Below are 143,450 nucleotides of genomic sequence, written 5' to 3' on the forward strand. Positions count from 1 at the left end.
ATCCCCCAGTGCTGGGTCCCTCACCCAATGGTATATGCCCTCTAACCCTATCTCTGGGAAGGGCATCGAATGACTTGACTGCTACCTTCACTACCTTCCTCTTCCACATGAACTAATTCTCTTTAGCATACTTTAAGGGTCACAAAGAACTGGAATGACATGAGTGTGCTCCCAACTTTTTCCCAGGTGATACTGAGCAGAATCCTGTGAGGCTGCGGGCACAAAGTTTTCTGTGTCCCCCATTTCTTTGATTACAGGGAACAGCCTTCATTTAGCCTCCATGACCTTCCCTGACTTTCAATTCAAGCAGTTGGTAATTTGAAAAGGGAGGGGATTCCCAGGTGGTGTTAGTGGTAAAGAACCTGCTTGCCAATGCAGGAGATGTAAGAAAGAGGTGTGGATTTGATCACTGGGTGGGGGAGATCCCCTGGAGGAGGAAATGGCAACCTACTCCAGTATTCTTGCCTAGAGAATCCCATGGACAGGGGAGCCTGGCGGGCTATAGTCCATGGGATCACATAGAGTCAGACATGACTGAAGTGACTTAGCACGGACAGGGGTTCAAGACCAGGGAGAAATAGTCAAGAGTAGCCTGGGCCTAGGTCCTGTTTCCTCTTCAACAATTACATACAACAGTATCTTTAAGCTGTTTTGCAGATACTGAAACCCACTCCAGGTGGGAGAAGTTAACAATTAATGATGGTATGCTGCCTCCAAATACACAGACCCCAGACCTGTCAGGCCTGAAGGCTGATGATGCTGACTCCTACTTACCTTACCTTGAACCCATTAGAAGAATTACCATAAGCTGATCACAGCCTCTCTGAACAATTACTATAAAACATCTCACTGTCTTCCCCACTTTGGGACACATGGTTTTGAGGGTATTAGCCTCAAAACGAGGCATGTTTTAAACATGGCATGTTTCAACTTTCTGTCCCCAGGGCCCGCTAATCATTTACAGAGTGTTGACAGATATCTGAACCAGGGGTCAAGGTGAACATCCCCAGTTACATAACAAAAATGTATAAAATCTTGCATAATCAGTTGTGTGTGCATTTTAGAAAATTTGTGTAAACTTCTCTGCCGTGGTAACCCAGAGCAAGGGATGCTTTCCACATTTTAACAAGATGAAGGTACTCACTGCAGCACTGTCGTCCATCCTTCTGATCACACAGCAGTGTTCTTGTGCTGTGAATCCCACAGGCTGCGATGCCGTTGAGCCTGTGGCTGCAAAAGCTCTGGACCTGATCAATAAAGGACGGTGGGATGGCTACCTTTTCCAGTTGCTGCGGGTCGCTGATGCCCACTTGGACAAAGTGGTGAGGAGCCTCCCATGGCAGAGCTGAATGGGGCGGTGATGGACCAGGGCCAAAGGAGACGCTAGCTCCTAAGCCTGCCACTTTGCACAGTGGATTGGCTTTGTTCAGGGTTGTTGGTTTCGTTTCTGGGCTGCTCTGTGCTGTACTGTGTTCAGTCATGTCTGACTCTTTTCGACCCCGTGGACTGTAGCTCGCCAGGCGCCTCTGTCCATGGGACTTCCCAAGCAAGAATACTGGAGTGGGTTGCCATTTCCTCCTCCAGGGGATCTTCACCACCCAGGGATAGAACCCGTGTCTCTTGTGTCTCCTGTATTGGCAGGCAGATTCTTTACCACTGTGCTACCTGGGAAGCCCTCAGGGCTGCCTTAACTGTTCTTTTATCCTTTGAATTAATATTTGTTACTAGTATGTCCTGGACTTCCCAGGTGGCACTGATGGTAAAGAACCCTCATGCCAATGCAGGAGACATAGGGCACGTGGGTTTGATCTCTGGGTCGGGAAGATCCCCTGGAGGAGGGCATGTCAACCCACTCCAGTATTCTTGCCTGGAAAATCCCATGATAGAGGAACCTGTTGGGCTATAGTCCATGCGGTCACAAAGAGTTGGACATGACTGAAGCTACTAAGCACAGTCATTATGTCCTTGATCAGCCTCTAAATACTTATAAGCACTTATGCAGAGCCCAATCAATGGCTAAGTGCTATAAGAGAAAAATTATAATAAACTATGGGCCTTGCTCTCAAGGAAATAATCATCAGCTCTCATACACACGTAGATGAACTGGGTAAGATGGGATACACTCAGGTAACTAAGTGAGTGGAATAAATGCTGGAGGGATAAAATAGAAGATCAATTATCATGGATGGGAGAAGGCTTCATTTGAATCCTGAAGAATGAGCAGTATTTGAATAACATAATGGCTTGGATAATAGCCTTCTAGGAGAATTCCTGGTATACCACCTCTATGTGTGCAGGGAATCTGGAAAGAAGGTATGGAGAAACAGACAAAGGCAGAGGGGTTCCAGAGGTTCTCTGTGGGTTTTGGAACAGCCATCATCTTGGAAGAGAGACATTCCTTAAGCCAAAGACTAAGGCAATAAATAATGGCATCTCTGATTAGACAAAGGAGGTAGAGGGACGGAGCTAGTTTGTAAGAGAAGAGAGTGAATTCAGCTTAGGGCAAGTTGAAATGAAGACAAGAAATCTGGGATTCCCCTGATGGTCCAGTGGTTAGGACTCTGAGTTTCCACTGTAAGGGGAATAGGTTTGATCCCTGGTCAGGGAACTAGCATTCCACATGCTGCCAAAGGAAAAATAAAAGAGTTAATCTATTTAAAAAAAAAAAAAGAAGAAGAAGAAGCCCAAGTTCAGGAACAGAACAGGATGAGAGGACACAACTGCACATATAGAATATATGACTGTCATCGCTTATATTCTAGTCTTGTACCTTCAATACTTCCACCCAAACCAACACTGCCTTTTTGTGACTGCTCTTTAAAATTCATGGGCAGAAGCAACATTATGACCAGTTAAAAACTCTCTGATGCTTTTTATTAAATAAACAGATCAAATGATATAAAGGTAGGGCACCTGCAATGACTTGTAGAATGACTTGTAGAGAGGAGTAGAATGACAGGAATTCTATTTAAGAAATAAAGAGCTTATTTTTATTGGAAATCTCTGGGTTTCCACATACCACCCAGCCATTGCTTTCTTGGCATTCCCCAGGAATCCACAACTGTCTACTATTTAGTCTTGGATGTGAAAGAATCTGACTGTCCAGTCCTATCCAGGAAGCACTGGGATGACTGTGAGCCAGATGTTTCTCGTCGTCCATCTGAAATAGTAAGTAAACCAGGTACCATTCCTCTCCTCTTAGCATTCCTGACTTCTATCAATAGATAGAAGCAGAAATATCTTCTTGCCCAGGGTGGTTGCACACCTGGGCTTACACAGTAAAACAATAAGAACAAAACTTCTGCCTCATGGTTTATAAGGACTATGTTGACTTCGAGTAATATTTTCTTGAGAGCCATACCGGGAAATCAGTTCAAGAAAAGTCAATGGGGCTTATGGTCCCATGTCATAGCATGACCAGCTATGAGACCTTGGGCAAATCACCTAATGTCTAAGATCCTCTGAACCTGTAACGGTGAATACTGGTCTCCCTAACAGAAATGGCCAAAGGGATTAGTTGCAGTCACCATGAGGAATAGAGCCTTGTTCTGCACATTGCCCATGGGTTCTCAGAGCCCAGCACAGAGGAAGATGCAAAGATAAATCAGCAAAGATATAAGATTTCAGTTCCAGAAAATAAGATGACTACATATCCAGCAGTTTTAGCTTTTTTTTCCTTGAAAATGTTTGGGATATGGCCATGATCTCTTTCAACACTTTCTCTGCGCTTTTCATGAGGGTTTTGGATGCTTGTAGCATATCCAGCTCACAGAACTATGCTGAGAAAATATAGGTTTTTGAGAGAGGGTATGGTGAGAGGAAGCACAATAATTTCAAATGGATAGTAGGAGCATGCTGCCGCATGTTTTGTTCCCTCGGGTCAACCTAAGGAAAGAAGTAGGTGATAAAATAAACCTCTCTTTCTTACAGGTGATTGGACAATGTAAGGTAATTGCTATAACACATCTGGCTGGATCTGAAGATCTTAGAGTGAATGACTTTAACTGCACCACAAGTTCTGGTATGATTGTTAAAATGCTAATTAATTCTAGGTTCATACAAAATTCAATCAAACAGTGGTATTCATCATCGAAGTCTATGAAGTATGTATCAGAAATGGTTCCTACCCTTGTGGATGCAATTATTACTTGCTCTCTTGAGAAGAGAAGAGAGATTTTTCCCTATTACTGGCACATCTTCTTTTATAGAAATTCAACATCTAAAAACAGACATTTACAAGGGGCTGTATGACATCATTGTAGAGAACATAGGCTCTGGGGTCCAATTTGAGTTTGAACCCCAACCTCAACACTTACTAGTTGTATGGTCTTAAGGGCAAGTTACTTCTTCAAGCTTTCCTCCTTTGTAAAATAAAGATAACAATAATATTATCCCTTCAGGTTCTTCCCAGAATTAACTAGATAGCCTGTGTAGTACACTTTGCTATGTACTTAGCGTTCAAGTATTGACTTCGACAATTGAAAGTTACGTATGTTCACAAAGCATTTATTCATATATTAACTTGTTTAATCTTACAAGACTATGAAGTAAAGATTACAATACTTTCTATTTTAGATACAAAATAAGCCTCAAGGAGATTCAATGACCCAGCCTGGGGAACAGAGCCAAAGTGTGGCAAAGACATGACCCTATTCCACTGGTGCTGACTCTAAATTACACACATTTTAAATTCACCTTTTCAAAAGGATGATCACAGAATGTCTTTTAAAATAATTAATCTTAACATGGTTCAATATATAAAAATTCGACAGTCAAGCAACTCCCTCACAAGGTTGCCATAAAGAAAGATTGAGCTGCGTCTTCTCTCTTTGGGCAAAATTTTGTGTTAACGATGCCTCTCTCCTTGGCAGAGACAGGGAAAAGTTCATTAAAATATTAGCACTTTATGAGTGATGGGTTGTCATGAATAGGGGTCACAACAGAGACTTGAGCATTAGAAGGATCTGGGTTTAAGTTTAGCTCTGCCACTGATTGACTGACTTGATCTTGGACAAGTTACCTCTCCAACCCTAATTTCCATCTGTAAAATGGAAGCTCTTGTTATTCTTGCCATCATGATTACATGTATCAAGTCCCAACATTGACATTACTGCTTCCAACTCAGTAACTGCAAAACTGCCAATTTCTTTCTCCAGTCTCTTCGGCACTGACCAATACAATAGACAGCCCAGTGCTCTTCGATTTCTTTGAGGATACTGAGCTCTACAGAAAACAAGCTGACAAAGCCCTGGAGAAGTACAAAAGGGAGAACAGTGACTTTGCTCCTTTCAGAGTGGACAAAGTGAAGAGGGCTATAAGAGCGGTGAGACTCCTCTAATGTTTAGCTAGCATCGAGGGCCCAGGGTCCAACGCAGCAGGTGTGAGCTTGGCAGCCCTGAGCCTCTGTGCTGCCCTCAGTCGACCTTTTAATTTGGGGCCTTTTAAATTGAGGCTCCCTCCTTCAGTTCTTTGGCTTTTGGGGTTGTGGGTATATGTGTGTGAATACTGAGCAGAGAAAAGGAAAAACTCAAACAAGGAAGAGGGAAAGACAGAAGAGAATAATAAAACTTATGTGAGTCATTAAAATCATCTGATCCTAATCTCCTGTATTATGATGGAAACCAGAGACTCAGCACCCACCTTACCACTCCTAGTGGTGTGGCTGGAGTGAGACAGTTCTGCCTCCCAGTCCAAGGACCTCGGTGCTTCCCGTCCAAGCTAGCCTTGCATAGCAGCTAGTTGATGTCAGTCATGCATTCTGTAAATGCAGTTAAATAGATTATGGTGCAGGCAAACAATGGAATGAATACACTGCGATTAATGAAAACAACATTTTGAATGTTTATGCACTGGAAAAAGTTTTAAGATATGTTGCTAATGGAAAAAGTAGGTTACAGAACAATACTTAAGACTATGATCCCATTTATGTTAAATAATTAGATATATGTGTATATGGGCAACATATTTAGGAAAAGGCTTGAAGGAAACCTCCATCAAGTGGGTGATAGTGGTACCTCTGAGAATGAGAGGCACAAATGTTGATTTTTCACACTACCCTTAATTATAGGTGTTAATTGAAACTTTCAATGAAATAGAAACCTTATCATGATAAATTTTTTAAAGGCAGAGACCATCAGAAAAATGGTGCATATTGGAGATTTCGAATCCTCATAGTACTTTATAGTATGTTGGAAAGTAAGCATCTACCGCTTTTTTTTTAACTTTTTATGTTCTTGAAACTGCTTGGATCCAATTTGTTCTAGAGAGGAGGGGAAGGTACCGGTTACTTCCTGGACTTCTCTGTGAGGAACTGTTCCAGTCACCACTTTCCCAGACACTCTCATGTGAGTATAATTGAAGAGTCTGTGAAATGCTAGGTAACATTCAGAAACCACTTACTATGTGCCAGGCATCCTTCTAAGTGCTTTACATATGTTGCCTTATTAACTCACTGCTGCCCTACGAAGTAGATACTATTTTTATTCCTGATTTACAGATGGGGAAACTGAGGCACAGAGCAGTTAAGTGAATCATGAGAGTATCACATATATTATAAAATTTTACATGTTCTTTACCTACACTTAGCACTGGAATTTTTTTACCCACTAGGATTAAACACTTAACTAAAACAAGTAACTAGCTTGTATTCAGAACTGACACCCAACAGTGCTGTCACTCACGTCACCCCATTCCCACCTCACAGTGACTCCCTCTGACAAAGAGGTAACTGAGGCTCAGCAAAGGGTCCTGCCTGATGTTCACAACCAAGCTGAGCTTAGAATCCAGTCTTCCTGATGCTCAATCAAAGGGATTGTTCCCCTGGTCACTTATCCTTTGATACTCAGGTATCTGCATGAAGATCTCCTTATTTTCTGGCACATCTTACCCTCCTCAGGACACAACTTAATGACTAAACAACAACAACCCTGATTTTTCTGAAGCCTCTTTTCCTTTCCCAAATGTCTGGGAGTTCACAACAAAGCTGGATACCTTCCTACCACCTGCGCATATACACTCAAACACACACACCCTAACAGGTTTATCTCTTCTTTACAGATCTTTGGATTCTGCAGAGCAGATTTGTTCTATGATGTGGAAGCCTCTGACTTGGAAACCCCAAAAAACATGGTCACAAACTGTGAAGTCTTCAACCTTAAGGTGGGTTGCTTCAGTAGTCTTTGTCATGATCAGTGCCAAACTAGGTGATATTTTCACACACACAGCATATATTGTTCCTATGGTTGTTGATGTGTATTGTGTGTGTGTGTGAGAGAGAGAGACAGACAGAGACAGAAGAGGGAGAAAGAGATGGTGGATGAGGGAGTAGGGATGACAAGGAGGAGAAACACAGAGAGAACAGGGAAAGTACAATTGGGACAGTACAAATTGCTGATATGACACAAAAAATATGGAGTTTTTTCCCCCAAGAATTGAGAAGGGTAAGATTTGCCAGAAAAGTAAAATCATGATTAATTCAACCAACCTCTAATGAATTGAAAGTGGCTCTTGTAGTCAGGACTCCAGTGCTGACACTTAATTTCTAGCTTTCAATATTAGGCATAGAACCTAAAAAATGAATGAGGCTAAAATCTACTATATAAAGGTATATGGACTAAGACTCAAAACAGTATTTTACATATGTCCCAGAAAGTTTTTATTTGATAGCAAGATATTCTTCACAGTGTTTTTTATATCAAAAAACAAACAAACAAACAAACCTGAGCATAATCCAAGTGCCCATGTACCAGCACCACCCCAATGGAGGGGGCAGGCTTGTCACCATGAACATGGCTCCACAGATTTCTTAAAAATTAATATCTAAACAAGGAAAATTACACAGAGGTAGGTGATCATTCGTTAGGAGTAGGAGATGTTTGTACCATAAAACCTGACTCTCGTTGAGAATGTAAATTATAAGGCATTAATTTTCCAAAGGTTGATCTGTAGATAAGGATCATTTTATAGTATAATTTCATCAGTTTATATTGAGATGGGAAGAATAATAATAAGGAGTGTTTTCACAATATAACATTTATTTCATCTAAAGTACTACCCTTTACCCTGAGATTAAGTTTCTGACTCTGACAAGAGTCAGAAAATAACAAAAATGTTAAAATAATCAAATGTTATTTGATTATTAAAATATTTCTATTGTGAAATAATGATGGTAGTAAATGACAGTTTTGTTTGTAATTTGATTTTGTTTGTTTGTATTTTGAATGTGAGTTGGCTAGAGAAGAATTTGAGAAATCCTTTTTTGATACCCTAATTTTAAAAATAGTTGTGGAATCTGAAAATCTAGATGCCATTGACATAAATTAAATTAAACATCTAGCTTCTTTTTGTGTTACATGATGATATCCACTCTTCTGTTTCCATCATCAGGAACATAGAAACTTCAGTGGTGTGCAACATCATTTGGGCCGTCCCTTCCACCCTGGTGAGCATGAGCATTCTCCTGCTGGAAGGCCTCCATTTAAGCCCAGGGGATCTAAAGATCATGGTCATCCCCATGAGTCACATAACTTTAGATGTCCGCCTCCTCCAGAACACAAAAATCACTCAGACAGTCCACCATTTCAAGCAAGGGTTCCTCTACCATTTCCCCCTCCAGGGTTAAGATGTCCTCACCCTCCCTTTGGCCCCAAGTGGAACCACAGGCCCCCTCATAACTCTAGTTCTGATGAGCACCACCCCCATGGACATCGTCCTCATGGACATCATCCCCATGGACACCACCCCCATGGACATCATCCCCATGGACACCACCCCCATGGACATCATCCTCATGGACACCACCCCCATGGACATCATCCTCATGGACACCACCCCCATGGACATCATCCTCATGGACACCACCCCCATGGACATCATCCCCATGATTTCTATGACCATGGACCCTGTGACCCACCACCACATAGCCAAGGTCCCCAAGACCACCATCGCCGAGGACGTGGCCCACCACCTAGGCACTCCAAAGAAAGAGGTCCAGGTGACGGACACTTTCATTTCCACTGGAGACCAATTAGATATATTCACAGACTTCCTTCACTAAAGAAAGGTGAAGTTCTCCCTCTTCCAGAAGCCAATTTTCCCAGCTTCTCATTGCCAAACCACAATAACCCCCTACAACCAGAGATTCAGGCCTTCCCCGAGTCAGCCTCTGAATCATGTCCTGGGACATTCAACACTGAATTTCTACATATCTCAAAGTTTTTTGCATATACATTGCCAAAATAAAATCTGATTTCCTTGATGGGGAAAAATGAATCATGTCCTGAATGAGAACCAGAAATAAAAATGTGACCAGTAATGCAAAATTGCAAGTTATTATAACCTTATTTTCATACTCAAGATAGGGCAAAATGTGGGTAGGGGAGGAAATGGCATAAGAATAGACAGACAAAAGGAAAGGAGAGGAAAGACATCAGTGCTACAGATTGGAAGTTAAGTCTGTCACTGGCTACTATATCACTTGAGGCAAATCTCTGATCCTCAAAAATTTCTTTCTTTCTTGGATTAAACTCCTTTAATTCTGGCATCTTTCCTCTGCTGGTACTTATGCTGAGGCTGGACCTACCAAGAAGGAATTTACTAATCACTAAATCACTAATCACTAAAAGGATTACTCTTATAAAAGTGACCCAAATTCTCTTCCACTTGTTATCCAGTCCCCTAAATTTCCTTTTGGGAAAACAAATTCTCAATTCAATTATTAAGGAAACAAAGCTCATGCTATAAATTGTTTTTTTTTTTTTTTTAAAAAAAGGCTGCAAGCATGAATCATGACCATAAATTCAGGTGCATAAAAAATACAACTTTATTTTTGGAATAGATTAATTTCTATTTTAAGTTGCCATCCTAACTGAGCTAATGGGAAATTTAACCTCAGGCCTTCTTGGACTTTCTGTTACTCCCTACACAAAGCAGTCTAGGGTTTTACTCTCATAGTGTCAAGGTGTTTGTGTGGTAGGCATGAGAAGGAGGTCTGATTCTTCACCACTGGTCCACCAGGTCCCCCTGCTGAGGAAGGCTTACTACTCTGTTCACATGATTTTTAGGTCTAGTTTACCTGCTTTTTTCTGTATCAAACTGGCAATACAGGAGTCTCTGTAAGACAGTTAATGGAATGACTGCCAAGAGGTCATTCCATATGGTCACATGGCTCTCTCCCTGAGATCCTGCAGCCTCCAGGCTACGTTTCTAGAAAGCAGGACCGAGATACCCTCTGCTGTCCTTTTCCTATCTTCTCCCCAGAGTAGTCTCAGATAGGAGCCTCTTTTCACTTTATTTATTTTCGCTGCCAAAAGATTCCTTTTTCACACTCAAATCCTCTTTCTTTTTCCTTCTTCCCACATCAAGTCTCAAGTATTTTGTTGTTTAGCCGCTAAGTCATGCCTGACTCTTTGCGACCCCATGGACTGTAACCCTCCAGGTTCCTCCGTTCATGGAATTCTCTAGGTGAGAATACTGGAGTGGGTTGCCATTTCCTTTTCCAGGGTATCTTCCCAACCCAGGGATTGAACCCACCTCTCCAACACTGAAGGTCGATTCTTTACTGCTGAACCACCAGGGAAAATATCAAGTATTCAGACACAGGCTAAGATCAGAAGGAGATAGTGAAGGTCAGGGAAGCCTGACATGCTGCAGTCCATGGGGTTGCAAAGAGTGGGACATAAAGACTGAACGACAACAACAAGATTTCAGATTCTCTCCACCTGACTTAATGAACAGTTTCAGGTGTGTGGGTTTGGCAGAAGGAGGTAGATTCTAATGGTGAGGCTGAGGGGGCGGGGGGGGGGGGGGTGGTCAGGGGTAGGGAAAAAAGCTAAGGGTGAAAGAGTCTAAGTTCTTAGGCTGGGAAGAAAGAGAAATTCACTCTTTCGCAGTGTTGTCGAGTGACTTCACTGGTGGTCCAGTGGCTGAGACTCCACGTTCCCAATGCAAGTGATCCGTGTTCGATCCCTGGTCAGGGAACTAAAGATCACATGCTGCAACTAAGAGTTTGCATGCTGTAGCTACAGATCCTACATACCGCAAAGAAGACAGAAGGTCCTGCATGCCACGATTAAGACTCGATGAGTCAAACAAATAAATAAAAGTAAATATTAAAGAGCAAAAGCAACCCTCCTCCTGCCCCCCCACCCCCCCGCCCAGAGTGTTATTGAACCTAACTTTGTGTGCCTGAAATACTGTAAGGCCAAAAAAAAAAAAAAAAAGAGTTTGGATCAAAGAAAGGTTTATTGGTTGAAGAGGCACCAACATGGATGATGGGAGAGCTAGACTTGTGTCAAATTTGATTTATCTTGCTGACTGACCAGGGCACAAGGTTCTGAAAGGGACAAAAGGTAAAGGAAAAGGGATCTTTGTGATTTCAGGATGTCTCAGTTGCAGATCGGAGAAGGCAATGGCATCCCACTCCAGTACTCTTGCCTGGAAAATCCCATGGACGGAGGAGCCTGTTACGTTGTAGTTCATGGGGTCGGACACGACTGAGCGACTTCACTTTCACTTTTCACTTTCATGCATTGGAGAAGGCAATGGCAACCCACTCCAGCGTTCTTGCCTGGAGAATCCCAGGGACGGGGAAGCCTGGTGGGCTGCCGTCTCTGGGGTCGCACAGAGTCGGACATGACTGAAGCAACTTAGCAGCAGCAGCAGTTGCAGATACCCTGGCCCTGTCTTGTGACAGGATGTGTTCTCGGTGATTGTGATTAATATGGGTTTCTGCAAAGCAAATCAGTCAATCAATGTCTTGGGATCCCTCAACCTCTCTTTAGGAGAGAGTAATAGCAATGGTTGAGGCATTTTATTTCTCAGGGCCTCTGTGATGGATCAGGAGTTTCAGCTCTTAACTGACTCCCCGCACCACCTTGCTCCACCTCCCCAGTGTCATATATTTTAAGCCCTCTTGAAGCCAGTTGGTTAAAGCCACAGGACAATTTGGGGTCATAAATCAAGGTATCAGTTTAAAATAAAAGTCATCGTTTAAGATTATATTGGGCTTGCTTTTCCTTTGTTTCTGTACTACCTCACTTCCCTAGTTAGTAATTGTGTGAATCTGCTCTTTGGAACTCAGGGAAGGTTTAGAAGACTGAAACTTTTTATAAACAAGAGGCAGGCAGAGGGCACGGGGTGGGGTTCTGTCCCAGGAAGGCCCCGAAGGGTCCGGTTACAACAGGACTTGCCTGTATATACAGGTGCATGCGTGGACACACGCTCGGTCGCTTCAGTCGTGTCCGACTCTTTGTAACTCCATGGACTGTAGCCTGCCAGGCTCCTCTGTCCATGGGCTTCTCCAGGTAAGAATACTGGAGTGGGTTGCCATGCCCTCCTCCACAGAAATCTTCCCAACCCAGGGGTCAAACTTATGTCTCCTGTATCTCCTGTATTGCAGGAGATACCCACTTTACCCACTGAGCCACCTGGGAAGCCCATATATTTACATAACCAATAAGAAAGAGTGTGACTTTGAAGGTTGTTGATCTGGTTCCAATCCCAGCCCCACAATTTACTAATTATAGCATAAGTTAAACATTCACATACTTTTTAGCTAACATGTAACAAAAAACATCTAGAAAAGAAGCAATCAATGGTATATTGTCCAAACCTCTAGCACAATGTAAAATCCCTAAAGTAGGAATCCTTTCTTACTCCTTTATTTACCTGTATCAACTGGTTGCATATTATGAATACATTTAATTGAAATGAATTGAGAGGATTCAATACTGTGTTTTCCAGGAAACTGTTTTAATAATTCAAGCAATGTTTGTGAAAGAACTTAATAAATTATAAAATACTGCTCAAATGCTTCTGAGAGTTATTAAGCTATGTATTTTTTATTTATTTATTTATTTATTTGGGTCTTCCTGGATTTCACCTTTCTCCACTCTCTAATCAAGCTGCCAGCACTGTGTCTGTGCCTTCATGGAGAAATGTGATTCTGCAGGGCTGGCGTTCAGTGGGGTGTCCCAGTAATTGTCTTTGGCTGGTGAGTCTTCTGATGAGTTGTATCTGGTCTGCTTGGTCAGTGTTTGCATGATACTAGTTATTAAACACTAGTACTGAATACCAGTATCATCACTGTGGCTTCAGGAAATGAAACCTAGCTGTATCTCAAGGAGGAAAGGAAAATGGGCTTCCGTGATTACTATTTTTTAAGGAAGAAAGATGAGGCCCAAAGAAGTTTAATTACTTTTTTAGGATCTTACAGTAAGTAAATTGTGGGGCTGGGATTACAAACCAGATCAACCTCCTCCAAAGTCACATCCTTTGCTGTTTATTTCCTGTAGGTGGCACTGTGGTAAAGAATCTGCCTGTAATGCAGGAGACGAGATACAGGAGACATGGGTTCAGTCTGTGGGTTGGGAAAATCACCTGAGGAGGAAATGGTAACCCACTCCAGTATTCTTGCCTGGAAAATCTCATGGACAAAGGTGCCTGTCAGGTTATAGTCCATGGTGTTGCAAGAGTGGACACAACTGTGTGGCTGAACACACACATATGCCCATACACTGCCAAGTCCTGTGTTTTTAATTCTTTTGTCAGTTTTATTAAGAAATAACTGACACACATCCGTCATCTCACGTGTTTTTGTTCTTAGTTGTTGAGTCATATCTGACCATTTGCAACCCCATGGATTGTAGCCCACCAGGTTCCTCTGTTCACAAGATTTCCAAAGTGGGAATACTAGAATGAGTTGCCATTTTCTTCTCCAGGGGATCTCCCCAACCCAGGGATCAAACCCACGTCTCCTTCTTTACCACTCCTTCTCAGCCTAGGAATTTACCCAAGTCTCTTTCACCCTTAGCTTTTTTTCCTGAACACCACACCACACACATACGATCACCATGCACCTGAAACCACTTCCATAAGTCATGGATTTTTAACCATCCTACTCTAAATGTATTTATAATTTGTAAGAACTAATTAGCAGGTGCTGTGCATGTATTAACATTCACTTCTTTAAAAAAACAAGTGAAGATAGTATTCTATATTTTACAGAGGAGGAAACTGAAGCTCAGAAAGATTATATGACCCTGACTTGCTCAGGATCACAGAGCAATGAAGGAGCAGGGCTAGACTGGACTCAAGTTCGGGATCAAGTGTCATGTTCTTGCCACTCTGCCACCAATCAATCCACACTGACTCCTCTTTTCCAAGGACTCTTGGGGAGACTGAATTGCTGAGCTAGAGACCCTATCAATGACAAAGAAATCAAACATCTTTTTTATGGGGGAGGGGGATAAGACTTGAGGGTAAACATCTCCTAGGGACTAGCCCTCATCTTTAGCCTACTCTTAAAACACCCTTCCTCGAATAATTGGTCTTTCTCAGACAGGTGGCTGAGACTTGGCAGTGAAGGACACCCACAGCCATCAAACCAGAAGCAAGGACTGGGGACACAGGGCTTCACCCAACTCATCTCTTCTTGTGCTTCTCCTCTGTCTCCTCCACCCTCGGGGAGCATTTTCCTTTCTAGAACTAATGCAAGTGAGTGGAGAGAGAGCCTGGCTTGACCACAGACCACAGAAAGGATGGCCATGTTTTACTTTTAGTTGCACCAATATCCTGATGTGGGACCCCCCAGCACCCGTGACGTCCTGGTGCATGGGTTCTCCAGGCCTCAATATGACTGCGGGAAGTTTGCTCCTCTGCAGCTAGTTACCCTGCAGAGAAATTTGACATAAGGTGTCTGCACATTGTACCTACTGTGGCACTGTTGTCACATGCAGTGACCTTCATAAATGGCTTTGGGAAAGTCACACGGGAATAACAGAGGTGACTGGTGGGGTTTTCCCTCCTCCTTTATGAGAGTCTGCTCCGATTTGCTCAACAAAGTTGTGCAATCACCGGGAAATGAGCTCTGTGGTCCTACATGCTCCCCAAATGCAAACAAGCAGATCAACCACCCCAGTGTTGTAATGTTTCCGCCTGAAATCTGCTTGGATAACCCAGCAGGGTCCTTTGTCCTTTTGGAATAGGGCAAATAGTGCATGGCAGCAGGAATCAGCCAGTGTCCTAGAGCACTGAGGCAGAGAGAGCAGAGCCCGGAGGAGACAGAGGCTGAAGCTAGTTAAAATCAGTGTCTTGGCTCCCAGCTGGCTCCCAATTCCTGGTGAAACTCCTAAAGGGAGACTGTTAAATCATGAAATTGATCACCATCCTTTTCCTTTGCTCCAGGCTGCTACCAAGTTTAGCCCAAGAGTCCTCTCAAGAAATCGACTGCAATGACCAAGATGTATTTAAAGCTGTGGACACTGCTCTGAAGAAACATAACAGTGGAAACAAAGCTGACAACCAGTTTGTGTTGTACCGCGTAACCGAGGTCACCAGAACGGTGAGTGAGCTGTGTTTAACCTTGAGGTCACTTGGGATTTGTGCTGTCATTTGGAGCCCAGGCCCCACTCACCCCCAACCCCACCCCATCCCCACACATGCACCCCAATCCCAGAGAACTGACAATGAAAGGGAAGCTTTGTGGTTGTTTAGTTGCTAAGTCATCTCCGACTCTTTTGAGATCCCACGGACTGGAGCCTGCCGGTCTCCTCTGTCCATGAAATTTCCCAGAATGGAATACTGGAGTGGGTTGCCAATTCCTCCTCTAGGGGAATCTTCCTGACCCAGGGGTCGAACCCACGTCTCCTGGATTCTTTACCACTGAGCCACCAGGAAAGCCCATTCTTAAAGGAGTACATCTAAGAAATATACAATCTCACTTGTGTGGAATCTAAAAATTCCATCTCACAGACACCAGAAGTAGAATGGTGATTGCCAGAACTGGGTGGTGGAGGAAATGGGGAAACACTGGTCAAAGGGCACAAATGTCCAGTTATAAGATGAATAGGTACTGAGGATCAAATGTACAGTGCGGTGATTACAGTTATTAAGGCTTTACTGGAAATTTGTTAAAAGGTTAAGTGTTCTCACCACAAAACTGAAGGTAACTCTGTGAAGTGATGGGTGTGTTAATTAGCTTGTTTGTGGTAATCATTGCACAATGTACAGACAACTTTTATTTGTCAATTAAACCTCAGTTATGCTTGGGGAAAGGGAAGGTTTGTCTAAGAGGAGCCAGCTGTGTTGAACAAAATATCTATCGTGAAATCAATGTGGCTCAATGCATCAAGGTAACAGCCATGTTCTAGCTGGTTTTTAGTATTTTTTTTTTAAATCACTGATTGATATACCCAGGATGGAGACAAAGCCTGACAGCATGTGTGACTTTAAGAAATACAAATCTTTCAATAGTTTATTTAAATGAATTTCACTATAAAACACTGTTTTTCTGTGAGTTAAGCTATCGATTACTTTGGTGGAAAAAAAAAAACAAACAAACGGCTATTTGATATGATGAGGAGAAAGGAAAAAGTCCAGTGGATAGAGGTTTTTTGTTGTTGTTGTTTTCTGAAAATCCAGTCTTTCTGTTTCACATACTTGTGCATACATGTGAGTCCTAGGGTTCTCTGGCAACAGTTTATTGGTGTTGTCTTTATTGGTTGACATCCATGGTAAATGTGGTTTATTCTAGTTTATTCTAAAATGCCCATAGAATCACTGTTCATCTTTACTTTGCCATGTGGACACTGCCTATACCATGATCACTTAGGTTTTATTAAAATCTGAAACTGGACGGTACCTCAGAGTCTGTTTTGTCTGACGACATCACCTCCCAGATGCAAATACTGTGGAGAGAGCACTTCCCAGTGAGTCAGGAGACCTGCAGTCCCGGGCTGGCTCTGCCTTTCCAAGATGGGGAGGCTGCTTAAGCCATAGCCATCCACCCGGGGCCTCCCTACTCTCACCTACCAACTGAAAAGCTTTGCATCTGGAAGTTCATCTAACTCAGCACCTTTAAACTTTAAAAGGTTTATTTATTATTTCATGACAAGCTAGACTAAATAGAAAGCAAAACAATGCAAACAAAAATACTAAAATTACTCATAATTAATCTCACCATCCAGATAACTGTAACTTTTTTTCAAAGTTTAAAAAGGCATATGGTTTGTTTTCTAACTGTAAAAATGATAGATGTTTGTTTTAAAAAACAGATAATTCAGGAATGTTTGTTCAAAGAGAAAAGCAAAAAAAAAAAAAAAAAAGAGAGAGAAAAGCAAAAGAGAACTGTACTCCCACCACTGAAAGACACATATGTAACAGTTTCACTGCATAGTTTTCCAGACTTTTAAAAATCGTGTTTATGTATAAATTGGTTTCTACAAAAATAGGCTAATACTATGGATCTACTTTGTAACTTAAAAATATGTATATTTGTAAATAGTATATTACAAATTCTTCCAAGCAAATATTTATAAACCTTCAATACTTTTCCAATATTTTAATAAATGTTTTTGTCTTAACTGAATCAAATAGAGGTCAAATGTTCATAACTGTGCCAGATCTCAAATGATGTGCTATTGGGTCCATTAGATGAGACCTACCTATCCATGGTTGCTGTTTTTCAGGATAATCCTGACATATTTTATTCCCTGAAGTACCAAATCAAGGAGGGTGACTGTCCTTTTCAAAGTAACAAAACTTGGCAGGACTGTGACTACAAGGACTCTACACAAGCTGTGAGTATGTTGACTGTTTCTGAGGCTCCGTTTTTCTCTGCCAAGTGTGCCAGACTTGTGCACCAGTGCTGGAGATGATTAACATTGCTGGCTGCTTTTATAGGATGCACATACACCCTCAACTGTGTAGAACAGTCAAACGCTTGATGTCTGTATTCTCACATAGGTGTAAGGGGCGAGAGGCCAGAGTCAAACATGGAGAAAGCCCTCCAACAGGAAGGGGACTCTAGTGCCCAACAGGGATATGTGGGCCAAGCCCCAGAGAGGCAACAGATCAATACTTGGCTGAGACCTGGGGCTGGTGAGTGGACAGTGTAGCGCCGTCCTGAGTACCAATCCTGCTCTACCTTCAACCAGCTGATCACTTGGAACCAGTGTGCTCCCTTGCAAGGGGAGATCAAATTGACTTCATGAGGTTGTTGAAGGAAGAAATGAGACACATTATGCAAACGATTTTGTTTTAATAACAAGGGGTCTTAACCTAATGCCTACCCTGCCCTGGCACAACACAGCTGCTGGTCTGGCCATAATAATTGAAGGAGATTGTGATGCTGCCTGCCAGGAACCAAGCCAATCTCCTCATAATCCAGGGAGCCATTTCTTCAATGTCAAAACCCTGGCTTCCTGGATGCAGTTTGAACACTGAAATTGAGAGGTTAATCAAAAGGAGTTTAGCAGGCTGATTCACAGCCATGGTGTGCATCTTGATGGAGAGGAAATATCTCCAGAGCTCAAAACAAAGATTCATACTTTAAAATCTCGTCATTTAGAGTGCCTCTCCTCTATCTCATGAATATTGGTGACTTTTAAAAAATAATGATTTGGCTGAAAAATACTTATTCTTGTGCCTCAAACCTCTGCTTAGGAAAAAAAATCTTGACAAGATTTTTAAAAGGAAAGCCATATTTAGCAATAGTACTAAGTGGATTTCATCTGAAAGATTAGGATAAATCTTTTTTTTTTTTCATAGGCCACAGGAGAGTGCACAGCGACGGTGGCCAAGAGAGGGAATATGAAGTTCTCCGTGGCTACCCAGACCTGCCTGATCACTCCAGGTAGCTGATGTGTTTGCTGGTGCTGCCCTGGCGGGAAATGAACCTTTTCGGTATGGTGCCAAAAACCCTTTACCTGAGGGCGGCAGTGGCGATACCATTTGCAGCCTTGTGGGGGCGCTGGAGGGGTGGAGCGGCAGACTCCTGAGGTGGGCCCAGGCTCATGCCAATCATCCCCTTGGTGTCATCCGGATTCTCCTCCTCAGGAGCTGCGTTGTATTAGGTGTGTGTGAAAGAATAAGAAGACACAGAACTGGCCTCAACTGTAGGTAGCATCCTAGCATGAGAAAAACACAGGTTTTGAGTCAGATCCGGCCTGGAATCTTTGAAAGCTCTCACTTTCTTCATTTTTCCTTACCTGTGAAAGGAGATAACAATAATTCCCACTTTGTACCATTCTTTAGGGTGAAACTAGATGATACATCTGAAGATGTAATCTTTATAATGTATTAATGATAATCAAGATAAAAGTAGTAACAATTAACATTTATTAAGCACTTATTACCAGCCACAGTTCTAATCACTTCATGTGCAGTAACATATCTAATCCTCAAAACAACTCTATGACTCAAATAGTAATATCCCAGTTCACAGAGGAAGAAACTAAGGCCCACAGCAGGCAAATATCTTGTCCAAGATCCCGCAGCTAGTAATTAGCAGAGTGGTTGGAATAGACCCTTCATAAATGAAATTCCTTTAGATTCTAAGTATGGAGCAGCTTATCAACAGATAACCACTGTTAGCTCCTTCCCTCTTGTGGGTACAAGAAGGTACAGAAGGATGGACACATCTAGGTGATGTCAGTCACAAAAGCCATCCTGGAACTGGCCTTTGCTTACAAGTGAGCTCCAGACAGCATCTTCAGCCACCCTGGTGACCCTCACTGTAATGTGACTCTTCTATTTCAGCCTTAATCATCCATAAGGTACCCACAGAAACTACATCCCTTGAGTTGCCATTCTTGCAAGAAGCTGCATTCGAAGAAAGATAGTCTTGTGACAGTAATCACAAGTCATTGAGATTTTCTGATGGGAATAGCTTTTTATTATTTAGCTTAAGAACTCTATATTATAAGCAGATTTTAACATTAGCCAGAGCACAGCACGTACTACCATGAGAGAAAATGCTTTCTGCCACACCTTCAGAAATTACTGCTAGGTCCATAATGCTTTATCTGAAACCGTTTTGGCCAGTTATGTTTTGGAATTTCAAAAATTTAAAACTTTATTTTAACTTAAAAGTCTCTCTAGAAATTAGGGCAGGGTGGAAAATCATTCTGTTACCCAGAAAAATTGAGTTTGCATCTTTCCCTGCTCTTCTCACCCTCAGAAGTTTGCTCCATCTCTTCCCCCACCCTAGCTGGGAGCTGCCCTTGAGGTCAGGCAAACCAGCCTCTGGGCTTTTCTCCATCTCCCCTTTTCATCTTCTGTGTTCATCTTTTTTTTGTTTGTTTTCACATCAGTCATTTCTCTCATCTTTCCCATGTAATCCCCTAGGTTTTTTTAACTTTGCCCATTACCCTGATTCAGTCTAACGTCTACAAGGAAAGGAGGGGGTAAAGCTATGAATATTTCCCAGTAAGTCTTTTCCTGACACATGTTTATGGAAAGAAAGCTGACACACAGTTGCGAAGGGGGTTGTGTTGAGCTGCTGACTGAGGGATCTTACATCCTTGGATAGTGAGAGCCCCAGGGTCAAGGGACCCAGGACTCCTTTATTACTTCCCCTTTTTGCCACATGTGCTGTCACTGATCAGGGGGTGAAGGCTGTGTGTTATGAACACTGGTAATCTAATACAAACTCTCTCCTTTTAAACATATTTTACATTGTTTTATTGAAACCTGTTCAGTGGCTTCCCGTTCTTACAGGAAAAGTGTCGTTAAGTCGCTCTGTTGTGTCCAGCTCTTTGAGACCCCATGAACTGTAGCCCGCCAGGCTCCTCTGTCCATGGAATTCTCCAAGCAAGAATACTGAGCCCTCAGGGAAGCCCTAAGGGCTTGCATCCCATTCTTAATTCACTTCCGAAGGTCTAGGAAAGGCCCCCAGCTGAGCGGACAAAGTTGTGGGTATGTGCATCTTCCAGGAGAGGGCGCCATAGCTCACGTCAGGGTCGTCAGAGGAGAGGGTGATCCAGGAAGATAGTTAGGAATCCATGCCTACAGAGCAGAGTTCAGGCTGCACAACGGAGGCCTCTCTACTGACTGCTGAGTTCTGTGCTCAATCGTATCCAACTCTTTGTGGAACCCAGGTCTCTAGCATTGCAGGCGGATTCTTTGCCGTCTGAGCCACAAGCCAATAGGGAAGCCCAAGAATACAGGAATGGAAAGCCTATCCCATCTCCAGGGGAATCTTCCCGACCCAGGAATCGAAGCGAGGTCTCCTGCAGTGCAGGAGGATTCTTTACCAGCTGAGCTACCAGGGAAGCCCCTGCTTCCCTGCTTCCCTACTGACTGCTCAGACCTCAAATCACCCCTCCCTGTCTCCCGCTATAAACTGATAAGATGTGTGTACACCGTGTCCCACACCTGTGTCCCTGCCTCATCCTGCTTCATCCAGACCCATTTGTCCCTTCTCCTCAGGCCTCACACCTTGGGTTGTGAGGTTTACCTTGACTGCTCTTCACCCTTCTTAGCTTAGCCTCTTTTCCTCAGAAAAGTCTTCCCTGCCGTTCCAAGTTCTTGGGCTCCTGCCTTTCCAAGTTCTTGCTGAATTATACTGAAATCATCCATCTCCAGTTCTATCTCTTCCCCTGGACTTTGTCCAACTCCTTCATGGCAGTGAATATTACTCATGAATTTATGTATCCACACAGCCAGGCTCAGCACAGGACATGTTATAGCAGGTGTGAAATACATATTTGTTCAGTAGAAAGGATACAGAATGTATTACACCCTGAGTCTAGCTTCAAGGGGCTTTCATTAACACTGAAAAGTAACTTAAAATACATCTGTAATGTTTTGATTTTTATGAGGATAGATTAGTGTATCACTCCTGTAATTTTAAGTGACTTTAAATTTTAAATAACCATGCACAACAGAATGCATACAAGATGTTCCTAAGTGGATGGTGGGCCTTCTCTGACCCAAAAGCAGACTTGTGTTCTCTTTTTTCTAGTGCTTACTAGGGTTTACTGGAAAGTTTGTTATCAAGGCTTTTTATTGATGAGTTATCTGACTTATTCAGGGCAATGTATGTGAATGTAGGTTTCGCTCCTTAACGCTGCCCTTTTGCCTACTCTTTGTCAAGCTGAGGGCCCCGTGGTGACAGCGCAGTATGACTGCCTTGGCTGCGTGCATCCCATATCTACCAGGAGCCCCGACTTGGAGCCTGTTCTGAGACATGCCATCCAACATTTTAACAAAAACACCAGTCATTCCCACCTCTTTGATCTGAAAGAAGTAAAAAGAGCCCAAAGACAGGTCTGTTCTTTAATTTTTCTCTTGCCATAGTATTGCTAAAATGTGTTAGACCTTTAAGGTTTAGAATTTCATTATCTAAAATAAATCTTTGGCCAGAGGACAACGTGATTCCACAGGTGGTGGTGAGGAACTCTTCCGTGTTCTCATATGACCAGCTTGGGAGAACAAAAGCTTTTTCCACAGGCACAGTGATTTGGATGCTGCAGTGTGTAAAGAGGGGAAAGGAAGCTAATCAGACTTCCTTCCTGGGAGATTTGTTTTTAATGAATGGATGGTCAGCTCTGCTTGTGCTGTGAAATGGAAAAGTCATTGGTGGAAAAAAAAAAGTCATTCTGGCCTTAGGATTTTAAAAAGACTCTATCATCACCTAGCTGTCATGAGGCAAACATGACCCCCCAATATTAAAATGTACCTAAAAAGGTTGGCACAGTTGCTGGATACCCTCTAAATTATAGTCTCTGTTTCAATAGAGAAAAGAGCAAATACTTGTATTAATAAATCTGGTTTTTCCATTGAAGCCTTTACTGACAGTTGACTGAGCCCCTTGAATTTCAGCCTCTAATTATGGAGGACTCACTTTGGTCAGTAGCATTCCTTGCTTTTAATTGACCTTTAGTTGACCTTCTGGAGCTTGCCTTCATACAAGATGCAAGCTCTGCTTGGTTCTGTTCATATCCGGCTATCAGGGTGGGACCCACCTCAGATAAAGCAGGAGAAATCTTACTGCCTGGCAGTCTGGGAGCCTAAGGACCTACTGGTTAAAGCCACTCCAGCTCCCAAGTTTTCTTTATCCATCTAGAAAAGCATTATTAATATTTTACAAAATTTAACAGATCATTTTTTTTCCCTGCTGCCCACAGAGGAAATATTGCTAGGTCTTACTTAAGAAAATACAGTAACTCTATCTATAAATTGCTTTTCATTTTCAGATGTGTAGCTGTATGTGTGTATGTGTGTGTTGTGTTGAAGGGTGTGAGCATCATAAAGTGCTCAATATTAATTTGGTAATGATTTTTGCCTAGTAATAATAATAGCTTGTATTTTTGAACACTTACCAAATGCCAGATATTATTCTAAGCTCCTTCTAACACTGTGAATAATGTTTAAACTGACCTTTAAATATTCAATCCAAAATTGTTTCAGGTGGTGGCTGGATGGAACTATGAAATTACTTACTCAATTGCACAAACTAATTGTTCCAAGGAGAAATTTCCATTCTTAACTCCAGACTGCAAGTCCCTTTCACATGGTGTAAGTAGGCAAAAAATCTAATTATAAAGTTCTTAGCCTTTTGTGTCCAGTATTTACAGGTGTGGGAACTCAGCTGTCCAGGAAGACTCAATCACTAAAATTTTAGATGACATTCAACAGTTCCCTTTCATGTCCCATTGAGAATCTGAAACTCATGTCCACCTGTCAAGCTGCTTACCTAGTGGTCAGAGTCTACACATCTGGCAATAAGCATCTACAGATGTATCCAGGGACTAGCAATAGCCTGAGACAAAATGATGCCACAGTCAAGTTTGTCTTTTCATGTCTTCACGCTTTCCTATCTTCTTTTCCTTCTGTGTGCTCAACAGCTTTACAAGGCTTCTGAACTCTACCCAGGACAATACTTCCAACTGTCTCTGCTTGTTTTCTCACCCTCCCTCCCCTACTTTTCTCTTTAATAAGTACATCCTGAGTCTCTCTCCATTAGTGACCCTTTCTAGGATGATTACTTATTACTTATTACTGAAACAAAATTATGTTAAAAGAGAGCATCTCAAGGTGGCAGGAATTAATGCATGTTAAGATGATCAGGCATGAGGTCCTTCCCAGGGGTATATGCACTTTAGCAGAAGGCTGTGCTTTAAGCAAGAGGTGGCTGCAAGTCTGTTTGCCTAGTCTTTCTAGGTGATAAGAACTATTAGAAATAGATAGTAGGGATGGTTGCACAACCCTGTAAAATGTCCCTGAATTATACACTTAAAAATGGTTAAGGAGCGTCCCTGGTGGCTCAGTGGTAAAGAAACTGCCTGCTAATGCAGGAGACATGGGTTCAATCCCTGACCAGGGAATACCCCACATGCTGCAGAGCAGCTAAGCTGGTGCGCCCCAAATACTGACCCTGTGTTCTAGAGCCCAGGAGTTGTAATTGTTGAAGCCCAAGCACCCTAAAGCCTGTACTCTGCAATGAGAGAAGCCACTGCAGTGAGAAGCCCGGACAGCAACCAGAGAGTAGCCCCACTCGCTGCAACTAGAGAAGAGCCCGTACATCAGCAAAGGCCCAAGTACAGCCAAAAATAAATAAATTGTTTTTAAAATGGTTAAGATGGCAAATTGTATATATATTTTACCAGAATTTTTAAAAATAATAAAAAAAAAGAGAGAGAGAGAAACCCTCTAAAATCATAGGTTCTAGTCACTGTGTAACTTTGTCAGTTTGAATTGAATCTGGCCTTTTAAGCATCTATAATATCTTCTGTTTTTTATGCTTAGCTTCAAATTGAGGTTATATAGGCCTAAATGTTATCTAGCTTTAATCTTGCTGCATCTGTTTATAAAAGCCCCAGGTAAGTTTTTGCTTTGCAACACAGAAATGCAAAGGCTGGTTGAGGTAACAAAGCCAGTCAGATTTTGGTGTAATTGTCCTAAGCTTTCACTTCTTCATCTGTAAAATCGTGAAGAATAATAGTATCTATCTCACAGAGTTATTACAGTAATTAAAGAACATAAAATGCAAATGAATTATTTTGCCCACAGTTGGTAAGATTGAAGGCCTTGCTATTCAAAGTGTGGTCCATAGACCAGCAGCATCAGCAACGCCAGGGAGCATCTTAGAAAAGTAGAATCTCAAGTCCACCTACATCTACTGAATGAGAATCTGCATATTATCCGTAACAAGATTCTCAGGCAATTCATCTGCACGTTAAAATTTGAAAAGCAAAGATTTAAGGAGTTTCCTAAGCAGTTCTCAGTCATGTTACACCTTAGACTCACTAGCCTAGCTTTAAAAAACACCTATTCCCAAACCATTCCCCCAGACCTTCTGATTTAATTGGTCTGGGGTCAGATGATCAAAAGTTTCTCAGGTAGACCAAAGGTGCTGGTGATACTGAGAACTTTTGAGTTACCTCCAGTATACTTTTCCCCATCCAAAATTGAGGTATTGTAAGTGTGGTATTTCCTATATCTTTAAAAAACATGACATTTATTATAGTCATGTGTGTTCTTTTGTTGGAAATATACATTTATAGGAATCTTCAAGACACTAAGAAAACAAAGGGAAAAAATAATGTTATATCATATTTCCAACCACTCAAAGTTATCTGAGTGTATTTCCTTCTTGTCTTTTTTTGGTGGGGAATATGGCCAGTTTTGACCGTTTTGTGTATGTGTGTTTTATTAGTTGTAATTACTTTACATGCTACATTTTTTTTCTATGTCTTTAAAACTCTTGATAAACTTCTTTTTAAATAACTTTTAATATCCTAGTGACGATACCATAGATTGCTTTTTAAATTACTTTCCTATTTTTGGTCCTGTGTTCAAAAGCAACAAAATATGTTGTTTCTGTTTTTATTATGATTAATACCTCACCAAACATCTTTTAGAATAAAGCTATTTCTATGTTTTGGCTGGTGATGCAGTTGGTAAAGAATCTGCCTGCCAATGCAGGAGACACAGGAGACACAGATTCCATCCCTGGGTCAGGAATATCCCCTGGAGTAGGAAATGGCAACCCACTTCAGTATTCTTGCCTGGAGAATCCCATGGACAGAGGAGTCTGGCAGGCTACAGTCCATGGGATCACAAAGAGTCAGACATGACTGAGTGACTTAACACTTGCTTCATGTGGCTTTGCTTATCCTTTCTGTTTATTTTACTCCATTAAAATTTTTTGAATTTTTTTATTTTTTGGTTGTGCTACCCAGCCTGTAGGATCTTAGTTCCCCAACCAGGAATCAAACCCATGCCTCCTGGAGTGGAAGCATGGGGACTTAATGACTAGACCACCACAGAAGTCCCTCTCCATTATGTTTAATCTTTCATTATGTTTTTTATTATATGCTATTATTCTTGAAGAGGGAGTACCTTGACTTTGGTGTTAACTTGATCTGAAAGTCTTTGTCTTGCTAAGAGAAAATGTTACCCACTCACTTGTATAGTTACTATTTCTACATTAGGTATTCTTGTCATCTTATTTCATGTCTCTGCGTGTTTGGGTGTGTGTATTTGTCTGTGGTGGTACTACTTTTGCATTGTTTCTTTTTCCGTCTTTTGAATATAGACTATGTTTTGCTTTGTTTTTCTCTATACAATAATTTGCAGAGTCAACATCCTATTTTTAATTTTACTAGTCATTTAAAGATTCTTAAAAACATTTTTAATATATGCTCTTATACGCTTTAAAAGATTTTTTTTCATTTATTTTTATTAGTTGGAGGCTAATTACTTTACAGTATTGTAGTGGTTTTTGCCATACATTGACATGAATCAGCCATGGATTTACATGTTCTTATATGATTTTTTAAAAAACAGGATATTGGTGAATGTACAGATAAAGCACATGTGGATCCCCAGCTAAGAATTGCTTCCTTCTTGCAGAAATGTGACCTTTATCCAGGTAAGGGATAATACGTGTTGGTGTTCATGTTGGTCCCAGACAACTGGCTAGGTCTTTCCATAGATATTGTGCTTTGGTTCCCATGATAAAGTCTACATGACCCACAGACCTTACTAGGAACACTGGGTCCCATCCCTGCTCCGCTGTGCTACAGCAGGTTCACCTGAGACTGTTCAGCAAGTGGCCAAAGAGAATACGGTGACAGAAGGAAAAATTTCTGTTTTCTGGGCAAAGCTGCCCTTCGATTACGTCAGATGGTCTTTCTTGTTATACCAGCTGTCTCTGCATCAGATATTGTGAACTGGGGAAGCTGTATCTCATTTTTAACTACTCAGAATAAGATCCTTTCAATTAAAGGTTTTTTCCTTTCCATGTTATAACATGGGGAAAGGGTGATAGTGCACGTTTAAGGTCAAGTTAGTATTTCTTATACCAGTCAGCTCAGGCATGTCGGACTCTCTGCGACCCCATGGACTGCAGCATGCCAGGCTTCCCTGTCCATCACCAACTCCCGGAGCTTACTCAAATTCATGTCCACAGTGTCAGTGATGCCATCCAACCATCTCATCCTCTGTCGTCCCCTTCTCCTCCCACCCTCAATCTTTCCCAGCATCAGGGTCTTTTCAAATGAGTCAGTTCTTTGCATCAGGTGGCCAAAGTATTGGAGTTTCAGCTTCAGCATCAGTCCTTCTAATGAATATTCAGGACTGATTTCCTTTAGGATGGACTAGTTGGATCTCCTTGCAGTCCAAGAGACTCTCAAGAGTCTTCTCCAACACCACAGTTCAAAAGCATCAATTCTTTGGTGCTCAGCTTTCTTTATAGTCCAACTCTCACATCCATACATGACTAGCAGAAAAACCATACCTTTAACTAGATGGACCTTTGTTGGCAAAGTAATGTCTCTGCTTTTTAATATGCTGTCTAGGTTGGCCATAACTTTTCTTCCAAGGAGCAAGTGTCTTTTAATTTCATGGCTGCCATACCATCTGCAGTGATTTTGGAGCCCCCAAAAATAAAGTCTGTCACAGTTTCCACTATTTCCCCATCTATTTGCCATGAAGTGATGGGACTGGATGCCATGATCTTAAGTTTTCTGAATGTTGAGTTTTAAGCCAACTTTTTCACTCTCCTCTTTCACTTTCATCAAGAGGCTCTTTAGTTCTTATTCACTTTCTGGCATAATGGTGGTGTCATCTGCATATCTGAGGTTATTGATATTTCTCCTGGCAATCTTGATTCCAGCTTGTGCTTCCTCCAGCCCAGCATTTCTATGATGTACTCTGCATTTAAGTTAAATAAGCAGGGTGACAATATACAACCTTGACGTACTCCTTTCCCAATTTGGAACCAGTCTGTTTTTCCATGTCCATTTCTAACTGTTCACTGCTTGACCTTCACACAGATTTCTCAGGAGGCAGGTCAGGTGGTCTGGTATTCCCACCTCTTGAAGAATCTTCCACAGTTGGTTGTGATCCACACAGTCAAAGGCTTTGGCATAGTCAGTAAAGCAGAAGTAGATGTTTTTCTGGAACTCTCTTGCTTTTTCGATGATCCAACGGATGTTGGCAATTTGATCTCTGGTTCCTCTGCCTTTTCTAAATCCAGCTTGAACATCTGGACTCATCTTGAACATTCTTATACCAAGGGTTGGCTTTTCTCATACTTGGAAGATAGCTGTGTACATTGCACAATATGAAGCATTACTGAAGTTTCCTGCTCACCAGAGTCATAGGATTTAAAATTTTCCCACTAGAAAATCATTCCTTTACATTAAGCATTGCTTTTTACAGTTTCCATCAAAAATGCAAAGACTTAAGAAAAGGGCAGCATATTGATTGAGTCACCTTCTGATTGAAAGTTTCCCTAAACACACTTGAGGAAAAGAGGAGGAGAGACAGTCAGTTGGAGGTCTGATAGACAACCTCCACTGCTGGATCTTGGGCTGCCACGTGGCCCTCTGTCAGTGGACGCTGGATCACACGTGGAAAAGGTACTAGGCTAGATTGCCTCTTCAGGGCATACACTGACATAAAATCTGCCTCTTTCAGGGGAGGATTTTGTACAACCACCCATCAGGCTTTGTACTGGCTGCCCCCAACCTATACCTGTTGGTAGCCCAGAACTGGAGGAGCCTCTGAACCATTCCATCGCAAAGCTTAATGCAGAGAATAATGGAACCTTCTATTTCAAGATTGACACTGTGAAAAAAGCAACAGTACAGGTCTGTAAATTATAGTGATAGTCTATTGCAAATTGTTTACTAATTTTACCACTGATCTTGGCTCTGGATTGGGAAACAGTATACTTGACAAATGGGATTTGGTAGACTTGAATTTCAAGTCCAAACCTCACAGCATGCTTGATGTGTGATCTTGGACGAGTCATTTAAAGCACTGTCTCTGTTTTCTAGCCATAAAGGACTATAGTAAGTGTTAGTCGCTCAGTCGTGCCCGACTCTTTGCGACCCCATGGACTACAGCCCACCAGGCTCCTCTGCCCATGAGATTTTCCAGGCAAGGATACTGGAGTGGGTTGCCATTTCCTTCTCCAGGGGATCTTCCCAACCCAGGGATTGAACCCAGGTCTCCTGCACTGCAGGCAGATTCTTTACCAACTGAGCTACAAGGGAAGCCCATAAATGACTATAGGAAGGGTCAAAAAAATAACATATGTCAATCACTTCTCAAAATCTAAAGTGCCATATAAGTACTAGCAACTTGTATAATTAAGAAAATTGAGAGCTAGGAAAAATAAGACTTATCCTCTGCCTTTCTAGATCCATCTCTTATTATAACATCACTCAGTGCCTTGGGCTCCACCACATCAGCCAGTCATTGCCCAGACTTTCTTTGCATGCTCTTCTCCATGTCATTTTCCCCCTGCCTGGGGTGCCATTCCCCTCTACAAGTGTACCCTCTAGGAATTCATCTCTCCTTCCATGCCTGTCATAGAGGTTAAGGAGTATCCTTGTTTGGAGGTCAGAGGGCCTAGCTCTGCAACAGCATCTGCCACTCACATCCTGGGTGACCCTGGGCAGTTATTCAGACTCATGAAACCTTTGTGGCTGGATCAGAAAAGCCCAAATCCCTTCCAACTCCAACAGCATGTGACCGATGTATTTATGGACAGATTCCTATTATGGGACCTGAAAACTGGCTTCCCCAAATACAAGCTAAAGAAAAGTCATCAAAAAGGAGCCAAACTGGGAATTCCCTGGCAGTCTAGTGGTTAGGACTTCACACTGTCACTACTGAGGGCATGGTTCAAACCCTGGTCAGGGAACTAAGATCCCACAAGCTGCGCAACATGACCAAAGGGAAAAAAATATTATAGCAAACAAACATGATTTTCATAGGCTTCCCTGATGGCTGAGAAGATAAAGGATCTGCCTGCAATGCTGGAGACCTAGGTTCAATCCCTGGGTTGGGAAAAATCCCCTGGAGAAGGAAATGGCAACCCACTCTAGTATTCTTGCCTGGTGAATTCCATGAACAGAGGAGCCTGGCGGGCTACAGTCCATGGGGTGGCAAAAAGTCAAACACGACTAAATGATTAATACACACAAAACATGATCTTTATAGTCTACAAAGAAAATCTCACTTTAAAGGTTCATAATTCTGGCTCAGTAATTGAATTTCTAGAAATATAAAATAGAAAAAGTCTTTAAATACAATAATATTCATTGCAGCTTTAACTATAAAAGCAAAAAATAAAATGGTAAACTCTCAAAATGATTAATAATATAGAAATGATCAAATTGTGTCCAGCATATCCTTACAATGGAGTATTAAGCAGCAATTTTAAACCATCTTTGTGAGGAGTTCTTGATGTAGAAAATGCTTGTGTTACACTATGCAGTGAAAAGGGGGGCCATAAAATTGAATAAACATTCTGTTCTCGATCATATTATTAAAAAGTACAGAAAAAAATACTGGAAAGAAATGTCTCAGATTATTCATAGCTTTTAGGTGATGTCACAGAGGGCTGTTGATTGTAATCTTCCTTATTTCCTGTTTATATGCTGGGGGGGAGGAAGACCTAAACCAACCGTATTAAAATAAATCAAAACTGACACTATGATTTCTCTCCTACTCACACACTTATTTCTGGATGCCATATCCTCTCCCTGATTTCACTAGCACATAAGCCATGTTAGGCTTACTTGAAAGGAGTACCAATTCATGCTGCTCTTGTCTTTGTCAGCTTTTCTTCTTGCTCTGTTTTTCTGTAAAATTCCCTTATTCTTACTGATGCAGGGACAGTCCAGTACTCCACCACATAATGCATGTCAAAAAGTTGCTGTCAGGAGAGAACCACTCATTCTCAAGTGTGTATATCTAGTCCTCTTGGTAGTCCCAGTTCTTTCTATAAATCAGTCAACATACTAGAATGGATGTGTTTATGCTAAGGGTACAAGGAAAACCACAATAGAATAAGCTACATCCCTTTACTTGTTAAAGTAATCTGGAATATTGTGAGAATTTCAAATTTACTTTTAAGAGGTTACTCTTTACTTATTTTTGCATTTAAAGAGAGCAATTTAGTCACTCAAGGCAGCCCTAGTGGAAGCAGCTGATTTATTGGAAATCAGCTTACCATAATGAATTTGCAATAGCCAGTCTCTTAGTGACCCATTTACCAAATTGCTAATTTGTTTTACAATTTTATTCTTGCCTTGGCTTTGCATGTTTAGTCCTATTTGGGAACATGTCCATTCCAGGTTGGTTTCATACTTCAGATACCAAACATTTCTTAAATCCTTTGTTTTCTCATGTGAACGGTTGTGATTTCTGTCACATACTGTTCATTTTGCCCTATCCCCACGGCTGCTGTTAATGTTCTTCCCTGCCTCTGCTCAGATAAGTACACTTCAAGGATCTGTGGGTGCACATTCAGGAATTTTCCTTTGACAAGAAGTTCTAGAAAGGTCAAGGAATATGTAGATGTCTGAGATTTATGATGCAAATTGACAGATCACCAAATGATTTGCAATTATATCAATGTACATTCACACCATGTGGATGTAAGACACTGGCTGATGGTCTTGACTTGACCTATTCGAATACTACCAGCAGTGACTGAGATTGCATGTTGCCCACACCTGGCCAGGTGTCATCTCTGTTTTTTATCCTTGACAAGATGCAAGGTTAAACATGATGTTGTATATAGCTTTTTAAATGTGCATATCCTTGATTGTTAATGAAAGTCAACTTGTTCTGGAGTAATGATCTTTTTAACTTCTCCAAAAGAGTTGGTTATGTCCTTGGTTCATTTCTTTAGTGTTGGACTTTCTGTGTATAAGAATATTGACCCTACATCATATTTTTCCCAGTTTACCTTTACTTTATTCACTGTGACATTCGAGAATCAGTTTTCATTTTTGTCTAGTCAAATTTCCACATTATCCCCTTCCTTTAGGTTCTTTCCTCTGCTTTTCACCTATGAAAAGCCTCATCATCCTAAGAACTGATTAATGTTTTTTGTACCTTTCTAGCTTATTTAGTTTAAATGTCTTAGGCATTTGGAACTTACATTACTAAGTAGTTTTCTGTACTTTAAAAACAAAACTTGGACAGGATGGACTTAAGCAGGGAACACTTCTGATAAGAACAGCAATATAGATGCAATTTTGAGGTTCTTAAACACAAGATATTACTAGGTCTACTTTATTCCTCCTCTGTGGACCCTGAATAGAATTGAGCCAACAGCTGTATTTTTTGTCATATATTGTCAACTTTCCTAGGCAACATCATATTAATCAACTGTGGCTCAGAGGTAAAGAATCCACCTGCAATGCAGGAGACTGGGGTTCAATTCCTGGGTCAGGAAGATCCCCTGGAGAAGGAAATGGTAACCCACCCCAATATTCTTGCCTGGGAAATCCCATGGACAGAGGAGCCTTGTGGGCTATAGTCCATGGGGTTTCAATGAAACTGGACACAACTGAGTGACTACTTAACAACAACAATGTCAGAAAACTGGATTAAAGTATACTCTCAAATTAAGCAACAAAATTCATGATCACCAATGTATACACTCTAAAACACTTTTTGGACTTCCCTGCCCAGCTTATACACATCTGGAGTTTTACAAGTTATCAAAATTGTCTTATAAATTTTACTTTGCTTACCTAGAAAATGATGCCAGAAAAGGTAGAGGAGTAACTTAGCTCTTTCTGTGACTCTGCTCTCTTCATCCTCCTCCCATTGTAATTCCTCCATGCTTTTCAAAAAAACACAAAGAGAAAGGGAAGACTGTTACGTTATGGAATTATACTATCACTCTGTAACTTTATTTTTTCAATAATGGTCAACCTTCCAGGAAACAGGTATGTATAATATATTCTTTTCGATAACTATATAATATTATGCACACACACTTTTTTTTAAATTTTTTTATTTTTGTAGTGGTTTTTGCCATACATTGACATGAATCAGCCATGGATTTACATGTGTCCCCCATCCCGATCCCCCCCTCCCACCTACCTCTCCATCCCATCCCTCTGGGTCTTCCCAGTGCACCAGCCCTGAGCACTTGTCTCATGCATCCAACCTGGGCTGGTGATCTGTTTCACCCTTGATAGTATACTTGTTTCAATGCTGTTCTTTCTGAACATCCCACCCTCGCCTTCTCCCAGAGTCCAAAAGTCTGTTCTGTACATCTGTGTCTCTTTTTCTGTTTTGCATATAGGGTTATCATTACCATCTTTTTAAATTCCATATATATGCGTTAGTATAGTGTATTGGTCTTTATCTTTCTGGCTTACTTCACTCTGTATAATGGGCTCCAGTTTCATCCATCTCTTTAGAACTGATTCAAAAGTATTCTTTTTAGTGGCTGAGAAATATTCCATAGTGTATATGTACCACATCTTCCTTATCCATTCCTGCTGGTGGGCATCTAGGTTGCTTCCATGTCCTGGCTATTATAAACAGTGCTGTGATGAACACTGAGGTACACGTGTCTCTTTCACATCTGGTTTCCTTGGTGCACACACACATTTTAAATCCTAGAATGAAATGCTGAATAACTTAGTCTGAAAATTGGGCCACGTTAACTACCTTTTAAATTTATCTATATAATTTTAAAACATTTTATAAAGTATATTTTTCAAGTAGGTAAAGGCTGTAAGCCTTTTTAAAAAAACTGTACTTGGGATTTTGTTGAAGTCAGTGTATTGGAAAAAAACCACACAATGACTTTTACTTTTGAAGTAAATGAAGTACATGTATTCTAGATCAAAAAGAAAAAAATTGAGCCACAAATGTTAACAGCAGATAGTATTATATAATGATTAAAACTTGCTAGAGCTTAAAATAGTCTCTTAATACTAAAAAACAAAAACAAAAACAAAAAAACAACCACCTCGGAGAAGCAAGCTAGAAATCCAAAGAACTTTCCTAATCACATAATTTAATCCACATAATTCCTATAGCAGTACTAACTCAGTATTTCTCTGATTCAATCTTTCATAGAACAAAAAGGTGTGTTTAAAGGAAATATTTAAGTTTTCTTCCTACTCGTCTTAGATTCTACATATTATGACTTGAGCCTTTGAATTGCTGGTGAATCTTGCAGTTGCTGAACAATAAAACTAAGGAAAATATAAAAATAAAAATGATTGCATGGTTTTCTTTTTCCATTTAAAAAAGGAAATAAGCCCAATTGCCAAATATTTTAATGTGCATACAAAGTTTTGTTGTCAAATATTTGTACTTTTTGAGGGTAACTCATTTGTTCAGTACATAATTAAAATGTCAAGATTCTCTCCTAAAAGCCCTTATGATAAAATGTATGATTTATTACACAGCATTAATTAAGCTCCTATTTTGTGCTAATTCATTTTCCAGGTGGTAGCTGGAACAAAGTATTCTATTGTGTTCATAGCAAGGGAAACCACATGTTCTAAGGGAACTAATAAAGAGCTGACCAAGAGTTGTGAGATCAATAGACATGGTGTGAGTATAATGCAGCTGTCTTACTGATTCCCTGGAAATCTGTATGATGTTTTATGCTTATTTATGTATCTCATGAATAACACTGTTTTCTCTTTTGGCTTCGATTTTCATGGATAGCTAATTCTAAACTGTGATGCTGATGTTTATGTGGTGCCTTGGGAGGAAAAAATTTACCCTACTGTCAACTGTCAGTCACTTGAACAGGTATGATTCTAATTGCAGTTGGTTTGGGTTGCTGCTGCTGCTGCTGCTAAGTCGCTTCAGTTGTGTCCGACTCTGTGCGACCCCATAGATGGCAGCCCACCAGGCTCCCCCGTCCCTGGGATTCTCCAGGCAAGAACACTGGAGTGGGTTGCCATTTCAAGTTATGCTCATTCTGAAAAATCATATTTGGAGGTTGAAAATGAATCACTATTTACATGAATTGGAGGACTATCTTTTTTAAATGGGGAGAACACTCACATTTCTATGCTGATCTCTCTTCTCATGGCTAGAAAGGGAGAGCAGCTGTCCCATTAATCACTTCTCAGACATGGTTAGTATCCCGTGAGTCCACAGGTTCTCTTAGGGAAGCACATCCAAGGAGCTTGGGAAAAATGCAGGTCGCATACCCCACTCTACATTTCCTGAATCAAAAGCTATATTTTAACACAGTCCCCAGGGAAATCATACCCATATGCAAGTTTGAGAAGCATTCATTTGCATCATTTTTTTACTTCTTAAAAGAACCCTGGGAGGTAAGTAGTACTTTCCCCACTTTCAAGATTTAGACATGAAAAATTACAAAGATGCTAAAGTCCTAAAGAGGATAATAACTTTATCAAGTGCTTCCTCCATCTTAGACACTGTACTGAGGACTTGACACATATTTTTCTCCTGACAACTCTATGAGGCAGGTGATTTTATTATTCCTATTTTACACACAAGGGAAGTGAAGCTAGTGGTGCTCAGATACAAATCTAGGTCAAATCAGAGCCTACTCTGTTCACCATCATGCTGATAACTAGTAGGCTGTGACTTGCTTGACCTCAAAGACCATGCTCTTTGAATCACCAAACACTGCCTCCAACCACCACGTTCTCACAGGTAAGTGTGTAGGTAGAAATAACCCACAAAGCCATAGCTTCAATGCAAGTTGGCTCTGCTCCCTTTGTTCTGCATTTAGGTTTTTGTCATATGTAGGTATGTATATAGTCTAATACAAACATTATACAAAGGCTGTGTTTCAAGCTTGTGAACATATATATCCTAATGTGTTTCAGTTCAACGGAGTGATTATGGATATATGCTGCTTAAAATCTATTCCATTCTTAAAATCAGTTAAGGTCTTTTTGGATAAAAAGCAGTAATGTGCTAATAGAAATAGTATCAATTAATAAATAATGTGCCATGGCTTATGGAACCATAGGCTTAGAGGGTACCCTAGAGATTAAGTAGTTAACCATCCAGTTTTTCCTGATTAAAAACTCTATTTTAGAGTATTATTAGGAAGAAGAATCAATATCTCTAAATTATAAAATCAATCAAAAGAGGAAAAAATTATTCATTTTTATCCTTTATGGAATATTAATGTATATAGCACTTAAAATCAGGCAAAGACATTCCCCATCATAAACTGAGATAGCATTGTCAGGCCCCCACCCCTTCTTTCTTCTTTGCTAGTGTGATTTTCACAGTAATGCATTCATCTTAATATTTCCTGTTTAGACCTCACTCATGAAAAGGCCTCCAGGTTTTTCACCTTTCCGATCAGTACAAGTGATGAAAACTGAAGAAAAAACAACTGTAAGTCTACCCTACTCTGCCATGTCACCTGTACAAGATGAAGAGCAGGATTCAGGAAAAGAACAAGGACCCACTTATGGGCATGGCCAGGACCATGGAAAGCAAATAAAATTACACAGCCTTGGCCTTGGCCATAAACATGAGCATGTCCAAGGCCATGGGCACCATAAGGGTCACCATCTTGGCCACGGACATCAAAAGCAACATGGTCTTGGCCATGGACATAAGCATGGTCTTGGCCATGGACATAAGCATAGTCATGGCCCTGGAAAACATAAAAACAAAGGAAAAAACAATGGAAAGCATGATGATTGGAGAACACACTATATGGCAAGTCCTTATGAAGATAGCACTACATCCTCTGCACAGATGCAAGAGAAGACAGAAAAGACAACACCTCTCCCTTCCCTAGCCCAGCCAGGTGTAGCCGTTACCTTTCCTGACTTTCAGGACTCAGATCTCATTGCCACTGTGATGCCTAATACACTACCACCTCCCACACAGAGTGATGACGACTGGATCCCTGACATCCAGATAGAGCCAAAGAGCCTTGCATTTAAATTGATTTCGGATTTTCCAGAAACAACTTCCCCCAAATGTCCTGGTCGCCCCTGGAAGCCAGTTAATGGAGTGAATCCAACTGTGGAAATGAAAGAGTCTCATGATTTCGATCTCTTTGATGCTCTTTCTTAATTTAGGCAGCCAGGGGTATTTCTTTAACATCTCATCAACCCCTGTCCCCATTGTCCAAAGATCCTCATATAATACAACAAAAACCATGAACATTCAGAACAGCCTAGAGAGAAATAAATGGTGAGACTCCCCATGGGAACACCATCAATCTCTATGGATGACATAAAACTGTGTGCAGAATTCTAACTCCTTTCTGAGGTTTCCTCCCAAGTTTTCTTAACTAGCACAGAAAATGGACAAACTAATATACTTGTGGCCTACTGCAGCTGCTTTTCTGATAATGAATGTGTACCTTAAAACCTACACCGTCAATTTTCATACAAAGATTCTTGACATTTTGAATAAACTGTAAATCTGGTCCATATGTGGCAATAAGGGAAGTTAAGAGACTGAATGCTGAACTTCTTAATGGAGAAAAAATAATAATAAAAACCTCCAGAGGTCAAAGAGGAACAAGAGAGAAAGACAGATGGGCCAAAGGGAAGACAGAGAAAATAAACTGACTTTCTGTTTCCAAAATGGGCTAGTAATCTCAAACATTTACTCCCATGTGACAAAGCTATTCTGATAATTCTCTTTCTGGCTGAGAGTGTTTCTTGTGAGTCAGTAATTTCTGTTTACTCATTAACTACGCTTTGCAATAGGGCTTTCAAATAGGAGTTTTCTGTTTGTTTGTATGTTGCCAGCGTTAGACTGAGTAATCCTTGCTGTCCAATAGCTCTGAGTTTAATGATAAGGATGGAAAGCAGAAGTAATACAAAGGCTGGCCTTCTTGAGGAAATCTTTTTTTAATAATTGATAAGGGGATATCATGAGATGTGATGCAAATTTTCAGAAATTTTATGAGAAATTCTTCCTAGCCTTTATAGTTGCATTTTCTTTTGCTATAACATTGAAGTATATGGGCTTTTGCAGAAGAGAATAATATGATTATCTTTAATTTACTGATCATGTGAGGGAGGCATGTCTTTCACAACCCCTGCTGTGCTTTCGCCTAGGGAAATAGGGCTTTATACACCTACACTCACCTGTGGATGCATGTCACTGTTTCTTCAACTTACTGGTTGTATTTGAGCCGCTGAGTTTTTATTTCATTCCAAATATTATCTATACTTGCAAATAAAGAACCAATGATCTCAGAAAAAGGTCTCATCTTGTCAATTAGTGGCTTCATCTTCCTCTCTTTGAATGATACCCTCAGATTGTTAACAGGGTTTTACTGTACTTACAGAGGCATGTAAGGTTCTGCGAGTACAAGGGCCAACCTCAAGAGGCAGGGGCAGAGCCAGCACCTCAGCGTGAGGCCAATTTACCGGCAGAGTCTCCGCAGTTGGCACAATAGCCCCGACAACCTCTGTCAGCAGCCCTGCGTGGAAGGACGAGAAGATGGGGTAGAATTTAATTAGAGAAGAATGCCATTTTATCCCTCTGTGGCTGAGTGAAATAAAGTTCTGTCTTTATGCTCCCCTCCTGGTTCATTCACACTGGTCTCCTTTCAGTCACAACCAACCGGCAGCCAAGTCGAGATGATCAGAGAGCCAGCACTAGGGCTCTGCCCTGGGGGCTCACAGCGCAGCCCTGGAGCATTCGTGCTCACGGAGGCAGGATCCTTTAGCTGGGGCTTCCCGGTCACAGAGACCTTGTCATGGGTGCTCAATCAAGGGGTAGTGGGTCATGTTTCCACCATGGATCTAAGGACTCTCTCTTTCCCTTTCCTTCTTCCTTCTCCTCCTGACTCCCAACCCAATGCTGAGAGAATTTGTCATCTTATATTATTTTTTTATGATCTAAATTATTACCAAAAGAGAAAAAAATCTTTTGTTAATATATCTACTAACTTCTCATTATCAGAAAATACTGAGTCTCAAAAAAGTTGAAAGAAAATATAAAATTATCTTTCTGATCTGGCTAAAAGAAAAAAGATAGAAAACCAATAGAATAAAAAATAAGAGATTTCAAGTTTTCTGTAACAAACATTTATTGAAGCCTCCTTTTGGGGTGTAACTTAATCCTCACCACCACTCACGGAAACGTCTCCGTGATCACCTTTCCTTTATAATGAGGAAGCTGTAGCTCACAGAGCCCTGCCCAGAGTCACAAAGTTAATATGTGACAGAGCTGGCATTCAAACTCAGACCTTTGAACTTCGTCATACTGTGTTATCATGGCACTTTACAGGATTATCGATATTGTCATTACGAAAAACACATCAAGATAATTTCTCACTCTGAGATGATTATGATTTCGCTCCAAAGTCCTTATGAAATATTTCATTGTATCTGGTGCTATTCTGAGTCCTGCTCATGGTAAATTAGAATGCAGTCAAGCACAGGCATTAGCTATTTACCACAGTCAGTCCTGAGAAAAAGAAATATTTTTTGTTTTATTTTAAATGTTGAGTTTTTATTGAAAACATTCCCCTCCATTGTACTGTCCAGACTGAAGAGGCAGTCAGCAAAAAGAAACCTGTGCAATCATTTTAAAGAATTACAGAGTAAGATGAAGATGCCATCAATAAGATGACAGAAGTGGACATGTCTTCTTTATTGTCAGTCTTAGTTTAAATACTTGGCAGCTCATCACATGTTTGAGGTGTCCTGAGTGCTCAGAGCATGTGTGTGGTAATTGGTGCTTCTACTCATCTTTAGTCGACTTGGGTTCACATATACAGCCTATATGCTTCCCTGATAGCTCCGTTGGTAAAGAATCAGCCTGTAATGCAGGAGACCCCAGTTCAATTCCTGGGTCAGGAAGAACTGCTGGAGAATGGATAGGCTACCCACTCCAGTATTCTTGGGCTTCCCTTGTGGCTCAGTCAGTAAAGAATCTGTCTGCAATGCAGGAGACCTGGGTTTGATCCCTAGGTTGGAAAGATCCCCTGGAGAAGGGAAAGGCTACCCACTCCAGTATTCTGGCCTGGAAAATTCCATGGAGAAGTCCATGGTGTTGCAAAGAATTGGACACAACTGAGCGACTTTCACTTCATTTCACTTCACATTCAGCTTATGAGAGCCTCAAAGCAAAAAGAAGAGAAATAAATTCTAAAAAACATGAATGCGTTCCCTTGAAGAGCTTACAATCCCTTTGGGAAACCAAGACAAAAGCATAGGGAACAGATATTTAATCCAAGCAGCATCTTTGTGGAGCAGTGAACCTGGCTAATATGATGGGAAGATGTTGAAGAGGTGGGAGGACCAAATTGGAGAGAAAAAATGAAGCCCAAGTGAGATGGTTCTTTAAAAAAAGTTTTATCGAAATATAGTTGACCTAAAATGTTGTGTTACTTTCAACTGTACAGCAAATGATTGATAAATGTGTACATGCGTGTATGAGTGCAAAGTCACTTCAGTCATGTCTGACCCTGTGATTGTACCCTGCCAGTCTCCTCTGTCCATGGAATTCTCCAGGCAAGAATACTGGAGTGGGTTGCCATGCCCTCCTCCAGGGGATCTTCCCGACCCAGGGACTGAACCCACATTTCTTACATCTGCATTGGCAGGCAGGTTCTTTACCACTAGCACCAGCTGGGAAGCCCATATGGGAGTATACCTAAGTTTATATGTATATATATAGATAGATAGATAGGTAGATATATTCTTTTTTAGATTTTTTCCATTATAGGTTATTAAGAGATATCGAGTCTAGTTCCCTGTGCTACCAAGTGGGAATTTAGATTGAAATAGTTAGTGTGGGACCTGTCATATAAATGGGGAAGTAGCATTAGATAGCTTAGTTTTATGGACTAAGCCTGTAGGAAACATGTGAGAACCTGCAATTACATGACTCCTTATATCAAAAAGAACATAAAGAGATCATTCCCTGAAAATAACCTTAAGTTCTATTTCTACTACTAATCTAGAAACCTGAATCTAACAACAGACCTTTGTTATAACAGCTCTCCTGCCTTTTATCTTTTCTACATGACATTTGGAGATGGTACTCTATTGTGTCTGGAAATAACACTCTTTTATCATGGCTATTTAAAAATGGATGAAACAGTAGCTCCTGCAGAGAATACAAGCTTTTTAGGTGAGTGATATTTACCAGCTGGGTGACTTAGTACTGTGTCAACTGGGCTAAATAGGAATTATTAAAAAAAAAAAAAAAAAAAAAAAACCTTTTGCTATGTGGCTCTAGGCTAAAGTTGTTCAGAGGAGAAATTCATTTGTGATTGAGAAAATGAAATGAAACAGTGCTGCTACTCCCGAAAGTCGTGGGATAAGACGCAGAGATGCTGCTCGCTCCTGCTGGTCTCACCCTCTCCGCTTTGAATGTGACAACCCCCCCACCCCAATACCAGCCATGTAGACCTCCAACCACATGAGGCCCACCAGGACCACAACCTTCCGCAGATGTCTTCACCAACTCTCCTTCACCGTCCCTCTGGCAGCCGGATGTGTTTGTCCAGATTTCCCTAAAAGTTCTGGTTTCTAAAAGCACCAATGCCTCTGTATAGAACAAGGAACTCTGCTCAATATTCTGTAACAATCAAAGTGGGACAAGAATTTTTAAAAGAATAAATACATTATTTGTATAATTGAATCACTTTGCTATACAGCTGAAATTAACACAACGTTGCTTATCAACTATGTTCCAATATTAGTTTTTTTTTTTCTTTAAAGTACCAGTCCCTGAGGAGGGCTGATTTGTAACCTTTCAACTCCTTTTCCCTGGATCTTACTTCCCTAGCCCCTCCCACCATGGTGTAAAGTCTGATTTCTAAGGTAAATTCTTTGTATAATCTTCATAGTGGTTCTGCTTCCCTGATTAAACTTTGACTAATACACCAGGCTTTTCCCTCCTATTGTTTTTCCCTAAGGGAACACAACCCATGGCTTTGGAACGCAGAGCCAGGCCCAAGAATACAGCTGCCTTTAAGCATCTCCTAGGAAATGAGTAAAGTCTGTTCCTGCCCTAAGAAGATCAGTTTAGTGGTGGACATAGACATATAAAAGTGTATATATAGTTATCATATGTAAAATAGATGACCAGTGCAAGTTTGATGCATGAAGCAGGGCACTCAAAGCCGGTTCTCTGCGACAACCCAGAGGGATAGGGTGAGGAGGGAGGTGGGAGGCGGATTCAGGATGGGGGGAAACATGTACATTCGTGGGTGATTCATGTCGATGTATGAAAAAAACCACCACAATATTGTAAAGTAATTAGCCTCCAATTAAAATAAATAAAATATTTAAAGGCCAATACACATATGAAAGTATACAATTTTCATCACACCCATAATTATCAAATAAATGTAAATATAACTTTAAAAAAGTGTATATAGATCAGCATAAAGATTACAGCAGTAGGTAGAGGTGTGCTTAAGGGGCAGTGAGAGCAGGAAGGAAGAATTGAGTCTGAGAGGCTGTAAGCAACCTGAGATGCCTCATACAGCATTGTACTGCCAGGACCCAGGCGCACTGCCATAAAGAAATTTAGTGTTCAGTCAACATTTCCTGGATTGAAGTAAACTGCACTTGTGTATGGCACAGCATTAAGCCCTAAAAATACATACACATTGAACAAGACAAACAGTTCTTGCCTTTTCCCTGGATCTTACTTCCCTAGCCCCTCCCACAATGGTATAAAGTCTAATTTCGAAGATAAATTCCTCGTACTGTGGTTCTGACAGTCGTTCTGCTTCCAACTAGTGCAGTGGTTCATAAACGTTAGCATGTATCAGAATCTCCTGGGAGGCTTGTTAAAACCTGAATTGCTGGGGCCCACTTCCAGAGTTTCTTTCAGGGTGGGTGTGAGGTGGGGCCCTGGAATTTGAATTTCTAACAGGTTCCCAGGAGACGCTGGTGCTTCCGGTTCAGGTAACAGAATTTTAGAACTGCTGGTGTAACAGTTCCCCCCCTGGCAGGCTTGGGCAACTTTTGGAAAATAAAAACTCTGTTAGAGCATCATCCCAGACCTATTAAATCGTGTTTTAAAAGCTTTGCAGGTGATTTTAATCTGCAGGTCAGTGTTGAAACCACTGATGTTAATGGTAGCAGTTACCATTTATTACTTGCTATGTTCTGGACACCATCTGAAGAGCCCATACACATTATCACATCTGTGAACCCCATTTTACAAGTAAGAAAACCTCAGAGAGGTGAGATAAGCTGGCTAAGATCACATAGCAAGTGTTAGGAGGAGAGGCAGGATTGAACCGTCTTTCTGACCTCAGAATCCACACTTAGAAGACCAGTGACTGGGCCTCACAGAAACTGCGCACCTGATTTGAATACTGAATGATGCATAGAAGTGCCCCAGGCAGACCAAGGGAAAGAGTATTTCAGGCTAAAGTACTGAGCTCCACATTTCCAGAGGTGCTGAAGAAGAGGACAGAAGTTAGAGGTATTCTGGGGAGGGTCTCTGAGCTGGGTAGGTGGGCAGGACAGAATGACATGGATGGCTCATTGTCCTCCGAGATTCTAAAATTCTGTAATGAGGCAATCTAGAGCCTATGGACCAAGAGGAGAAAGAGATAGGCAATGACATTTGCTCAATTGCCCTGAAAGACTAATAATGAGCAGACAGCTCTCTCCCGCATTTCATCTCTGTTTTGAACATTTACTACCCTCATTCCAAAATCTTATTCACCTCAAAACAACTTTTGTTGTGTGATGTGTCATATCCGATTCTTTGCAACCCCATAAACTATAGCTCACCAGGCTCCTCTGTTCATGGGATTTTTCAGGCAAGAATACTGGAGTGAGTTGCCATTTCCTTCTCCAGGGAATCTTCCTGACCCAGGGATTGTCTCCTGAATTGTAGGCAGATTTTCTACCTGTTGAGTCATCAGGGAAGCCCTAAACAACTTTACGCTAGTTCTATGTGCTAGTTCTAGGTAAATATTAATCAATAAAAACCAGAACATAAGACAGGAAAATGTAGGACTAAGATGGAGGCTATTCACATGCAAATATTCACTTAAATGTTGAAATCCACTATTAATTTTTCTCTAAGGTTCCTGACATCTGTATTCTTTCTTTTTATATACTATTTTATAGTACATACTTTAACGTTTAGTGTGGAAAATGTAGAAAATACAGAATAAGGTAAAGCAAGAAATAAAAACTCCTGTCATCTCATCAGACTTCCTCTAGTGGCTCAGATGATGAAGAATCAACCTGCAATGCAGGAGACCCAGTTTTGATCCCTGGGTCGGGGAGATTCCCTGGAAAAGGCAATGGCAACCCACTCCAGTATTCTTGCCTGGAGAATTCCATGGACAGAGGAGCCTGGCAGGCTAAAGTCCACGGGGTGGCAAAGAGTCAGACACGACTAAGTGACTAACACTTTGACTGCTTTCAATCTCATCAGCCAAAGGAAACTACTGTTGAAATTTTGGTTATGACTTTTCATAAATATTTTCTCCAGCTACCTGAAGGTATGGGTATTCCAAAGAGGAAATTATCTTGTAAATATAACATACAATCTCTATTTTTTACTCAATATATATCATGACCACTTTTTATGCCCATAGATTTGATTTTCATAAATTCATTCACAACTGTGATAAATATATGAATAACTTTTAATAATGATACACTGCTGAGAAACTGTAGCTGGTAAGAAAATTCAGTAAGTATGTTCTTTGTTGTTGCTGTTACTGCAGGGCTACTACAAAAGGTAGATCCATAAAAGAGGTGGAGACTCATCTGAGTAGCTGACTCACAGTAGTCTTTACTTTCTGACTAAGTGGTTCTAAATTTGAAAGGTGATTCAGCTTAAATCTTATTCAGGTGAGTGAGGATTCTTTGTGAGAGTTCAGCCCCAGCAAGAAGCAAGTTTTCCCTCGTGGCCAGGAAAAATGAGAAACAAATTGAAGAGCGCAAGTGGCCCTCATCTTCCCCCTGGTTTCTTTCCTCCTATATGGGGAACTGCTGCCCCCCGGAGGATAAATGCAGAAGTGAAGGTCTTTGTGTGAAGTCCATAGTGGCTCACTGGTAAAGAATCTATCTGCCTGCAATGCAGGTTCGATCCTGGATGGGGAAGCTCCCCTGGAGGAAGAAATGGTAACTCACTCCAGTATTCTTGTCAGGGAAAATCCTACGGACAGAGGAGCCTCACGGGCTACTCAAGGGCACTTGAACAAAGTGCTTTTTCTTTTTAATGAATGTATTTCCATCCTTTCTTTTCATTGTTCTTAGAGGGCTGCTGTATCATTTCAGTTTGCCTAAGAGTTCCCCAATTCCTTTTGTTATATGCTGTGGATTTTTTTCCTATGTGAAATTTCTTACGTACCCAGGAAGATGTAGGACTCTGAAAGGCACCATAGCCTTTCCGAAGCAGCAAAAGATTTCTGTCCTGGAGGACCAGTGTAGATATACCACAAAAAACAGGGGACAAGAGCCTCCCTCGGTAGAAGTCTTTGCATTATGTAGGACGACTCAAGGATGGAAGAAATTAGAAAAGAAAGTCGAGTTAAATTTCTCAAATTCAATGGGCCTCCTATAATTGGTGACAAAAGATTACTAAGACTTATGAGTCTAAGGGAAAGGATCGTAAAGATTCTCCAAAAAAAGTGAAACATTAAGCCTGATGGGAAATTCTCTAAGCTGTGAAGAAAGATAAATGCTGGGTTGTCACTCTGTCTGCAAGTGCCTGGCAATAAAATTACACTCTAAAGTTTATAGAAAGGCATCAAGTAGGTTAACATCAGTCTTCAGAAAACTGAAACTTAAAAGGTCTTTTTTCTAGGAAAAGGTGACTACCAAGTGGAAAATTTTAAATTTAAATGAGAGTTAAAACTCTAATCAAAATAAAATTTAAGACATATAAATGTATAAAGATAAGTAAATTATTAATACAAATTTAAACACTATCGTTTTCTACTATAAATACTCTCAAAACATTTTTAGATAAGAAAAAGGAAAATTTAACTTTCATTGAATGACCTGTTGTCTCTCTTATTTATACTGTAAAAAACAGAGATAGAATTTAAAATGTAAAACACGGCAGAGTGACCACAGGCCAACAGTGAGTAGTTATAAAAAGGGAGAGAAAAGATTAAACAAATACAGGAGACCCCTTTCATTTGTAAGATGACGAATTATAAAGACACAGCTTCCAACTGAAAAGACTTTGAAAAATCCTTTTAACCAAGATTTATGGTTTTCATGTTACTTTTAAAATACATGAATAAAAGTAAATAAACAGTAAACTATAAGCCAGATTTATATAATACTATTCAAATACTTTAATAATTTATTTCATATATTCTGGATGTGGAAGATAGCTGTATTTCTTCTCCTGGTTTTGCCATGTGAGAAATAAAAATGCAAACATAACATTTTATTTCATGTGAGAAATTCAACATTTTACAAAATGCTAAATTAAAGTTTCAAAATTCTAAACACTTGCCCTATAAATTATTATTGCTTAAAATATATAAACATGTACATAGGCATACAATTGGATTGAGTTTTTATTTGAATGACTGGTATCATTAGAAACTGGTCTCAAAAAGCTTGGACAGTACTGTAATTTATTGTGGAGTTCCTCCACTATTTTTATGTATAACCTGATAACTTATGATAGCTCTCTGATAAAAATTTAAAATCAGCATTGGACTTTAATGCCCATTTAATATATTTGTCTAAAATTGTAAATTGTGTTTGGAAACTTAAACTAATAGTTTATTGAAATACTTAATTAAGAATCAATATCTCCCTGGGAACATTAAAAAATATTAAAATTCAGAGAACCAAGAACTGTGAAGAATCTAAGATTTTACTCTAATTTCAGCCAACAAGCTAGTCTTCCCCAGTTTCATGGACGTTGGGAGGAAATATAAGATGCCTGGGTCAGAGTCAGTATTCTTCCCAGCAACCCAGCACTTCATCAGTCCCCTATGTGCCAGTGTCCACAGAGTGACACTGAGAGGGTCAGGATGTACCTGCATTGCCCATATAGTGGGCTGCATTGACAAGAGAGGAAACCTGAGTTTAAAGAACACAAATATTTCACAATGAGCAGTAAGACCATCTAACCTTTATACTGGAGGGGGACATTATCATGATGGGCAATAAATAAAACACACCCTTTGCTCTGGAGGGAGAAACAATTTCTATTTCCTCGTTGTTCACTGTACAGACATCTTTGAAAGATAGTCCAGAACAAAGGAAGTCATTGCTTCTGCTCTTAGGATGTGGAGAATCCTGAGAAACGCATGGAGAATGGTCTCCCAACACAGAGATAAATAAACAATGAAATGCATAGTTTCTACATAATACCTATGCATGGTTTTATACATGTATTCTCATTTATGCATGAACACTTTTTTCTTCAGAATACTCAAGATAAAAAAGCATGTGCATGCTTGTCGCTCAGTCATGTCCAACTCTCTGAAACTCCATGGACTGTAGCCCATCAGGCCCCTCTGTCCCTGGGATTTCCCAGGCAAGAATACTGGAGTAGATTGCCATTTCTTTCTCCAGGTGATCTTCCCAACCCAGGGATCGAACCTGCATCTCCTCTCCTGCATTGCAGGCAGATTCTTTACCTGATGAGCCATTATATACATAAACATCAAATGATGATATGCTTGATTAAGTTGTTTTAAGACTTGGAGTTTTAAAGCTTAAAGTATTGTTGTTTAAACTTCGATGACTATATCGTTGTGTGAGCGCATATGTGCATATCCAAGTTATATTGAGGTTAATAATTTTAAAATATATATATATAACAGAGGAGACTTGTTTAGGAAAGGAAAATTGGTGTCTTGGGTATATCATTTATTGTCAACATGAAGCAGGTGGAAGTTCTTTTCCTAAATTAAATTCTGACATGGGAGCAAAAATTGTCACACCTCTGTGTGTGCCCTCTCTCCTTTCCCAAGTGTGTCAATATTTATACTGATCCTTGGGGTGCTTTTGAGTACTTCATGATTGTACCCAGGTTCCTCACTGCTAAAAGAATTATATTTTTCACTGTTACCTCTCTATGGCTGTTATATCCATTTTTAATTTTCAGTCACTTTTGCCATTATTTTTATCAACTGTCCAGGCTCTTTGGGCCACCTTCTCATATATCATTTCTACAACTTAACCCCACATTCAGAAGATTTGGGCACTCACAGGATATCATTTTCACCCTGACCATCTTTGTTGCTCCCCAGAGTAACCAAGATTGACTCCCTTATCTCGCTCAGGGCAGCACTTGCCAAGAAAGGGAGTCCAGGAGTGAATGGGCCTGATTTATATGCTGTAGTTTTTTTTCCAGAATTGCTCCAGAGTCTTGTAAAAGCTGCCCTTTTTTTGGTCAGCACTTCAATGTTGAAAACGATAGTAAGAGGCAGCATTCCTCCCCTCCTTGGGAACTCAATGAAGAGTTGTTAATATGAGCGTGCTCTCATGATTGTGAGCTTCTCTTTAGGATGCATGGAAACAGCACACATAGAAAGGTGACACAATGATTATTTGAAAAAAGACTTCTAAAAAATAGTTTATTTCCAGGTTTGGAACATTCTGCCTGTTAATAATAGCTAGATACACTTCACTGGATAGATTGTAAAAAAAGTTTTGTTTTAAGCCTCCACATATATATAGTAATGCCTTCACTGATTCTGCCATCTTAGATTAGTCAAGGGTGATGTTAAAATATAAATTTCAAAGAAGAAAAAGGAGAAGAGGAGGAGAAAGAGAAAAGGAGAAGGCAGGAAGGAAGGACCAACCCATCGGTTAAAGATTGTGAAAAACCTGGGTTAAAGTGGACAGAAATACTACCCATACCCAAGAAGCAAGTAGCAGAGGTTACCTCTGGGGAGAGAATGTGAATTACCATCTACTTTTGTTCTTTTGCATTTTGTACCATGTGTATAACTGCCTATCAAAAAATTCATATAATAATGCTCTTCCAGATTATAAGGTCACATATATGATCCTTGAATTACACTTAATACAGATATAACTGCACATGTGCAAATAATGATATGGCAAAGCTGTTCACGGCAGCATTGTGTGTAATAGCAAATGATGGGAAGTATCTAAATGTCCACCAAGGGGATCAGTGAGATAAACTGCTTACATTCATATAATGAGATACAATGCAGATCCCAGAAAGGATCAAGAAGGCTGTTATGCACAGATATGGACTCCGTATTTCCAAAGTGTGTTAAAAAAATAAAAGATTCGGAAAAGTAAATGAAGCTATCATTTTCCATAAAATAGACATGCATTTTCTTGCTTATGTGTTAACAAATATATCTAAAGGATACAGAAGAAGAATAATATTGGTTGAATCTGGGGAGAAAATTAGCTAGCAGTAAGACAAGAGTGCTGAGCGCCGAAAAATTGATGCTTTTGAACTATGGTGTTGGAGAAGACCCTTGAGAGTCCCTTGGACTGCAAGGAGATCCAACCAGTCCATCCTGAAGGAGATAAGTCCTGGGTGTTCACTGGAAGAACTGATGCTGAAGCTGAAACTCCAATACTTTGGCCACCTCATGCAAAGAGTTGACTCATTGGAAAAGACCTTGATGCTGGGAGGGATTGGGGGCAGGAGGAGAAGGGGATGACAGAGGATGAGATGGTTGGATGGCATAACCGACTCAATGGGCTTGAGTTTGAGTAAACTCCGGGAGTTTGTGATGGACAGGGAGGCCTGGAGTGCGGCGATTCATGGGGTCGCAAAGAGTCGGACACGACTGAGCGACTGAACTGAACTGAAGACAAGAGTAAGAGGATGGCTCGTCACTGTACACACTTTCATACCTTATAAACTTTAAATCTTGTAAATATGTTACCTATTCAAAATTATAAAAATAAAAACTTATAGAAGAGGGTAAGAGTGAAATGTTACCAATTTCAAAAAACCTCTTCCATAGACATTTTATATACCTCCACCAAATTTCAATTGCTATCCAAATAAAATCCGTTTAGACTATCTCTGAAATTATCCCAAGACTGAGAAATAGAACATGGCAACTGAACTATTCTGCAGAGACAAAGGAGGAAACCCAAGTAATTTCCCACAGATGAAAACTCTTTTTGATGTATAAGTATACATATACCAGAGTGCTCTTCCTATGCATTTCTTTAAACTTTTAAAATTGTGACATAATTTTAGGCTTACAGAAGAATTGTAAAATAACACAGATAGTTCTTGACACCACTGTTCACCCAGCTTCCCCTAATGTTAACATCTTGCATAATCATATCCCAATTATCACAGATAAGAAATTAGCATTAGTACAGTACTACACCACAGACTTCATTCTGACTTCTGTGAGCATTCAAACTATGTTTCAAAACTTACTTGATTCAAAAATCAAGCCATTAAGAACATAAACATTGCAAAATAAATTGTGGTTTTTGTCTTTAGATTTTAACTTTCGTCACAAATATTTTTGCAACTGTTCAGAATAACTAGATAGTATTCTGAAGATTTTTAAAGTTAAAGTTAAAGATTTTTAAATATTTGTTTTTGTGTACTACAAGGTGGCCCTAGTGGTAAAGAACCACCTGCCAACGAAGGAGACATAGGAGATGTGGGTTCAGTCCCTAGGTGGGAAGATTCCCTGAGAAAGGGTATGGCAACCCACTCCAGTATTCTTGCCTGGAGAATCCTAAGGACAGAGGAGCCTGGTGGGCTACAGTCTATGGGGTGTCACAGTGTCGGACATGACTGAAGCGGCTGAGCACGCATGCATGTGTACAATAAGACAAACTGAATTCATATTGAAAAAAGTGGCATCTGCAGAATTGTGGATTTGGCTTAAGAGACTTAAATTATGGCCTGAAAGGGTTGCTCATGTTTTATTAATTGATCGTAAGGTTTTACCAGTCAAAAAGTTTGTGAATTATTCACTTAATTGAAGAGGCTTTCATTCCATTCTTGAGTCTATCATGAAAACGGTGGTTCTCAAAGTGCGGTTCTCAGACCATCAGCATTAACTGGGAGCTTGTGAGAACATGCAAATTTCCAGCAATCTGTGTTTTACCAAGCCCTGGGTAATTCTGAAGGTTAAACTTTAAAAATCTCTGATTAAAAGTGTTTTAATGACTAAAAGGAGGGAGGAGAAGGGAGGAACTAATAGAGAACAGAAAATTCTCAGTGGAACATTCAACTGGCCTGCTTGTTAACGGGAAGGTTTGGTTCAAACTTGTCTCCAAGTACTTCATTTCTTTTAAATATATTCTTACCTTTGCTATGCATCAGCATTTCACCTTTGATTTGAGTAAGTTGGTTCCAAAGACTATAAAACAAGTAACGTAGAACCTCTAGATTGATAATATTTTCTGCCAGAAATATATTTGATCACTTTCTCACTAGGAAATAACCACAGGTGATCCTCATTTTGCACAGTTCTGATATCCACAGATTTCAGTCACAGTGGTCTAAATTAAGACCTGCCCCCCAACAGCACCACGAAAACTTCAGTTACCACAGGACATTATCTGCAATGACATAGTACAAACTTCACCGACCTCAAAGCACTAGGGAAATAAAAGATGTGCATCAAGATCTGTAGCCAATCACATCCATTCTTTCAAAGTCTGTAGAAGACTAGTCACCATGAATCTGTTATTCAGTATGCAGTTGCTGTTTTGTCTTCCAGTGATAAAATCCACCTGACTTATTACAAAAGTGAATGGCGGAAAGAGAGAATTGTTTAAGAAAGATGAAAGTGCAGCCAAAAAAATGAAAGGTGAAATTGGAAATGATTAAGGTGTTTATACCACTGCATCTAGACATGCAGCCAGGGTAATTTTGTGAAGGTGAACTTAATGACATAAATGAGGAAAGTGGTTGTTACACCAAGGATAAAGACGTGCCAGTGAAAGTGATATCTGCAAAAATCTTTACACTGAAAAACCCTCAAAGAGATTTTGCAACATTGAAATCACTAAAGATAAAATCTTATGAGCAAAAATAAGTTGTCAAATTGTACTCCCCTGAGAGCAGAGGACAAGTGGATTGGTGAACCTTTAGGCAGTTAGGAGCTGAAAAATTATGTAGTAAGTTGGAAATATTTTAGCTCAGAGATTATTTTATCTTGTACAAGTTACTTTTGTGGATGGACAATCTAGTCACAATCAAGCCAAGAAGAGGACTATATCCCAGGACACAAGTTTGCAGAAGCTCCAAGAACTGTTCCACTGGCCTAGAGTTAGAGATGTATTTTTATACAACCTTGAGACAAAGAATTTATGGAACCATTGACAGTTCAGCATTGTACATTAAGTTCATCAGAGATGTTTAGTTATACGTGTACAGAGTGAGCCTTTGATCAATGTGACCCCCTTTGGGGATTAAAAAGAATATTAATCTTAAAATTACAATGCTGGTGTCTAAAGAAAGAGTCCATTTTTCTCAAAGGTTGATGACATTGTCCTGCTTTGAGGAGGTCTGGTTAATGTATCATGCAGGTGATGCACATTGGGAAATGCCCATCACAAATCAGGCCTTTTTTTTTTTTTTTAAATGTTTTAATTCGATTGTCTTGCCATAGAAAAATTTATGATTTTTCCTCATCACATTCATCATCTAAAGTTTGATTGCTTGATGCTTGTCACTGGACTGGTGATAAATTAATTGTCTTTTTGTTTTCTAAAAGATATAAATACTTGTGAATTTGCTAAGTTAGAAAGGAATTTTGGCTCTTCTCCCACATTTGTGGTAAAGAAGGAAGGGGAGGAGCAAAAGGAGAGGACAAAGAAGCAGAGAGAGGGGGAAGCTGGAGAAGAAGACAGGTGCTCTGTTTACCCATGTGCCCATAGTTCTCTACACTGACCACCCAATTTCAAGTACACCTTCAGGAGGGCCCTAAATCCAGAGACCTACTATTCTACCTTTTTTGAAGAGTAAACTTCTAGACTAGCCAGAGTAAAGGAGAAAAAGTTGCCTAACTACATGGAGTAGGGAAGGACTTATTTTTCTTTTTTTCTCATTTAACTTCACATTTATTCTCATTATCTTGAGCTGGGAAAGGAAAAAGTCATTGAGTGTATAGAACTGCAGTATTTTGTCATCTTTCAGATAGAACTGGGATCCAGTTTCTAATGTCCTTTTAAGTTCAGGATCTGAATCAGAGTCATAGGAGGTTGACTGTAGCTGGAGGCTGGGGGGATGTAAAAAAAAAAGCAGGGGACAGGAATGTACTTGACCTTGGAGGACTCCTGTTCCAGTGCTCCCATCCGGGTACCTGAGGATCCTCCATGTAGACCAAAAAAGGCGGGGGGGGGGGGGGGGGGGGGGGTTGGGGGGCGGCGGGGAGGGCACAGCAGCTCCCCAAAGGGAGTATGCTTGGCACAGACCTGGGACTGGTATTCAGGAGGTGAGAGGCTGGTCACATGTACACAGGGAGGACCCGAGGAGATACTGTCCAACCATCTGTATCCCAGGATCCTGCGAAGGGACCTCTTCATCAAGACAGGACTGGCTGGGGCTTGCTCCTTGACCTCATGGATACTGGAGCGTAAATCCTGTAAACTTAGAGCTTCTGGAGACACTGTTGCCACTCTTCTTTATGCCCCTGGGCTTGAGACCCTGGGCGATTGCTTTTGGTCACACCTGAGTCTTCCTCAGACCACTTTACTTTCTGGGAATTCCCATTTTTCTAGGAAACTTCAATTTAACAATCACTCTAAGGTTTAATTAACTGGTCTGCTGGCTTTTTTGATCCCTGGGTTTACTTTTCCTCCTTTACTTCTTGTGGGGTTGCCAGTGATTTCAGCCTAAAGTGTCACTTTCTCTGTTTTTATTCCTGAGTTTTCTCTGTAGCCACAGAGTTCTAATCCAGGGTCAGCAAAGAAAGAGCTGGTGTCTGGGGTCTTTTGAGCATGAGCCACTGCCTGTACTGCTTTCTTGGCCCTTGCAGTAAACCTTTCTCTGCTCCAAACCCTGAGTTTTCAGTTTGTTTGACCTCACACAGTGAGGCCAAACATGAACCTCCAGGTTCATGCACACAAACCTGGGTTTGGCCACATTGGCACTTATTCTGAGCTCCTGGAATTCTGCAGAGCCTGGAGGTGACTGAGGGTAGAAATGTGCTTGCTTCTCTCTGCTCTGGCACTTTCTAACTGTTTTTCAACAGACTTTCAACCAGTGTTCATGTTTTAATCTCACATCCCCACAAGAACACGGCCCTACCAATTTCTTAGTCTTTTGATTGCTCTGCAATATAAATGAAGTTGCTTATCAACTTCAGAGTGGGGAACCACTCTGAATTTAGGACTAAGCTTTCTCCCATCTGCTAATTTGCTCATGATTTTCCCATTTGTTTTCCAATTTAAGTTTAGTGGGCTGTTGTCTCTTTTCCCATTTTCTTGAGTGTTTAAGTCTTTTCAACAAGATTTTTACCATTATTTTAATAAGCTTTCAAGAGATGGCAGAGGTTAACTATCAGCATTCTAACTTTAACCAAAAATCAAACTTAAATAATATAGGGACAAAGGTCCCCATTTGAAGGAGGAGGGTGGGGTGGAGGAAATGTGGGGCCACTGATACCCTTAGGAGTCTAACAATCTACCTAGATCCACAAGCTATTTAGCAGTTGCCTGAACTGAAACCTCAGTTCCCACTAGTTAGCCTAAGGGATCGCCCAGGGGGACTTATCACTATTCCCTCAAGGAATGCATTCAAATGCAAGCATTTTGAAGTAAATTATTTAATCTCTATAATCTCTGTACCTTTCAATTCCTCCACATTTTTTTTGCCTTTAGGAATCAGGGTCAAAGAAGGAAGGCAACTCAAATTGGTGACTGCAGCCATGAAATTAAAAGATGCTTTCTCCTTGGAAGAAAAGTTATGACCAACCCAGATAGCATATTAAAAAGAGGAGATATTACTTTACCGACAAAAGTCTGTTTAGTCAAAGCTATGTTTTTTCCAGTAGTCATGTATGGATGTGAGAGTTGGACCATAAAGAAAGCTGAGCATTGAAGAATTGATGTTTTTTAACTGTGGTGTTGGAGAAGACTCTTGAGAGTTCCTTGACTGCAAGGAGATCAAACCAGTCAATCCTAAAGGAAATCAGTCCTGAATATTCATTGGAAAGAGTCAGACAGGACTGAGCGACTGAACTGAACAGATTCATTAAAAGGACTGATGCTGAAGCTCTAATATTTTGGCCACCTGATGTGAAGAACTTATTCATTGGAAAAGACCTTGATTTAGGAAAGATCAAAGGCAGGAGGAGAAGGGGATGACAGAGGATAAGATGATTGGTTGGCATTCCAACTCAATGAACACGAGTTTGAGCAAGATCCAGGAGATGGTGAAGGACAGAAGCCTGGTGTGCTGCAGTCCATGGGGTTGCAAAGAGTTGGACATGACTAAGCAACTGAAGGACAGCAAGGAAAATGTAGTAATTACTCCTCAATCTCCACTTTGTTGAGAGTCTATCCCTCAGTGATTCCTACTGTCTACAAGTATCCCTCTATCTTATCAAATACCTTTGGGCAGATTAATCTAAACTTATATAAGAACGCACTCCCTGACTCTACTTTTTAACTTCAGTATCTCCTTTTTTAGTTCATTTGATAGATTTTCCTTTCAGTGAGTCTAACAGGTTGAACAGCTAATCCTGAATCAGAGCAAGAAAAACAGGAAGCATTCCACTGAAGGCCCCAGAGTTTCTGCTTTTCCCCTTCTTGGGCCAGACAGGGAGTTAAATCCAAGCAGTTTTTTGTTGTTGTTTTTAATTTCTTTATTTTGGGCTGCGCTGGATCTTCGTTGCTGTGCGAGGGCTTTTCTCTCGTGGTGAATGGGGTTTACTCGCTAGCCGTGGCGCACTGGCTTCTCATTGCCGTGGCAATTGTAGTGGAGCGCGGGCTCTAGGCAAGCCAGCTTCAGTAGTTGGGGCCCATGGGCTTAGTTGCTCCACAGCCTGTGGGATATTTCCAGACCAGGGATTAACTCATGTTCCTTGCATTTGTACATGGATTATTAACCACTGGACCACCAGGGAAGTCCCTAGAGCAGTTTTGAGGTGTATTTAGAGTTAAATCTATTAGAACCATTTTTCACCCCAAAACTTGTACAGTGAACAGAAGGACAGCTAAACACAGGGTCTGGGTTTTTTCAACAACTGAACTGAAGAGACATCAGGTTATAGAAAAAGATAGGTCATATTAAATGAAGGCTATTAAAGTTCAATGACAATTTAAGTGAACAAATTCTATTTTCTACTGCAAACATATTCTGTAGATTAAAAGAAACACTGCAAAGTGTTCACTTTGCAAAAGAAGTGAATGATCAGCTCAGGAAAAACAAGTAGCAGTGGACATATCAGGACAATTTTGGGTATTTCTTATTGAATGTAACAAGAGACAGAGCCTTATAAATTACAATTAAGTAAGACTTTTCCTCTGATGCTCTAGTCTGCTTATTCATGATATCACCAGATTGTACACACTTCTAGTTCTTGCCTTCTTAATGAAGAGGATGATGGTCAGCCTAATACTCTGAAAATCTCAAGTATTTAACATAATAGGTTTATTTACTGCACCCCCTCTTCCAAAGCTTATTCAATGACACTACAGCCTGTATAATTTCTTTTCTTTGGATCAACTGTAAGTATAAAAATTTACTTTTCCAAAGGATTTTGAAGGAAAAGAAAAATAGAAGCTTCTGGCAAGCAAAGGCGGAGAAAGCAATGGCACCCCACTCCAGTACTCTTGCCTGGAGAATCCCACGGATGGTGGAGCCTGGTAGGCTGCCGTCTTTGGGGTCACACAGAGTTGGACACAACTAAAGTGACTTAGCAGCAGTAGTAGCAGCAGCAAGCAAAGGGCACGATGCCTTGACCACCTTCTCTTTTCAGACTCAAAGGCCTTCCCAAACAGTTAGTGTAACTAGGTCAGGGAACACCAGCTAGTTATGCATCACCTCAGCCTCTCTATGGGAGTCAGGAAGATGGCAGAGTGGTCCCCCCACTTTTTAAGTCTTATTAATATAATTTTAAAAAGCTTTCATCAGAAACAACTGATGATTAATATTTATCTGGCTAGTCACCGATTTTAGCTGGCCTTTCATTCAGAATTCAAAACTGGAAACCAAGATCTAATTTCCCTCTGCCATGGTCTGGCTAATGACTATAGATTTCATAGGTCTACAATCCATCTGAAACAGTGTATCCCAAACAGAAAAGTTCAGATGAACTATATTGATTCACAGTATTTATATTTTAGGTAATTATTTTATTTAATATTCATTCATTTGGCCACATCAGGTCTTAGCTGTGGTATGTGGGATCTAGTTCCCTGACCAGGGATTGAACCTGGGGACCCCCTGCATTGGGAGTACAAAGTCTTAACCACTGGATCACCAGGCAAGTCCCCACAGGTAATTATTTTAATCAGTATTAGAAAATACAACAAATTAAACCTGTGATTTAACTGAAGAAAAGTAAATGTACATTGACTTATAAAAAAATTAGGTAAATAATTCAGATGGTACTCAAGTATGGTAAAAATCATGAAGGCTGAACAGTTGAAGAATGGCTGGATTTATTCCAAGGAAATGAAGTCTTTAAACTGCCACTTCACTTCTATGTCTACTGCACCCCAGCTCCAGATGCACAGATTGGACCTAAGGAGCACCAGTATCCAGCCCGTGCTCTAGGCCCACTCTTAAATGTGGGCAAATTCACCATACAAATTCACAAACAGCATCGGCAGAAGTAACAGCGCCAAAGCCGTGGTGATATTGGATGGAGCAGTGAACAGGAGGAAAACGCTGAGCTTTGATTAATGTAGTAGGGTTAGGAGAAATTTTATTTTTAAAATGTCCTTTATTGTTTTAAAATTATTGTTGGTGCAACAAAAAAGTAAGGTAAAAAATTGCAAGTAGAACTCAGTGTGTTTTACAGTCCAGATAGTTTAAAACAGCTTATTAAAAGCACTCTTATGCAATGACTTACCTGGTGGTCTGGTGGCTAAGACTCCATGCTTTTAATGCAGGGGGCCTGGGTTAGATCCCTGGTCAGGGAACTAGATCCCACAGGTGCAACTAAAGATCCTACATACTGCAGCTTGCAGCAACTAAGACCTGGTGCAAAGAAATAAAAACAAATATATTTTTTAAAAGCACCTTTATGTAAATCATCATCATTTTAGTAAATAAATGCAGGCCTACAAATCCAGAGGACAGAAATGGTCATATAAGCTAAAGGGGACAGACATCAGGATGTATCCTTTTTGAATATGAATAGCAGGAGTAGTTTTAATCTTTAAAAGAAATTTTAAAGAGTAATTTAAACAGCATATCAACATTACAAATCACTATAGGAAATCGATAATATTCCTTGATCTTTGTAGTTCTACTATTTATTCTTATTCACTCATTCATTCAAAAATACTTAAGTGCTTACTATATGTGTAAGAAATTACCGCCAGCAGCGAAAAACAAACAAACACTTTGTGTCATTGGTCATTGGTTTGTTTAACCTAAGAATAAAAGAAGCAAAAAAAAAAAAAAAAATCATTTTGCCATTTTTGGACTAAAATGCACAACTTCTTAGAAACTTTTCAACTTTATTCTAATAATGTCTTTACTGTCTCCTCTTGGTTCTTTATACACTACTCAAAAAAGCTGATTGGTCATTGTGGCAGGCAGAATAATGTTTCCCAAATATGTCTACATCCTAATCCCCCAAACCTGTGACTATGTTATCCTGCATAGCAAAAGGGACTGTTCAGTTGTGATTAAGTTAAAGGTCCCAGGTGGAGGGATTATTCTGGATTACCCAGGTGGACCCACTGGAACCACAAGTCCTTATATGAGGAAAGGAAGAAGGTCAGAGTTAGAGCAGATGTGACAATAATGGAAGCAAAGGGATGTGGCCAGGAGCCAAGGAATATGGGCAGCCTCTAGAAGGTGGGAAAAGAAAAAACAGATTTTTCCCTAAGACCTCCAGAAGGACCAGAGACAGCTCTGCTGTCAATTTGATTTTAAGACTGCCAGGGAATTCTCACTGAGTTTATTTTTGAAGAGTCACCATAAGCAACAATGTACAAGGGTTTCAGTTTCTCCCAATCCTTGCCAGCACTTATTATTTTCTGTGCTGTTGCTGGTTTTCTAAATCATGGCTATTCAAACGGCTGTGAAGTGCCATCTCCTTGTGCTTTTGATTGCATTTCTCTAGTGACCAGCGATAATGAGCATTTTTTCACATGGTTATTAGATCTTATTTAAATCTTTTGTTTTAGCTGGCTTTCTCTGACACTCTCTGGCACCACCTCTCTATCACCAGGAGATGAAAGTCCGGTTCCCTACTAGCCTCAGGGGACGGCTGAGGGAGGTGCCCCTTGTTACTCTTGGGCGGGGCTGGGAATTCCAGCTCCCAGGTGCTCTCCACCAGCACAGTGACAAGTGACCTTGTTGCCACTGTGAGATGGCAAGCATGCTGATATTCTGAACTGCCACCACCTCAGTGAGGAGGAAACAGTGCCTTGGTTACTGCCTGCTGGGTATGGAAGTGCAGGCTTCCCTGAGGTCTCTGTGACACCACAGTAGTGGTGGTGGGAATACCAAGGTGCCCCATGATTCTTGTGGGGGTGGAATCATAGGCTTCCCCCTTGGCCTTTGCTGGTGTGGTTGTGAGTAGGACCACAGTTTAGTTTCTTCTTTGGTGTTTGGCTGGAATAGATTATTGTCTGAAGCTTTTCTGTCTCCCCAAGATGCCCCTTTTCTTCAGCTTCTGGATAGAAGGAGCAGACTTTTGCTGGACCTTGTTTTTGATCTGTTGCCTGTTAGCTTTTCTGGGTTGCTGACTTCTTCATTTCCAACTGGGGATACACGACGCAAGAGGAAAACCCAGGGAACTTACCACCAAGTCCATCTCCAAGTTCCTAGTTTCTCTACCTCTCAGTGTTCTTGGGTTTGCTGTATATATAACATGCAGGGGTTTGACTTGTATTAAGTGTAAGAAATAAGGAAAGCGTGTCTATTCTCTCTTCCCAGAAGAGACTAACTAATGTGCATGGCATATAACTTATTAACCAATCTCATTTTGGCAGGCATTTAAGTTGTCTCAAAATAATGAGGAAAGGAATGTGTACTGAGGGGAGTGGGGGTGGGGAAGGAGATGACAGGTGGGCAAGAGGGACAGAGTTTTGGGTTCTTGTGCTATTACATGCCCAGTCTAAAACTCTTAACTGGAATTGTTGGGTCAAAGGACGTGTGCAATCTAATTCTTCATACTGCTAAAATAGCCTCAAAAATATTACACTAAACTCCCAACAACATAAGAGTATGTTTTCTCACCAAGTATTACAAAGTTTTGTAATCTTTAATCAACTGACTGAAAATTGTTCTCAAGTTGTTTGTATGTGCTCTTTCACTTTCTCAATTGGATCCAAAGCAAGAATTGTGCCCCCTTTAATTTTCTTGGTGTCTGCAATTGCGGACCCAGCACTATGCCATATACCATACTAGTTGTTTATTTGTTGTTAATGCTTTCAGCTGGGAGAAATATCAATAACCTCAGATATGCAGATGACACCACCCTTATGGCAGAAAGTGAAGAAGAAGTAAAGAGCCTCTTGATGAAAGTGACAGAGGAGAGTGAAAAACTTGGTTTAAACTTAACATTCAGAAAACTAAGATCAGGGCATCCAGCCCCATCACTTCGTGGCAAATAGACTGGAAACAATGGAAACAGTGACAGACTTTATTTTCTTGGATTCCAAAATCAAGATGGTTATGGCAGCCACGAAATTAAAAGATGCTTGCTCCTTGGAAGAAAAGCTATGACCAACCTAGACAGCTTATGAAACAGCAGAGACATTACTTTGCCAACAAAGGTCTGTCAAGTCAAAGCTATGGTTTTTCCAGTAGTCATATATGAATATGAGAGTTGGACCATAAAGAAAGCTGAGTGTCAAAGAATTGATGCTTTTGAAATGTGGTGTTGGAGAAGACTCTTGAGAGTCCCTTGGACTGCAAGGAGATCCAACCAGTCCATCCTAAAGGAGATCAGTCCTGAATATTCACTGGAAGGACTGATGCTGAAGCTGAAACTCCAATACTTTGGCCACATGATGCGAAGAACTGACTCATTTGAAAAGACCCTGATGCTGGGAAAGATTGAAGGCAGGAGGAGAAGGGGGTGACAGAAGATGAGATGGTTGGAAGGCATCACTGACTCGATGGACATGGGTTTGAGTAAACTCCGGGAGTTGGTGATGGACAGGGAAGCCTGGCGTGCTACAGACTATGGGGTCGCAGAGTCGGACACGACTGAGTGACTGAACTGAATTGAATTGAATGCTTTTAGCAGTTTAAATAAAGGATTTGAGCTGATAATACAGAACTCTGACCAAGTTTCATTTCTTCAAATAAAACATAAATTTTCAAAAGTTTTTTTTTTTTTTTTTTTCCCAAAGGCATCATCATTTATTCCATTCCTAGACACTGCCATGGTCTCTCACACCTTATAAAAGGTATGGTCCTAGACCAGAGACTTCAGTATCACTGCAAAGAATATATATATATATATACATATTTCTTTTAAAATAATGTTTTTAAAAGCAGGTTTCTGTCAAAGTGCTGTCTATCATTGTTTAGTTGCTAAGTCGTGTCTGACTCTTGCAACGCCATGGACTGAGCCTGCCCGGCTCCTCTGTCCATGGGGTTTTTCCCGGGAAAGAATACCGGAGTAGGCTGCCATTTCCTCCCCCTGGGGATCTTCCTGACTCAGGGATCAAAACCACATCTCCTGCTTGGCAGGCAGATTCTTTACCACTGAGTCGCCTGGGAAACTGTTTTGTTTTTAGACTAACTTGAATCAAAATCGCACAGGGGTAATGGGTGATTCTAACACCTCCTAACCTGAAGGATTGGGGAAGATGCTTTGCCACCTACATGTAATATTCTTGCCAAAAATATTGAAGACAAATCTTTAATAAGGAAATGATCACAGAAATTAAAAGTGAGGGACATTCTAAAACTAAGAAACAAAACAAACTGGTCTGGAATCTTAAAAAATGTCAGTGTTATGACAGACATGAAAAACAGCCAAACCAGATTTATGAGGTCATAAGACACACAAGCACACATTACACACACACACAATGTATACACATGTATATGTAATAGAATTTCTGATGAGAAAATCCTAGATATTTGTTTTTAAGGTCACAAAGTAAATTACTGGGACATTTGAGAAATGTTGAATATAGATAGTTTTATAGTTATTATCACATCAACAGTAAATTTGGGAGTATAATGATACTTTTGTGCTTTTATGAAAAGAGTATCATTGTTTTTAGGATGTAGTGCTGAAGCATTAGGACTGAACAGTCTATGTCTGTGACTTTCAGAAGTTAAGAAAACGTCATGGATAAATATGAGAGAAAACAGATGTAGTGAACTGTTAACTGGTGTGACAAACATTTGGCATTTGTTGCATTTTCTTGCAACTTTTCTTTAGGTTTAGAATTTTCCAAAATAAAAAGCTGGCCCCACCTCAGATCAGATCTACTGGATCTGGGTTGGGAGGGTGGAGTCCATGTAATCTGCACTTCAGATAGCTCTTCCTATTGATTTTTACCCATACCATGGTTTAAGATGTATTGATTTGAAGTACAACAATGTATCTTTATTTCAGTTTTTATAAGGGTAGAGCTAGAAAAACCTCCATATCTTGATTACACAATAGAATTTAATAACCTGGATTAATGAGTATAAACTTGTCCTTGTTCAACACCCCATTCCATGGTCCTCCTCAATTTTTTCCATTTTTCAACTCTATTAATATCTTTACCTATCTTCACATAGATGGTTTTAAAAGTCATTGTGGAGGGTAATTCCCTGGTGGTCCTGTGGTTCAGTTCAGTTCAGTCACTCAATCGTGTCCGATTCTTTGCCACTCCATGAATCGCAGCACACCAGGCCTCCCTGTCCTTCACCAACTCCCGGTCCTGTGGTTAGGACTTAGTAATTTCAGTGCCAAAGGCCCAGGTTCAATCTATGGTCAGGGAATTAAGATCCCACAAGCCGAGCAGCAAAGGAAAAAAAAGTTATTGTGAAGAATGCGGCAGTGAGTGCCACTGTCCAAACTGCTTCAGTGGACACTGTCGCCATTCAAGCAGAATCTAGCCTCTTAATTTCCTCCAGTAACCAAATAATAAAGACGCACTGTTCCTGTCCAGCTCAAGGCAATTCTTTCTAAACACTTAAATTACAGATAGATGTATTATCTTGTGTGTTTACTAAATAATACACATTAATAAGTAATAAATGAATTAAAGATCCAAAGTGAAAGTTATCCTGTTATGCCTGATTCTTTGTGACCCCTTGGATAGCCTGCCAGGCTCCTCTGTCCATGGACTTCTCCAGGCAAGAATAACGGAGTGGGTAGCCATTCCCTTCTCCAAGGGATCCTACTGACCCAGGGATCAAACCTGACTCCCCTGAGTTGTAGGCAGATGCTTTACCACCTGAGCCAGACAAGCCCAAAAGATCCAAACACACCTTAACAAACTTTTGTGTATCAATAGCTTACCAAGACATTCCTTTAAATGCATAGCTGTTACTTAAAAATCAACTGAGGCCTTAAACTAATGTTAGATTGGCAAGAAGGCACACAATGTAGTTGTTGTTGAATCATGAGAATACTTGGTCCTTTCTACAGGGTGACATCACCCAACATAAAGCATACTTTTTAAATGTTTTGTTACTGTTTTTTCATGTCATACTGACACATCCATACTAATTCCATGATTCCTCTGCTGATCATTGACTTAAAATTGCTAGATGGATTTACAATTGTGGCTCACAAAGGGATAGAAGCCCAGTTTTAGTATATTTGCAGTATAAATAGCCTCCTACTTTCCAGCTTAGCAAAGAAGCAATTTGTAGTTAACTTAAAGACGGCCATCTAACTTTAGATCTCGGGTAAGTAAAAAAGTTTAACAGTATGCTCTGTGTTGATATGCAAAACTTTGTTCAAGTGTCTGTTTTGTTTGGGTCTTTATCTCATTTTTTACTTATTAATGTTATTGAGTAAGCACTTGAAAATGTAGTAAACACAGCATTTATTTGAAATACATTTTAGACTTGCAGGGTATGTGGGTCTGGATTTTTGCTGAATTTTAGATTAAGGAGCTTTCTTACCTTGAAACCCCTTGAGCAACTGTGACCTAAAACTAGAGTTTTAGTCCTTGATTATTTCCTGTTAAGATACTCTGGAAATCCTCCACAGCATGTAACAGTAGTGCTAAACCTAAGGAAATCACTCAACAATTCGGTGTTGTTGATTGATTTCCCCCCTGGTTGACTGATTCACAGTAAAGACTCAAGTGAGACTTAACTGTTGGCCATATTTCTAATTAAGTATTTTCTTCCGTTTCCTGGATCCCAGGAGACTTTTAGTAGGTTTTGGATGAGCCAACAAGGACCTCTGACCTCCATTCTCAGAAAATGCCTGGCATTATTTCAAATCTGGATTTGAACATTATAAAGGGATGGATTGGGAGCGAAATCCCTGGACGGAGGGCCAAGTACACTTGGTCATCTGGGTATAAGTTTTTGTCACAATTTCCAGCATGATAATTTTCTAAAAAATAATTGTTTTAAGAAAAAAATGGCATTTAGAACCAACTAAGTTGAATATAATACACAAATATAGAAAATTGAATCATTTTTTCTAGTTATCATACTTTAGGCTGTCCTTCTGAATTAATGAGAAAATATTTTCTTGCGTATTCGTGCTATCTTGCGGTATGAGTGGGACTGTATTTTAAAGTTAGATGACTGAATATACTATTCTCTTTGTTTTTATTAACGAGTCTGGGTTAGGGCTACAGTTGGAAAACCCCTGGAGCTTTATGAATCATGGAGCTTATTTAAGCGGCAAGGATTATACTGCTCTCAGTTTCAATAAATCAACATTCATTATATACAAGCAGTTACAATTCAAAAAACCTTTAGAGGGAAAAAAAAAGACCAGAACCAAAAGCTATGTAATTCCAAAGCCGCATGGAGCTGTACCTGCCACGGAAGTATCCATTTAAATTCTTGCGTTTCAAGGAATATTACCCTATATTTGCAAAAGTTTACAATGATTTTATCTGCCATTTCTCACGCCTGTTAAAATATTATAAGCATTGTATTAAAGAGAGAATGAGAAAAGACCAGAGGCAACATGACAAGAATGGAGGTGGCTACCCCAGAGATATGTGCAGAGAACACTATTTCTTTTCGCCCTGCACGATACACGCTAAACGGGACCTTCCAGGACATGTTAGGTGGCCGACATTTTCCAAAGCAGTATTTCACATAGTCTAGGTCTGCAGGCTGTTAAATACTCCGGCGAAAGGCCAGGAGGCTCTTCATCTTCAAGTTAGGTAGCGGTGGGAACAGGCGGAACAACCCAAGTCCCCTCCAGTGCAGCGTATAGACTTGCCTGCCTCTCCGGCACGGAGCGCCGCTGGATTGGCGAGCTTGGCCCCACTAACCGGCGGGGAAGCCGGGGGAGCCCAGAGCCCCGGGCACCCCAGATTTCCGCCTTTCGGTCCTGTCCAGAGCCCCAGCTGCCTCTGCTTCGGGGATGCGGAAACCCCGTAGGAACAGGGCGGGCCGGGAGCGCGGTCGGCCCACCGCTTGCTGCAATATTCTTCCGCTGCAGAGCAAAGAGTTCCAACCTTCCCCAGGGTCCTGGGATTCTCAGCAGCCCTGTAATATCGGCAAATAACCTAATTTTGGCTTTAACACCGATTTGCTTAGGATATTTTCTGAGATAAGCACTTTAGGGTCACAATTTTCTGGCTGGCCGAAGCGCGAAGGAAAAATTCCTCCGCAGAAAACGGGTTCCGGCCGCGAGCCTATAAAAAACGGGTGGCGCGGCCGGGCTGTCTTTTCAGTCCGGCACTGAGTGGTTTTTCGGATCATGTCTGGTGGCTCCGCGGATTATAACAGGTATGGCGCTTCATCGGTGGTGCTCTGTGCTATAGGTCCTAAGACGCCGGTGGAGATTGTAATAGGTGGTGAGGAGGCAGGGAATCCTGGGTTTTAGGCATTGCCTTGGGGTACAGTACCCCACTGTCCTTCGAGAAGCTTCCATGGTGGGTAGGGCCTAGGTTGTGGGGGAAGAGTATGAAAACGGGGTGGTAAAAGTGTGTTTTCCCCAAATACGCCTTGAAATCGCGGCAGTTTCCCCTGTCTCTGCGGAGCCCGGCGTTTAGTGGAAGCCGTGGCGCAATCCGCAGTCGGTACAGTGTAATTGGGGCCCGAAGCTTTATTCGCGGACAACCGCGCGGTTTGGGGGCGCTAGACGATAGGTTCGGGTAAGGGCAGGACGGCGGCGGCTAGGGGCCGGGCCGGGCCGGGCCGGCCACACGTTCCCGGCGAACCGTTGGCAAGGCCTTGCCGGGCCTCGGCCCGCGTCAATCACCCCGGCTTGCGCAGTGTTAGGGGCGGAGCTCGGCGCGTGGAGCTCTCGCGAGATGGTCCGTGACCGAGAGGGGAGCGCTCGGGCCTGGGGGGAAGGGCCTGCGTCCGTAGGGTTTCCGGGCGTCCCTGGTTCCTAACCTTTGAGTGGCGCGCAGTATGTCGTGTGCTCTGCGGCACCATCCTCCTCTAATCGTTTAGAAAGTTTACACGTGCCTGGGAGGGTGACCGGGTGAGACCGGTTATGAAAGGGCTTTTATCCCCCTGAATGTGCAGTTTTGGGGTTGTGAGGAAGGGATGTTCTCTAACTACAGTATTTTTGTCAGCAGAGAACATGGCGGCCCAGAGGGAATGGACCCCGATGGTGTCATCGAGGTAAGAAATAGATGTGGAATTTGGAACGTTGGAAAGGTGGGTTGGTTCATCCCATTTATTCCTTTTTTTTTTTTTTTTTTAACTTTCAGAGCAACTGGAATGAGATTGTTGATAACTTTGATGATATGAACTTAAAGGAGTCTCTTCTTCGGGGCATCTATGCTTACGGTTTTGAGAAGCCATCAGCTATTCAGCAGAGAGCTATTATTCCATGTATTAAAGGTAAAAGAACTTGCTGACCCTTCTTAAAAATGAGCTAACTGTTAAACATAGACCTGGATCTTTTTCCCCTCTAATATGGGAAAATTACCTTTTGGGGAACTAGCGCTTATTTGTATTCCTTAAAGTGAAATGATGGCAATCATCTTTCGGGACTGACCTGAAATGAAGAGAATACTCATTGCTGATCACTTTTATTGTTTGGGCATAATTCATGTTCCAAATGGAATACATGGTGTGAACTAGAAGTAACGGTTTGATGTGGGATCGGTAAATATGTATCCTACTTTTTTTAGGGTATGATGTGATTGCTCAAGCTCAGTCAGGTACTGGCAAGACAGCCACATTTGCTATTTCCATCCTGCAACAGTTGGAGATTGAGTTCAAGGAGACCCAAGCACTAGTATTGGCCCCCACCAGAGAACTGGCTCAACAGGTATTGATAGTGTAGTTGAAAAAAACTGCTTGCGTGTTGCATAGGTTTCAGGTTTCACAACTGTGAAGAATTTAAAGCTTAGTATAAATTTGTCCTATAGAGCCCTCCTTTTAACTGTCCATGCATGCAGGGAGTTTTGTTGAAAGCTAGACAGGAACTGGGTGTGCAGGTATGGTTTGCAGGGTTGTGTAACAGACTGAGAAACTGGAGGTTTCTGTTCAGGGTGGACTAGACACGTTTTCATTTTTAAGTTTGAATGCAGTTGTGCAACATGAAAACTGCAGTGACATGTTCTCCTTTGACAGTCTCAGTAGTTTGTGATAACATCTGTTGCATGCTGCAGTTTTCAAAGCTCACTGCTCTATTGGCTTTGAAGTAAAGCCTTGCTAACAAACCTGTAGGCTTTATTAAGGCCAAGATTGTTAAGTCACAGTACCCTTCGGGGATAAATATTAACTTCCAGCTAAAACTGCTACTTTTTTAAATCACTACTTACACTTTCCTACACAGTGAAGGACAGTAGAGGAAGTATTTTTTGTTACTTACCTAGGTGGTACCTGGGGCATTAGGATTCAAAGTTTGATGAGGCACAAGATGTTTTCACAAAAGTTTATTTTGAGGTAGTTAGATTGGTCTGCATTTTAAGCTTGGAAGTAGTTAAGTGCTGTGCATGCATTAAAGCTGTTTGCAGACCAGATACTTGGCATTACGCTTTCGAAGTTATAGTCACAAGCCTGTAATTCTGCAGGATAATAATTAAAGCTTTTGGCTTTCAGATCCAAAAGGTAATTCTGGCACTTGGAGATTATATGGGAGCAACTTGTCATGCCTGCATTGGTGGAACAAATGTTCGAAATGAAATGCAAAAACTGCAGGCTGAAGCACCACATATTGTTGTTGGGACACCAGGGAGAGTGTTTGATATGTTAAACAGAAGATATCTCTGTAAGTATTGCTGATGAGTAAAGTTTTTACTATAATAAAGCGAATAGTATGCCTGAGAATTTAGATATGATGGTATGACTTTTATTTTTTAACAGCTCCAAAATGGATCAAAATGTTCGTTTTGGATGAAGCAGATGAAATGCTGAGCCGAGGGTTTAAGGATCAAATCTATGAGATTTTCCAAAAATTAAATACTAGTATTCAGGTGAGCTTTATTTGAGTCCCCTAAAATTGCTGGAGATCAGATTTAACACAGGCACTATTACAGTTGAAGTGTTTTGTGTCATTACCCCTACTTAACAGCAACTGATGGATAACTATTTCTATCTGGTATAATTCCATGTTCAGAGGTGCTTGATTTCAAAATGTTTTCTCTTGAGTATTGTGAAAGTTGTGCTAACTACGTGTGACAACGTATCTTTTTAAGGTGGTGTTGCTTTCTGCCACAATGCCAACGGATGTGTTGGAAGTGACCAAAAAATTCATGAGAGATCCAATTCGAATTTTGGTGAAAAAGGAAGAATTGACCCTTGAAGGAATCAAACAGTTTTATATTAATGTTGAAAGAGAGGTAATTTTTCTAATTGTTAAAAAGTTAGGTTTTTACCTTCTTGTATAAGCACTGTGCTAAAATTACAGAAACCAAGATAACCTTGGTTTTTGTAATAATGCTAGCAGAGTATACACAAGAAGAAGAGGAACTGCACTAGATTGTAAAGACTGGGGTGGACCTCTTTCTTAATGTCCAGTGTCCTTTGTCTTAAGATTTGGTGCAATATGTCTTTAGACCAATCTAATAAATGAGTTTTTAAAGAATGTAAGTTTGAAACAGTTGTTCGTGACTGTTACTTTCTCTTCGAATTACTGTAGGAATGGAAGTTGGATACACTTTGTGACTTGTACGAGACACTGACAATTACACAGGCTGTTATTTTTCTCAATACAAGGCGCAAGGTGGACTGGCTCACAGAGAAAATGCATGCCAGGGACTTCACAGTTTCTGCCCTGGTAAGAGGTATTCTAACCTAGTAATGGTAATTGAAACCTCTGCTTTCACTCAAGCAGGATTTAGACTACAATATAGCTGCTAAGTGCTGTGTTGTCGTTCCCCCTGCTAAAAATAAAGTTGTTTCTTTACTATACCTGTCTGCTATGCTCCAGTAGCAGCCAGGAACGCTTGGTCTCATACATGCTGATAAAGTTAAGTTACTGATTTGATTGGTGATTCTTGAATTAATAGGTTTGTTACTTTGCAGCACGGTGACATGGACCAGAAAGAAAGAGATGTTATTATGAGGGAATTTCGATCAGGGTCAAGCCGTGTTTTGATCACTACTGACTTGTTGGTAAGTCTTTTAATGCTCTTTTTAATCCACCAAAAGTTTGTTATTGGGGGAAGGTTTCTTAATGGCCTTTACCACCTTCGGGCTATTTGGGAGAACAAAGGAGGCCACGCTCCACAGTGAGCTATACCACTTAGTATAGTTCATTACTATTTTGTGGCCTACATCACACGGACTGTAGCCTACCAGGCTCCTCTGCCCAGGGATTTCCCCAGCAAGAATATAGGAGTGGGTTGCCATTTTCTTCTCCAGGGGACCTCAGGAATTGAACCATGTCTTTTTTTTTTTTTTTTACTGGTGAGCCACTGGGGAAGCCCCTATATTACATAGAATTTGAACATCATTATCACTGTATTTCAGGCTCGTGGAATTGATGTGCAACAAGTGTCATTGGTTATAAACTATGATCTACCTACCAATCGTGAAAACTATATTCACAGGTGAGTAGATGGCATCTTGACTTAGTGATGTATTGGTGTAACTCATTGCTTTTCTACTGACTAAATTGTCTGAAAGGTAACTTCAAATCAGGGAATTAAGTATTAAGACATAGTAACTTGGTAGGATATAATTAAAACTGTACTTGGGAAGATTGTGCACAGTGGGAAAACAGTTGTGAATGTTGCCCAAATTGTGGACTCTACATAGAGATCAGGTTGTTTTAGATCTGTTGGTCTTAGCTTATTTTTGAGCTTTATTTTTAGTGATGCTCTTGTGTCCATGTGCTTTCTTGGTGATTCCTCTATAGTTGGGATTTTCTTGGTGTTGTCTGGTAGCAATTTGAGCAGTCCCTGGTTTAGTTATAGTGGCTTTATCCCTAAGTAAATTGAATTGTACTTTGTTATATGATGTAAAAAAAGACTTTTTAAAAAATACAGGAGTCGATAGCAGCAGTTGATGACGAGATGGCACTCAGAAACGGCGTTGACGTAATTTAGGACGTGGAATCATAAGCGAAACAGCACACTGTTTGAATAAAGAGCGAGTCGGTATTTATACTTGTTTTTTTTTTTGTCATGATTATTTGATATTTTAACATGCTCCAGCTAAGGCATTTTGTGTAGTGTATTAGCCTATTAGGTGGTTTGTATTGTCTGGTTTCTATCAGGAAGGTTAAAGAGATGTTTTGGAGGTAAACACGTTTGAGTAATTTGAGTTACAACGTGTGAAACTGAGCAAAAAAGCAGTGATAAGTTTGGGTTACCATACCAAATACTTGTTTTCCCACTGGAAAAAGTTGTTAAGTTTTAGACAGTAGTTAACCTTGCAGCATTTGTATTTGCAGTTTACAGTTCCAGAAGTGCGTCGAAATGGATTACATAACTTCTTTGTTTTATCCCTGGTGTTTGACATCTGTCCCAGGCCGACATCTGCTCTTGGCTGGCCCACTTTGGTATGGGCTTTAAATTCACTACCCCAAACACAATACTGTCATCTGCTTTAAAAAAAAAAAGTAATGCTCAAAACACCTGATAAAATCTCATTTTGCAGCCAGACAAGCCTTGAATCCTTTTGGCACTAACTGCAGAGGAAGATTTTTTTCTCTAGATATTGAGCAGCTAGTGCTCCAATTAGAAGCACGAACTATAACCTTGATAAGTAAACAGCAGCTGATGGTTAACAAGTGGATCATCATGTTCAGTAGTTCATGCAGCATGTGAGAAGTAATATATTCTAATGGCTAATTTCTTTTCCTCACACAGAATTGGCAGAGGGGGTCGATTTGGGAGGAAAGGTGTGGCTATAAACTTTGTTACTGAAGAAGACAAGAGGATTCTTCGTGACATTGAGACTTTCTACAATACTACAGTGGAGGAAATGCCAATGAATGTGGCCGACCTTATTTAATTCCTGGGATGAGATAGTTTTGAATGCAGTGCTCGCTGTTGCTGAATAGGCGATCACAACGTGCATTGTGCTTCTTTCTTTGGGAATATTTGAATCTTGTCTCAATGCTCATAACGGATCAGAAATACAGATTTTGATAGCAAAGCGACATTAGTCGTGAGCTCTTGTGAGGAAAGTCATTGGCTTTATCCTCTTTAGAGTTAGACTGTTGGGGTGGGTATAAAAGATGGGGTCTGTAAAATCTTTCTTTCTTAGAAATTTATTTCCTAGTTCTGTAGAAATGGTTGTATTAGATGTTCTCTATCATTTAATAATATACTTGTGGACTAAAAGATATAAGTGCTGTATAAAATCAGCCAATTATGTTAAACTAGCATATCTGCCTTTATTGTGTTTGTCATTAGCCTGAATAGAAAGGCCTTTAAAATTGATTTTTTTTTTAGCTTTTGAATGCATTTTGTTTGGTATTATATTTATTCAATAAAGTATTTAATTAGTGCTAAGTGTGAACTGGACCCTGTTGCTAAGCCCCAGCAAGCAATCATCCTAGGTAGGGTTAAACCCCCAGTAAAATTGCCATATTGCACATGTCTTAATGAAGTTTGAATGTTAAATAAATTGTATATTCACTTTAAAGGTGCTTTGGTTATTTTATTATAAATTGGCTTATGAAATACATACTGAATATAGTTTTAGCAATTCTGAGTTAACTGCTGCATCACAGTAGCACAGAGGCTGATCAGCTGCAGATGTTCATCAGCGCCGTCTGCTAAGCATTTATCAACTTCCTACAAGAAAATGAAATATAGTAAGTAAAACTGCCCTTTTGTGGGTGTGGTGTGTATGTTGTGCTGAAATGTAGAATGCCTACTTACAGCAAGTTTTTCTGTAATAATAGACTTCTGTTTATCAGAAAGGTTATCATTTTCCACCACCACATCATGGAGTTGATTTACAAGTTGAGTTGCTGCATGACCCTCATCTATTAAGTCCTATAACCAAAATGTATATATTTTAGCATTATTGTCCCTTCACCCTCCCCCAAGGCTAGTAGAGTCACTTTACCTTTACCACAGCTTCTAGTTTGTCGAAAGAGCCACTCTGACAGGCAGCAAATACTCCATCAATTGTCTTAGCTGGTACTACCTAAAAGAATTAGTTTCTGGGTGAAGACAGTTGACTTCTCTACCAGTCTTGTACCCACTCCCTGTTAAATGCTTTCAGGCAGCACATGTTTTGCAGTTACAGGAAGGCAAAAAACTTTAAGCTCCAGATAGGTCCAGCCTTGATTATGCATGCCCATCTTTAAAAGATCAGGCACTGCCATGTAACCAGAGGAAGGCATTTACAAAATCCTTTCTCCTAGATGTCAATACAGAGGCCAGTTGGTCAGTTTCATTACAGTAAACAGAGCTAAGTTTGGAAAGGACTATCTGAAGACAAGGGTGTGGCACAAGAATTCCTTTAGTCACTTATCCCTTGGATAGGACCCACCTTTTGAAACTTAACGGCCACATCCCTGCCTGCATTCTGATATTTCCCAGCTACTATAAGCTACAGACTAAACATGATAGTATTTGGAGGTGACACCACTGGGAGGTGATTAGGTCATGAGTGCAGCCCTTGCAAATTGAATTTATGCCCTTAACCAAATACTCCCTTTTAGCACAGAAGGATGCAGGGAGGTATGAACCAGTCTGAATTAGGAAGTATGTCCTCTACATGACACTGGATCTGTGGGCACTTGATCTTTAAAATTGAGAATGCTGTTTATAAACCACTCAGTCTATGCCATTTGTTGAAGCAGCTTGAATAGACAGAACATAATCACTATTTGCTGAAGTAAATTTAAGTCACAAAAAAGTAAAAAAATTTTTGGATACCCAGTGCTCTTACCCCAGCAATATCTGTGATCACTTTTTCTGTGACTTCCTTTCCACCTGTTAGTCGAGTAGCACTTTGAAGAAATGTAATGGCTTTTCTTAAGTCTCCTTCTGACACTTTAACAAGATAAGCTATTCCCTAAAGAGAAAAAAGTTGTTCTTAACCTGTTACGGCCAATTAAGGATGAATTTAATAAAGAATGTCAATTCTATAGTGGCAGGATTCATGGAGACAGCTTTGATTACATAAATTATGGTTAAATTCTGTTGCAATGAATAGGGGTGTATATACTAATTACCAGAATTGCATCATACCTAATTAATTCTTGCACAGAAGTATTAGTAGTGACTATGCAGAGATTTGCTGTTGAAGAATTTGTAGTCTATGTATGAAATTTGCCTCAGCTTTGAGTCTGAAATATTGACAGATAATAAATTTCTAATAGCAACAGAAAGGCTAAACCTATAATTCCTAGACATTCCAGTTGTTCACTTAACTTTGCCTGAGCAACTGGCATCAGAAATTGAAGCAATACAAAATTGACTCTCAGGGCTTCTTCATAGGCATTCATCAAAGGAATTACTAATTTACACTAGCTGTAACAGTAATAGTAATTACCTCTTTGCTAATTTTGACATGTTCTTTATCAGCAATGTCTAGTAACCGCTGCTGCTGAATTTTATCTGACAGAGGTTTGAAGCGGAATTTAGAACATCTAGAGGTCAGAGGTTCAATTATTCTGTAAAATATTGGAAAAAAACAAGTCATTGTCTACAAAAACTCCCCCAAAGAACTTTATTAAGAAAAATCAAGATTTGATGAAGGGGAAACTAAGGGTAACCTTGAAACATTTTTTTCCTCTGTTTGGGGCTATCAAAGTAAGGTTCCCTGGTATCTATCTTTAGGGCAATAACACTTACCGGCTGACATAGTTACAGATGAGACAGAATCGGGTGGTTTTAGACTCTTTCTCCATGGTACGTCTTAAAGCTGCCTGGGCAGCTGAGGTCATAGAATCTGCTTCATCCAGAATCACAATTTTAAAAGGAGGACATGGCTTTCCACTGATTCAGAGAAATACACAGGAGTTAATTCATACATCATTATCACAATCTACTTTAGAACGTTCTAGTCACTCCAAAAGGAAACCCTGTGCCCATTAGGAGTCATTTCGCTTCTCTCCCAACTTTCCCAGCCATAGGCAATCAGGAATCTCTACCTTCTGTTTCCACAGGTTTGCCTATTCTGGACACAACATAAATGGAATCATATATTGTCAACATAATATGCTGTCTTTTGTGACTGGTTTCTTTTGCTTAATGTAATGTTTTTAAGGTTCAACCATGTTGTATCTCATTATTTCAATTCCTTTTATTGCCAAATACTATGGCAAGTGGATGAACATACTATCTTCATTCGTCCATTCTTTAGTTGATGGATATTGGGTTTTTTCCATGTTCTGACTATTATGAATGCTGCAGCTATAAACATTTGTGTACATGTGTATATATTTTCATATCCTGTCAATATATGTTTTAGGGCTGGAATTGCTGGGTCATATTTAACTTTTAGAGGAACTGCCAACTGTTTTCAAAGTGGCTGTGCCATTTTACATTACAACCAGCAATGTATAAGAGTTCTGATTTCTCCACATCCTTGGTAATACCAGTTGTTTTCTGTCTTTTTGATTACAGCCATTCTGCTGCTGCTGCTGCTAAGTTGCTTCAGTCATGTCCAACTCTGTGCGACCCCAGAGACGGCAGCCCACCAGGCTCCCGTCCCTGGGATTCTCCAGGCAAGAACACTGGAGTGGGTTGCCATTTCCTTCTCCAGTGCATGAAAGTGAAAAGTGAAAGTGAAGTCGCTCAGTCGTGTCCGACTCTTAGCGACCGCAAGGACTGCAGCCTACCAGGCTCCTCCGTCCATGGGATTTTCCCGGCAAGAGTACTGGAGTGGGTTGCCATTGCCTTCTCCATATAGCCATTCTAAATGGGTGTAAATGGTATTTCAACATGGTTTTTATTTGCATTTCTCTGGCTCATGATGTTAATGAGCATGTTTTGATATGCTTATTGACCACTTGTTTATCATCCTTGGGCTTCCTTGGTGGCTCAGTGCTAAAGAACCCGTTGGCTAATGCAGAAGACTCGGGTTCAATCCCTGGGTTGGGAAGATCCCCTGGAGGAGGAAATGGCAATCCACTCCAATATTCTTACCTGGGAAACCTCATAGATAGAGGAGTCTGGTGGGCTACAGTCCATGGGGTTTCAAAAGAGTTGGACATGACTTAGCAACTCAACAACAACAACATATTCCTTGGAGTAATGTCTATTCACATCCTTTGCCCATTTTTAAATTGGGTTGTCTTTTTATTACTGAGTTGTAAGAATTCTTTATTCTTGATCTAAGTCCCTTATCAAGTATATGATATATATATATTGTCAATCCAAGGCAGATATCAAAAACTGTCATTCACTTTCTACAAATTCCTAAGTGTGCTCTCATATAAAATTAAATATATGCCAAATACCAAAAATTTAACCTTGGAACTTTGCCACCTAAGGAGTATACGCAGTTGACTAAACATCCCTATTGAATTATTTTTTAATTTTTTTTGAATTATTATTAAAAATCAGGATTTTTATTTTGAGTGTACCACCAAACCATATTTGACTAATGAATACTCCTTAGACAAAATATCAACTAAAAACCCCTGATAGCTAAATAACTTAAAATTACTTACTAATGGAAAGGTCATTTCTAATTTTAAATAATTTAGATAAAAATATGATGTAATATGAAAAAAGTTGAAATTCTGGCAGAAATGTATTTTAAACAAATAGACATGGTATAGAAAAGGGAAGGCGAGCTTACTTACTCTGAACGGCTTCCTGACACAGTTAATTGGGCAAAATTCTTAACTTTCTCTCTAACTACTTGTATTCCACGTTCATCAGATGCATTTAACTCAAGAACTCTTAATCGAAAAAGTTCAGGCCTATGTCAAAAAAAAAATGAGAAACATCATAGAGCATATAAGTAAACCAGGTTTAAACCATATTTTAACATCTGCACACTTTTCAATAGTTTAAAATACACGTAGTTAACAATATGGATATAAGGCACACAGTCCTGTATTTTCTTTTGCAAGGTCATACAGTTAACATTCTGGCTTTTATCTGATACATCAAAAAAAAAAAAAAAAATAGGTGATGATACCACATAATGTGCTAAATTTTAAATCAATTTTCCACTTTGTACTGTTCATAAACATCTTGCCATGTCTTGATAAACACTGTAAAAACCATTTTAATAGCTATGAGTTTCTAACCTAAGACTGGTAACATCCTTCTATTGTTAAACATTTAGTTTTAAATATGTTACAATTTAAAATGATGGTGCAATGTAGCATATTTTGAATTCTTTCCAAAAAGTATCTTGCTATAAGGAAAACTACTGGATCAAAATATGAAGTTTATTTATTTTTTAGTTCTTTTAAAAAAATTATTAAAAGTAGCTCTTCATAGGAAAATCTGAGAATTTAAAAGAAAATAAAAACACCTGGCATACCCTGCTAAACCACTGTTTTGAATACTTCATTTTTCTATGTGTGTGTGTATGTATGTGTATATACACACACACACACACATATATATATATATATAGAACAGGAGTAGGGATTTAGTCTTTATTTTTCCTAAACAGCATGATATCCTCTGCATTTTTCTATGGGCATCAACATCTAGAAAGCTGTGAACATGTATTTTCTATTTTAAAACCACATATACCATTATATGTGGGATTTACAATTAAGTCCTTTCTACAAGTTATATAATTTGGACTAACTTACTCTAGAACAACTAATAGTAAACTACACTTAACAGCTTCTTTATGACTGCATTGCTAAGGACTGTTCAGACTGGATCTGAGTTGTCAAATTAATCGAAAAAGCTCCTTTAAAATTTTCTTGAGAAAACAAATGTTGCTGTCAAAATACTAGGTTCAGAGCAGCTTCCCCTTTTGTCTTCCTTGACACCTCAACAGAACTAATTATTCTTCCGTATTTGGTGGTTTCAGAGGCATCTAATTATTTTCATGTGTAGGATTTCAAATGTACCCTTAGGCCATATGCCTGATATTAAAATCCTGGATAAATTAAAAACAGCTGATGTTATGTTGGTGCATGTTGCATGGATACCAGACAGAGGGTAAAATATATCTTTTAACTTTAGATAAAGGGCTCCGGGCCCCCCTACTACAAGAATTGGCTAAGCCAAACACTGTCAATCTAGGAAGAGGACTCTAAGAAGGTGGCTCATAGAGATTTTCTGCTGTACCTGGAATCATACCGCATCAACTATGATACTCTGCTTACACTCAGGATACTTGAGGGCATGGAGCTGGCCCAGCCACTCTGGAGGCAGGCCCTGGGAAGTCCAGAGCAAGAAAGAACTCAAGAAGGGGTGGTCAACATCAGTAGCATCAAAACAGCAAATTCTATGACACAGATGTGAACATGACCATTAAGAGTGATGAAACTATCAGCATGACTGCAGATAGGGTCCTCTAGTCTCCAAAATGACAATGAGTTTTAAAGTGATGAAAAAAATCACAAGGCTCCTTGTAGTACATTCAAATGCTTGAACAAGTTTCAGAATAAAGGTTACAAAAGGTATAGGCAAACTAATTTATTGGAGGGGAAGAACTGAAAACAGTCCACTGGTTTATTAAGAAAAAAAATCAGAACAAAAATCAACCCAACAACAAACTCACAGAAAAACCAAATGCAAAGTTTTAGAGAAAGAAAAGCAGTACCAGAGATACTTAGTGTCAAGTCTTAAAAAAGAGAGATTTCAACTTACCCAAAGAGTTCCCTAGCTGCTGCCAAAATAGTTGATGTTTTTCCAGTTCCAGGTGGCCCGTAAAACAAGAGATTAGGGAGCTGCAGAAGTTAAATTTTATTTTTTTAAAAATTATATTCTGACACACACAGGTTAAAAATGACTGAAAATGTCTACAGAAGAATGCAATGACTTCCTTCATAGGGCATGTATGTCTGAATACAAAGATTTCTTAATAAAACTGGTATTACAGTAATAATAGTACTAAATCCTGCTTTTTCACAAACACCATTCATTTTTCCCCAAGATGTCTTTCTAGTGTCTTAAACTGAATCAATACTTATAATTGTTCTATATCTAATCTAATACATAGGTGAGATTTTCAAAGCAGGAATTAAAAACCTCTTATTTCTGAATGGAATCCTGGGCTTCTGTCAGTTCTTTATCTCACATCTGAACTCATGACTGGGCAAGATTTTATATTTTATAAAGATGTCAGTTGCTTCAAAAGGGACACTGACCAAATTGGATTTGGCCAATATCAAGGAAAAAGGAATGAAAATGGCATACTGGGGCTTTTCATGAGCTAAAGTTCCAAGAATAGAAACATTAAAAGAAAAGCATCTACTGTCACAGGATAGTCCACATCATGATTATGCACCCTGCCTGTAGGGATGCCTGCATATATTTCATCAGCAGAAGATAGTATAAGATTAAATAACTAGCTCTTTTAAACCTTAAATCTAGCTGGCTTGGCTCCTATCAAACAGGCAACTCATCTGTGGTACAGATTAACAAATGTATTAAATTCTAATGAGCACTGTTATGAAACTGTATACTTTAAAAAATTTTTTGATTTTATATTGGAATATAACTGGTAGTTTCAGGTGTGTAGCAGAGTGATTCAGTTATATATAGGCATGTATCTTTTTTTCCAAACTCTTGCCCCATTTAGGTTATTACAGAGTAGTAAGCAGAGTTCCCTGTGCTATACAGTAGGCCCTTGTTGGCTCTCTATTTTAGAGACAGCAGTGTGTACATGTCAACCTCAAACTCCCAATCTACCCACTAACCCTTCCCCTCTCTAGTAAGGATATATTTGTTTACTCAGTCTGTGACTTTGTTTCTGTTTTGTAAATAAGTCCATTTGTATCTTTTTTTTTTAAAATTTCTGTACATAAGCTGTATCATATGATATCTGTCTTTGTGAAACTACATTCTTCAGTATGTCCTTTCATGTATGGAAATCACCGCACATGGGAAACTAAGCAATATGCTTTATTTGCTTCCACTCTTGCCCGTCCTCCCTCCTCCCATCCATTCATTCGTCACTCAAATCAGATGCCACTCTACTTTCTACTTAAAGCTATTCACCACATTCATACTCTACTGAGAAAAACAAAACACACCCCCAAATCAACTTGCTTACTGTAACCTACAAAGATGTCCATCATTTTCTCACCACCTCTCTCTCCTTCTAGATGCCAACTCACAATGGCCTCCAATAGCTAAGCACTTTCTGGCCTGCACATATACTTCCCCATGAGCTGAAGTCTGACTCCGTTCTTCTGTTTATCAACTCCTGCTGTACCACAAGTCAGAAGCCTTCCCTGACCACCCAGTCTAAAGAGGGTCTCTTCTGTTATTCTCTCAGTGGTCTCTGCTGCACGTGATGTAATCTGCAATTATTTATTGTTACTTATTTAGCTGTTGGGTTTAACTTAAAACACCTGTTCACCTCACTATATGGGAAGCATGACTAGAATCTTATTTGTTCTACTCACATGTATGTTCTCAGCATCTCCTGCAGTACTCAGTATGTGCCACGTAAATAAACCAATACATAAATATATTTAAAAAGTATTACTGTTACACTGGTAACATACTGTTTAAGATACAAACTATGAGATTCACTATTTAAAAACAAAACCTCCCAGCCATCTTCATTTTTAAGACTTCATTTTTACTTTGATCCAACTACCTCAGTAGTTGTAATGATTCATCCAGTCAACTACTACATAGAATACTTTAAATTCTTTAAAATACAGTAAAATTATTAAGCCTTACATTATGTAATACTCTGATAATATATACATATAGAGCACTCAAGGACTGTACATGCAATATCAGTTCTAAAAAATCAGAAAGAAACTCTTATAATTCTACTTTAATATCCTTTAGTGTAAACAAAGGAATGAATTATTTTGCTTTACTCTTTCTTTAAAAAAAATTTTTTTGTATTGGAATATAGCTGATTAACAATGTTGTGACAGTTTCAGGTGGACAAGTAAGGGACTCAATCATACACAATTATCCATTCTCTCCCAAACTTCCCTCCCATCCAGGCTGCCATATAACATTAAGCAGAATTCCCTGTGCTATACAGGTTATCCATTTTAATTTCCTTTACTCTTAGAATTAAAAAAATTACTTTAACTCTAAGTTTCAAAAAACTTAAATCTGAAAAGAAACACAAATTATTAAACAAGCAGTTAAAGAAGAAAGTTCTTAATTCAGCCTTGTAAATTAGATGCTATAAAATCAAGAACTGGATCATAATCCCACTTCATTTTTTTAAGGAGTTGATGAATCATAGCAATTAAAAAAACATCATGTCCTGCAATCTGTGTCAATATTAGCATGCAATTTAAATCATATGCCATTATAAAATTAAAAGCTAAAGGTATGTGGATCAAATTAAGACAAATACTAGTGAAGAAGATTCAACAGTTTAATTCAAAACAACCAGGTTGAGAGGAAGGAAGAAAATTTTCAGAATAAAGCAAAAACCACATCCCACTATCACCTGCAACTGTTTCCCGTCCTCCACTAAGCTCTTGCAACACTTTGCCTTATACAATTTTAAACTACTAATTCTTCACATGGGTTTATCTTGTCTCTGAATTAACTGAAAATGCAACACACTCAAGGACACTTTATCCTATATATCACAGCAGGTGACATGACGCTGTAAACAGAACACTTTTTTTTTTGGTATTGTATTAAGAGTTCAAATCCTAAAATTAGGTGAGCAATCATACTTTCAAAGAATCTTTGACTCTTCCTCATAGGATCTATTGTTCAGTCGCTAAATCGTTTTTGACTCTTTGCAACCCTATGGACTGTAGCACACCAAACTTCCCTGTCCTATACTGTCTCCTGGAGTTTGCTCAAACTCATGTCCATTGAGTCAATGATGCCATCCAACCATCTCATCCTCTGTCGCCCCCTTCTCCTCCTGCCCTCAATCTTTCCCAGCATCAGCATCTTTTCCAATGAGGCTCTTCACATCAGATGGCCAAAATATTGGAGCGTCAGTTTCAGCATCAGTCCTTCCAATGAATATTCAGGGTTGATTTCCTTTAGGATAGTAGCTATCATTATCTATAATTCTCTCATTTATTGTGCTTACATGTTTATTCTCTCTCCCCACCAAAATGAAAGCTCATGAGCAAACGGACCCAGTCTATCTTGCTTAATGATCTCCACTTGTGTACCATATAACAAGGCCACCATAGGATAGAAGAGATGCTCAACAAATATTTGTTGAACTACTCCTCCACTGTACAAATAGTAATAAAGGGCCTACAATGTATATACAGAATAGTATTTAAAAGGGACTGGAGGCTATAAAGGAAGGAAGAGGGTGAATGAATTCTTAAATCTCCCAATGACTTTAGGACTCCAGACAGCATATACTACTCACATCAGCTCCTTCTAAAGACTTTTTAAGGACTGCAACCACTTCTTCCTGGAAAGCAACTTCATCCACACATTTTGGGCGACTGGGGAGGGAAAAAAACTTATTTAGTATATTACAGTAGCCACAGAAGTCTTTCCTTTTGTTAAAATACCAATGATAATTCTCTCATATCAGTAATGAAATGAGAAACTTTCGTAACTGGATATGGAAACCCCATCTGTATTCACTTCAGGCAAATACTAAGGAATGAAATGAAGTGACGTTTCACTCTTCGAGATGCATTGTTTACATCTGTTGTGCTTACAAAAATTATGCAATGGGATTTTATTTTATAACATCACAAATGTCAACTGGTTCAAAATGTAAAGTGAACACTTGCCTAGGAAGTAACATGTTTTGACAACATGCACCTAAGCTGAAAAGAGAGACCTATTTAGCAACCTTAAAAGAGGTAACAATTATGTATTCACTTGACACTAACAAAATAACAAGCTTAATCAATATGAAGTATAACTTTTGTCTTACATAACTAATGCTGTTAAGCTAAGTTATCCAACACTAAGGTTAGGCTTTGTGCTTAGTTAACTAATCAAAAGCTCTTTTCTATTTATACTTTTCTAAGTAAACAGGCCAACACCAGACAGATATTTTATGTCAGATGTTATCTTAGAAAACCAGTATGTATTATAAACCAGGGTTTCAAAAAAATAAATAAGTAAATAAACTAGGGTTTCATATTCAAATACCTGCAGAGTCCAGGCAGATAACAAGAGTGAAAAATGCAAGTTTAAGACAAGAGACACTAGTAGGGACTGCAGTGAAGTGAGGAACATATGACCTTTCCAGAATGAGTAGTATTCCATTTAAGTGTTTTCAGGTGAGAACCTGAATATAGTGCTGCCTAATCTCCTGAGCAGCTGAAAATCTAGAATCTCCTGAGCAGCTGAAAATCTAGATTTTAACCTTTGTGTAATTTATTTAATAAAAAGATTCTAGACTTTTATGTGAAATTTCCCATTTTTAAAAGCATTACTGATGCCAAACAAAACTTATGAAGGCCTAACTTGGCTTATAAGTAATCTGCAATTCTTTGGTAATAACTGAGGGTATACTAGGGGTTACAACTACTTGTTATAATATCACTTAACTGACTGAAATTTAACAGCCCCATCAGTGTTGTTTCTGCCAAAAATATATAAACAAAAACTCAACAATTTCCAGTTATCAGTAATGAAAAGAGGAACAGATTATGCGGATTTAAGCAAAACTCCTAAGAGCTTGTGGTCAGTTTATAGAAACTTTGTTTTCTTCACTGCTGTATCCCGGCCCCCTAAACCACAGACCTCAGTTACAGAGAAGGCTGTAGTTCATGCAGAAAATGAGTGAATTAAGCTAGAGTATTCTAAGGTACGTTTCAGTTCCAAGGTTCTATGCCTTCTACAATTGGGTGATTTTCTTTTAAAGATGATTTTTTTGAAAAATATTATTTGTTTATTTGGCTGTGCCAGGTCTTAGCCGCAGCATACAGGATGTTTGATTTTTGCTTTGGCATGTGAACTCTTAGTTGTGGCACGTAGGATCTAGTTCCCCCACCAGGTATAGAACCTGGGCCCTCTGCTCTGGGAGCACGGAGTCTGAGCCACTGGACCACTAGGGAAGTCCTAACTGGCAACACTTAAAAGGAAGGCAAGGACTTCCCTGGTGGCTCAGATGGTAAAGCCGTCTGTCTACAATGTGGGAGACCTGGGTTCGATCCCTGGGTCTGGAAGATCCCCTAGAGAAGGAAATGGCAACCCACTCCAGTATTCTTGCCTGGAAAATCCCAAGGACGGAGGAGCCTGGTAGGCTGCAGTCCATGGGGTCACAAAGAATTGGACACGACTGAGCGACTTCACTTCACAAGCAAGGCAAATCATCCTCCTCTTAAGTTAAAAAGAAAAAGTGATCAAAACTGGTCTGAGAGGTAATTTATTATTTCAACAAAAACGCGTGTTCTTACTATTTTTCCACCCATGGAACAGGTTTGGCTTTCTTGTTCTCTCCACTACTTCTGGCAGTGGCAGTTACTCCTCGATCCTTAGTCGACGGTGGTTTAGTGCTGATAGATGCGCCTTTTAGAAATGCCTGCATGGTTACTTCACCCTGACCAGGTCTAAGACAGAAAGGGAAAAGCTCTTTTGACACCATTATAAGGAAGTATAGCCTGAAAGCACACTTAACCCCGTATAGACATTCAATAAATACTACATGAAGGACATCACCCCGTGACCCAGCATCCCCTAAATGCATTCTACTGAAGACTAGTGGGACATAAACTAGTGGGCCAAAGTGCTAAAGGAACTTAAAAATCTACTTATAGTGAGGGAGTTATAGAAAAAAGGACTTCTAACTTTTTGATAAGTACGATGGCATTAATGGCCAAACTGTACAGGGGTCTCAAAAGTCATCAGCCTAGCTCTAGCTCAGACCCTAGAATGGACTCAAAAATTAGGTGGAGTACCAGGACCAAAAATGAAAACCCTCTGCTTCTCATGGGCTCCACTCAAGAGCCTATTTTACTGGCAGAGCCTGTGCTTGCCTTCAGAAGCTTTTGTGGGGAGGGAACTGGGGGAGAGGAGACACTGATGTTAAAATGTAAATAACTGTTTTTCTGATTGCATGCTTATTTGAAAAAATCAAAACAAAGCAGAAAAGCATGAGGAGTTTAAAAAATTCAAAATCTCACCCATAAGATAAGTATTAACATTCAGGTAAACATTCACCCAAGCAGCACAAGGCTGTTTTTAGGGATAGTTTGCCTGAAAACCCCCAGCATTAGTAGCAATTTTATTTCTTTTTTTGGAAGTGCAATTTTTTCTTCACTGTTGTGTTTCCAGGGCGTGGCACAGGATAGATGCTTTATAAGATTCGGTGACTGAATTACCATTTATCAGACCCAGTTTCCCCTTCTGTAAAAGAATCTAAAAGCCCATTTCTTAAGATAACTAAGTCAAAAGAACTGTTTAAACACATAGCTCTGTGCTTAGCATAGGGGTATATAATCAATGAATAAAATAAACTGTTAATATCTGTAAACTAAGGTTTTTAACGTTGTTGGATTAGTCCATCCCTGCAACAGGCTGTAATATCGCCCAAAGCAGGGCTCTGAAGGATGATAAGGCTGAGCTACCCGCACACCAAGGGGTGCAAGACATCACAGAGGTATCCAGGGCGCAAAAGTGGAGAAAGGCGAAGGTAATCCTCGCAATTTCTCCCGCTGGTCACCTGTTCTCCCCGGTTCCCTGCGCGTGTTCGCCGGCAGTGCCTGGGCCTTTCAGTAGCTCGTATCGAGAGCGAGGACGCCGCCGGCTCGTTCCTGAGATTTCCGGGACAGGGAAAGGGCGAGGTGGTCACGAAGTCTTAGCTCCGTCCCCCAAGCTGAGACTCTCAGGCCCGGGAAGCCCCGAGCGGCAGAGCGGGGACACTTAACAGCTGCCGCCTTCAGCAAGCATCCCCAGTTCCCGCCACCGAAAGGCGGCGAAGGGCAGGGCGGGAATACGCCGCACGCGCGTCACTTCCGGTCCGCCGCGCGCGCCCAGCCTTAAAGGAGCTGTGTCCTCCTAGTCCGTAGTGTTCAAACTGATGAGACACGCGAGTTTTCGGGTACGCTGTGGGTGGGATGGGAATGAATGCGGTGGTGTAAGTAAAGCTCCACTCTGCTCTCGCGCACCCCCCCGACTCGAGGCTGCAGGCAAGGGAACTTGAGGACGGCCTTCTGGAGGAGACGCTGGGGCCGCGAACCCGCGTGCTCAGCGGCTGGGGACAGGGAGGGCTCCGAGAGCCGACCCGCCAGGGTGGCTGGGGAGGTGAGTACGGGGCCTTGAATCCCGCAGGTCCACTCTTTTTGTGGGGACGAGCCTGCGGAACCTGTACCGCACTGTTAATTCTTTGGCAGTCATGGGGCGTGTCACTGACATTACTGCGACGACACAATTCGGCCTGCAACCTGTTTTACCCTAAAGAAGGACGAGAATAGGGGAGGCTAAAGTCTCTCCTTCGCCAGAAGAGGGCGCCCTGGAGATCTCTGTCCTCTCCCTTCGGCTTGGTCGTCGCGAGGCTCACTGTGGGCAGAGACGGAAGAAGATGCTTCTCCTTGCCATTTTGGGTGCATGTGGCTTATTATCTCTATTACTGTCTGCCTGTTGGTGAGAGGGAGGACATTGCCGTGCAGCTATGGTCAGCTAACCCTGGAGCCCTGCCTAGAAATCTGGTGGTGCGCCACCAGGGTGCAGGCAATGTGTCCTCTAGGCAAGTGTTTTAGGCCACCCTTTTTATCTTTGCCCATTGCTTGTCTTAGCTTTGAATTTTTTCTTAACGTTACTGAAATTTGACCCGTTTGAAACACTACTTTAGTTTCAGGCCTTTTTCTAATTACTGTAACCCGCAGGATTGATCTGGGTCTTCTCCAGATGGATATTTTCTTTGGTGTGAACTCATCACGCGTTTTAAACTTTACGTGTTTATTCATTTGTCAACAATTGCTTATGGAGTGTCCATAGGCTGCGAGGTCAACAAATGCTTATGGAGTGTCCTTAGGCCGCAAGGTGCTGGGGATGCGGCAGAGGACAAGCTGGGTCCTGCCCTCAGGTAGCCTTACAGGTAGCCTAGGAGGAAGTTGGCGCCTCTGAGTACATACATCCCAGGCCTAACCTAATTAAGGGGTTAACCATATTAAGGCTGCTTTGTGCTACTTTGTAACTCTCACAGGCAGGGCCTGATACAGTCTCTGGACAGTATAAAAAGCACACAGGTAACCTATCTGGTCACTGGTTTACATTGTCAAAACCATCAAAATGTACACTCAATGTTTATACATTTTTACTTTATGTACATTATACCTAAATAAAGTTGATAAAGATCTGATGTTGACTCCCAGTTACCTCACCACCAACTAGTCAGAAGAATGTCCACAAGTCAATCGTGACCTACTCTTTGAACACTGGAAGACTCCTCACTAACCCCCTTCATGGCAGGACACATAGTCTTGATTAGTCCACTGTGGCCCCCTTTGCCTTTCTGCACTGGTGCACAGAGGCTGAATTTTGGCAACATGAGTAGTGATTTCCTCAGTCCTTGCCCAAAGCCATTTATTCATGAAACTATAAGGAAAAGGACATGAAAACCTTTCAAGGACTGTTGGATACAAGGTGTGAGTTGAGGTACTCAATCTAGGGACCCAAAGCATCCTCATGTAACTCCTTTGTTGAAATGGATGGATAGGGGTCAGGTAATAAATGGAGTTTGGACCCAGTTCTGGCTCCTGGTAGGTCACTGGCTCCACAGACTCACCTGCTGGTCATTTCCCTGGTTCTCAGAGGACTGACTGGAGCAGCTATACTTAGGTACTGGTGATAACCACACCGGTTCTTTGTCCTGTGTGGTAAGGGCTGGTAGAGAAAACCAAGTAGACAACTGAAACCACCTTACACTCCCCAGTGAAGGTTTTAAGTCAAAAACAATACTATACGAGGTGTATGGCAAGTAATAGTGCTCCTCCAAACTGAAATAAGCAGGAATAGTAGTCTTTATCACATGCCTTTTCCATCCATCAGTGTGCTCCCTATAAAAACTAGATTTGTTTTGGAGGATAGCAGTGGGTTACCATAAGCTCAACCAAGCAGTAGCCTCCCAATTACAGATGTGAGCTGGACATGGTATCTTTGCTAGATCAGATTAACATGGCCTTAGATATACAGTTTACCATCAATCTGATGAAGTGAAGTGAAATCATTCAGTCATGTCCAACTCTTTGCGACCCCATGGACTGTAGCCTACTAGGCTCCTCAGTCCATGGGATTTTCCAGGCAAGAGTACTGGAGTGGGTTGCCATTTCCTTCTCCCGAGGATCTTCCCCACCCAGGGATTGAACCCAGGTCTCCCTCAGTGTAGGCAGACGCTTTACCGTCTGAGCCACCAGGGAAGTCTTATCAATCTGATAAGTGTATTCATTTCCATCCTTATCAGAGGACCGAAGCAGCTCACATCCACTAGGACAGGACACAGCATACACTCACAATGTTACCCCGAAGCTATGCTAATCTACCCTTTGCCATTGTTGTGTCCCACTTTCTGCGACCCCATGGCCCTTTGCCATAATATCATCTTTTATTTATTTATTTTTGGCTCTGCTAGGTCTGTGTTGCTGCATGGGCTTTTCTCTAGTTGTGGAGAGCGGAGGCTACTCTAGTTGCAGTTGCAGCCTTCTCATTGAAGTGACTTCTCTTGTCTGGACCACAGGATCTAGGGCATTTGGGCTTTAGTAGTTGTGGTTCCTGGGCTCTAGAGCACAGGGTCAATAGTCTGTGGTGCATGGGTTCAGTTACTCCTCGGCATGTGGGATCTTCAGGGACCAGGGACCGAACCTGTGACTCCTGCACTGACAGGTGCATTCTTTACCACTGAGCCGCCAGTTAAGCCCCCATAATATAATTTTAAGGACATTGGCCATCTGGACATTTTGCAGAAGGTCACACTGCTTATTATGTTGAATGATCAAATGAGTAAGAAGTGGCAAATACTTTGGAAGACTAAGATACATAGATTCCAGAGGGCAGAATAAAAGCTAGATGAAAATTCAGAGGGTTACCACATCAGTGAGGTTTTTAGAAATCCAGTGGCTTGGGGCATGCCCTCCCATCTCCACTGCATTAGAACAAATTATTATCTGCCATCTCCCACAACTAGGAAGAAAGCACGATGTGTGCCAGGCCTTTTGAATTCTGGAGGCAGCACGTTCCATATTTAGAAATACTGCTCTCATTTATTTCCTTCATGACAAGGAACACTTACAGCAGGAACGGGTTGTGTAGCAGATCGAGGCTGAGGTACAGGCATCCCTTACTCGTGGGCAGTGCAGCCAGTGGGCTCCACATGGACACTATGGGACTAGAGTTGTCTGTGGTGAGAAAAGATGCCACGTGGAGGAGAGCAGGCTTGTAGCACAAGGCCCCAGGGCTTGCCCATAGATGCAAATCTACGCCATCTGCATCAGAGAAGCATTCAGAAAAGAGACCATCCTGTGCTAATGGGCCCAGGCAGAGATTACACACCTAACCTGGGACATGAAGTGACCAAGTATCCAGATTTGCCACCAGGAGCTGGGTTCTGTCACATTCACCAAGGCTTAAGGCTGGGAGGGGTCAGCAGCATTCCATCATAAGGTGGAGGTGGTAGGCCTGGGAACAGCCATGAATCAGAGAATATAAGCAAGCTGCATGAGCAGCTGGCCCAGGCTCCTGTGTCAACTACACTTTGTACCAGCGCCTCTGTCTCAGCTCATATGAGTGTGGATTAGCTTTCTATTGCTGCCTAACAGTATTATATAAACTTAGTGGTCTACATTAGTATATACTAATTATTTAATAGTTTCTGTGGGTCAGAGCTTGTGCATGACTTAGCTGGACCCTCTTCTTCAGGTTCTCACAAAACTGTGATCGAGACATCGACGGGCTGTTATATCATCTGAGGATCAACTAAGGGGTGATTCAGTCCCAGCTGCATGTACTTATTGGCAGAATCCAATTCCTGGCCCACTGCCACATTGAGGGGCTTGGTTTCTGGTTGGCTGTTGGAGAGACGCCCCCTTTAGGTCCTTGTCACCTGTTCTTTCCATGTGGCAGCTCATAACATAGTCACTTGCTCCTTCAAAGCAAATGAGTCATGAGGAATGCCTTGCAAGATGGGCTTTACCATCTTTTTTTTTTTTTTAAAGATTTATTTATTTATGGCTCCATTGGGTGTTCATTGCTGCATGTGGGATTTCTCTGATTGTAGTGAGCAGGGGCTGCTCTCTTGCCGTGGTGCATGGGCTTCAAATTGCAGTGGTTTCTTTTGTTGTGGAACATGGGCTTTAGGCACGTGGGCTTCAGTAGGGGTGGTGCACCGACTCTCTTGTTGCTTGGCATGTGGGATCTTCCCAGATCAAGGACCAAACCTGTGTCCCCTGCATTGGCAGGCAGATTTATGACTAGTGAACCACCAGGGAAGCCTGGGCCTTACTATCTTATGTCATGTATTATGTACGGAGTCTCATGGACATCGCATTGCCTTTGCTTTATCCCACTGATGAGAAGCAAGTTGCAGAACTTTCCCACGCTGAAGAGGAGATTACCTGAGAGCGTGAACACCAGGATGCAGGGGTCATGGGGGCCACTCTACAATCTGCCTGCCTCAGACTGCATGGAGGATTCCAGTGACAAGCTGAAAGAGGAGGATAAAAGCTAAGCTTGGCACATGGTCTCCTGGTATGTGAGTACAGACAAAAATGGACCACAGCTGCTCTGCAGCCTCACTCGGGGTGGCTCCTGGAGACTGTAGGAAGGAATATCCTCCTCTAATGACAGCAACAGGCAGTGCATATGGTCATCCACTTTGTGAAGAAAGGGAAGAGGCCTGGGCAAGGATGCCCAGAGACTCATGGGTAGTGGTCATACTTGGCTGGTTGGCCAAAGACTTGAAAGGAGAAAGACGGGGCAATTGGGGATGAAGGTGTCTGGGGTAGGGGGTGTGTGGCACGTGGACCAAAGCAGTGGGCATGGAGTGTGAACATCTTTGTAACATCTGTCAACACCCAGTAGCGAGCATCTCCCCTGGGAGAGGTTCAGTTCAGTTCAGTCACTCAGTTGTATCCGACTCTTTGTGACCCCATGGACTACAGCATACCAGGCTTCCCTGTCCATCACCAACTCCCAGAGCTTGCTCAAACTCACACCCATCCAGTCAGTGATGCCGTCCAGCCATCTCATCCTCTGTCATCCCCTTCTCCTGCCTTCAATCTTTCCCAGCATCAGGGTCTTTTCCAATGAGTCAGTTCTTCACATCAAGTGGCCAAAGTATTGGAGTTTCAGCTTCAGCATCAGTCCTTCCAATGAATATTCAGGACTGATTTCCTTTAGGATGGACTGGTTTGACCTCCTTGCAGCCCGTGGGAAAGGTACTATCAACCAAACAGAATAACTCTTCCAGGTGTCCTCAGCCAGCCCCTGCCCTTGGCCATCCTAGTGCTGGCACAGTAATTTCATGAACAGAGGCCATGGTGCCAGAGATTTGGCTATGCTTGAGTCCAATAGCATGGGCCATTCTAGCTTCTGTACTGTTCAAAGTCCAACCTGCTGTTTACAGAAACCAGTGAGCACTCCTCTCCCCTTAAGCACCATCTCTCAAGGAGACCTACCACCCTTTTTCTCATAAAGACAGAAAATATCACAGAAACAAATTCCTACTCTCTAGATTGTCCTGAATATCTTTTATCCCCAGAGTAATGTTTCTCAGGACCTTCAGAATCACTTGGGCTTGTCACTAGTGAAGATTTCCACCCAACCAACCTACTGAATCTCTAGATATGGTGTCTGGGAATCTGCATTTGTGGAATATGGAGGGCTTAGTCAGTGGCCTTTGACTACAATTCAGTATCCTAACTAAACTTTTCCCAGAAAACAATACAGTTGTTAAGAGATGGGGAAAGAAAATATAAACTTAGGAGTGTCAAATTGAAAAATCACTTCACCATCTTAGTAGGACAAACCCATTTTTCAGTTGCCAATTCAGAAACACAGGGTCCCTGTGAGCCTGGAACTGTGCTCCAGGTTGTGATGGGAATGAAAAACATAAAGTTCAGATAAGAAGGAAGAAGTCTACACACATAAAACCTCAGAATTGGAAGACAGCCCCAGAGGTGTGGTCCTGGCCCCTTCCCTCTTCAGACAGGCAAACAGAGGGTCAGTTTCACACAAGTTTCCAACAGCAGAACCAGGTCCCCTGAGCCTGGCTTACCAAGAAGTTCTGATGAAATGTCACTGCAAGTGATGCCAACAGCAAGGGTTCTAGGAATTCAGAGAGGCCTCCACGCCCTGTGGCTGAGTGAGCTGGAGCAGGGCCTTGGACTGGTCCCTGAGAGGAGATGAGACTCCAGGCAGAACGCAGATTCTGGGGCCTCGGGCATCAGGGGCGGGGGATTCCAAAGGTGTCAGATCAGCAACATCAGGACCTCAGCCCTGTCCAGCACTTTACACAGCGCTCCATCTGTGGTGTTATCACCCCAGCTCATTCCTCCGCTACCCTGCCCCCCTCCGTTTAACCACAGGGGACTGCTGGGCATGATAACTCATGCTCTGGGTGAGGCATCCGGGACCCCAGTGACAACGCAACAGGAAGGGCACTGGGAGCCACTGAGGAATGGGAGACAGGGCCTCTGGAGAGAGCCAGGCAGGAGGGGCCCTGTACCCAGAGGGAGTCATAGTCAGAGAGGCTTTGGGCTGGAAAGAGAAGAGTGGGACCCGATGTGTGGGACACAGCAGGTCAAGGAGGGCAGCAGGCACCGTGGTTTGGGACAACTTCTACACATACTTCCCTTGTGGCCTGACCCCCTGTGACCAGGAGGCCTGGGGACACCAGAATTTCAGGCTCACTGGGGAGGGGCTCTGGCTGCAGGCGGCTTTGCAGGGCAGCGTGGTGCCTGGTATAAGGTCTCTCCCCATCCTGGCAGGGACCTGAGCCTAAGGCAGGAAATCCAAGCCGCAGGCCCACTGTAGCACCTGGACAACTTCTGCCTGTCACATGGGTAACGAAGGTGGACCCAGGCACCTTTGAAAATTACTGAACTGCCTCCAAGGGAGCATGTTCAGTGATGACCTGGAGCCTGGCTTGAGAAGTTCTTGGGTAGAGTGGAAGGAAATGAGGTTGAGAGAGAGGGAGGTAAGCCTCCAGTAGCAGGCTGAGGAGTTCAGCTTTAATACAGGTGAAGACTGGGTGGGGAGCGGGGTGGGTGGAGGGGTGGGGCGGGGCGGGCGCGGGAGGGGGGTGCGGAGAACTGGGACAGCACAGCTGGAACCACACCTGAACATGGAATGTGATCACCGACCCAGGGGTATGTAAGTCTGCCCCACCAGCATACACAGTTTGGGATCATCGATATTCTCTTTTGGTGCACGTAGGTAAGAATAGAGAATGGTGGGCCCACTGGTATTGCTTAGTTCAGTATTAACAGAGCTAACTGTCACAACTTAGATGGGCCTAGAATCAAGACCTGCAAGGAACACAGCAGGTGGGCTGAGAAGTGGGAGAGGGTGCCAGGACCAAGTGATCTAGGACTGCAAAATGTCTTCTGATGTATGAGAGCAAGAAAAGCTTAAATACATACTTTCATATACATTTAAGTACATGGGTATAATGTTTTATGTGTGTGGTGGCCTTATCCCTTTAATATTTGGTTACCCAACTGTGTGGGTGTAAAATAAAACAGGCTTCAATCTGAGTGCTGATTTTTTTTTCCTTTTAGTCGGAAATCAGCTTCTACATGAAACATGCAAAAAAATCTCTGGCTTGAGTAAATTTTATTTTTATCTTTAAAAGAAGTATCATATTTTGAAAGTTTGTGTTGATTGATTATCTTAGCTCACTGGAAGGTACTTTTGATTTTTATGAGAACGGTACCAATCCCCTCTCAGTGGTTATTAGTAACTCTGATTTCTCTTGGTTCTAGACTGTTTGAAAAGGAAATACACACTTCAGAGATTTACTGGTCTAAATGTAGGTCTAAATTCGGATTCACACAGCAAAACTCTGCAAAAGGTCCTGATCCAGCCTAGTAACCTATGCTAGTCCTGAGAGCCCTCCTTTCCTGAAATCTAAGCCCAGCTCTGCTCCTTTGAACAAGTTACCTAATCTCAATGTGTCTTAAATTCTTAATCTTTAAAAAATTTTTTTAAATTAATTTATTTTTTAATTGAGAGATAATTACTTTACAGAATTGTGTTGGTTTCTGCCAAACATCAACATGAATCAGCCAGAGGTATACACATGTCCCTCCCTCTTGAACTTCCCTCCCATCTAGGTTGTTACAGAGCCCAGTTTGAGTTCCCAACTTTACAAAGGGAGGTTACACCTTGTAGTCTCCCTGTGGAGATTCAGTGAGATGGAGCTCCTAGCACAGCACGTGGCTCAGGGGCTTCCATTCACATTAGCACAGTGGTACTATCCAATACTTCAAAGGCAGGGGAGAAAGTTCTGGGGCTTCTTTAAGGCAGCTCTAGCCACCCCCACCCCCCCAAATCAAAAATAACTTGTTGTTCAGTTGCCCAGCCGGGTCTGACTCTGCAATCCTATGGACTGTAACCTGCCGGCCTCCTCTGTCCATGGAATTCTCCAGGCAAGAATATTGGGTTGCCACTTCCTTCTCCAATGACTCTGTTGATACACTAGAAATTGTCCTAAATTTTGCATATACAATGCTTACCTCTCTTTTTCATTAGACAAAAGAAAATTCTGGAACCAAAACAAAATACAAAAATACAGTTTAACCATTTAAAATCTGTGCAGGTGGAGAAGGAAATGGCAACCCACTCCAGTATTCTTGCCTGGAAAAATCCATGGACAGAGGAGTCTGGCGGGCTGAAGTCCATGGGATTACATGACTGAGCATGTGTGCACGAGGGTGGAGGAAGATGGGTTGGTAGCAATAAAGTGGTAGAACTAAAAAAAAAAATTAAAAAAAAAAAAAAATCTGTGCAGGAAGAGCTGCTGCCCAACCAGTAGAATCCAGAGTGGTTCCATTCTGCCATCTGGTGGACTGAGGGAAAAGAGACATTTAGAGCAAAATAATTGCGGTTCAAGTTTATCATCTGAAATTTACCGCAAGTTTTTTTTTTTTAAACTATGAAACATTATTGAAGGTTTATAGCCTGCCAGAGGTGTGTTGAAATTTTATAGGTATTTGGCTTATTTACCTCATTTACATTTTACCTCATTACATATTACCTCATTTACATTTATCTCATGAATTAAGTTCCATATTTAGTTCCTCTTTTAGAAATTAGGTAAGAGAGGAATAGAGAGGTAAAGGAACTTGCCCCAAATTATACAGCTAAGAAGTAGAAGTAGAATTTAAAAAGTGTCCTCTGAATAGTATAACTTAAACTCTCCTCTTAACTTAAACTTATTAATAAGTTCAATTAACTTTTAAAATGCACAATAACAATCCAGTGTTCTAAACATTAAGCCCTAAAACTAAATTCCTCAAAATGTTTATATTTACATGCTATGAGTTCTGAAGACTGTCTGTGGAAGAAGAGAATGCTCTCAAGTTCTTACTGTGAATTTTTCTGGCCCACCTTTCCCATCTATATGACCCATTTCAGCAGAGCACTCTGCATTTATTCTGTCACACAGACTGGGAGTAGCCCAGGGCCTCTGAGGGTTATGTCTTCCCCCAATACTGAGTGAAATCAGTGGGGTAATAAAATAATTCCATTCATGTAAAAAAAGTACACTAACATAAAATGTTGGTGTAACCAAGATAGGTATTTGTCAGGGCCTGTGTGTTTGAATTAGTTTTTTTGCTGGTGTATGAGTGCACACATTTTCTGTTTTTATTTCTAAAGTCATTTCCTTGGGTGTTCATGAGGATTTCCATTTTGACTGGGATGAAGACGCTGGCAGCCCCACAAAGTTAGTGCCAGCAGCTTACCTGAAGTGACCAACGGTGTTCTGAGACTGTTTTTCACTCTGGTTACTAATATTAGCAGGTGCTATTTGTTGAGCTTCTTTGATGAGTCAGGGACTGTTCTTGATGGATATACATAATGCTAATCTTTCCACTAAACCTCTAAAGTAGTTACTGCTATCTTCACTTTGGATGAAAACTGATGCTTGTCACCACCCACCCCCCACCTCCATGAGCAAATCCTGATGGTGCCCAGGGCTTGACTACAGTGAATAATCACTGATTGGCTGGTTGGCCCTTTCAAGTCAGTTTACTTCCCCTGGAAAATGAGAAGCTCTGACTAAGAGATCTCCTCTAAGATTTTGCCTGATTGTAAGAATTCCTCTGCAAGGAGCTGTGGGGGTCTCAGAAGTGAAAAGATTTTGTCCCTGCCACCAAGTAGTCCAGGGCCCCATGAATCGCTGAGGCCACACACAGAGTAGGATGTAGTGTAAGAGCAGATGGTTTTGAAAGGACATCACAGCAGGCATCTGTGTGACCTTCCACCACCTCCCACCGAACCCCTTTCTCTACTCTATCCTTGTCTTCTTTCTCTGTTCTTTGTTTCATGTGTCCTTACCACGTCTTTTCTAACTCCTTTTTCTTTTCTTTCTCCCTCTGCCTTGCCCTAGAAAGGTGTTTTTCTAACGGTGGGTTTTAACCCATTAGTAGGTCACAAAATCAACTCAGTAGGTCTGAACCAGCATTAATAAAAATGAATTAACACAATACAAACTATTAAAGGGTATTAATCACAGTGAAGGTAATATGTGAAACATGTCAGTGTGTCTGTCTGCATGTGTGTGTACACTGTGTCAAGATGCAAACTTTACGTATTTTATGACATTAGGAAAACCCTGCTCTAGACTAAAACAGGAGCTCCTACCCTCACCTGTGGTTCCAGGAGCCGAGGAGCCCGTGTCCCCAACAGGGAGGTGGCATCTGGGTCTTGACACTGCTTGGAGGATTGGTCATCAGCTCCAGCAAATCTTACCTGGAGGCAAGGGATGGCCCAGATGACCCTATAATAATGCAGTCAGTGCTGGGCCAAGTATTCGAGGGCCCCTGGGCTCAGCTGAAACCCCCGCCCCTCACCCATCCTGCAGGGCTGGCAGCAGAGAGGGGACTGGAGCCCCAGCAGGTCATCATGTCACCCCAGGAGCAGCTTACCCCAAGGAATGGCTGGAACTTGTCCTCAGTGCTTTCAGTTCCCTTATTTCCCCCTATGTTCTATCCCTGGGACACGGGCAGCCAGCTTCCCAGGAGCTGGAATTAAACCAGGCTGTGCCCTTGCATCCCCAGCGGGTACCTCTAGGGTCCCTGACACCTGGCATTGTCTGGGGCACTTAGGCCATGGCCCCTGGAGATGCAGCTCTGCTTCACACAGGGGTGGTCGAGGGCACGGCTGCTCTGCTTCTCCCTAATAACCTTCCAGCAAGACCACCATCCCTCTGTCCTCACTGTTTGCCCCTGGTCTAAGGCACCCAGGCTGGATGATTGCCCTAAAGAAGCATCTCTGGGGGTTCCTGTGAATTCTCCGAAGTTACATCAGGAGGAAGGCAGTGGGAGGCACCTCCCAGGGCCAGGCTCTCCTCTGCTCCCCCCACCGCCTCCCAGGAGCCAGAATTAAACCAGGTTGTGCCCTTGCATCGGGCAGGGTTTCTGGATGCTGCCCCGCTGCTTCCCGTGTTGCTTGCACAGCCCTCACTGCCCTGCTCTGGGGAGGACACTGGGCCCCAGGACACAGTTTGGGGGGCCTCCCACTTGCTCGCTGCTTGCTCCCAGAGATACTGTGCCCCACCCCACCCCACCCCAACTGCAGGCTCCTTCCACTCCCTCTCCTCTGCCAGTCCTCTGCCCAGAAGAGGGCCTCACCCCAAAGCCCTCCCCCTGAATTCTCACCTGAACTAAAAACTCTCTCATGCACTCAGATTCCTGAGGGATCTGGGACTCAGCTGATGCTCAACCTGGGGCTCTCTCTGCAGATGTTCGCCTCCCTTACCTGATCTGGGAGCCTGCGCCATGTATATGATGTGGGGTCGCTTCCAGCTGTGTGTTTACAGGCCAGCGGAACTAGACCAAGTGATAATTCCTCTCTCATCTCAGTTTCTCAGCTGTAAAATGGGGCTAAGGTCCTTAGAATTGTGTGAGACTTCTCTTTTAACAAATAGCTGACATCCTAGTAGGCACACAGTAGGCTCCTATTTGGTGGGGGTGGCTGTTTTCTGCAGTATCTTTAACAACAGCTTGTCTGTAACAGGACAGCCACAGTGGTGTGGCTAATTGGTTAATTAGCCAATTCTTTGACAAGAGAGGCAAGGTGTTTTCCTCCCTCTGATTTTCCTTCGGGGGGCCGGGGGGAGAGCAGTGACTTTTGGCAGAGGCCGCCAAGGAGATGGGAAATGGGCAGTCATCAGGGACGAGATGGAGGGAAGCAGGGCGGGAAGGAGGGACAGCAGGAAGATCGTCAAGCGCAAAAAGACAGTTTTTTCCTGAGGACAGGGAGGTAGGGCTATGAGCACCACGTGGACACTTCTTCTCAAAGAATTCTGAGTTGGAAAACGGAATATGGAGATCACAGACCCCCACCAGCCAAGGTGAAGCTGTCTGCTTTTCCAGCAGAGGGTGTGCGGGCGCAGGAAGGGGACCTGAGGCTGAGAACGGACACTCACTCCAGACCCCGAGCCGCCCGCGGCCGCCTGCATTCCGGGGAGCCGCTGCTTTGGGTGCGAAGGCCGGCCCGCACTGGAGCAGAAGCGGCAGAGGGGCCTGCGAGCCCGCGGATCCGCAGTCCCGCGCGCGCGACTGGACCGTCTTCCCGGAGCCTGAGGAGCGAGCGGTCCAGTTCGACGCCGGTCCACTCCTCCTGGGAGGCTCAGCCCAGCCTGGGAGGAACCCGAACTGGCACCCGGGGGCAGCAGACCAGCCCGAGGGACAGTTTGTTGTTGTTTTTTTCCCTCATTTCTATTTAGTTCTTTGTTGCAGTTGTTTAGTGGCTCAGTCGTGTCCGACTCTTTTGCGACCCCATGGACTGTAGCCCGCTAGACTCCTCTGTCCATGGGATTCTCCAGGCAAGAATACTGGAGTGGGTTCCCATGCCTTCCTCCAGCAGGGATCAAACCCTGTGTCTCCTGCATTGACAGGCCCGTTCTTTACCACCTAGGAAGCCCATTTACTTCTTTAGCTTTCTAGTTATTTGATTTTGTAGTTTTCATCTTATTTTCAAACTTATTTTTTTTCCAAAGGTCATTTTCAGTTACTTATCTTCAATTATTTTTGAATTAGCTTTGATAATTATTTATTAATACATAAAATTATTTATTTTTAGACAGTGTCTGAGTTATTTTTCAGTTTCTCTTCATTTATTGTAGTTTTGAATTATTTTTAGTTTTTTAAATCTATTTTTATTTACTTTTGACATATGTAGTGTGGTTTTATGTTTGAATGATTTAGTTTTTATTTTTGAATTATTTATTTTCAAATAAATTTAATTTTATTAGACTTAATTTCAGTTTTTTTAAATTTTCTCAAAAATTTGTCGTACGTTTTCACCTATTTAGTTTTAAGTTATCTTCAGAGCTATTAATTGTCAACTCCTTAACTTTTTAAATTAAAATTCTTTCTGTTCTTTATTTTTACTTAATTGATTTTAAAATTTATTTATTTTTAAAATTATTTAGCTTTAGAGTTACTGTCAGAGTCCAATCTGATAGAGACTCCCTACTGGCTATAATAGAAAAAAATTTAATACATTTAATATAAAGAATTTTTACTCAGCTATTGGAAAATAAAAAAGCAAAACAAAAAAATACTGGAGTATGGTAGAAAATTTAACTGCAAGAAGCAGCCACTAGCCCAAAGGCTCAGGGCGAACAGGTAAGAGGTTGGGGGCCCCACGTGGCTAGGGGTAGCCCTCTGAGGGGGCATCACTGCCCAGTGGGACAGGTGCCCCAGGGACTCGGAGACAGGCCTGGGAACTGGATTCAGCTGGTGCTGGAGGAAGGGGTGTGATGAGGCTGGTTAGTGAAGTGTTGGGGAAATGGTAAACCTCAGGTCCTGGAACTGTCTAGGGCTCTCGGGGTGGAGGCCAGCTGCTAGGGCAATACTGAAGGGAACCCAGGCACCCAAGGAAGAACACATCCCTCTCCCCTCCGCCAACCTCCGCTCCTCAGCACTGTTGTCAGAGGCTGACTTGGGAGCAGCTGGCAAAGGTGGTGAATGGCCCCAACCACAAAGCAGAGAGCAGAGGGTAGGTGGAGAGCTGAGCGATTGTGGCTACTAACCAGCACCCTGAGCTCTGGAGTTGTTTGGTTTTAGAGGCAGTTTTGCATTTAGTCATCAATAGTTTGGGAATTGTTAGGGTGCTTTGATTTTCACTGTTCACTGGATGAGCCATCTGGCTGAGTCTTCGGTCGCCTGATTTGTTCATGGAATGGATTGGGTCAGGAGGCAGCTGGGGAGTGTCTCCCATGAGACTCAGGAATATCACTGTAGAATTCAAGAAAATAGAAATAGTGTGTTCACAAAGAAGCCCTTTGACTGTGGCCAGAAAAGGGCAGGGACTAAGGGACAGACCTTCAGAGAGGGGCTCCTAGGCACAGTTATTCAGTAGAGTGTTTGAAATTTTTCAGAAGGTTAAACTATGATTGTCAATTCACCCTCTCATGCTCCCTTTCCTAACAACAAAGTATCTGTCTTGGTAGAGTGTGTTTCAAATTGGTTGGATACAATATTTATTATTTGCACACTAAAACAAAGTTCTTATTTCCTTCTACCTGCAGTATTTCCCAACCCACATTGTTCCATTTTGACCATAAGAATATTTATTTATTTACGTATGTATTCACTCATTTAATTCAATGCCTATTTCCTGGGTACCCCCATACTAAGAAAGGTGCTGGCAACCAGGAGAGACCAGGGAGGGATGAAGATGAGTGAGAAACTCTCAGTCTGGTTGGGGGAGATGGATGTGGAAACAGATCATCGTGACATGGTACGACAAATACTGTGGGGACACAGAACCTTGCCACTTCCTCTTCTTGATGCAGTCAAGGAAGGGGTGAGCTGAGTCTTCTGGAGCAAGCATTTTCTCCAAGTGGAGAGGAAAGAGGGACATCTGTGCACAGGCACAGAAGAGCGATGTATACACAGCAGGGAGGATGTATTGGCCGCGACCATTGTGCCATAGCGTTCAGAAAGGCACTACCATTAAAGGCTGGCCCTGGTGCTTGACAAATCTGGCCTCCTTTGGTCCTCATAGCCAGTGTGCATGAGGCTAGGAGGCAACACCAGCCGTCAGTGCTCTTCCTGACCTGACTGTTCCAACCACAGTTTAGAAGACCATCTGATTTGCCATATCTGGAATTCTCCAGCCTCTTCCTGGCTGTGTCCCTGATCCTTTCACTCCTTCCTACTTAACCCTTGGAGGTGAGTCCTTCCCCCTCCACCTTCTGATTGCTGCTTTGTAAACTGCAGGGAAGAAGGACGGTTAGGCCAGCCAGCTGTGAAGTGCAGTTGGAGAGGAAGCAGAGCAGAGCAAAGGAGCTCTGCAGCCGGATTTCTCAGGGGAGTTCTGCAGACCAAGATGATGGGAGTGGGATCTTGGCAAACCAATCCTAACATCTTCCACCTGCATTCAGAAACCCTTGAAAGGTTGCACAGATTCCTTCCCCAAAGGGAGGGGGAAAACCCTGTTTTAGATCCAATTCAAGCTTGTGGGTCAACAGATTGGGTTTTTTCTAAGCACTCAGAGCCCATTGCTGCGTTAACAACATTGGACATGTGTAATCTGCCAAGTCAATCTACCTGGTCAAAAGACAGTGTAGTCTAGCATAATGTACAATGGCATATTTTCACTTTTTTTAATAACATAAATTCACAGAGTCTGTCTTGAACATCTAGATTTCCCAGTGGACTTCTCTGCTTTCATCTGTCCAATTATCTTGTCAACCACACTAATAGATTTCTCAATGAGAGTAAGTAAGAACTACATTTGGACAGAGGAATTCTCAGGATTCTGACTAGTAGCCTCAGGAAACACATTGCTTGCATGCATGCATGCTCGGTCACTCAGTTGTGTCTGACTCTTTCTGACACCATGGACTGTAGCCGGCCAAGCTCCTCTGTCCATGGGATTTTCCAGGCACAAATACTGGAGTGGGTTGCCGTTTCATCCTCCAGGGGAACTTCCTGACCCAGGCATCAGACCCGCGTCTCCTGTGTCTCTTGCATGGGCAGGTGGATTCTTTGCCGCTGAGCAACCTGGGAAGCCCAAACACATTACTTGGATTCCCTTAAATGCATTCGACCATCTGTTGGCTAGTTGTCCACTATGGAAACAGCCCGAAACTCTATCATTCTTTTGGATCTCAGCCATTTTATAAATTTACAAAAATGGCCACACTTGATGGCACTGGAAGAATGTGAAGTGCTCAAAGCTCTCAGTCCTCTCAGAAAGAACCTCTCCACAAATCTGTCATAGACTGGCTGCCAGGGGAGCCATTTAAATACCAGTCACCACTGCTGATGTTCCGAGGATGCTGCCCTCAGGTGCTCTGGGACAGGTCCATTCTGTCCTCCCGCTGATCCCCATGGGCCCTGAGTACTCTTCTTCAGGGGCTTTTTCAAAGTAGCCTCCCAGGTCACCCAAGCTACTGAATGAATTGGTTGCAGAACCTTTTTCAAGCCCTTTGAAAGTAAGACCAAAAACAACAACAAAAAAGATACTCCTCTGTGGGTAAAACTTCTGTCATCTTTCCATTTGATTAGGTTAGAAAGATTACAGAACAATGAGATCAAAATCTCCTAAACTTTTTTTCCCCTAAAACTTTTGAAAAAAATTATTCATATTCTTTATGATTTTATAATGTTGCCTGTGGGCCCTAGAGATAACATACTCTGACTAAAGTAGTTAGACTAAAGGCAGCCTTGATTCTGGAAAATTTGGTAGTGTTCTGAATTCCTACTAACACTAGCCATGCATTATGCAATATTTAGAGGAAATAGAAATCATGTAAGTCAGCATTTTCCAGATGTTTTTCAGAAACAGCAAGAGAATACAAGAGATCAGCAGTTTTCTTCCTCAAGTTGCAATATACAGGAGAAAAGGAAACATTTATCCAGGTGCAGAGAAGTCCTGTAGATGGGAAACCTGCATACTTTTAGCACACGCTTTATTTCCCAGACTTTGCAAACAGTTTTCTTTGTGGGATATCATAGGCCAAGTAGAATAGTAAGCTGCTGCAACAACAACCCAACAATATAATGACTTGATAGGTTTATTTCTATCTCAGGTAACAGTCCAGGGCAGGTAGGAAGACTGTTCTGTTCCACACAGTCATTCAGGACTCGCAGGTTTCTTTTCTCTGGTTTTTCCACCATCCCCTAGAACATCGTCTTTTCCTGTATGATCAAAACTGGGTCCTGGGCCTCTAGTTAATAATATGTGTTGTGTACTTGGAAGTTGCTCAGAGTAGATCTTAAACATTTTCACCACACACACACAAAAATAGTTAACTCTGGTGAAGGAGGTGTTAATTATCTTGATAACCATTTCACAGTGCATGCACATACATGTATCAAATCATCAGATTGTATACTTTAAATATATATGATCATATTTTTCAATAATTCCTCAATAAACTTGGGGGAAAAGTGATATGTAGTTCTAAAAAAAAAAAACCCTAAAAAAACTGGGTCACAGGCATATCTGCACTCCTGTTCACTGTTAGGGAAGAAATTGAAGAATCACAGGTGTAATATTTCAAGATTCAGCCAGGAGTAGCTGAGTCCCTAATATTCTACGGGTGAAAATTTTGTCATATGCTAACTCCTAGCTTTAAGGGATGGTAGGAATTATAGTCCCTATTAATGGAGGCCATTTCCCAGCTGCTGCTGCTGCTAAATCGCTTCAGTCGTGTCCAACTCTGTGCAACCCCATAGACGGCAGCCACTAGGCCGTTAATATGTAGCGTGGTCATCCAACCAGCCTGTAGTGAAGCAGAGACTGGAATTCAGGTTTCCCAGCTCCAGGTCCAGAGTCCTCATTGCTGCTTTCCTAATTGTCTGCTTCTTCCGCCTACAATTCTGGACTCAGCCAACGTATATGGAGTCCTCTTGTATGCTGAGTTCCATGTCAGAATACGGGGTTGAAAAGTTTTTTTAAATACAGTCTCCCAATTACATGTTTACTCAAATATCAAGCTTCATAACTTTCAGATATGACCTTAATACTTATATCTTAAAGCTTTGCATCATGCTGTTTTCATTGGCCAAGAGGATACTTTCTCCTGATGAGGAATAAACACACACAATGATCAGTATAGAGAATCCTGAAATATCCCCTCCATGCATTTGAAAACTGACTATATGAAAAAAAAATTTAACATTAGAATGTAAAAGATAAATATGTATTAAAATGGGTGCTGGGTTCACTAAGAATGCAAAAAAGAAAAAAAAAGCTACATTTTACCTTATTTTTTAAAACATGAGTTGCTAATGCAGTACTCTAAAGCTGAGCATCAGTTTTTCTTTCAGTTGAACCAGGATAACCCATATGACCCTGCTCAGCCTGGAAAGCCCCCACTTAGGTACATGTAAATAATGGACCAGTTAGAGACTGCCAGATGTACTGGAAAGTCAATCAGAAAGTTTCCCCCACTCTCGAAAATCTCACCCTGCCAGAACTAGAAAATCTCACCCTAAAAGAACTCTCACCAAAGACTGTCTTAGGACTTCATCCTCCTTTCAACTAATAGAGAATTTTGGAGTGAGGAGGGGTCCAAGGATACAGGCTCTCAAACATAGGAACCGAGGGCTGCTTATTTGAACTGGCCTCCTTGCTGGTGAAAGTGGCTTGCTGTTAGTCCAAAGAATGAATGACAAAACCAGAGTCTTATATTTGTATCTGAGTTTGCCTTGGATAAAGTGCAATTGTAGTCAAGTCTTTGGAAGAGATAAAGGAATGAAAAACTTTTTTTTGGTCATTTCTAGGAATTGGGGAATGGAGTGGGAGGAAGACCACAGGGTATGTTTCTTCTGTGTCTTGATTATACTGATTTATTTTAATTAAGATTATTTTTTAAAAAATCACAATTAAGCAAAAATATATGCAATACTTAAACATACTTATGGGAGGGAGAGATCACATGACCTGCTATTTTCAGTATCCTGGTTCCCATGCTGACAGGGGATTGAATGGTAGCCATGACATACCCTGGAGGAAAGGATCACATGTATTAGATTATTTTACTTTAGATAGTAACAGTTCAATCCTGGGAAAAAGACTAGCCTCAAGGCATCTCTGGCTGAATGTTTTCCAGTCTCAGACTCTAAACCAGTATTCCACAGAGTTGTCTTTCCACACGTTGGCCCTTGCGTAGTGAATGGCAGATTTCCCTGAGGCCTCAAAAATGATAGGCTTGCACAATGCTCCTGTCTGACAGCCAGACAAGCACAGTAGCCATGCGATTTGCGGGCTAAAGTCATTCCATGTTGTGCAATCATTTAACCTGGCTGTAAACAGCTATATTCCCATAAGATTGGAAGAGAGTATTTTTTATGCCATACCCAAAGCTACCCTGAAGTAAGTGCATGAATCTTAGTATCTTATAGTCCATCAGGAGGGGTGAGAGCAGGTCCTGGAAAGCATACGGGTTTTGAAGCCAGATAGATTGGGTTCCAATCTTGTACAAACTCTGGTTCCAAGATTGTACAAATCTGGACAAATCGCTTAAACTCACTGAACTGGACACTTGATTTGTAAACTAGGAGATAGAGTTATCTCCAAGGAGAAGATTAAATAGAATCATTCCCTGATTTTCCATTCAGCATTTATCATTGCCCAGCTTATACCAGGTCTTATTCTCAGGGCTTGAGGGTAAAACATTGAACAGGCAAGGCAGCTGCTTTCATGAAGTCTGCAGTCTAGTATCGGAGAAGGCAATGGCAACCCACTCCAGTACTCTTGCCTGGAAAATCCCATGGAGAGACAGAGAGTAATAAAAACCCAAAATAAATCAGAGATGCCACAATAAAAGTAAAATACTGGAGTAATTGAGCGTTGCTGCGGTTTTTCTATGTTTTCTCCTCAGTCCTGCTTATCTAGTAAACTAGAACTTCAGTTTCATAAGCCTCTTACCTAAGCCAGTAGGCCTTTGGGGAGAGACAGTCATGACTTTAATCTCAAAGGCCTGATGTGACTCCTCTCGAAATATTTGCATATTAGTAGGAGGCTAGGCTTTAGATCAGGGCTTCCATGGTGGCTCAGCAGGTAAAGAATCTGCCTGCCAATGCAGGAGACATGGTTTTGATCCCAGGGTCAGGAAGATGCCCTGGAGGAGGACATGGCAACCCATTCCAGTATTCTTGCCTGGAAAATTCCATGGACAGAGGAGCCTGACAGGCTACAGTTCATGGGGTTTCAAAGAATTGGATGTGACTGAAGTGACTGAGCACAACACAGCACAAGACTTAGATCAGACTTTTACTTGACTTTGCTGGGGGCTTTTAGGCTCTGTGTGGGCAGCAGAGGTGGTATTTAGGGGCAAGCAAATACTTGCCCACCCTCTGCCTGAGGACATTCTGCTTCTGAATGTCTGCAGAAATTATTGCTGGGATCCTGAGCCCTTGCTGGGTTCGTGATTTAATGTATCAGAATTTGTGGCTTGCAGGAAGTGGCGCTGAACCTGTCCTTCAAAAACAGAGTGTGGCTTTGCCAGGACAGGGTTTGAGGTGATGAACACTACCACTTTAAATCTAAGCCTTCTAGGAATACCTCTGTGCCTTAGTACCACTCCAGGCTGCTCCCAGCCCGGGGGAGGGTTCCCCAGTAGATGGGTACAGGCTTAGGCGCTGGCAAAATGGGGACTCACACACATGTGAAAAGTTAGTTTTCAAAAGCTTACCTAGAATTTTGGAACCAGAAAATCCATGAAAGATGGTAATCTCTCCTGCACGTGCTAAGTGGCTTCAGTCGTATCGTACACTTCGTGACCCTATGAACTGTAGCCCACCAGTCTCCTCGGTCCGTGGGATTCTACTGGCAAGAATAATGGGGTGAATTGCCATGCCCTCCTCCAGGAGATCTTCCTGACCCAGGGATTGAGCCCATGTCTCTTGTGTCTTCTGTGTTGGCATAAAGTGGTTCTTTACCACTTGCACCACCTGAGAAGCCCAATCTCTCCTAGTTAGTATATATTTTCTGATATATTGAATTTGAATCACATACAGGTGGGGGCTTCAAAATCATTTGGAATCCAGGGCCTTTAATAATCTTACTATGGCTCAGCCTCACACCACCCCAGAAATGTCCCCTCACCTCAGTCCTCAAAATTAACATGCAAAATCTTTCCCTAGTCTGGGGTTCAGGCCAGAAAGGAAAGGATGTATTGTGTTTCTTGCTATCCTGGGGTTCCCTGTCATGCAGAGTGAGTGAGAGCTGATGGTGTTAACTGGTGCCCCAGACCACCAGGCAATTCATTTTACATAAAGAAATACCTTGTTTTCCCGCTTCTGATCTTGACCCTTGGCCCCGTCTTCTGTCGCTGTTGTAAGAGGCAAAATTAAGGGCCAAAGTCTGGAGACATAAGTGTGATGACTGCAGCTCTACTTGGCATCCCAAGCCCAAGTTGGGTTGCACCAGGTTCCCTGGGGTGGCAACCCAAGGGAGCTGCCAGGGGCACGTGTCTACCCATTGGTCTCTGGCCGTCGCTGTGCTGGCCAATGGGAAGGGACAGCAGTGAGGCGGGGACTGCTCGCCCCCATGAGTACCGGGCTGCTGAAGCTGGGCCATCGCCTCCTACTTCCACCCTGACTGAAGTCTGTGGCTCTGATTCCACACCTGAGGGTAAGGACAACTGATTCAAGTTCTAGGCTGGAGATGAAGGCTCTTTACCATGGAACCTTTGGCTGGGCTGTGCCCAGGCTACCCTATTAGCAGGGTGGGAGGGATACAGGCAAAACCCTGGCCAGGGCAGCACTGGTGGAGGCCGACAAGCCTTGGGCTTCTGCCTCGATTTTCCTAGAGCTTGAAGAGAAAAGGGACTTGCCTCTGGTCAAAATGTCTGGGACCATCCTGAATTTTGTCCAGTTCACTCTGTGGTAAAGATGCTTAACCAAAGAGAAGGTTGGGGTCAGTGACGTGGGAGGGATGGTCCAGCAATAAAGTTCAATTATATGAGAGGAGAAGATGATACATCACTTCTCAGTTGACCAAGTAGGGCAGAGAAAGAAGCACACGAAGAGGCAGCTTGGGAAACGCCTGAGCTCCGACCTCAGACTGAGTTTAGAGTCCAACTCTGCCACTGGAGTCTACTCAGCAGTATTTATTGAGCAGATTTTACAGGTCAGACCCTGGGTGTGGTTTGTGAGATACAAAGATGGATGAGGCATGGTCATTATCTATAAAATTTGGGGGATGTCTGTAAACACGTGGTTATCTACACCATTGTGGGGATATCTCACAGGATGATGGAGAGGTTCAAAAGAGGTAAGGTGAGCAAGCAGCCTGGCATCTACTGGGAACTTATGAAAAATCTTTTTTGTAGCAGACAGCTTCTGACAGAAACAACGATCTGTCTGGCCTTTGCCAAGCCCAATCCCGCCTGCCCTGGGGAGTGCTGCACTTGAGGCATCCTGGTTGTTTCTAGCCATAGATGCAGAGGCTGGAGTGGAAGGGATTTTAGAGGTCAGGCTGGCCTTGTGTGTTTGGGGATGCAGGTCCCTGGTCTGGAGAGACTCTGGTGTTCAGATCAAGCCTCAGGAGGGGTGCAACCACCTCACTCCTGGGGATTCCTGTCCTTAGGGGTAAGGTCAGCTCCTCCTGACAAGGTTGGGAACAGGGGGGACTTGATGCTGGCAGAGTGTGTCCAAAGGAGCATGAGGGTGCCAGCTTTGTTCTTGAAGATGAGCAGTGGGAAGGGAGCCCGAAGCTTAATTGGCTGTTCTTGTTTCCTTCCCTTCTTTCTTGAGGATTTGTAAAGAGGGACAGAGGACTGGCTTCTTGTCGTTTCTAAGGTGGCTGCAGGGACAGACTTCTTACTCCCTGTCAAGCTCGGGGACCAGGGGCTGCAGACCCTTGGATGAGGTTGGGAGACAGAAGCTTTGGAGACTAGAATATTTAATTAGGAATTCTTCATGTGGAGAGACTAGTCCCAAACGTGTGTGTGTGTGTGTGTGTGTGTGTGTGTGTGTGAAAGAGAGAGAGAGAGATGAGTGTGTATGTGTATGTGAGTGTGTGTATGTATGTGCGGGGGGTGGGCACAAGGATGCTGAGTGAAAGCTTTCGGGTCACCCTCCTGGGTGGGAGGCAGAGCCTAGCTGATTTCTGGTTCTTCCATTTATCATTAGATTGCACCAGGTGAAATTGCCAATATTTTGCACCAGGTGAAATTGCACGAGGTGAAATTGCACCAGGTGAAATTGCCATTTTTTGACCTTTAAAGACAGCAATCTCATTTAATTCAGCCCAAGAGTTGCATGCTGTTAAGCCAGCATCTTGGTCTCTTCAAACCTCTGATTCCTCTATAGAGTGGAGTCAAAAACAGCACTAATGAGGAGGATTAAATGAACTATAGTTTAAAACTGCCTTAAGCAATTTATACTGCAAAGTACTCTTACTAATTTCAAAGTGTTCTCATGTTCCTCATTGTACATGAATTCATTTAGCAGAGTAAGAAACTGAGTCTGAGACGCCTTTTTTGAGGCAGTCGTAAGGTGATGGCATCTCTCAGGGATCTTCTCCTTAATCTCTCAGTTTCCCCATCTCTGAAGTTGGGGATATTTTCTTTGCTTCATGGAGTAAAGATTGAAACAAATAACAAATGGCATAGTGATGGGAGGTGCTACTGTGGGAGCTGGTTTCTATGAAACAAAGTGAAGCAACCCAGTCATGTCTGACTCTTTGCGACCCCATGGGCTGTAGCCTACCACACTCCTCCGTCCATGGGATTTTCCAGGCAAGAGTACTGGAGTGGGTTGCCATTTTGTTCTCCAGAGGATCTTCCTGATCCAGGGATTGAACCTGGGTCTCCCACATTGTAGGCAGACACTTTACTGTCTGAGCCACCAAGGAAATCCTATGAGGATCTAACAATGCATCCCTTCCTCCCCCTTAGCCTCTCATTTGTACAAGCAGGGCAGGGGTGAGATGATTTCTGGGGTCCCTTTCAGTTTTCTTGGACTCTGCAATCTGTACTTTAATGCCCTTTCCTGCTGGAGGAGTTGGCATCGGCTTTGGTGACCTCTCTCCCCCATCTTACTCTGTCTCCTACCAGTCCCAGAGGAGACCCCATCATTGCATTTCACAAGATTCTGCTGTTGTTGCTGAAATTCCAGCAGGTCAAAGTGGAATTTCTCATACACTTAAATGAAAATGAGAGACTGTAATATGGACCTTTAGGATTCAGACAGCATCATGGTCCATCCCCTTGTATAATTTTGAAAGCAAGCTTATCCATACCTGTACACAGTGCACCATGAAAGCTAGTGCAGTAGAAAGAACCCAGGCTTTGGATTTCAAAGTGCACCTCTCCACACTTCCATTGGGTTGGCAAAAAGTTCATTTAGATTTGGAAAAACTCGAATGAAATTTTTGGCCAATACTTCTTATCCTCGAGCGGAAGTTACTAAACTTCTCTGGTCCTCAGATTTCTCTTGGAACTGAGTCCTGACCCCCTGGAGTAGTCGTGAGGGTGAAATGAGATTAAAGGGTAGTGGATGTACAAAGGGTGGTCCACAGCAAGTGCTTCATAAATATTTGCTTATATCTCTTTACTTATACCCCTGGAGGAGGGTATGGTAACCCACTCCAGTATTCTTGCCTGGAGAATCCCATGGACAGAGGAGCCTTGCAGGCTATAGTCCATAGGTGGCAAAGAGTTGGACACAATTACTTATTTGTGTGGAACACTTTAAAAGTTTATAAAATAATTCTTCATACTTTAAATGAACCTGTTCTCACAACAGTATTGTGAAATAGTCTATTAATAGGTAAGGATAAACTCATTAATAATCAGCTTTGCTTGCAAAGAACATGAAGTCTGGGAGGTGGGTTGGGAAGGTAAGTCACCCGGTGAGTTAATGATGGAGCTCAGACTAGAAGCCAGGTCACTGGATCATGACTTGGGGTTTCTTCACATTATTCTCTCTTCTATCCCCCATCCAATGGAGTGGAATATTAGCAGGCAAATGTGTGACCTTGATGCTGTTTTCCTTCTTTGGACTATGCCTAAGTGTCCAGCATTATGCTTCAGAAGATCACAGTTTGATTTCCAGCTCCACTGCTCAAGATCTCTGGGATCTTGGACAAGTCGCTTAACTTCCTGGAAACCCACTTTTCTCATCTCTAGAATGGGTACAGTCATAGATAACATTTATTGAGCTCTGACATGTGCGAGGCACTGTTCTATATACTTTATGTGGATTGTACCTTTTCTTTTATTATTTTCAAAAGAGAGCTTATGTTTAAAAATTTTTTTATTTATTTGGCTGTGCCAGGTCTTAGTTGCAGTATGTGGGATCTAGTTCCCGATCAGGGATCAAACCCAGACCCCCTGCATTGGGAGCATGGAGTCTTAGCCACTGGACCACCAGGGAAGTCCCAGATTGTGCTTTTTAATCCTCCAACAAGCATATGCCTGAAACATATTACAAGGAAGAACAAATTATTTTCACCCAAGTACTGAGGTCAGAGAACATGTGATCTCTATTTTACCTCATCCTGTCTCTCAAAATGGTTGTGAAAATTAAGTGAGATATTAAGTGAGGTGAGGACTTTAGAAGTGGCATTCTACAAAGACAAAGAATTACAAGTGGTTTTAGGATTAACTTCATGACCTATGTAAATGATTTCTTTATAGGCGCAGTTGAGTCTTAGAACATAGTCTTAGATTACAATTTTATTTAGTTATGTTTTCCCCTTTAGAAAGAGAGGTCTTTCAAAATCAAAATGTAATAATTGCTATATTTAAACAGGGAGCACGCATAGTTTTGGAATAAATTGTTTGAAAGTTCAGCATCTCTGCACTGACTTTCAATTGCTATCAATTGATGATTTTTCCACCCAGAGCTTTAGATGATAACCTTCTTCTTTAGTCAGAATCTGTTCTTCGCAGCAGAAACGTCCTAGGATTGTGTGCCCATCTGCCCTCACTCCCTCCTTCTATTACCTCCATCACCTGTCACTGTCATGGAACCCAGACTCGTTGCCCCTATGAAAAGAGAGATCGTTCCTTAACACGTCCCTTGGGCTGGGAAAATAGAATCTTGACTTTTAAAAGAAAAGGGGGAACCAGAAAATGCACGAGACCTGAGTTTTCAGTCCTTGCAATGATTTGGAGAAAGCCCCCAGTGACCCTGCGTCTTTGGGGCCCTCTGTAGCTGCCTCCACCAGTTCTCGTGTTCTGGATTCTCTCCTCCTATTTCTCTGTGGACAAGAACTTGGCCTTCCTCATTTCTGGAGAAAGCAAGCACAGAGCCTCTTGGTAGTCTTCTTAGGAGTTTTACTGCTAACTCCGTAGAGGAAAAGGATGGAGGTGACAAGTTGTGGGAAGGTTGGACAACATATAAAGTCTTAAAAGTTTTAGAACAAGTATTTTCTTTAAACACAAAAGGGACTTGACTGATCTCTTCTTGGCTTTGCAGCTAACTCCTCTCTTTCTTCTCATCTTGGCCTCAATTGGGCTTCCCTGGTGGTTCAGTGGGTAAAGAATCCACAGGAGACCTGAGTTTGATCCCTGGATCACGGAAGATCTCCTGGAGGAGGGCATGACAACCTACTCCATTAGTCATGCACAGAGGAGCCTGGAAGGGCTTATGGGGTTGCAAAGTCAGACATGACTGAAGCAACAAAGCATAACACAAGCCTAAGCTATCTCATTTTCATTTATTTCCGGCAGTTATTGAGAACAATCACTTTGAATCCTCCAAATCCAGTAGAGGGGGACAAAGGTACAGGCTGATGATAAGAGAGCCTTGAAGGGACTCGTACCACCAGGCGGCAGCGTCTGTCTCTACGGGCACTTCTTGGCTGGCTGTGTTGCTAGTCTCTCCTCTCTGCCTGCAGGTCTCATTCTCAATTCTCGCTTTACTTATAAGATGATATTAGAATTCGATATTTGATAAATGATGCATCAGATCAATAGACAGGAAAAATATTAATTTAAATAAATGTCTTTTAAACAACTAGTCGTCAAATAGGAAGAAATCACTTGATTATCTTAGATCACAGCTTACCCAACACAAAATATCAGACATGTATTAAAGAGTGAAATTTAAAATACACCAAGCAATAAAAGAGAAGAAAATAAAGTACTTATGAAATCCTAGTATGGATAAAGATTGTTTAACTCTTAGAAGCCAAAAAAAGAAAAAGAAATCAACTGAGTTGTTTACATAAAAACTAAAACTTAACAAAAAACTAAAACTTGTCACATAAAAAACAGGATAAGCAAAACAGAAAATAACCTTTACACTAGAGATAAATCATAGGACATATGACAAAGAGCTGGTATAAAGAGCTCACAAAAGCTAATTCAAAAAGCACATTGTATCCCTAATAAATTAGCTGATAAAGAACACTAGCAGAGATATAAAAAATGAAGAAATTAAATTAGGAAATAGGCCTTTAATAAAATGTACAACTCACTAATTGTCAAAGCAGTGAGGTTCCATTTCTTTTGCTCACTAAACTGAGATCAACAAAACTGTTTGCAGTGATGATATCCAAAGTTTTGGAGTGCAGTTAAGACAAGCTTTTTGTATACACACTGATACACTGTTGTGGAACAGCATGACAAACTATACTTTGGGAATATGTATCAGGAGCCTTAAAAATGTTCATATCTTTTGGTATAAAAATTTTACTTCTGGGAATATGTCATAGCACAATAATATTAGTTTGGGGATAAGCTATGTGCCAAAGATGTTTGTTAGATTTTGAAATGTTTCAAAATGAAAATATGTTCATGCTTCAATAAAATGGAAATGTTGACATATACCCTGGTTATATCCACTTGATGGACTAGCACACATTTAAAATGATGATTACAAAAATTAGAAAATTGCAAAGCAAAAATTAGAGAATAAAATTTCTAGGAAAATATTATTTCCATTATGTTAAAAATAAGCAGATAGATTCTTGGGAATGGGGATTAGTTTATTTTCTGTAGTTTCCAAATTATTTATCTTACTATTTTTAATGAACACACGTTTGTGTGTATGAAAGTTGAGCATACATATGTATAAGTAAATATATATATAAGTTTATGTATAACTATACATATGAATAAACTTAACAATAGAATGGAAAAGACTAGAGATCTCTTCAAGAAAATTAGAGATACCAAGGGAACATTTCATACAAAGATGAGCTCAATAAAGGACAGAAATGGTATGGACCTAACGAAAGCAGGAGATATTAAGAAGAGGTGGCAAGAATACACAGAAGAACTATACAAAAAAGATCTTCACGACCCAGATAACCATGATGGTGTGATCACCCACCTAGAGCCAGACATCCTGGGATGCAGTCAAGTGAGCCTTAGGAAGCATCGCTATGAACAAAGCTAGTGAAGGTGATGGAATTCCAGCTGAGCTATTTCAAATCCTAAAGGATGATGCTGTGAAAGAATTGCATTCAATATGCCAGCAAATTTGGAAAACTCAGCAGTGGCCACAGGACTGGAAGAGGTCAGTTTTCATTTCAATCTAAAGAAAGGCAATGCCAAAGAATGTTCAAACTACCACACAATTGCACTATCTCACAAGCCAGCAAAGTACTGCTCAAAATTCTCCAAGCCAGGCTTCAACAGTATGTGAACCATGAACTTTCATATGTACAAGCTAGATCTAGAAAAGGCAGAGGAACCAGAAATCAAATTGCCAATATCCGTTGGATCATTGAAAAAGCAAGAGAGTTCCAGAAAAACATCTACTTCTGCTTTATTGACTGCACCAAAGCCTTTGACTGTGTGGATAACAACAAACTGTGGAAAATTCTTAAAGAGATGGGAATACCAGACCACCTTACCTGCCTCCTGAGAAATCTGTATGCAAGTCAAGAAGTAACAGTTAGAACTGGACATGGAACAGACTGGTTCCAAATTGGGAAAGGAGTACATCAAGGCTGTATACTGTTATCCTGCTTATTTAGCTTATATGCAGAGTACATCATGTGAAATGCCGGGCTGGATGAAGCACAAGCTGGAATCAAGATTACCAGGAGAAATATCAATAAACTCAGATACGCAGAAGACACCACCCTGGTGAAAGCAAGGAGGAACTAAAGAGCATCAAGAGGCTCTTTAGTTCCTTCCTCCTTGAAAGGGAGAGAGAAAAAGGTGGCTTAAAACTCAACATTCAGAAAACTAAGGTCATGACATCTGGTCCCATCACTTCATGGCAGATAGATGGGGAAACGATGGAACCAGTGAGAGACTTTATTTTTTGGGCTCCAAAATCACTGCAGGTGGTGATTGCAGTCATGAAATTAAAAGATGGTTGCTCCTTGGAACAAAAGCTATGACCAACCTAGACAGCATGTTAAAAGGCAGAGACATTACTTTGCCGACAAAGGTCCATCTAGTCAAAGCTATGGTTTTTCCAGTAGTCGTGTATGGATGTGAGAGTTGGACTGTAAAGAAAGCTGAGTGCTGAAGAATTGATGTTTTTGAACTGCGGTGTTGGAGAAGACTCTTGAGAGTCTCTTGGACTGCAAGGAGATCCAACCAGTCAATCCTAAAGGAAATCAGCACTGAATATTCATTGGAAGGAATGATGTTGAAGCTGAAACTCCAATACTTTGGCCACTTGATGTAAAGAACTGACTCATTTGAAAAAACCCGATGCTGGGAAAGACTTAAGGCAGGAGGAGAAGGGGATGACAGAGGATGAGATGGTTGAATGGCATCACTGACTGAATGATGATAGAGCCCCTGGTGATGGGCCATTGGGGTGGGATTCCAGACACAATGCACAATTTTGGGGGCAAGATTACTTATCAGGGATTTTTCTGCATCCCTCATAGAGGAAATTCCTCCTGAAGCCAAATTCAGTTCTGGAAGCTTTGTGAAATCTTTGAGACAAGCAAACTGATGAATAATAGTGAGTCTTTAGGGTAAAAAAATACACATGGACCATGTCTTGTTTAGAGTCAGTTTCTTGGGATTCGCTACATTTCAGACTCCACAGAGAGTATCAGCGATGCCTGTGATCCAGGATCCTAGGACCAGTTTCTCTCTCTGGTGCTTTCAGTAACCTAATAACAGAGGCAGGGATCAGGGGAACCAGAGTCCCTGTGCATACAAGGACTGTCTTTCAGGGGGGGATATGGAGGGCTGGTTCTGAGACAGGGAATCCCTTGGCCACCTGTGCCCCATGAGCTTTTTCCCAGGGCTTCCAGAATACGTACTCTAAATGCACTCCATTCTCTTTCTCTCTTCCTTTTCTATTTTTCTTCCTCTTTCCCTCCTCTCTCTGTATTTCCTTTTTTCTTTTCCATACAAAAGTATTTATTTAGTCCTTATTTTGTACTGGTGGGACTTTCTCTTTGGCTCTGATGGTAAAGAATCTGCCTGCCAAGCAGGAGATGCAGGTTCAATCCCTGGACCAGGTAGATCCTCTGGAGAAGGAAATGGCTACTCACTCCAGTACTCTTGCCTGGAGAATTCCATGGACAGAGGACTGTAGGCTACAGTCCATGGGGTTGCAAAGAGTTGGAAATGACTGTGCAACTAACAGCCCCCCACCCTTGTGGCTGTGTTTAGTGGGTGAACAAATAAAATTACAGTACAGTGCAAGCAGTGCTGTGAAAGATAACAAGGGCTCTGGGGGAGGACAGCAGTCCAGCAGGAATAGCAGTCCAGATGGGGGAGGAGGACAGGGAGCACTTCCTGAAAGAGAGGACAGCCCATGTATCCTGAAGTCCACATAGGGATCAGGCAGGTGAGGGGGTACAGTTAAGGGGTTGCACAGGCCGAGGTCAGTGGATAGTCTCGTGGGACAGCGTATCTCTGGTTGTCTGACCGAGGCTGTGTGTGTGTGTGTGTGTATGTGTGTAGTTGTGTGTGTGTGAGCATGTGTGCATGCAAGTGTGTAACATACCAAATGTCTAACATATGGCCCAGGAGATGGGGAAAGGAAGAAAGAGAATGGGAGAGAAAGGAAGAGGAAGAGACAGAAAAAAGGAAAAGGGAAGAAAAAGGAGGGAGCCAAGAGGGGGAAGTTAGAGTCGAATGGGATGATCTGAGTCATCATTCTTGGAAAACCCAAGGGATAGAGTCCTGACAAATGGACTCTTGGAGCTTTCCCCATTCCTCCTACTGTGCTCAGATCTGAGGAATTGGGGGAGTGCTGTCTCACCGTCACTGGTGGTGGAAGAAAGGCGATCACCCATACAAAATAATGCTGAATACCGAAAATTTCAAGGCAGAGTGAGCACAAGGTGGGCTGGAAAAGTCAGAAGAGTCTTTCCAGAAGAGGTGAGTGTTGAGGGAGCAGGTTTCAGGCAGACTCTGCAGAGCTGACCAGAGTCCTGCTCGGGACCTGACGGGGGAGCTACGTGGGGGTTGCTCTTTTGTGGCTGACAATGTGGATCTGGGTTCCAGGGCTCAGGATGCTGCTGCTGGGAGCTCTTCTACTGCTACTAGCCCTGCCCAGTCATGGCCAGTACACCACGCAAGGGCCCCCGCTGCCCAAGGGGGCCTGCGCAGGTTGGATGGCAGGTGTTCCAGGGCATCCTGGCCACAACGGGACCCCAGGCCGGGATGGCAGAGATGGCACCCCTGGTGAGAAGGGTGAGAAAGGAGATCCAGGTAAGAATAAAGCCTTTGGCATCTTCCATCACAGACTCCTCCCGGGTAGAGGAAGGCTTCTAAAACCACGAGAGGGCAATAGTTACTGACTAAGGCCCATGTGCAGGGAAGAAGCAAAGCTTTTTGATGTGACCCATGAGCAACCTAAAGTGAATTGTGGATTGGCCTTCTAGGGGTGAACACACATGGTCCCTTTAAAGCCAAGTAACCTTGGCTCTGCTCTACCCACACTACCTTCCCCATCCTCTCCCATCTCAGCCTCATCCATCCCTGTTCTCAGTCTGCTTATATTCCCATTTTCCTTAATGTCCCCTTAATTCCCATTCTATCCAGTGGCATTCAACCACACGTACTGGGACCTCCTGCAGGTCACAGTCCTTTTCTTGGAGAACTCTTGCCCTAGTGCACAGGACTGTTAAACCTTACTACCAGAGGGTCTACCCCAAATATGCCAAAGTGAATACAGACAAATGCCCAAAGAGTGGAATAGAGAGAAAATGCCCTTGATGCAGACCTAGATTGACAATGAAGACTTTCAGGAGGAGGCGGGGCTTGAGTGAGACCTTGAAGGATGGGTATTGGGCAACCTAGACAGAGAGGACAGAAAAGTCCCCTGTGTATGATTGGTTGAACCTGCACATAAAGTACTGGCAGGGTGGAGGGTCTGTGATGGAGGCTTTTGGAGATAAGGTTGGAGAGGAATTTGTGGGAACCTGTGTTGTGGTGGATGTGGAGGAGAAGGTTACGGCTGTCCCTTTTGGGAGCTCTCGTTGGTTCTTTGATCTGTAAGTCAAGTAGATCAGAGGTAGGGGCCACAGGGACAGTGTTTTAGGCTGAAATCAACCTAAACAGGAGTTCTGTTCCTTGGGTCACTGAGGTCTTCTTGTTCTCTAGGTCTTGTTGGTCCTAAGGGTGACACTGGTGAAACTGGAATCACTGGGATTGAAGGTCCCCGAGGCTTTCCAGGAGTCCCAGGCAGAAAGGGAGAACCTGGAGAAAGTGCCTATGTATTCCGCTCAGCATTCAGTGTGGGACTGGAGACCCGGGTCACAGTCCCCAATGTTCCCATTCGCTTTACCAAGATCTTCTACAATCAGCAAAACCACTACGATGGCACCACTGGCAAATTCCTCTGCAATATTCCCGGGCTGTACTACTTCTCCTACCACATCACTGTCTACTTGAAGGATGTGAAGGTCAGCCTCTACAAGAATGACAAGGCCCTGCTCTTCACCCACGACCAGTTCCAGGACAGGAACGTGGACCAGGCCTCTGGCTCCGTGCTCCTCTATCTGGATAAGGGTGACCAAGTCTGGCTCCAGGTGTATGAGGGTGAAAATCACAATGGGGTCTATGCAGATAATGTCCATGACTCCACCTTCACAGGCTTCCTTCTCTACCATAACATTGAATGAGCACCATTAACTCAGAATCTCCAGTGGGCCAAGCAGCCCAAAGTGAAAGAACAGTCCACAGGTCTACAGTATAGTTAGGGGACCAATTTTATTATCTAGCTGGGGGATTCTGAACATCATTCATGCATTCATTGATCAAGTACCTTTTTTAAGAAATGATATACTATGTTCCCAGGACAGTCTTGAAGAAGACATGTCCCCTGGCCTCAAGGATCTGTTACGTAGTGGTAATGGAAGGACTGATAACATTTGCTGGGGAGTTTCATATACATGACAAGATAACTAACTACAAGAAGGTATTTGACAGTGATATTCTGTGCCTGCTGTTTTTCCTTATGTTCTTGGCAATCCTGTGAAGTACATAAGAAACTATTCTTCTCTTTTTCACACTTGCAGTCCTGAGGATGAGAGAACTGTGTGCCTAAGTCACACAGGCATTAAGTGGCAGAGTTAGAAATCCAACCCTGGGCTGTGGACCTTTTCCAGTATATTGCGTCTGTTGTAAGGACTATATAGCCTTTTGGTAGGGTATTGGTAGGGGTCTCCCCCCAACTCATCTGAGGACCTTTGAACTGGCCTTCACCACATGTTAAGCCTTTCCTTTGAAGCACTCCCTCAGAGAAGGTGGTTCCACAACTAGGTCCCATTCCAACTAGACCACTCCATACTTCCTCTTCTCTATGTCTTTCCTCAGACCCTTCTCTCTGGCCCAGAAAGTTGACTCCATCTCCACATGTTCACATCTTCCCTATTCCTCAAGACAACCAGGTTGGGAAGCTTCTTTGATGTGATATCTTTTCTTTCCTACAAGTCTTCTCACGCCTGGGCCCCTCTGCCCTTCCATGTGTCACCATGGATGAGAGTCCTGGGTCTGCAAGACATCCTCCCGAAGCCCAGGGATAATTACCCACAGAGGATCATGCTTCCTGCACACTGAGTCCCCTTGCAGGTCCTTGATGGATGCCTAATGAGGATCAAACTCCGGAACCTCCTATCTACCCAGAGTTAACTCCATTTCTGTCTTTCCATATAACCAATCCCTATCTACAAAAACAGTCTTATTTTAGGAACTCCTTGATTTTAAACTCCTAATCTTTGTTCCACTGGATGGCTTGAATCTTTTCCACTGAGGTTAGGGATGACTGTGCTTTCCAGAACACTTAAAGAATTTTCCCTTAAGGAAGTAACTTGAGCTTGCAATGCAAAGCCCATGAAAGAAGTTGGAAACTATTCTTTCTTTGAGCACCAACAGGGTCAGGGGAGACCTGGGCCTCCTGAATCTACTCTTGCTCTTTAGGAAGTGTTAAAAAAAGAAAGAAAATGAAGAAAAGAAAATGATAACTGAGGTGACTATTTTAATTAGCTTGATTGTAGTGATTGCTTCATAATGTATGCCTATATCAAATCATCAAATTGTACACCTTAAATACATGTATTTTGAATTGTTAAATATTCCTCAAAAAAAAAAAAAAAAAAAAGGAATTACAGATAGTTGATGGTGGTAAACATCCTCTCATGATGAAGATGAGTGATGCTCTTCAAAGATTTTAGCAAAAGCAGAGCTAATAGCATTCTGTGTAAATATAGAGATGGAAAACAGCTATTTGCTTGCAGTTTTAAATTCTGAATGATTTTCTTTTGACTATTCATTAGGCAATTATGATATCTACATATAAGTCTTAGTTTTTAAAAATAATTGTATATCATTATTTTCTACAAATAAAGATCCTGTCCAGCATTAAAAGTAGAACACTTATTTCACAGATCTTTTGTTTTCATTTTTGGAGACGACATGGGGTTTAGAGAGGGATGAAGAGGGGTAAACCTTGTGTTAATCAGAACTCTATTTTGTGAATGACAGATAAGACGTCCTTGCATTTCATAGGCTTTGGCTGGGTTGTGTGCTCATCTCTGACCAGTCAGAGTCCTGACTGGAGTCAGGAGGATGTAATATATTTATTGACCTAATTGATTATGGCTCAAGCTTGAGAAGGAGTATTTTCCTTAAAGCAAAATCTGGACAGTTACCAGAGTGGTAGATTCAAGTCTTTGCTATCTGTCACATGCACCACTCAGAGTCTGGTCTGGGATTTTAGTAGTTTAATTCTTTTTTAAAAAATATTTATTTGCCTGTGCCGGGTCTTAGTTGTGGCACAATGGGTCTCGATCTTCATGGTGGCCTGTGAGATCTTTTAGTTTCAGCATGTGGGATCTAGATCCCTGACCAGAGGTGGGATCCAGGTCCCTTGCACTGGGATCAAGGAATCTTGGCCAGTGGACCACCACAGAAGTCCCTGTAGTTTAATTCGTGAAGCCTCTGCTATGCTTCATTTGGTCTGTTCTGCATGTGTACACTGGGGGTTGAGTTTGGGACTTAGGGAGGGTCCCAAACATAATTAGAAGAGGTCCTGTTCCAGCTCTTTCCTCTCTGGCATGTCCCTATATTCTCTAGCCCCCAGGAACCCTCCTTTTCCTGATTCTTGTTGCCAGGAGACTTGGGTTCTCTCTGAATTTTATTTTCTTGCTCTATCGTGCAGTCTTGTGTGACTTAGGCTGTCTTGAGGGGGATAAAGCAGCAAGAGAAAAGAAAGAAAGGTGGGCTACAGAAAAGAAGGATTACCCACACTGTTTGAATAGCATGGCCCATTTCACTGGTTTTTCTGGTCAGAGAGAGAGAGATATTTTTGGAGGAGGGAGTGAATTTTAGATGCTTGTGTTGCTGCTGTTGCTGTGGCAATGCAGCCAGTGCTTGGGGCTGATCCTGGCGGAGCTGGGAGAAAAAAGAGAAAAGAAAGCATACTTTAAAAAGTGGGATTTTTCTTACACTCTCTGTCATGCAGGAATTGCTTTTTCTGGTCTCAGCAAGAGGTGATTTCTCCCGGAAATGGTGATTTCTCCCAACAGTGCCTAAAACACAAATCCAGGACTTGGCCTGCCTTCAGGTCAAATCCAGGACTTGGCCTGCCTTCAGGTCAAATCCATGAAAGAAGGAAAAAACCCCATTAAACTCAGCCAGGCTATGAGTTGTTATTCAAGTTTGAACTTCAGCCCTCAATCTGTCTGCCACTATTTACTTTTTAGACTCTTCGGATTTGCTTTTCTGCAATGTGTTTAGAGTTTTTGATTGTAATCACTCAGAAAGGTAGAATCTGCCTGCTATGCGGAAGACCCAGGTTTGATCCCTGGGTTGGGAAGATCCCCAGGAGAAGAGAATGGCTACCCACTCCAGTGTTCTTGCCTGGAGAATTCCCTGGATAGAGGTGCCTGGCAGGCTATAGTCCATGGGGTCACAAAAGGTCGGACACAACTGAGTGAGTCAAATACACAAATCCATCTTGGCTGGCACCAGACACCCCATGTCCCACCAGACACCCCATGTATTCCTGAAGAAAGATAAAGGGCAGGAATCGAATGATGGCAGGAGCCCAAAGAAGGCACATAAAGCACCCTGACATTGATGGAAGTCAAAGAAAATAAGTCCAATCTTGAGACTTGAGGTAGTCCATTGTTGAAGAAAGAATGTGGAGGGTACTGAACTCTCCTTGACCAAGGGAGGCTAGGGTCAGGTAAGGTCTTGATTATAACCCCAGCATCCGACTCTTCCTGTGTGTGGAGTGACTGATGAGACTACATCACGTGTTGTGCAGAAGCAAAAGCAGTCAGCCTGACTCCACCACAGGGATAAAAGAAATATTTACCTCCAATTCAGCAATTTTATTTAGTTATTTCCTTAGGAATGTTTGGAAACACCTAGGTGTTTAGTAAGATTGAGAAATAACTTGATTTTTTCCTTTATCTTTTTTTTTCCTTTATCTTTTCAGTTCTCACTCAGGTATTTTATAGCAAGTAACCATGATCTTGAATGAAATTCACTATGTAAAAACCACATTTTCCCAAAAATAAGGGAAGAAATGAAAATGCAGAGACCACTTCCCTTTATTCATTACATGTGCCTTGCAAGATCAGTGTAAGTGGAATTCTGGAGCCAGGCTCAAGGTTTAAAGTGCAATTCAGCTTGTGTCAGTTAAGTTAGGGCTAAACAGGTCAAGCCTTCAGCCTTTGACTGAGTGCAGTGGACACCTGCTGGGTGTTCTTCCGTTTCTTCCCACGTGGTGGGGCCACTCCCATGCCCTGCCCTTCAGGCAACACTGTGGGCCTCTCCTAATTCCTTTCTCCTAGAGGTCATTGAATGGACCAAACCAGATGCTTCATCTAAGCTGGGCCATCCAGAGTTCCTCCAGCAATGAACTAGGATGGATGTGAAATATGTAGATTTGAGACTCAGGGGTGGCCAACTTCTGCCCCATGGTCTAGAGATAGAAGCAGCCCAGCCGTAGAGAAAAAAGAAGCTGAGAGAGAAGCAAAAACTGAAAGTCAGAGAGAGAGAGAGAGCGTGCTCTGTTTCCGAGAAGCTGTTCCACTTTTTAAATAATTTTATTTATTTATTTTTATTTCAGGCTGCTCTGACTCTTTATTGCCTGTGTACAGGCTATCTCTATTATGGCTAGTGGGGGCTCCTCGCTAGTTGCAGTGTGTGAACTTCTGACCGTGGTGGCTTCTCTTGTTGCCACCACAAGAGCATTGGCTCTAAGCACTTGGGTTTCAGTAGTTGTGGTGCTCAAGTTTAGTTGGCCCAAGGTGGGTGGAATTCTCCCTGACCAGGGCTCAGACCCACGTCCCCTTCATTGGCAGACTGATTCTTTTTTTTTAAATGGTTTGTGTCCATTGGGGCTTCCCTGGTAGCTCAGCTGGTAAAGAATCTGGCTGCAGTGCAGGAGACCTGAATCTGATCCTTGGGTTGGGAAGATCCCTGAGAGGAGGGCATGGCAACCCACTCCAATATTCTTGCCTGGAGAATCCCAGTCTGGTGGACTACAGTCCATGGGGTTGCAAAGAGCTGGACACGACTGAGTGACTAAGAACAGCACAGCACATGCTTCCATTTATTTAAAGGTAAAAAACAAGCAAAACAAATCTATTCTTTTAGAAGCTGGGATAGAGTCACCTTTGAGGAGGAGGGAAGGAGAGCAAGGAGGAAGGAGCATAGCGTGGGTTTTCTGGGCTGCTGGTTATGTGGCAGGCCGATTCTTAACCACTGGAGCACCAGGGAAGTCCTATTGGTTCCAGTCCTTTGTGATATTCAGTTGTACACTTGCCCATGGGTCGGTCACTTGAGGCATCAATTCCTGGATTTTTGCATTATTTTTGCTTTTAACTTAAGCTAGCTTGAGTTGATTTCTGCTATTTCTGCTATCTCTATCTAAAGAGTATAAGAGGTCAGGAATTAGTCTATGACTGTGCCCAGGTTCCAGGCTGAGGTCTAGTTAGGTAGAATACTCAGTCTTTCCAATCATGTCTGACTCTTTGTGACCCCATGGACTGTAACCAGCCAGGCTCCCCTGTCCGTGAGATTCGCCAGGCAAGAATACTGGAGTGGGTTGCCATGCCCTCCTCCAGGGTATCTTCCCAAGCCAGAGATCAAACCCACATCTCCTGCGTCTCCTGCATTGCAGCTGGATTCTTTACCACTGAGCCACCAGGAAAGCCCACTTGGTAATGGGGTAACAAAATTAAGTCATTAGGGCCCATGAAATGAAACCTGGAACTCAAGTTTCATTTATATTTATTTTATTGGCAATTAATTCCCTAGCTTGGAAATTTATTATGGGCAGAGACTTTCTATTTCATCTTTGAATTTTTTCTTGAGATCATTCATTCAGAAAGGACTTATTAAGCATACACTATGTGCCAAGCACATAAAAATTTTTTAAAAATAATAACAACAATAATAATACAAGTCATCATTTTTATGTACTTGCTTGAAACACATTCTTTTTTTTAATCCTTATGACACCCTGTACATTAGATAGCATAGACCTAATTATCAGATAAGAAAGCTGGTGAAAGTGTGATCGAAAGCCACATCTAGTAATCTGTAGAGCAAGGATTCATGCTCAGAGCTGCCTGATTCTAAAGCTTATGCTTGTAGAAAGAGTGAATCCAAATCCCACTCCTTTCTTCTTCCTAATTTCAAAACATTTGGAGGATAGGGTATTTATATATCCTGTAGCCCCAATGGCAGCAGTCATGTAAATAACAGTAGTGGAAAAACTTGCCTTTGAAAAACGAGTCACTGAATTTGCTATATGACAGAGAGTCTGGCTGTTAAAAGGAAATATGATGAAATGTCTCACTCATCATTTATGTGGACAAGTTCTGAGGACTGCACTGAGGTTCTTTGTAAGTGTGATGCAAGAAAAAAAGGAGTTTTTTTTTTTTAATGCCAGCTTGCAAAAGAGTTTCTTTATGCCAGGTAAAATAGGTTGAGTCCATGTTCAACCATTTGCTATTAAAAACATTTTATGAATTAGAAATGCAATGCTATTTCCTTAATATAATAAAGAATAACACATTTGAAACAATGTCCAGCATTATAATAAAATAGTGGAACACAAAATGCATCTCCATCAAAATTGGATACAAAACAAGGATGACTACTATTGTCAGTCTTCTCACTTAACAGTGTACTGGGCGCTCTATTGCTTTACCTCTTATCTTTGAGATCTGTCTTATGTCATTCATGTTCTTACCACAATCTTCCATAGAACAGGCACCTACAGGAAGTTAAAAAAATTTTTTTCTTGGTATATACTTTTTTCTCCCAGACTGTGTTCTCGGTTCCTCTTTGGCACATTGGGTTTCTCTTTCTGTTTTTCTGCAGTGTACCTGACTGATTCCTGCTTGCTTGTGCTGAACATGGGCAGGTCTTTCAAGACCTTCAGACCTCTCAGAGGCAGTGAGGATGAATTTTCCATGACTTCTTTCATCCCTGACACTTGCATGTCTCACCTCCAAGTTACAGGGTGGAGCTAAAAGTTATTTTCTATCCATTCTTTGGAGACTGAGGGCAGAAAGAGTAGGAGTATACTTCTGCTGGGGCTGTGTGAGGTCTTTATAACCTGGGTTTTACTCTCCTGAAATGACGTTGCATATCTGGTACCAGAAATTGGTCCATCTTGTTAGCCATACCTCCTGTTCTCAGGATACCACTGGATTCCTGATAGTTCTCTGGGGCCTTTCCTGTTTCTGCTGAGCTCTTGAAGTTGGGATCTATACTCTGAGGAGTGTTTCTCTGAGCTGCTTCCTTACCTCCTGAGCCTGCTTAACCACAGGTTGGGGAGTATTAGTGAGAGATCTCAGGAATTTGTCTAATCCGCTTCTTTCTGGGTTCAGTCATGGTGGAGGCTGCAGTGGGCTTAGAAGCTGTGCTTTGATCTGTCAGAATGTTTTGCCTCTTTCCTCAATGGTCACACTTTGAAGTCTGTAGCTTGTAGCTCTACCCCTTTTCTTATTCTGTTGCTGCTGCTGAATTTTCAGAGCTGTTAGTTTTGTGTATGTGTGTGATGGTCATCTGAAAGAACATACAGGTGAGACAATATAAAAACACATTTTTAAAAATAATAGGTTATTGATGGCATTGGAAGCTACCTTTACCAGATGATAAAACATATTACAAAATATAGCAATTAGAGTATTCCTGGCATAAGTATAGACAGAGAGATAAAAAAAGTTTAATATGTGATAAAAAGAAGTTTTATGCATTTCATTTATTTAGAGCAAAAGACTATTCTTGGCTCTTTCCCCATATATGCTTGAAAGATCAGATAATTAACTGAAAGTAGAAAACAAAGCTATTAAAGAAAACACTCTAAATGTACATAAAAGTGACTCTCAAGTCTCTAGATGGGGAGAAGATGTTCTGAGATGAGAGAAGATACAATAGAGGAAAAGATAAATAGATGTGATACATAAAGCTTTAAACTTGTGTTTTTTAAAAAAAAGGCATTTTTTTTCAACAAAATTACAATGCAATCAACAAACTTGATGCTATTGTAATAAATGTGATATGTTAATACTTTTACTATATGAAGAGGTCAAACAATTTATTAAGAGAAACCTAATACCTCCAATAAGCACATGGATAAGAACATGAAGCAACAAGCCACAAGAAGGAAAAATACATGAATTATAAATTTATCCACATGCATTTTCTCTCTAATAGATGCAAGTGGAAACAACAAAGTTATACTATATCACTTTTAACTATACAACTAATAAGAGATTATTTTAAGGAATTCCCTGGTGGTCCAGTGATTAGGATTCTGTGTTTCTACTGCAGGGAGCTTGGGTTCAATCCATGATTGGGAACTAGGATCCCACGAACCAAGTGACCAAAAAACTTGTTTAAGTGGTAATACTTAATGTGGATATGGAGACATGAGGGCTTCCCTGATGGCTGAGATGGTGAGGAATCTGCCTGTAATGCAGGAAACCCAAGTTCGATCCCTGGGTCAGAAAGATCCTCTGTAGAAGGGAATGGCTACCCATTCCAGTATTCTTGCCAAGAGAATTCCATGGACAGAGACTGGTGGGCTATATAGTCCATGGGGTCGCAAAGAGTCGGACATGACTGAATGACTAACACACACACGGAGACATGAATTTGGCATCTTTATATAATTTTGCTGAGAATATTAATTATACAGCTCTTTGGAAACAAATTTATCACATTTTATCATGGACATTTAAAATGTTCATACATTTTGTCCATGAATTAAATTTCTGAGATTATGTGTGAAGGGAACAATCCTAAATGCAGAAAAAAAATCTCTAGGTGTAAAGATATTTATTGTAGTATTATTCATTAAGGAGAAATATTGGAAACAAGCTAAATGTTCAATAATGGAAGAATGGTTAACATTATAGTTTGGCTGCATAATGAGGTATTTTACACTCGTGACCAATGACATTTCAAAAAATATACAGATTGTGGTGTATGATTATAAATATGCATAGACAAACACTGAAAGCAAAACCCACAAAAATACTAAAAAATAGTTATCTCTCAGTTGTGTAATTAACAGCAGTTAACAGTACTTATTTTTTCTTCCTTTTTTGTATTATTTTCAAGACTGTCAGTTACAACCTGATTCCAACCAGTGTGACCAAAAACAGGAATTTATTGGTCAAGTAACCAAAAATTACAGGGATAGAGCATGTTGTTGTTGTTCAGTTGCTAAATCATGTCTGACTCTTTCGTGACCCCATGGACTGTAGCCCACCAGGCTCCACTGTCCATAGGATTTTTCGGGCAAGAATCCTGGAGTGGGTTGCCATTTCCCTCCTCAGGGGATCTTCCTGACCCAGGGATTGAGCCCGCATCTTGGGTTTAAATCCATGGGCTACACTGATGTGGCCATGAGTCTAACTGTCCTCTCATTTTATCTTATCTCTGCTTCTTTCTGCATCTTGATGAAGTTTTTCCTTGCTGTAAATCCTGGCTTCTTGTGTGAGACCAGAGAAGCTGGCTGAAAAACATTTCTACTTGTGTCCTTCTTATACCTCTCTATCCCAAAGCTAAAGAAAAATTTGTTTTTCTGATGGATATATATCAAACCCCTCTGTACTTAGTGATTATCTTGATCAGGTCACATGCCTACCCTGATCGAAAGGGCATATATATATACCTCTGCTGTTAATAGTGGAGGAGTCAGGGGAAATATGCGCATGAATTAGTCCCACCCAAATCACTTTCAGTGAGAGATCCACAGGAAAGAATGCTTCTAATATGTGAGAAAGCAGGGATAGTTAGGGGAAAAATATAGCATTTTTTTATATAATAAAGAAGTACCATATAAATTGAAGAAAAAAACACAACTGATTTTTAAGAGAAAACTATCACCGTCCACCCATTTCCACCTCCACTCTATTCAACAAAGGAAAAAAATACAGCACTATTCAGATTTGACTGGTAAGAATGTGTCATTTCTTGCATCAAACTCAAGAAAACCAATGCATTAAATAGCTAACAAAAAAGCAATAAATCTTATAGATGAAAGGAATGTGCAGTTGTAAAGATTGGAAGTATCAAACCTAGCAATAAAATGAAAAGCTATTTAAAGGTAAAGGTCATGTGACTGGAGAAAAATATTGTCTTCAGTTATGATACAGAAAAATCAAGCTTTGAGCTAAAATGCTGCCCATCTTCAGAAACAAACAAGGCTTGTCAAACTAAAGTGAAACAAAACAAAATTGTGAGAGTGGGCTTCTGTCCAGCAGCACAATGTCAAGTGTCCTGATGGAGATTTGGTGACCATTCACTCACTAGCTGTCCTGCTAACATTTTCTTGTTCAGTTCAGCTCAGTTCAGTTCAGTTCAGTTCAGTCGCTCAGTCGTGTCCAACTCTTTGGGACCCCATGAACTGCAGCAGGCCAGGCCTCCGTGTCCATCACCAACTCCCGGAATTTACTCAAACTCATGCCCATCGAGTCGGTGATGCCATCCAGCCATCTCATCCTCTGTCATCCCCTTCTCCTCCTGCCCCCAATCCCTCCCAGCATCAGGGTCTTTTCCAATGTGTCAGCTTTTCACCTCAGGTGGCCAAAGTATTAGAGTTTCAACTTCAGCATCAGTCCTTCCAATGAACACCCAGGACTGATCTCCTTCAGGATGGACTGGTTGGATCTCCTTGCAGTCCAAAGGACTCTCAAGAGTCTTCTCCAACACCACAGTTCAAAAGCATCAATTTTTCGGCGCTCAGCTTTCTTCACAGTCCAACTCTCACATCCCTACATGACCACTGGAAAAACCATAGCCTTGACCAGATGGACCTTTGTTGGCAAAGTAATGTCTCTGCTTTTTAATATGCTATCTAGGTTGGTCATAAATTTCCTTCCATGGAGTAAGTGTCTTTTAATTTCATGGCTGCAGTCACCATCTGCAATGATTTTGGAGCCCCAAAAAATGAAGTCTGACATGGTTTCCACTGTCTCCCCATCTATCTCCCATGAGGTGATGGGGGGAGTGAGCAGTGCTGGAAGCCAAGACCCAGGGCAGTCTTACCTCATGAAATCATTCATGTTACTTATTGCATCAGTAGTTCTTTCATTGCTTAGTAATATTCCATTGTATGGATATAGCACAATTTTTTTTATCCAGGCATTTGTTGATGGCCCTTTGAGACTTTTCCAGTATTTGGCTATTATGAATAAATCTGTTACGAAATTGTATACATGTTTTTTTTGGTGGATGTATATCACTGTTTTTCTTGAGTAAATACCTAGAAGTAGAAATTTATGGGCCAAATGGTAAAGGAAAATTTAACTTTTAAAAAATACTGTCAAACTCTTTTCCAAAGTAGTTGCACTATTTTATATTTCCACAAGCAGAAAGTGAAGAGTTCCAGGTACTAACACTTATTCTCAGTCTTTTTAGTTTTAGCTATTTTGCCTTTTTAATTTTAGCTATTTTAGTGTGTGTGAAGTGAGACTACATCTTGGTCTTGATTTACATTTTCCTGATAACTAATGAGTTTGAACTTTTAAAATGTGCATAGTGGCTATTTGTAAAGATTATTTGGTGAAGTACCAGTTCAAATCTTCTGCTCATTAAAAAATAACAGGCTTTGGGACTTCTCTGTTGGTCCAGTAGCTAAGACTCCATGCTTCCAAAGCAGGGGACCCAGGTTTGATGCCTGGTTGGGGAACTAGATACCACATGCCACAACTAAGAGTTCACGTGCCACAACTAAGACACAATGAGTGAGTGTGAGTGAGTGAGTGTGAATGTGAAGTTGCTCAGTTGTATCCGACTCTTAGCGACCCCATGGACTGTAGCCTACCAGGCTCCTCCGTCCATGGGATTTTCCAGGCAAGAATACAAGTGGGTTGCCATTTCCTTCTCCAGGAGATCTTCCCAACCCAAGGATTGAACCTGGGTCTCCCGCATTGTAGGCAGACACTTTACCATCTGAGCCACCATGCAATGCAGCTAAATAAATAAATTAATTAAAAAAGAATAGGCTTCGTTTTTTTAGAGTAGTTTTAGGTTCACAGAAAAAGTAAGGAGGAAGATACAGAAGTTTCTTATATACCCTCTGCTCCCACACATGCATGCTGCTGCTGCTGCTAAGTTGCTTCAGTCGTATCTGACTCTGTGAGATCCCATAAACGGCAGCCCACCAGGCTCCTCTGTCCCTGGGATTCTCCAGGCAAGAACACTGGAGTGGGTTGCCCTTTCCTTCTCCAATGCATGAAAGTGAAAAGTGAAAGTGAAGTCGCTCAGGCGTGTCGGACTCTTCCAGACCCCCACACATGCATAGCCTCTTTCATTATTAACATCCCTCACCAGAGCAGTGCATTTGTTATGATTAATAAAAGTACAATGACGCATCAGAATCAACCAAAGTCTATAGTTTGCCAGAAAGTCTCCTTTTGGTGTTGTATATTCTCCAGGTTTGGACAAATGTACAGTAACACTTGTGCTTCCTTATAGTATCATATAGAATGCTTTCATTGCCCTAAAAATCCTCTGTGCTCTGTCTGTCAATCCCCCACCCCCACCCCCCGGCAATCACTGGTCTTTTTCCTGTCGCTGTCGTTTTACCCTTTCCAGAATGTTGTATAGTTGGAATCATACAGTTGGTAGTCTTTTCAGCGTGGGTTCTTTCACGTAATGATATGCAATTATGATTCCTTCGTAAGTTTTCAGAACTTGATAGCTCATTTTTTTTTTTAATTCCCCCTCCCGATCCCCCCTCCCACGTCCCTCTCCACCCGATTCCTCTGGGTCTTCTCAGTGCACCAATACAGTATACTAACGCATATATATGGAATTTAGAAAGATGGTAACGATAGCCCTATACGCAAAACAGAAAAAGAGACACAGATGTACAGAACAGACTTTTGGACTCTGTGGGAGAAGGCGAGGCTGGGATGTTTCGAGAGAACAGCATCTAAACATGTATATTATCTAGGGTGAAACAGCTCATTTCTTTTGAACACCGAAGAATGTTCCATTATCTGGATGTAACACAGGCTCATTCACCTACTGAAGAATATCTTAGTTGCTTCTAAGCTTTGGAAATTATGAATAAAACCACTATGCTATAAACATCTGTGGGTTTTGCTCATTCTAAAATTGGATTGTTTATCTTATTATTGAGCTGTAAGAGTTCTTTATTATAAATACAAGTCATCTATCAGATACATGCATCATAAATATTTTCTCCTAACTGCTGGTTTACTGTTTTATTTTCCTAGTTGTGTCTTTTGAAGACACAACATTAAAACTTTTGATGGAGTCCAATTTATCATTTTTTTCCTTTATAGTTTATAGTTTTATAGTTTCTTTATGTGTTCTAAATCCTTTTAATAATTTTCATTTAACTCAATGTTGGAAAACTTTCTCCCGTGTTTTTAAAAATAGTTTTATTGAGATATAATTTATATACCATACAGTTCACTGATATACAGTAGAATTCAATGATATTTTAGTGCATTCACAGGGTTGGACAACCATCACCACAATCTAATTTTAGAATATTTTCATTTCCCCTAAAAGATACCTTGTAACCTTCAGCAGTTATTCCCTATTCTCAATTTAACTCTATCTCTCATACCTCCTAGTCTAGGCAAACAATCTACTTTCTGTCTCTATAGACTGGCACATCCTGAACATTTCATATAAATGCACCCATGACCTGTGGTCTTTTGTGACTGGTTTATTTCACTTAGCATAATGTTTTCAAGATTCATCAATACTGTAGCATATATCAGTACTTTATTCTTTCTTATTGTGGAATAATATTCCATTGTATGGATGTAAACCTATTTTATTCACCCATTCATCAATAGATGAATATTTGGGTTGTTCCCACTTTTTGGCTGTTATGAATAATGCTGCTATATATGAAAGTTGATGTACAGGTTTTGCTGTGGGTATGTTTTCATTTCTCTGGGTATATATCTAGAAGTAGAATTTCTGGGTTGAATGGTATTGTATTTTCAGCACATCTTAGGCAGGTTTTATTATATTTATTCTTAAGTATTTCACATTTTGGACTTCCTGGATGGTGCAGTGGTAAAGAACCTGCCTGACAATGCAGGAGACACAAGAGACTCAGGTTCGATTCCTGGGTGGGGAAGATCACCTTGAGGAGGAAATGACAATTCACTATGGTATTCTTGCCTGGAAAATTTCATGGTCAGAGAGCCTGGTGGGCTACAGTCCATGGGGTTGCAGAGTCAGACATGATTGAGCATGTAGGCATGCATGCACAATTGGCATTGTTTCTACACGTTTCAATATCCAGTTGTTTGTTGCTAGTATGTGAAAGTGTAATTGACTTTTATATATTAGTCTTATTTTCTGTGACTTTGTTAGAGTCACTTATTAGTTCTAATTGCCTTTATTGTGGACTATCAGGGATCTTCTGTGTACAGGATTATGATTAATTATATTTTTTTTCTTTTCTAATATATGCCTTTTATTAATTTTTCCATCTCTTCCTGTGTTCAATTAGTACAATGTTGACTAGGAATGAGGAGGGTGGATATCCTTCTCTTGTTCTTGATCTCAGCTGGAAAGCATTCATTCTTTCACCATTGAGGATATTAGCTGCAGGGTTTTTTTTTTCACATGCACCCTTTATCAGATTGAGGAAGTTTCCTTCTATTTATAATTTGCTGAGAGCTACTATCTTTACAGCATGAATGAGTGTGATATTTCTGCAGATTTTTTTTAGGGGGCAGGGGATCTTTTAAGATGCTTATATGCTTTTCCTTCCTGTCTCTGAAAATATGGTAAATTGTACTGACTAATTTCCAGATGTTAAACCAGCTTACCACCTGCCCTTCGCCCCCTGACCCCCGACCCGGGAAATAAACCTCAGCTGATCACGTTATATGATTCTTTGTGTATTGCTAAATTTGTTTTTTTACTGAACCATACTTGGGTCCACTTGCTCACATGTAGTAAAGTCTGCTGACACCAGGTTTAGTGAATGTAGCACAGCATTTATTGCAAGCCAGTTCCATTCAGTTCAGTCGCTCAGTCATATCCGGCTCTTTGCGACCCCACGGACTGCAGTACACCAGGCCTCCCTGTCCATCGCCAAGCAAAGCAAGGAGCAAATATAGTGATCTGAGTTGCTCTAACAGAATGCCATAGACTAAGTGACTAAAACAACAGAAATGTGCCTTTCACAGTTCTGGAAGCAAGAAAGTCTGAGATCAGAGTGCAAGCATGCTTGTCAGGCCTGGGGAGGGTCTCCTTCCTGGTTTGCAGATGGCTGTCTTCTTGCAGGAACCTCACATGATAAAGCAAGAGAGATCATCTCTCTTGGATCTCTTCTTAGAAGGGCACTAAACCCATTCATGAGGATGCTACCCTCATGACCTGATTAATTGCCCAAAGGCCCCTCATCTAAATACCATCACGTTGGGGATTTAGGCTTCAGCATACGAATTTTGAGAGGACACAAACATGCAATCCATAGCAGTATCACAGCAATCTGTTAGGATAATGTTGATACCCAGAAACGAAACATGTTGGCAGGTGTGTCTATAAATGGGGCAAAATGCCTGCCTATTTTAGAGAATGGTGTCAGAGCTCAAATAACTTGGAAACCTCAACTCTGGACTGGTTGTCTCAGTATTAATTACAGCCAGAAATGGAGATGAGAAGAGTGACTCACAGACTCAAACATGTGTTTGAATGATGTTATTAACCAAGTAAACTTTATAAAATCCAGGCTTATGAAAGTGTAACTGTTTTCTGTAATTTGAGCTTATAGAAAACTTCCTTAATATTCCACTGCTGCACACATGTAGCTGCTGACTGGCGGAGGTCTGGCAAAGGGAGAGTCAGTCTTTAGCAATGAGTCGAAGTAGCAGTTCTTTCTCAGATTCACACATTCCTTCTGACTTATTGGCAGCAAGATATTATCTGGTTCATAGTCTTGCTTACTTGGCAGACACATTTGTTTTAGTAAATAGGAATACATTAAATGTGAATCCTAAAGACAAAGACCTTACTGTTTTCCTTACTTATGACAAAATTATAGTCACATAAAAGGAAGTATGAATTCTGGTATTCAAATGAAGAATAAGTTCTATTGAGTGGCTTTCCCACCCTGGAAAACTTTCCCTCAGAGAATAATTTCATGACGGATGATTCAATGAGGAATGCTACAATGCTGTGAATGTCTGCATGCCAAACTGCTTTCAACGAGTGAGTGTTTTCTCTGGAAAATGAAAATTGTGACACGGGCCAGGAAATAGTATGCTCCCTGTCTTCTGTAATAAAGGGAAGGGCACTGACTGGGACTCAGGTGTAACAAAGATTTAAGATATTTTGAAGTAGGAACCTGATCGAGTATTAGATAAAAATATCCTTGATTTCCCAGATGCAGCAAATAAGCTACCAGTGCACCCCATTTTTTTCTTGCTCTACTGCAGTGTCATAAAAAATGCACACTATTGAGAGAGATGGTTTTTAAAAATGTGTAGGGAGTTACAGCCCTCACAGTGAACATGAGAATTGAGATGTTAATCTGTTTCCTTCGCTGGTCTTCAGTTATCTCTTTGTTATGAGCTTTTCCTCTGGCTGAGTATCATCCACTCTCTGAAGATGGATATTTTTCCTTCAGTATACTCAGTGATGCAAGCCAACTATTTTGGATATACTCAGAATTCTTTAAAAAAAAAGGATTGTTAAGGCTAATTTTAGTGAATCTGGCTATTGCCTTAAGCGGTGTGACAGAGACCACTGGAACTTAACTGATGTCTGCTTGCTCCTCTGTATCTCTTAGCCTCCCTGTGGTTACCTTGGACCCACGAGTAGGTCTGGCCAATGGAATGTAAGCAATGAGTGCCATTTCCAGCCTGAAACAAGTGTCTCGTGTACCTTACCACACACTGTGTTCTCCTCCATTGTGAGAGTAGACGCCAACGGTTAATGATGGATGGATGATGGTGGAGTCACAGGGTGGAGGATTCTGTATCCCAGCACCACCTTTTGGAGGAGAGAGAGCTTCTGTAGAGAGTGCCCCACCCTATCAGACTATGACATGAGTAAGAAATAAAGCTTTACTAAGATTCATTTGTTATAAAATTTTAAGGGTGATTTAGATAACATCACCCACTCAATGGATATAAATCTGAGCAAACTCTGGGAGATAGTGAAGGGCAGGGAAGCCTGGTGTGCTGCAGTTCATGGGGCCGCAAAGAGTTGGACATGACTGAGTGACTAAACAACAACACTATTGCTGCTAGCATTTCTTTTTCCTTTAGACGCCAACTTCTCAACTCCACAGTCACTCCCAGGTAAGCTCAATACTCCCTTCATGTTTCCTCAAGATGAAGCACAGCAAGTTCCTGAATATAGTCCTGGAAATAAACATGTAATTGTTGAAGACCAGATATCAAGGTTTTTTTGTTCAAACTATCAGCTCCAACCTTCTCATAAATTGATAAAAGGATTTATCTGCTAAAAAGTGATCTTTAAAATACCTTATGTATTATTTTGGGAATATACTATCATAATGCTGGCTGATTCTTGATTTATATAATTAAGTTAAATGTGTCAATTTCATTGTGTTCTGAAATTAGTACTATGACTTTCAGGTTTTCTCTTAGATACCAGGCTAGAGGGTGTATAATAACTAGATGGCCTTGAAATGTAAAATAGAAATATTATTTCTGTTCATCTACTTATCCATTCAATAAAAACATGCTGACCACCAATTATTATGCAGGAACTGTGCTGTCCAATTTAGAAGCCGCTAACCACATGTGGCCTGTTTTTTAAATTTAAGTTACTCTAAATGAATCAATTTAATTAAAAATTCAGTTCTTTAGTAACACCTACCACATTTCAAGTGTTTAATAGCTACATATAACTAGCAACTATCTTCTTGGACAACACAAGACAAACATTACCATCATCCAGAAAGTTTCATTGGACAGCATTCATCTAGAAAAAAGATAGACACTATACTCATAATTTTTCTTTAATAGAGTCACTGTTTCCATAAAAATTAATAAAATGACATTAGGCTGCCAGAGAGGTCAGAAAATCTGTGTATTGGCAATAACATTTGAACTTAGTCTTAAAAGTGAAAAGGCATTTGCTATATACCAATAAAAGTGAATGGCAGATACAAAGTCAAAAAAGCATAAATGGGCTGATAAAACAAGGTGAGATGTTCAATGTGACTGGAGAGAAACATATGTAAGAGTAAAGAGCAGAGGTGAGTTAGGCAGGCAAGAGCAGGCAAAGTACTTGGACTTCATCTGTCGATGATGGGAAGCTAACAAAAATCTTTTAAGTAGGAGAATCGTAGCATCAGATTGGCATGGTATGAAGGTCACTTGCTGGTGTTATTGATGTTGAAAGACCAGATTGGAGGTTATGGGTCCCAGCAGGAGAAGACAAAAACAACAGTAACTGAACTGAAGAGGAAAGAGTCAGTTTTAGAGATATTTCTATATTAAAATTACATCACTAGAGTTTACGTAATTTAGACTAACATTTTCTGCTCAATCAGTTGGAGTGTTGGAAGGAGAAGTAAAAGTGTGCGTTAGTTTGGGGTGGAGGTCTCAATCCCTGTTCACAGAGAATAAACAAGCATAGGTTTTGGTATACTTATCTACCCTATCACACCCAGGCTGTTCTCTTGAGAAAGAGGTGGGTGCATTAGTTTACTCAGGGAAATTCTCTGTCCTCCCTGACATTTGAAGTTACAAAAAGGCCACTTGGTCCTATTAAGTCTTTCATTAAAGGGACTCTGGATGTTACCTCTGTGTTGAGAATTATTCCCTTTAAAATGCATTTATTTTGTCATCTAAGATTTTCACACTGTACTGTGAGTTATTTTAACACAGGGCATATCTACATATGTTGAGGCATGACGCTATGAGTAGTGGTGGATGAGGTATTTGGAATTTACGTAGGCACTGACCTTATAAAAACTTCTAAGGCTGGTGGCTGCTGGCTGGTGAAGAGCTTTTGGGAATAGATGACCACTGATAAGAACCTTGCTCTCCAATTGTGATGAGATTTCTGGTTCACTTTTCAGTCTACCTAAGTAAAATTTCAAGTTAATTATGGTTTCTCAGATAAGAGCAGGAAGAGTTTACAGTACAGTCAGCTGACCAGATTAAATTTAGCACTGAGCCTTCTTTCCTCCCTACTGGGTAAACTTCCTTTTCTCACTTTCCTAACGAGTTCTTGTTTCTGAGGAAAATCTCCCTTAGATCAAACATGAAATCAAATAGGAGAAATGAGTAAGCCCTTTCATGGTGAGAGATTCTGAAGTCCTAGAATATGTCTGGCTGATGGGAAGTTCAAGAATTAGAAGAAGGTGGAATGTTCAGGGCCCTCCACCTGCTATCCGATCCCTCATCATGGGTCTGTCTGCAGTGATAAGAGACATAGAGGGATAAAAAGTTCTCCAGGAAAGTTTTTGTACACAACCTTGTCGAAAAACAGCATGTAAATCTCTCTTCTTAAATGGAGGAAGATTAAGATCAGAAATAAACATTTCTCATTTCAGAATGTCAAGCAGTTCCTAATTAGTACAGTGATCATCTCTAAGAATGAAGGTTAAAAATATTCCAAAGTAAATGCATTTCTGTTGCCTCCTTTATGCTGTTACAATTTTTCCTGTGCCACTAGCAGTTTGTTAGGGGAAGAAGTTTCTCTTAAGTGAGTATAAATTTGATAGCTTCTTTTTCTGGTATGCAGAATAAATATTTATTTGTTGTTTTGAATGCTTTTGTCGCACATTTCATATTATGATGTCATCAACTAGTGTCTAGTAGGAAAACTGATAATGGATTCAAACTATTTGTTGATGTAAAATGTTAAATGGTAAGTTTACTAGTCGTTTCCTAAAGCTGCACTGTTTTAAAATCTGTAAAAGCTCAATCTGTCATGAGGTTAAGGTAAAAACTTTACTTGCTCACCCTCTTAATAGCAGTAGAAATAAAAGTGATTTTGACAGGTTCCCTGAATATTAAACACAATGGAAAATCTTTGCTGTTTTAAAAGTGGGTTTGATAGTCTCCCCCCCACAAATCATCCTTTCCTCTATTAATATTAAACACACAGCGACTGAACCTGTTATGCCTGCTGAGACAGGTTGTGCTACACGGGAAATGCTCAAAGCCCAGCTTGGGAAAGGCAACATAAATGCTGTGTTGCAATAAATTTCAGTGGGCATCATCTGGAAACCCTTACACTTGCCTTTCTTCCCATCCTGTGTCTGTTCTCTGAGTCACTATACCCTTGTTAGGAAATCTTGGAGATGTTTCACTGCAAATAAGACTACTGGTAGCAATGCAGTGGTGATGATTCTATTGGTTTGGCCAAAGAGTTTGTTTGGGTTTTTCCTGTAACAGCTTCTGGAAAAACCCAAATGAACTTTTTGACCACCTCAATAGGTAAATTTACCTCACTCATTAATTAATCAAGCCATTCAACAGAATATGTTGAGTTTCTCCTCAGGGCCTGACCTTGGATTGCTTGTGGAGATCAAAAGATGAGATTGGAAATAAGCCATGATGGATGGACAGAAAAACTCACTATTACTAGGAGGTCAGTTATTCCCAAATTGATCTATAAAGTCAATGGTATTCCAATCAAATCCCAACACAATTTTCCTGAAACTGGACAGGCTAATTCTAACATTTACAGGGAAGAGCAAAGGACTGAGAAGAGCCAAAATTCTTTGAAAGAAAAACGTGGTTGGAGAATTTGTACTTCCAGATAATGAGATTTACTATAAAGCTATTGTGATTAAGTGCTTCCCAGATGGCTAAGTGGTAAAGAACCTGCTGGCCAATGCAGGAGATACAAGAGATGTGGGTTTGATCCTTGGGTAGCGAAGTTACCCTGGAGAAGGAACGGCAACCCACTCCAGTATTCTTGCTTGGAAAATCCCATGGACAGAGGAGCCTGGGGGGCCATAGTCCGTGGGGTAAGTCGCAGAGAGTCAGACACGACTGAGCGACTTCACTTTCACTTTTCACTTTCATGCATTGGAGAAGGAAATGGCAACCCATTCCAGTGTTCTTGCCTGGAGAATCTCAGGGACCGGGGAGCCTGGTGGGCTGCCATCTATGGGGTCACACAGAGTCGGACACGACTGAAGTGACTTAGCAGCAGTATAGTGATCTTAAGAACTTCTGTTAATCATATAATACGGCCAAAGAAAGTGAAAGGAACAAATAACAAATTGGATAAAGTTATTTGCGCCACATACCTCTGATGATAGCACATTAGTATTCAGAAAATATAGAGAACTAAAAAAATAGTTGTACAAAAATTTAGCATAGTTCTATAAAAAAATGTAGCAGGATTTAAAAGGGACATCCCTGGCACTCCAATGGTTAAGACTGTGCTTTCAACAGCAGGGACTCAGGTTTGATCCTTGTTCAGGGAACTAAGATCCCACATGCATGGCCAAAGAAAAAAATAAATTGAGCAAAAGTATGAAAAAATACACAGTTGGTCAATAATATATGAAGAGGCAGTTATTCTTACTTAATAATCTGGGAAACTAAAACCACAATGAGATGACATTTAAAAAATAAAATGCATGATGACATCAAACGATATAAAATCTCCACGTTGAATACTACAAATATGTCAATAAATTAAAAAGGAGCCTGCAAAGTCCATATACCTGTTCTCAGCCCTGTCAGTCACCCATTCAGTATGCAAAGTTTCATCTAATCTGTATGCGTAAGGAGTCATCATGAAAGTAAAAGTGTGTCAGAAAGATACTTCCAAATGGTTAGAGGCATGTGATTTTTAGTACTGTGTGTTATAGAAATGTCAGGAATGGTATAGTTTATTTTTTCATTTTTTTAAGTTTTATTATGTTTATTTATTTATTTTTGGCAACTGGACAGGGACTCAAACCCTAGATCCCCAGATTATAAGTCTGATGCTCTACCAGCTGAGCTACCCAGGCAGGTATGTTATATTTTAACTGTGTGCAAGATAATGTCAGTGTCCACAGAGGGTCTTTTTCCTTTTTTTGAGTAGTGCTGCTAGTGTTAAAAGAATAAAAATGGTTGTTTTGCAGTTTAGATTTCAAGATAGGAAAAACTGATTTTTCAGCCATGACTGACATGAGAGAAACATCCTAGGAAGTCTTAGATCATACTTCTGAGTTGTTTTTTTTGTTTTCACTTGAAGGATAATGGCTTTATGATATTGTGTTGGTTTCTGCCATACTTCTGAGTTCTTAATTTTAACTTACCTGATTTTTTTTATACTTTAAAATTTTTGTGAACTGGTTTAAATTGTCAATGCATATTAGCTTGGGTATTTTTGTAAATAGTTTGTGATTTACTTCTTGATTTGCATGAAAATATTTAGAATCCTTTTCTTCAAAGCTTATTTGAAGCCAAGTTGTGGGTTTGGGGTTTTGTTTGTTTGTTTTGGTTGGGGATGGGGAGGAGAGAAAGGATTTTGTACTCTGATAATTCAGATAGTAATATCTTGTAGTTTAAAGCAAATGTCCCACTGAAAGCAATTCAAATATCAACAAAATTATTAAAACAGGAAAATAAAATCTGAGTTCATGGAATGATATACCATATTTATGGACAGGAAGGTTTATTATTATTAAGATGGAAATTCTCTCCAAATCTTTCTTTAGATCTAATTCAATCCCAGTCAAAATTCCATCGGGGCTTTTTGTAGAATTTGACAAGCTGTTGCTAAAATTTGTTTGGAAATGTAAAAGACCTTGAATAGACAAAGCAATTTTGGCAAAAAAGAACAAAGTTGCAGACTTATACTACCTGATTTCAACACATTATTTGGCTATAGAAATCAAAACAGTGTGGTATTGGTAGGAGGATAGTCACATAGATCAATAGATCAGAGTAGAAAATTCAGAATTAGACCCCCACATTAGTACCCTAACTCAAGAATGAGGAAACAAATAGCCCTATTTTTTTTTTTTTAAAGGGAGAACAGCAACAGATTCTTTAGAAACAAAGGTATATGAATGTTCAATAAACTCATGAAAATATACTCAACATCATTAATAATCAGGGAAATATAAATGAAATCATGAAGAATACCACTTTGTAAGCATCAGAATGGCTAAAATCAAGAAATTTGATAATATCAAGTGCTGTTGAGAATGTGGAGTAACTGGAATCCCTGACTTTGTGGTTAGAGATGTACAGTGGCACAACCACTATGAAAAGTAGTCCAGTAATTTCTTAAAAAATTTAACATACATTTACCACAAAATCCAGAGAAATGAAGACATGTCTGCAAAACAGCTGTATATGAGTATTCATAGCTATTTTATTCACAATTCATAATTGCCACAAACTGAAAATTACCCAATCTTCATCTATAAGTAAATGCATTAACAAATTGTTGTATATTCATTCATGCAATGACTACCACTCAGTAATTAAAAGGAACAAATTGCTGATGCTTGCAACAGCATAGTTCTCTAAAATTATGTTGAGTGAAAAATAGGCTAGATTCATGCTACATGATTTCATTTATATTAAGGTATAGATCTATTTTATGATGATAGAAAAAAGATTAGTGATTGCTACAAAAGGTGATGGTGAGGGGTGACTGACTGCAAAGGGACGTGAATAAAATTTATAATTTGATACAAGGTGGTTACATAGGAGTATACATTTTTCAAAACTCATTCCATCATACACTTAAATGTGTGAATTTTTCGTATGTAAATTTTAACTTGATATAGACTAGGTTAAGAACACAATGAGGCACGTAACACTGTGTGTGTCCTTAATGCCACTTAATGGTACGATTAAATATGGTTAAAGTAATCAATTTTATGCTATGCATATTTTACCACAATAAAAACATGAAAGGAGGTACATTTTTAAAAATTAAAAAATTTAAACACACAGTGAAAATAGAAGGGCTTCCCAGGTGGTGCTAGTGGTAAAGAATCTGCCTGCCAATGCAGGAGATGCAAGAGAAGTGGGTTCAATCCATAGGTTGGGAAGATTGCTAGGAGTAGGGAATGACAAATCACTCCAGTATTTTTGCCTGGAAAATTCCATGAGCAAAAGAGCCTGGCAAGCTAGAGTCTATGGGGCTGCAAAGAGTTGGAGCACAAGAATGGAAAGAATAGTACAGTTATTCCCTCTATGTCCCCCATGCATTATATAGATATAACCACTCTTCAAGTAAATGGCAAAATTTTAACCACATTTGTGTTTATATAAGCACACTAGAATAAACTATTAAATTAGAAATTACACTTATGATGATTAAATTTATTAATATTTATTATACTTAACAATAAGTCATTAATATTGGTGTTTATCCAATGTTTAAAATTTCTCAATCATCCCTAAATTCTCTTTTACATTCTTTTATTCCAATTAGGATTTAATCAAGATGTATGTCTTATTATATCCTTTAGGTCTCGTTTAATCAAAAACAGTTATCTTCCTCCCCCCAGCCCCATGACACTGACTTGCTAAGGCAACAAGCCAATGTGGAGAGTCTCATATTCTGAATTTGTCTGTTTCCTCATAGCATCATTTTCCTGTTACTCAGTCCCTGAATAACTGTTATTCAGCACAGCACTGCCATGCTGGAGAGGCCAGGTGTAGGCACTCTGGTAGACAGTGCCAGCTGAGTCCAGCTTTCCAGCCATCTCAGCCAAGAGGCCGGACACATGAGAAATCATCCTGCAAGTGAATTCTCCAGCCTAGCTTGTCACAGCCCTCAGCCATTTGAGTCATTCTCAGACATCTGAGTCATCTCAGCTGAGGCCCCAGACGTCACAGAGCAGAGCAGGGCTTTCTGGCTGTGCCCCCTTG

The 143,450-nt window shown here is 41.2% G+C and overlaps 5 protein-coding genes and 5 non-coding genes across 15 annotated transcripts; 8 read left to right on the forward strand and 2 right to left on the reverse strand.

The window, feature by feature from the left end:
• The first annotated feature begins 1,130 nt into the window (after positions 1-1,130).
• HRG (histidine rich glycoprotein) lies at positions 1,131-9,240 on the forward strand. The gene is made up of 7 exons (XM_061167903.1): positions 1,131-1,322; positions 3,052-3,168; positions 3,931-4,021; positions 5,157-5,323; positions 6,264-6,344; positions 7,057-7,158; positions 8,386-9,240. The coding sequence occupies exons 1-7, from the start codon at positions 1,131-1,133 to the stop codon at positions 9,238-9,240; spliced, it is 1,605 nt and encodes a 534-aa protein (XP_061023886.1).
• Positions 9,241-14,877: 5,637 nt separating this feature from the next.
• KNG1 (kininogen 1) lies at positions 14,878-38,550 on the forward strand. Of its 2 annotated transcripts, XM_061166776.1 has the most exons (11): positions 14,879-15,340; positions 17,466-17,576; positions 18,547-18,631; positions 21,875-22,047; positions 23,191-23,298; positions 26,572-26,656; positions 28,708-28,880; positions 34,510-34,617; positions 34,735-34,821; positions 36,325-36,402; positions 38,327-38,550. In XM_061166776.1, exons 1-11 carry the CDS (start codon positions 15,149-15,151, stop codon positions 38,435-38,437), a joined length of 1,311 nt encoding a protein of 436 aa, XP_061022759.1. In that variant the 5' UTR covers positions 14,879-15,148; the 3' UTR covers positions 38,438-38,550. The 2 variants fall into 2 exon arrangements, with proteins under 2 accessions (XP_061022758.1, XP_061022759.1); XM_061166775.1 differs by lacking the exon at positions 38,327-38,550 and having other exon boundaries at positions 14,878-15,340; positions 36,325-38,308.
• Positions 38,551-65,816: 27,266 nt separating this feature from the next.
• Positions 65,817-72,228, forward strand: EIF4A2 (eukaryotic translation initiation factor 4A2). 4 transcript variants are annotated; one of them, XR_009696970.1, is made up of 12 exons: positions 65,859-65,955; positions 66,753-66,801; positions 66,891-67,023; positions 67,317-67,456; positions 68,233-68,401; positions 68,497-68,606; positions 68,829-68,972; positions 69,272-69,409; positions 69,658-69,747; positions 70,105-70,184; positions 70,623-70,733; positions 71,448-71,678. XR_009696970.1 is itself a non-coding variant. In XM_061166779.1 (11 exons), the coding sequence occupies exons 1-11, from the start codon at positions 65,927-65,929 to the stop codon at positions 71,590-71,592; spliced, it is 1,224 nt and encodes a 407-aa protein (XP_061022762.1). In that variant the 5' UTR covers positions 65,817-65,926; the 3' UTR covers positions 71,593-72,228. The 4 variants fall into 4 exon arrangements, 2 of the variants coding, with proteins under 2 accessions (XP_061022762.1, XP_061022761.1); XR_009696971.1 differs by having other exon boundaries at positions 70,623-70,729; XM_061166779.1 differs by lacking the exon at positions 70,623-70,733 and having other exon boundaries at positions 65,817-65,955; positions 66,756-66,801; positions 71,448-72,228.
• LOC133074329 (small nucleolar RNA SNORD2) lies at positions 67,146-67,214 on the forward strand. The gene has a single exon (XR_009697172.1). It is a non-coding gene; the product is annotated as a small nucleolar RNA SNORD2 (small nucleolar RNA).
• Positions 69,007-69,182, forward strand: LOC133074325 (small nucleolar RNA SNORA81). Its single transcript, XR_009697169.1, has one exon. It is a non-coding gene; the product is annotated as a small nucleolar RNA SNORA81 (small nucleolar RNA).
• LOC133074293 (small nucleolar RNA SNORA63) lies at positions 69,461-69,592 on the forward strand. Its single transcript, XR_009697139.1, has one exon. It is a non-coding gene; the product is annotated as a small nucleolar RNA SNORA63 (small nucleolar RNA).
• On the forward strand, positions 69,774-69,912 carry LOC133074305 (small nucleolar RNA SNORA4). Its single transcript, XR_009697150.1, has one exon. It is a non-coding gene; the product is annotated as a small nucleolar RNA SNORA4 (small nucleolar RNA).
• On the reverse strand, positions 72,223-85,539 carry RFC4 (replication factor C subunit 4). The gene is made up of 11 exons (XM_061166780.1): positions 85,285-85,539; positions 84,020-84,172; positions 82,024-82,102; positions 78,339-78,418; positions 76,355-76,474; positions 74,397-74,540; positions 74,095-74,215; positions 73,489-73,614; positions 72,658-72,738; positions 72,468-72,584; positions 72,223-72,380 (listed from the first exon to the last, which is right to left on the reverse strand). The coding sequence occupies exons 2-11, from the start codon at positions 84,148-84,150 to the stop codon at positions 72,285-72,287; spliced, it is 1,095 nt and encodes a 364-aa protein (XP_061022763.1). The 5' UTR covers positions 84,151-84,172; positions 85,285-85,539; the 3' UTR covers positions 72,223-72,284.
• A 52-nt stretch (positions 85,540-85,591) lies between these two features.
• ADIPOQ (adiponectin, C1Q and collagen domain containing) lies at positions 85,592-120,415 on the forward strand. Of its 2 annotated transcripts, none has more exons than XM_061167905.1 (3): positions 85,592-85,865; positions 117,139-117,345; positions 118,240-120,415. In XM_061167905.1, the coding sequence occupies exons 2-3, from the start codon at positions 117,147-117,149 to the stop codon at positions 118,758-118,760; spliced, it is 720 nt and encodes a 239-aa protein (XP_061023888.1). In that variant the 5' UTR covers positions 85,592-85,865; positions 117,139-117,146; the 3' UTR covers positions 118,761-120,415. The 2 variants fall into 2 exon arrangements, with proteins under 2 accessions (XP_061023888.1, XP_061023887.1); XM_061167904.1 differs by lacking the exon at positions 85,592-85,865 and adding an exon at positions 107,355-107,381.
• Positions 120,416-140,506: 20,091 nt separating this feature from the next.
• Positions 140,507-140,581, reverse strand: TRNAI-UAU (transfer RNA isoleucine (anticodon UAU)). The gene has a single exon. It is a non-coding gene; the product is annotated as a tRNA-Ile (tRNA).
• Between the last annotated feature and the right edge of the window lie 2,869 nt (positions 140,582-143,450).

Source organism: Dama dama, chromosome 19 (genome assembly GCF_033118175.1).
Source record: "Dama dama isolate Ldn47 chromosome 19, ASM3311817v1, whole genome shotgun sequence".
Taxonomy (NCBI): domain Eukaryota; kingdom Metazoa; phylum Chordata; class Mammalia; order Artiodactyla; family Cervidae; genus Dama; species Dama dama.

Bases quoted from the DNA above. Each gene is read 5' to 3' on its own strand.
- KNG1 (XM_061166775.1), top strand. From the start codon at position 15,149: ATGAAATTGATCACCATCCTTTTCCTTTGCTCCAGGCTGCTACCAAGT. The intron at 28,881-34,509 runs GTCTGTAAATTA...TTCATTTTCCAG, and splicing joins TGAAAAAAGCAACAGTACAG to GTGGTAGCTGGAACAAAGTA. The intron at 34,822-36,324 runs GTATGATTCTAA...TTTCCTGTTTAG, and splicing joins ACTGTCAGTCACTTGAACAG to ACCTCACTCATGAAAAGGCC.
- EIF4A2 (XM_061166778.1), top strand. From the start codon at position 65,927: ATGTCTGGTGGCTCCGCGGATTATAACAG. The intron at 67,457-68,232 runs GTATTGATAGTG...TTTGGCTTTCAG, and splicing joins CCAGAGAACTGGCTCAACAG to ATCCAAAAGGTAATTCTGGC. The intron at 68,607-68,828 runs GTGAGCTTTATT...TATCTTTTTAAG, and splicing joins AATTAAATACTAGTATTCAG to GTGGTGTTGCTTTCTGCCAC.
- RFC4 (XM_061166780.1), bottom strand. From the start codon at position 84,150: ATGCAGGCATTTCTAAAAGGCGCATCTATCAGCACTAAACCACCGTCG. The intron at 72,585-72,657 runs GTAAAGTGACTC...TTTTGGTTATAG, and splicing joins AACTAGAAGCTGTGGTAAAG to GACTTAATAGATGAGGGTCA. The intron at 72,381-72,467 runs GTAAGTAGGCAT...ATTTTCTTGTAG, and splicing joins TTATTACAGAAAAACTTGCT to GAAGTTGATAAATGCTTAGC.
- ADIPOQ (XM_061167905.1), top strand. From the start codon at position 117,147: ATGCTGCTGCTGGGAGCTCTTCTACTGCTACTAGCCCTGCCCAGTCAT. The intron at 117,346-118,239 runs GTAAGAATAAAG...CTTGTTCTCTAG, and splicing joins GGGTGAGAAAGGAGATCCAG to GTCTTGTTGGTCCTAAGGGT.
- HRG (XM_061167903.1), top strand. From the start codon at position 1,131: ATGAAGGTACTCACTGCAGCACTGTCGTCCATCCTTCTGATCACACAG. The intron at 3,169-3,930 runs GTAAGTAAACCA...TCTTTCTTACAG, and splicing joins CTCGTCGTCCATCTGAAATA to GTGATTGGACAATGTAAGGT. The intron at 6,345-7,056 runs GTGAGTATAATT...TCTTCTTTACAG, and splicing joins ACTTTCCCAGACACTCTCAT to ATCTTTGGATTCTGCAGAGC.